Source organism: Heterocephalus glaber, unplaced genomic scaffold, assembly GCF_053883595.1.
Source record: "Heterocephalus glaber isolate CG9 unplaced genomic scaffold, H.glaber_assembly_v1.0 deba00001687, whole genome shotgun sequence".
Taxonomy (NCBI): Eukaryota; Metazoa; Chordata; class Mammalia; order Rodentia; family Bathyergidae; genus Heterocephalus; species Heterocephalus glaber.
In genome coordinates, this window is record NW_028258412.1 from 21358432 (window position 1) to 21480327 (window position 121896).

At 41.0% G+C, this 121896-nt stretch overlaps 1 protein-coding gene across 5 annotated transcripts; it reads right to left on the bottom strand.

The window, feature by feature from the left end:
- Nucleotides 1-40726: 40726 nt before the first annotated feature.
- Nucleotides 40727-120391, bottom strand: Ift81 (intraflagellar transport 81). Of its 5 annotated transcripts, XM_087198502.1 has the most exons (20): nt 120052-120391; nt 118954-118986; nt 104944-105159; nt 104216-104319; nt 103154-103334; nt 100340-100429; nt 96549-96614; nt 96126-96236; nt 94750-94834; nt 89749-89912; nt 87621-87716; nt 85379-85525; nt 71810-71959; nt 68514-68642; nt 67473-67562; nt 55958-56044; nt 54755-54826; nt 54587-54672; nt 48610-48655; nt 40727-41458 (listed from the first exon to the last, which is right to left on the bottom strand). In XM_087198502.1, the coding sequence occupies exons 3-20, from the start codon at nt 105085-105087 to the stop codon at nt 41276-41278; spliced, it is 2031 nt and encodes a 676-aa protein (XP_087054628.1). In that variant the 5' UTR covers nt 105088-105159; nt 118954-118986; nt 120052-120391; the 3' UTR covers nt 40727-41275. The 5 variants fall into 5 exon arrangements, with proteins under 5 accessions (XP_087054628.1, XP_004843886.1, XP_004843887.1 ...); XM_004843829.4 differs by lacking the exons at nt 118954-118986; nt 120052-120391 and adding an exon at nt 107568-107673; XM_004843830.4 differs by lacking the exons at nt 118954-118986; nt 120052-120391 and adding an exon at nt 107629-107647.
- Between the last annotated feature and the right edge of the window lie 1505 nt (nt 120392-121896).

Consider the following 121896-nt stretch of genomic DNA (forward strand, 5'->3'; position numbering starts at 1 on the left):
ATTCTCTGGCCTCACCCTACCTTTTTTATTTTTATTTTTTTTTGGTACCGGGGATTGAACTCTCGACCTTGCGCTTGCGAGGAAGGCGGCGGAACCACTGAGCTAAATCCCTGGCCCTAACCTTTTTTATTTTTAACTTTGAGACAGGGTCTTGCTAATTTGTTAAGTTCCCCAGGCTGGGCCCAAGCTTTCGATCCTTCTGCCTTAGCCTCCCAGAGTGCTGTGATTATAGATGCGCATCACCATGTCTGGCTAGGATTTCCTTTTTTAAGGCTAAGTATTATTTCATCCTGTACATATGCCTGTTGATGGACATTCAGGTAGTTTCTACCTCTTTTGTTTTTTGGAGGCATCTCCATCTTGCTTTCCATGGTGTACACCCCATCACCTCCCATCACAGTGGCTGCACCACCCCGCCTTGCCCAGGCACCCTGGGTCCTGGAGCCCTGGCCAGGCCCATGGGGGTGGCTCAGGTCCAGGCCTGGGGACCCATGTAGCACAGATCCCAGCCAGCTATTTTTTCCTATAAAACCGGGAAGTATCGCCTTGTTTCCTCCTCTCCTGCTCTCTCCTCTAGGGACGCCAATCTTCTGTCAGGAGGAGTCTGTCAACCTCATTCTGTCATTCTGCTCTTGGGACCTCAGAAGGGGCTGAAACCAGCTCTCCTGGGCCCAGGTGCCCAGAATCTCAAGCTTCTGTGGAAACTTCCTCTTGTTCTCTGGATCCTCAGGGTCACAGAGGCTCTCAGGGCCACGGGCATCGTGCTTGTGAAGGGAAAGGCCCAGGGTCACGCGAGACCAGAGTCACAGGAGGCCAGCACCTGCTCAGCTCTTTACCTGCCACCTCGCGTCAGACCCCAAAGCTGGAGTCTTTCCTTTCCTCCTGGCACTCCCCACCAGCAGCTGAGCTGGCCAGGAGTTGGTCTGGGCTGCAGCCTCCCGCCCCATCTTCCAACCTTGGTCAGCAAAGCACCTTCAGCTCCTCCCTGTGCCGGTGCCTGGACCACCTGACCTGTTGGTGTTCAGAGTCCACTTAGCCTCTGGGAACGGTGGCAGGTATGGCAGGAGACACAAAGCCCTCAAATATCATTCTGCCTTCTGGGCTCAGTGACGGACAGAGTTGAAGAGCTACAGACACAACATGGACTGAACTAGACTTGGAAAAGTGAGTGTCAACTGGGCTTGGTGGTGCATGCCTGGAATCCCAGCACTTGGGAGGCTGAGGCAGGAGGACTGCCACAGTTTGAGGCCAGCCTAGGCTACATAGTGAATTCAAGACCACCTTAAACTACATACCCTGTCTCAAGAAAACCAAAAGAAAAAAAATAATAAGGTGCGACTGGCAAAGGAAGTTCATGATGAACCTACTTCCCTCTCTGTACCCTAAGGTCCTGCCTATAGGATACCCAGTGGGAGGGTTTGGAAAGGGGAAGGTTAAGAAGCTCTCTCATTCCCCCACCCCCACCCCAGCACTGGGGACTGAATTCAGGGCCTTGCAAATGCTAGGCCAGTGCTCTATCACTAAGCTACATCCCAGTCTCCCCAACCTGTTTGTTCGTTCTTTCTTTCCTGCTTTTTCTTTCTTTCTTTTAAACTTTGATACAGGATCTTGCTAAATTGCCCAGGCTGGACTCAAATTTAGAATCCTCCTGCTTCAGCCTCCTGAGTAGATGAGATTATAGGCATGCACCACTGCTCCCAGCTTCCCCTGAAATCTTTACCCATCTCAGTTTATCCCCTACAGGTCCTACTGGTTTCATATGTTTTTAAAAATAGCTTTTATTATTCATTTATTTATTTTTGGTTTTACGAAGCAGGGTCTCGCTATGTAGTTCAGCCTGGCCTTGAACTCACTGTGTAGCCCAGGCTGGCCTCAAATTTATACTGATCCTCCTGCCTCAGCCTCCAAAATGCTGGGATTATAGGCATGTACCACCAAGCCCAACAAAAATAGCTCTTATAGAAATCTTTTTTTTTTATACTAGGGATTGAACTGGAGTCCTTGCACTTGCAAGGAAAGTGGCGGAACCACTGAGCTAAATCCCTGGCCCCTCTTATAGAAATCTTTAAACGTGAGAAAAGTGGAGAAAAATAGTAAAGTAAATCCCTATTTACAACCACCTGGGTTCAAAAACCAAAAATTTTTTTTTCCCACAAATATTTCTTCCATCCTCTCACATCCTTCCTCTGGCCATGACCATGCCTCCTTAGCCTCTGTCCCGCACAACTTTCCAAAGCCAAGTGCTACCTTCCTGTCATTTAGGTAAGATTTTTCTTTCCACACTGTGTATCTTTTTTTTTTTTTGGTACCGGGGAGTGAACTAGGGTCCTTGCACTTGCACAGCAGGCTGCGAAAACACTGAGCTAAATCCCCAGCCCAAACAAGTTTTTTTGGTTCCGGGGATTGAACTTGGGACCTTGTGCTTGCAAAGCAGGCGGTGGAACCACTGAGCTAAATCCCCAGCTCTTCCACACTGTGTATTTTAAACTTACAGTTTAGACAATATTTATGTAATTAATTAGTTAATTAATTAATTAATTTTTGAAGACAGAATCTTGCTGTGTAGTTCAGGCTGGTCTTGAACTCACTATGTAGCCTAGGCTGGCCTTGAACTTGGGACAATCTTCCTGCCTCAGCCTCCTCAGTGCTGGGATTGCAGGCCGCGTGATATATTTTACCAATTTTTTTGGAAACAGGTCTCACTATGTAGTCCAGGTTGGCTTCAAACTCCCAGCAATTCTCTTGCCTCAGCCTCCCATAAAGTTACCAATTCTTGCATATTTATCTATTAAACCTACCAGTATCATCAACTCCCTTGATTTCATTAAAAATTACTTTCCAGCTGGGGATTTAGCTCAGTGGTTCCAGAGTGTGCCTGGCAAGCACAAGGTCCCGAGTTCAATCTCTGGTACCAAAAAAAAAAAATCACTTTCCAGTTTATTCTTAGGAAATTTTCAGGTAATTGTATCATCTGAAAGTAAGTATACATTGTTTCCTTTCTAGTCTCTTCAAAGGGCATGGACATCTTAAATTCTGAGAAGTACAATAATGCCAACTGAAAAGCGCTTGGAGCAGAGCTTACTTTTTCCCCCGGTGGTGCTGGGATTTGAACCTAAGGCTTGGGCACCTGAGGCAAGCACTCTGCCCCTAAGCTATATCCCCAGGCCCTGTGTTTTAAGCATATATATATATATATATATATATATGAAACATTTTAACTATGATAAAAAGAAAGCCAGGGTCACTTGCTTTACATAGAAAATAACTGCAAAAATAAATCATTGCATAAAGACAATGAAGATAAATCAGTGTTACCACTCTGTTCATTCTGTTAAAAAGGGAGGTCCTAAGGGGTTGGGGATTTAGCTCAGTGATTCCACCGCCTGCCTTGAAAGCACAAGAGTTCTATCCCCAGTACCAAAAAAAAAAAAAAGAAAAAAAAGGGGGCGGTCCTAAACTGGGCCCAGTGACATGCACCTGTAATTCTAGCCCTTGGGGAGGCTGAGTCAGGAGGATCTCAAGCCCAATCCCACCCCAAGCAATTTAGCAGCATAGCAAGACCTATGTCAAAATAAATAAATAAAATTTAAATTAATTCTAAAAAACATCTGGGGATGTAGCTCAGTACAAAGGCCTTGGGTTCAATCTCCATTATTTAAAAAAGAAAAAAGAGGAGGTAGTCCTTGGTTTGGGAATTGGGGTGTAGGAGGAGAGGGGGTGCCCCCTCACCCTTCTTGCAACACATTTTCATGGGGAACCTGGTGGTAGATGACCTGCCTCTGAGGCGAAGCTATAAAAGAAAGAGAGAGAAGGTGAGAAAGAGGGGGTGAGAAAGGTTGCGAAAGGGAAGGAGGGAGGCAGGAAAAGAAACAAGGAGAAAGAGCAGGATAGAAGGACCAAGAAAGAAAAAGCAAGCATAAAAAAGAAAGCAAAAGGGCTGTCTACCAGCAAGGCTGCAGAAAACTGGACTTTCTCCACAAATGAGTCAGAGGGACTGAGCGCAGTTTGAACCGCACTTCCCCTTACAGTCCATGCTGTCTCACAAGTCACCATGGTGCCATTATGTCACACACTCAGGGACCTGAGCCTCCCATCTCCTTCGCCCTCTCCTGAGCGCCCCTGTGGCAGGCGCCCGGCTGGCTGCAGTGACAGGTATCCAATCCCACGCTAATCTAACTGCTACTGAGCAGGTATTTTACCGGTGATTAACATCTGTAATCAGTTGACTTTAGGAGTGTATTCTAGATAATCTGGCGAACCTGATCCAGTCAGTTGAAAGACATGGAAAACAAAGCTGGTCTTCCCTGGAGAAGAAATTCCTCCCCTGGACGCTGCAGTTCCTGCCCAGTAGAACCCAGCTGGCCTCCCGAAGGCTTGCCCTGTGGACTTTGGATTTTCCTGGCTGGGTCCACAATGGCATATGCCAAATCTCTGCAATTAATCTCTTCCTCTGTGTCTCCCACTGGCCCTGATTCTCTGCAGAACGCCACCCAGTGCGCTGCCCCTCGAGGGACCGGACCCATTGTGTGCTCTGGGAACAGCCCAGGGCCCTGTCAATTCCCAAATGCACAACTGCATTTCCATCTCTGTGGTTTTGCCTGTTCCTTATGTCCTTGCAATAATGTCCTTGGCTATGAAGCTACTTTTCAAGCCTTACAAAATTTTCCCGCATTTTGGGGATTAAATCCAGGACCTACATCCCTGGACCTTTTTATTTTTTGAGACTCAGTCTTGCTAAATTGTCCAATCTGGGTCTGAACCTGCGATCCCCCTGCCTCAGCCTCCCAGAGTGCTGAGATTACAGGTAGGTGTGACCACCCCCAGCTCCAAATCCTCCATCCTGCCTCCAAGGTCTGGCTGTAGTCACTGCCTCCATGAAGCCTGCCTGCCACTTCCGGTCTGTCACAGCTCACTCTGATGTCCCATAGCATCGCGGGTGTCCTCTCATTTGCCCTTCAGCCCAACTTTACTTGTGTGGCCCACAAAGGGTGGAAACTGAGGTCTCTGCATCTTGTCTCTCCCTGGTAACTGCTGCTCTGCCAGAGAACGGACTCAGAGGTCATCGATGCGGAATCTCAGTGACATAAGTAGTGCATCTTTAGCTTTCGGATCCACATCATGATTCCTGCCCCTCACAAGCGCTGAGATTTTCACAGTGGGGGGATCCCCCCATCTCTGGCTGGGACAGGGTAGAAGAACAGAGGGGGGAGCTTTGAAACAAGACCACAATAAGGAGCAGAGTGGAAGATGCCACTTTGTTGTGAAAGCACACACGAATCCCATCAAGGCCCAAGGGAAGGTCTTCCATCGTTCCCCAACCTGCAGGGATCTGAAGTCCCCTTGGTCTCCACCCAGGAAAGGCCTGATGGGACCAAGTGTCCAACACCTGGGCCGTGAGAAGCAAGCGCCTAAGTAGAGGCAAAGGGGAAGCCGGGGGTACAACTGCAGCCGGGTGAGGACAGAGGCCAAGGAAGGGAGAGTTGCGCGCTCTCTGATGCAACTGACGTGATGGACGTGTTAGGTGGCCTGGCGTTGCAGCGGGCAGGGAGGGTAGCCGCAGAGCAGGAGCCCCATCTGGGGCCTCTCCTCCATCTGGGTGACACCTGCTGCCCTTCCGATGCTCCAGGCGGTGATGCAACCCACAAGAGATGACAGTGCCAAGTGTCACAGGGCTCCTCTGAGCCGGTCCTGGGTTGGAGGCCCCGTTGGAACCCTGTAGGGAGAGCCAGGCAGCCTCAGCCACAGCTCATGAGAAACTGAGGGTCCTCATTCCCCAGAGGACAAGAGGAATTCAAGTTTCCTGGGAGGAGAAAGCAGCGGGCACGTGCCTGCTGGCTCTAGCTGGGTCACTTCCTGAGTAAAACCAGACTCTCCAGAACAGCGGGGGGAAGGGATGGCGGTTTGGGCTCTGGGCTGCAGTTTGGCCAAAGTGAAATCTTGAGCTCTGGCCTCTCCTCTGAGGTGAGGCGATTCCACACGGGTCATGCAGTGCAGCCCAGGGTGAGAGGGACAGAAGTGGGGGCCACAGCGGGGACACATGTCCTCAAAGTTCTGCTGGATATGTTGCATACGAAAACATTCCTTGCCTTCCTAATGCACCCCTATAGGAGCCTAGATAGCAAGTGAAGGAGCTGCTCTGTGATAATTACTCATGGATCTATAACTAATAAATGCATGAAAGAAATGTTCAGCCTCACTAGTGATCAAGGGAAACGTAAATCAAATCAAAGACAGAATCTCCACCTACCAAATGGAATTGTTTTGAGAGGGGGCCTTCTGTTCTGCACCCTGATGGGAGTGCACGTTGGCTTTCTGGAAAGTCACTTGGTAGCAAGTGGTAAGACTTTAAAAAGGATGACTCATGGGGAAGGGATTTAGCTCAGTGGTTCCGCCACAAGCGTAAGGACCGGAGTTTGATCCCTGGTACCACAAAAAAAAAAAAAAAAAAAGGATGACTAAGTAATTTCACTTCTAGGAAATGATTTTAAAGAAATAACAAGAGATTTGAACTGAGATGATTATAAGCAGGATCACTGTAACAGTGAGAAAAAGAGATGCAACACCCTGTCTCAAAATAACAATTTTTTTTTTTTTGGTACCAGGGATCAAACTCGGGTCCTTGTGCTTGCAAGGCAGGTGTCAGAACCACTGAGCTAAATCCCCAGCCCTCAAAATAACAATTTAAAAAGAACCTGTTCAGAGCCGGGGATTTAGCTCAGTGGTTCGGCCGCCTGCCTCGCAAGTGCAAGGTCCCAAGTTCGATCCCTGGTACTAAAAAATAATAAATAAAAAGAGCTGAAGATGTAGCTCAGTGAGAAGGCCCTGGGTTCAATCCCAAGTGCATACTGAGAAAAGAAAAGGAAAGAGGCCATTTCTCTGAGCAATACTCTCAAAAAATGTACATGTCCCTGTTGTGAAATTCTGTGAGGATTTTAAGTTTTAAATTCCTGGGGACTTTTTGCCTCTCGGGGTCTCTTACCAGAAGCCACCCTGGAGAGCTGTTGCTAGAATTCAATAGGACAATGCATGCGAAGTGCTTAGTGGAATTCCTGCTAAATGTGACATGTATATTTTTAAAATAAGGGACAAATCCAAATTTGTGCTATTTTAAAATATTTCAGAAAAACTTGATGAACTGGAACACAAAAATAAACATAGAAGCCAGGTGTGGTGGCAGCACACCTGCGATCCCAGCACTTGGGAGGCTGAGGCAGGAGGATCGCTGTGAGTTCAAGGCCAGGCTGGGCTACATAATGAGTTCAGGGCCAGCCTGAACTACAAAGCAAGACCTTGCCTCAAAAACAAACACAGAAGCAAGATACAAACAATACATGTATGTAGAGAATCTCATTTTCTAATATATACACATATGTACCAATATATGTAAATATTCCAAAAATATTTAACAGATAACCCTCAAAATACTACCAGTCATTAAACTGTGGATAATGAGTATCTTTTGTTTTCTCCTTTATATTTCAGCTTTTTTTGTTGTTGTTTTTATGGGGTGTTTTTATTTGGTACCAGGGATCAAACTCAGGACCTTGCACTTACGAGGCAGGCATGGTGCCACTGAGCTAAATCTCCTGCCCTACACTTTATTTTAAAGGTTTCTATACTTTTTATAGTTTTCTCTCTTTTTTTCCTTTTTTTTCAGACAGTCCTGCTTTGTAGTTCAAACCAGCTTTGAACTACTCATGTAGATCCTTCTGCCTCAACCTCCTTAGTGCTGGGATTATAGGTGTGCACCACCATGCCAGGCTATACAGTAGTTGCTAGCATCCAGTGTGGGGAGAAGGCAGTGGGGTCAACTGTGACCTCCAGGTGTGAGTGACACCCCCCCACACACCCCGGCACATTGGTGTCAAGTTCCACAGAAAGGTGTCCTGTGAAATATACAGACCAGGGTCGGAGCAGCTCACTGCCTGGGCAGACCTTGCTGGGGTGGCTGGGGGGCCGGGAGTGGTTATCTCCCTTAGGGAAGCAGAGAATGTACAGAAAGCACTTTGCCTGGGGTGCACTGATCCCAGATAGGTACTTGGGGCTTGCTCTAGGCAGAGGAGGCTTCGGGGCACATTCCACGGAAGAATCTCACACTCTACTCCTCCTCCTCCAAACTCTTCTCTCCCCATCCCTTGAACAGGAGTATATTTAGTAACCCTATCTAAAGCCTCTTCTTTCCCTTAATTTGATTAAGGAGCTGTCTGGAAAACGAGGCCTGAGGCGGGGTAGGGGGGCAGGCAGCTGAGCCCCGAAGTGTGATTAGGGAGCTGGATGCCCATCTGGGTGGGTGATGACGGAGTGCGGACAGCACCAGGGCCCTGGCATTTAGCACAGAGGGAGGGAACAGTTTATCAGGGAATGCGCTTCTCCTGGAGAAAGAGAACAAAGTCGGGGATCAGGCTGAGAGGATTAACCAAGGAGACAGGGATGTTTGCTAAGGGGGACACTGGCTTCTTTCTGAGTCTCTTCTGCTTTCCTGGAGATTTAGGGTGATCAGAGCCCTCAGATGTTCCCAGAGGCTACATGTGCTGAACTTTTGCTATGTGATAGATACTTTCACATAGATCCATTCGTTAATTCTTTTTTTTTTTTTTTTGGTTTGTTTTTTGAGACAGGGTCTCACTATGTAGTTCAGGCTGGCCTTGAACTCACCATGGAGCCCAGACTGGCCTTGAACTTGCCTCGGGTCTCAGTCTCCTGGAGTGCTGGGATTAGAGGCGTGTGCCACCATGCCTGGCTAATTTCTTCTTTTTTTTTTTTGTACCTGGATGGGGGTGGGAGGGTGGGGGTGGGAACTGAACTCAGGACTTGTGGTTGAGAGGCAGCCGGGTGCCACTGAGCTAAATCCTGGCCCATAACTAATTTATTCTTATAGGCTGGGCGTGGTGGTGCACACCTCTAATCCCAGCACTTGGGAGTATCATTGAGAGTTCAAGGCCAGCCTGAACTACATAGTGAGACTCTGTCTCAAAAAACCTAAATAAATAAATAAACAAACTAATTTATTCTTATAAGTAAATGGTCAAAAGTACACAGCTAGCTGTGAATGCATGGGGAGCTGGGGTTCCAATCTGGTTCTGCTGACTCCATCCCTCTCCCTGGCAAACGTTATCCTCAGGAGAAAACCCTAACAGCCAGCACTGGCCTAACCCCAGGCACCGGCCCCACTTGAATCGCCTGGATGGAGCAGGTACTGCTAATAACCCCACTTTCCTGTTGAGGAAGTGGAAGCTCAGAGTCAGCAACTAGGCTGAAGTCACCAACTAAGCTAAAGTCACCGCAGGTAAATGGCAAGAGAGGAGGGGCGTGCAGAGCCAGGGTGGCTAATGAGGCAGCTAATGTGAGAGTTGGGAGCCTCCGTTTCATCTGCGGCTCCTCCATTAGTCTGGTGGCCCTTCAAGGACAGGGACTTTACCTTGTTTACCCTGGGATCCCAGCCCCAAACACAATGCCTGGAACAAAGGGAACATCTGTTGGGAGGACTCGGGCATCTGATAGATTTGGCTAAGCCCATGCCTCTTCTGGGGGCCAACTCTGGAGGATTAAGTGAGATCTATTTGTCTAGGGATTTCCAAGTCTGAAATGTCACGCTCCTGGGCTTCAGAAAAGGCTCCATTGGCACTGGGGATCTCTGCAGGAGGCTCCGGAGGTGACCAGGACCTTGACAACGGGGCTGGCCCAGGGACAGGGCACTGGCTCCCCTTGTGGGGTTGGATTCAGAGCAAAGTGACGACAGGGGGTGTCTGACATATATTTCCCACTGTTTCCTTCCACAAGGAGACCTCAAGGACAGCTCCAAATCTGGGGGCTACAACGGGACAGGAGATGGGGGTAGGTGGGTGAGGAGCTCTTGAGAGCTCAGTGAGGGAAGAAAGTCCATTAGTGCTTGAGTTACTGGGGCCCTGAGGCTCTTGTGGAAATAGATTTGAAAGAATAAAGGGCAGAACTTTGGTGTCTTTTAGAAAAGAGGACTAATTCTCCTCTAGGAAGCGAGCTGAGGCTTCAGCGAGTCTCTCACTGAGCCTAGTGGCCTGCCCTGGCTTTCAGGTGAGGATCCCCACCCCCCCTTGCCCATGAGCAAGGCCACCAAAGGGCAGGGAACAGAAACAGCCACCGAGTTCCTGGGCCAAGTCCAGGGCTTCCTGGCCTGCATTCAGGGAGCTGCAGCTTTTCTCTGCCTCTTGCAACAGTTCTCGGTGTCTTAATGTGAGCTGCTTATTAACCAGAGGAGATCAGGACACAGGGAGGGGAAAGCTTGCGCCCGTTGCCAGTGTGTATAATTCAGAAACCATGTGAGTGAGGCTGACGTGTGCAGCTTGGGTGACAGAGGTGGCCTGGCAGGAGGAACAAGACTCTGGGCCCCATGCTGGCGCATCAGACCATGGGGCCTGTGGCTTTCTGGGCAGCCGAGACAGCCAGGGGTCAACAGAAGAGCCCCCCAGGACCAGGACATCATGAGTAGCTATGAAGGCTGCCTGTGGCATCCCAGGTGTTTTGGGGCCAGGCACTGCATTGACATTCCCAGCAGAGCTGTAAGTGGAGGGGCCCTTTCCATTCGCTAGATACTCCTCTACCATCCTCCTCTGCCAAAGAAACTTTTCCAGAGAAGGCCCTGAATAAAATGCTCAGATCCCGGACATCCTCCCCCTCTTCTCCAGTCAGCTGCTGTTGATTGTCCTGGGCTACAGAAGCCGATGGGCTCCACAGCCAGCTGCCCCTTGGGGTCAAACCAAGGATGTAGGGCAGCCCGGGCCCCACGGTGACTCTTGAGCCCAGGCCCTGGAATGGCAGCTTCCTGCTGCGTCCACTGAAATACGGCTTACCCAGGCTTCAGTTGGGCCACCGTGTCACAGGTCTCAGGTTCCAAGTTGGTACCAGCGGCACAGAGGGGAAACGGCTGGGGAACTGCTCCCATTTGGCCTCTTTCCACATGGAGGGTGGCTAGGGGAGAGAGAGCTGGGCTGGTGCTGGTGCCTTGAACACAACGATATAAACACAGCCCCAGCAGCTGCCTGTGGAGTCCCCAGTGGGAACCAGAGGAGAGGTGCTGTCCTGGCATACCCTGCAACCCAGGCTTTGCAAACAGAAGGGACCGGGTCTCATCTATCACCTTGGAAGCTAAACAACTTCCTCCGATGGCCCCTGGGAGTATAAATCAAGAGGGCCCAAGCTTCTGAGAAACCTGTACACAACTACAGCCCACAGAAACATTTGTCCTCTTATTCTTTCCTCCTGTCCTTTCAGAAAAGGGTGCTATGGAGTCACAGCTGCAGATGGACCTTCAGAAGTTGTTATTCCTCTCTCTCCCTCCCTTTTTAGGAGGTTCTCGCTATGCAGTCCTGGCTGGCCTGGAACTCATGGTGATCCTCCTGCCTCAGCCTCCTGAGTGCTTATGGGTATGGATTACCATGCCCAGCTTGTTATTCAACTTCTCCGAGCCTCGGTCCTCACCTATAAATGGGTTAGTATGTGTACCTCACAGGTTCCCGGTGGGAATTAAAGGCAATAACTTGTTTGTAACATCTGGCTAGTACTTGGTGAACATCAACTGCCACGCCTCATCATTTCAGCAGCTGAAGGCCATTCTCAGGTACAAAGTCGGAAACACAACCGCCCTCTGATTCCAACCCCAGCAAGAAGGCTGTGTGCCAGGGCCTCAATGATTCATAACGTCCAAGCCTCCTTTCTCCTGCTCTCTTTCCTGCCAAGTTGGTGCCAGGCCTGGCTACACTTGGCAACCTCTGTGGCCTCCAGCTTGTTTGAATTCCCTCAGAGAAACCCAATGAGTATTTCCCTGTTGGAGCAAGGCAGACTTGAACATGCTGGGGTGGCAGTGAAACGTCAGAGAGAAATAATCACAAAGGGAGTGTGTTCCAATTCTGAGGAAGCCTGGAGAGCTGTGGTTTGTGCAGAGAGCACCCCCTTTTCAGACAAGCCAGGGAGCTAGCTTCAATTTACATTTTTTCCTCTCGTACATTCATCCATCATTGCACTGTAACATGTGTAACAGATACATCTGGCTCCAACTGAACAGGTAAAGACTCGACAGCTCTTCTGTTTGGAAGCTGTTGAATGTCAAAGCCTTCACTGCCGCGCCCATGTGCGGCCTAGGAATGGGATCTGGGTCAGGGGTAACCCGGAAGGCATGGGGGCTTCTGCCTAATTCAGCAGCACCGGGACAACTTGGGGCTCGTGGCATGGCAGAGGCACGACGGGGGAGGCAGGTGTGAGTGCACTGACCTTTGTCCTTGTTTGCTCTTTGAGAGGGTGCTGCCAATGCTGCTATGGCTCTCCCCGAGCCTCTGTTGGGTCTGCTGGCTGGTCAAGCATTCTCAGGGACCTGAGGTGACCCGTGCCTGCAGGGTGACAAGCAGAGACCTTCTCAGGCAGTCAAAGGGCACTGGGAGGCCTCTGTCATGACACTTGAGGCGGGTGCGGGCTTCCAGCTCTTCCCCAGCAGAGAGCTTATCATTAACCAGCCACCTAGGGAACAGCTACCACCCCGGGCTCCCCTCTACTGGGACACCGAAGGGGCTGAAGGAAAATACAAAGACAAGATCCTGAATCAGCTGTGCAGGACCTTGCTCCTTTCATAGCTTGGCTCCCTGCCAAATCCATGGTTGTCCTGAGGAACTCTCTGGTTCCCTGTTTCCACACAAGTAGGGTGAGGCAGACACCCATATGCTGGGGAGGCAGGGACTCTCCTTCTTTGCCACTCTTTTGGGGGTACTGGAGATTGAACCGCGGTCCGCAATGCCAGGATGTGCTCTCCCACTGAGCTCCAGCCCGGCCCCTGCTCTGGCTCTCATGGTAAATCCTCCTGCGTTTGGTCTTTCTTAATTCCCCTGGATGGAGCTGCAGGGTCGCGAGGCAGAAAAAGCCATGTTTCTTGGGAAAAGTTGAAAGCTTCTCTTTCCCACCATAAGCCAGGCCTTGGCTCCCTGCCCCCTTCACCTTATGGAGGCCACCACCTCTGCCAGCTCCCTCCTGGATGGCAGGAGAGCTCTCGAAGGTCAGAGAGAAGCATCCTTCCCTTTCGCAAATAAACAAATCCAGCCCATGTGCTGGAGGACTTAGGGTATATTAATAGCCAGATATTTTGTTTTCCTATTCTGGTGCTTATCCCCATCCACTAGGATGGAAGATAAGAGAACACAAAATGTTCTCCGTCAGCCACCCCTCTCCCTGCCCCCAGGGGAGCCAGGCTACTCTACTTAAAGCCATTGCTGATGTACAAACTCTGAGAAAATAGACCTAAAAGTTTACAATCAGTCTCTCTTGGCTACTGTTGCTGGTCAGCAAAGAAACTCTATATTGTTTAAACCCTCCAGGCAAATGGGTTGCAAGGCAACCTTTAAACAATAGAAAATACCCCAAACTAAAAATAAAGGCAGCAGGGATGGAATGGCTGGTGCTGCTTTGGTGAAGGGACCCCAAAGCCAAAGCAGAGGAAAACGTGGTCAAGTGGGCTGCTCTTCCATCGCATCGGTTTGTGTTTTTTACCCTTTCATTTGAGCTTCCTACAATGAAGGCATACCAGGGCCCTTTTTATTCCTGATTCCCAGTCCTGTCAGTGGTTATCAACCCCTTCTGGGGGGAGGGCGGGGGAAGAGGACCAAAAGGCCTGTAATGCCCTGCTACATACGGCCCTAAGGAAAGTTCTAGGCTAATCCATGTATGGCCCTGACAATTACCCCCCGAGTCCTGAGAAATCCAAACAGGACACGGCCAGGCCCCAGCTAAATCCGAGTCCTTAATCAAAGAAGGCAGGAAGGTCAGAGTTCGGGAGCAGTTGTGAGGATGGAAACAGGCTGCAGTAATGCACTTCGAAGATGAAGGAAGGGGCCAGAAGCCAAGGTATGCAGGCAGCCTCTAGGGGCTGAAAGGCAGATGGATCCTACCCCAGGGACTCTTTTGGGAAGGTAGCCAGGCTGACGCCTCAACTTTTTCCTGCTAAGACCCACTGGGGATTTCTGACCCCCAGAAATGTCAGGTAATACAACTGTGTTGTTTAAGCCATGGAGTTTGTGGTGATTTGTTACATAGCAACAGACTGATAACAAGAAACCAAGGCTCTTTGTAGTGGGCAAGAAGCCACTGTTCATTCTCAGGTGCTTGGTACTTGAGGGCTGGGGCCACATGACCAGGAACCAAGGGGTCACCCTCCACCAGGGACCCTGGCCCCCCCAGCTGTCCTGTTATCAGAGATTGGGCTGCCTCAATTGGTCAAATCCTGGTCAGTAACAAGGCTGCTCTTTTCTGCCTGCCAACAAGACAGGCTGACCAATGCACTGTCCCATGGACAGACGGGAGCAGCCGGGATGTATTTCCTACCATACAATCTGTGGCCCAATGTGGAGATCAGATAGGAAGACTGAGGCCTAACTGGCCTCCTTGGTGAGCACTGAGAAAAGGGAGCGCAAGCGAGCTAACACGCTGTAGGGAAAAGTAAAAACACCTGAGGTGAAGTTGTTTACCTGGAGAAGTACCATGGAGGGAGACAGATGAATCCTGTGGAACTCTAATTGCTCGTGCCTGTGTCTGAATGAATAAAGCCAAAGTGCACCAGTCATTTGGGGCTCTATGTTGAAGGGAGACATAACCGCCCCTCCTCCATCACGATTTTAACTTGTTTCTATGTCTCTTTATTTTTCATCCTCGTCACCCTTGGCCAGGTTTGAGCTCAACTTGTAGGCTGGTTCCTACAGTCCACCCAACCAGTGACTCAGAGATCAGAACTAGAAAGGGAAACCGGAAGACAGAAAAACAAGTCACCTTCCCGCTATACTGCACATAAGAGATTTCAAGTCTCTCTGCTTCTGCAAGCCGGTTTGCTTTTTCTTTGTCTGTTCTCTGATGAAATGTCTCCTGAGGACCTTCACAGGGGAGCCTATGAAATCCTGACTCGAAATCCAGAAAAAAACATGGAATTTCTTAAATTCCCTGCCTCCTAGAAACACAAGTACTTGAAGACCACAGTTTACGCTGTTCTTGGGATGTTTCTAGGAGACATGAGCCATCAGTCCTATTTTATAATTTGAGACCCTGGATGACAGAGTGCAAGCAACATGGACAAAGTCCCACAGCAAGTCTGAGGGATTCAGCCCACGCCAAAGGCAGCCCTGCTGCCCCCAAGTGGCCCTGCCCAGCTACCCTTGTGCCTGTTTCACACCTTGGCCAAGCAGTAGAGCGGGGCTGGGCTCTGGGTAGGTGGTCTCAGTGGAATGCAGAGAAGGACAACCACTAGACCTGTCATTGCAAGGCAGGCTGCTGATGGCCCGGGGAGAGATTTTACAGACCAGAGCTTTGCATTGCTCTGTGTGTCTGGTGCGCGCGTGTGTCTGTGTGTGTATGTGTACACATCTGTGTGTCTGTATATCAGTCTGGTGGAAGAGGGAAGGGGCTAAACAACTGCCAGGTCAAGGTGTTCATATTCTGCTGCATAAATCACCAAGAGCTTTCATTTTTTCCAGCCTTGACACAATCCTTTTTCTAAGTTCTCTCTCATTCATCTCCCATTCCTCCCCCTTTCCATTCTTCTGAGCCTAGAATCTAACTTTAGGAGCAAAGCTAATAGAGTCCCCAAAGTGGCTGCCAAGGGACTGGGCTGGCTCATATGAGTAACGGCTGAGCCTGCAGGCCCAGAGCTCTGGGCGCCCGCTGCCCCACATGGATACCAAGCCGCTCTGCACACCTCCTTCCAGCTCTGCAGCCTCACACGGAGGGGACCCTGAACTGCTGCCCTCATTGCACGCCACCAGAATTTTGTGACTCTCGAAGACCATGAAAGGATGCCAGTTTTCTTGAAGGTATTAAGAGAGATGAAAGGGGGCCGGGGATTTAGCTCAGTGGCGCTGTGGCTGCCTTGTGAGCACAAGGTCCTGAGTTTGATCCCCAGTACCGCCCCCCAAAAAAAAAAAGAGAGAGAGAGATGAAAGGAGTAAATTGGTTTCCAGTGATGCTTCAGGGTCTCAGGTATTTTAAAAGTGTCACAGACTCCTCAGGGGCTGTGGAGTACAAGTGGACAAAGAAATGAAGCCGATTTCATTAGGTGCCTCTCTTAGGGCCCAGAGTGGGCAGAGCAGTGCCGTGGATCCTGTGTTATATCAGGCAAAAGGCAGAAAGCAGCAGCTGTCAAAGACAAAGTCAATGACCTCAAAACCTGCATGGAGGAAGGTGAATACAGCAGCAGTATGAGGGCTTGAAGTTGCCAAGATAGACAAGAAGGACTGATTTGGGTTCCTGGAGGATTGGTCAGTGCTCTTGACTAAGTCACTAGTGGGCTTGGGCTTGAGTTGAGCTAAGCCAACATTTATACTGACCCTAAACTAAAATTAATCTATGCCCCTGAATGCCCTTCTCAATGCTGTACACACGGACACACAGGGATGGTCGGTGACAGAGAAAAGGGTACAACTGTCCAGGAGATGTGGAACGGGACATGGCAGCCAGGGCAAAGGACTGGATGGAGAGTGACACCAGACTTCTTTTATAAGGTTCAGTATGGGGAAGACGCCTACAAGAATCCAAAAATAGTAAGGTCTGCCACCTAAAGGAGATGCATCATAAAAGACGTGCCGCTGAGGGGACTGTGAGCCTTCAATTCCTAACCCCCGCCCCTAGCGTCCTTTTTACACATGGCAACTGGTGCTCCAGCACCTGGCACCCCATTGCCATGGGGGCCAACCCAGGAAGCTGCACACGATGCAACTGGCCTCTAATGTGAATTAGGTGGGCACAGCCTGCAAGATACTGACTGTGTCCTCTATGTCCATAGATTGACGGTGTTCACACAGCAGCATGCAGACCAGGACAGAGACACCGCCTAAGAGACTTTACCTACATACTCAGGAGTAAAAATACCATCAGAGCCTGCAGCTACTCTCCCTGTAAGAGCTTCTAATAACCAGCTGGATATCTTAGATTTCTTGGGGGCCAGCTGGAAATATTCCAAGTCCTATTCTCCAATTCTAGTTCTGCAATTAAAAAAAAATTGGAATAAAATATGTATATTTTCAAGGCCTGGGATTTAGCTCAGTGGTGCTACGCCTTCCTTGAAAGAACAAGGTCCTGAGTTCAATCTCCGTTCAAAAAAAAAAAAAAAGCATACTTTCAACTACCGTTTTATTTTATTTATTTTTAAAATAAATTTTATTTTATCCCATTCCCCCTCAACTACCATCTTATTTATTTATTTATTTATTTTCTGGTACCGGGGATCAAATTCAGGACCTTGTGCTTGCCAGGCAGGTACAGCACCACTGAGCTATATCCCTGGCTCAACTGTTATTTTATTTATTTTATTTTATTTTATTTTTATTTTTTGGTACTGGGATCGAACTCGGGTCATTGCGCTTACACGGCAGGTGACGAAACCACAGAACTAAATCCCCGGCCCCATTATTTATTTTATTTTTAATTTTTTTTGGTACCAGGGATCGAGCTCAGGTCCTTGTGCTTGTGGGGCAGGTGGTGGAACCCACTGAGCTAAATCCCCGGCCCCTCAACTGTTATTTTAAAGTGTAAGTTCAGTGACAATAAGTACATTTGCACTGTTATGCAACTTTCACAACCATCCCAGATGTGTAAAACTTTTAACCAGATGATCACAGCAAGGTGACTTCCCTGTGAAGGGCTGCCTGGAGTTTTTTTTTTAAGACTGCCTGGACTTCTTTCTAAAAGAATAAAAAGAATAACAACTCTAGGGCTGGGGATTTAGCTCAGTGATTCCACCGCCTACCTTGAAAGTGCAAGGTCCTGAGTTTGATCCCTGGTATTGGAAAAAAAGGAATAACAACTCTAAAAGAGGTGCCAACTATCCTTTTGGGGGGGCGGGTATTGAGACAAGGTATGGCCATGTAGTCTGGGTTAGCCTTGAACTCATGTTGTAGCCCAGGCTGGTCTCAAACTCGAAGCAATCCTCCTGCCTCAGCCTCCTGCATGTTGGGATTACAGGCGTGCACCACCACACCAAGCTCCTAATTATCCCTTCCAGCTAAAAGAGAGTAACAAGCTTTCTTGTGAGCCATGCCAACTCCCTTTCCATTTTCTTTTCAGGCTCCACTACTAAAGATTTGTGGGCCAATCCAAATCTGAGGCAACTCCACTAACTCCCCTGTGTATTCAAAGTTCCCCTCTTCCCAATCTACTCAACTCCTGGGGAACTGCAGGGTTTAATATGCAAATACAAAGGATCAGCTGAAAGGGTCTCGGCCTTGATGTGGGCAGGTTCAATGGTGGAAAGGTTTCCAGAAAGTGACAACATGGAAAAAACTCCCTGGTTTGGAGCGAGTATGAAGTTAAGGAAATAATTTAAGAGAGGCTGTTGAGGGGATCCCAAGAGAGTACGGAGGGCTGGAGGGTGTGGGTGAAAGGGGAAGGCGAGACCTCTGTTACTGATTCCTAGATCTTCATTTATCTCCAGTCCTGACCTCTCCCTGGAATGTCAGCCTCCTAAACGAAGCTCTTAGCTGACAGTTCCTCTCAGTTGCACACCAGGTACCTCAAACCTAACATGGACAATGCAGAACTCACTATCTGACCCACCCACCCTTCTAAATCTGCTTCTCCTTAAACTTTTATAATTCAACACACAGAAAGACCTGAAAGTCATCTTTGATGTCCCAGTATCTCTCAGGAAGATTTAAGCAGAATATCCTCAACAAAATACTAGCAAACTTGCCAGGTGTGGTGGTGCACCCCTGTGGTCTCAGCATTCGGGAGGCTGAGACAGGAGGATCGCCATGAGTTCGAGGCTAGCCTGGGCTACATAGTGAGTTAAAGGCCAGCCTGAATTACACAGCAAGACCTTGTCTCAAAACAAACAACTAGCAAACAACCCCAAAACATAGAAAAATAATCATATCATAACAAAATGAGATTAGCCTAGGGATGAAAGGTTGTTTTAACATCTGAAACCAATATATACCTATACACCATACTAATAGAATAAAGGACAAATACTCACATGGTCTTCTCAATAGATGCAGAAAAATTTCTGGAGAAAATCTAACACCCTTTTATGAGAAAGATGCTTAACAAAGGAGGAAAAGAAGGCAGCTTCCCCAATCTGATAATGGGCATCTACTAAAAACCCACAGCTAACATCATACTTAATGATGAAAGACTGTACATTTTCTCCTAAAGATCAGGAACAGGACACCTGCTCTCATCATTTCCTTTCAAGGTTGTACTCTAAATTCTAGATAAGGCATCGGCAAGAAAAATAAAAGGCATAGAGATAGTACAATTATCTCTTTTTGTACTTGACATGATCTTTTATACAAAAAGTCCTAAGGAATCCATGAAAAAACCCACTAGAATAAATGAATCCAGCAAGGTTACAGTGTACAACATCAACATATAAAAATAATTTTTTGTTAATGAGCAATAACAATCTGAAAATGAAATTCAAAGAATAATTCTCCTTTTTTTGTGTGTTGGGGATCAAACTCAGGACCTTGTGTTTGCCAGGCAGATGCAGCACCACTGAGCTAAATCCCCAGCCCTTCAAAGAACAATTCTACTTATAATAGCATCAAAAGGAATAAAATACTTTAGAAATAGGTTTAACAAAGGAAGTACAAGATTTGAATGTTGAAAACTACAAAAATTGATTAAAGAAGACCTAAATAAATAGAAAGACATACATGCTAATGGACTGGACGACTTAATATTGTTTTCTGTTCTTTTTTGGGGGGGGGGTACCGGGGATCGAACTTGGATCCTTGCGCTTATGAGGTAGGCGCTGGAACCACTGAGCTAAATCCCTGGCCCACGACTTAATATTGTTAAGATGGCAACATCTACAGACTCAATGCAGTCCCTAGTATTCTTTAGAAATTCATAAGCTGACAATTAAAACGTGTATGGAAAAAGGAAGGAAGGGACAAGAAAAAAATGAAAATAGAGGGAAAAAATGGAAACAAAGCTTTTGTACATAGGGCAAGGAGGGGGCTTGTGGGGGGGAATAGGATAAAATAAATTTATTTAAAAGGCACGTATGGAAATGTGCATGACCCAGAATAGCAAAATCAAAACAAAAACAACAAAAGACAAAACAAAAACAAAATAAGACTCAAACTACTTGATTTCAAAACTTACTCTATTTAGGGCCAGGATTTAGCTCAGTGCCTCGCAAGCCCAAGGACCAGAGTTCGATCCCTGGTACCAAAAGAAAAAAAACAAACCTACTCTATTTTTTTTTGTACTGGGGATCGAACTCGGGACCTTGCACTTGAGAGGCAGGTGTGGGGACCACTGAGCTTAATCCCTGGCCCCCTACTCTATTGTTTTAAAAATTAATTTAATTTATTATTTTTGGTATCGGGATTGAACCCAGGACCTTGTGCTTTCGAGGCAGGTACAGTGCCACTGTGTTAAATCCCTGGCCCCAATTTATTTATTTTTTGAGACAAGGTCTTGCTATGTAGTCCAGACTGGCCTTGAACTCACTATGTAGTCCAGGCTGGCCTTGAACTCATGGCAATCATCCTGCCTCAGCCTCCCGAGTGCTGAGATTACAATCAAAACCTACTCTAAAGCTAAAGTAATCAAGACACTATGGTATTGGCATAAAGATATATGTATACATTAACAAGACAGAACTGGAAGTTCAGAAGCAAATCCTTACATTTATGGTGAATTGATTTTTTTTTTTTTTTGGTGCCGGGGATCGAACTTGGCTCCTTGTGCTTGAGGGGCAGGCGAAGGAACCACTGAGCTAATCCCCGGCCAGTGAACTGATTTTTAACAAGTGTGCTAAGATAATTCAGTAGGGGGGAGTAGTCTTCCAACAAATGGTACTGTGATATGGAAGTCCATGCAAAAAAATGAAGTTGGATCATTTACATACAACAATGAATTTAAAATGGCTCACAGACCTAAATATAAGAGTTAAAACTTGGGCTGGAGGCATAGCTCAGTGGTAGAACATTTGCCTAGTATTTATGAAGCCCTGGGTTTGATCCCTAGCACCAAAAACAAAAACAAAAGAATCCTTAGAAGAAAACAGGAGAGTAAATCTTTGTGCTCTTGGTTTAGGTAAAGCATTCTTAGGCAAGTGCTCTACCACTGAGCTATATCCCTAGTAAAGGTAAAGCTATATTCCAGGTAAAGGATTCTTAGATATAAAAAGCTAACTGACAAAAGAAAAACATAATTTGTACTTCATCAAAATAAAAATCTTTTTGTTTCATAGGTCATCTGAATCAAGAAAGTGAGAAGGAAACCCACAGGAGAAAATGTTAAGTCATATATTTTTTGGTATTTTTTTTTCTCAGTACCAGGGACCAAACTCAAGACCTTGCACTTCCTAGGCAGGCATGGCACCACTGAGCTAAATCTCTGGCCCCTAAATCATGTTTGAGAAGAGGTTCATATACAGACTATATGAAGAACTCTTACAACAATAAAAAGGCAAAATGGGGCTGGGGATTTAGCTCAGTGGTTCTGCCGCCCGTCTCGCAAGCGCAAGGTCCCAAGTTTGATCCCCGGTACCAAAAAAAAGAAAAATAAAAAGGCAAAATGCTCCAGAGTATGGTGGCTCATGTCTGTAATCTGAGCCCATGGGAGGCTGAGGCAGAAGGATTGCTGCAAGTTCAAGGCCAGTCTGGACTACATAATGAGATCCCGTCTCAAAAAAACAAAAACAAATGGCTCCAAACAATGGGCAAAGGGTCTGAATACACATTTCTTCAAAGATTTGTAAGTGGCCAATAAGCACATGGAATATTAGCTCTCTTGGAAATGCAAGTCAAGACCACAATGAGATACTACTTCTCACCCACTAGGGTGGCCACAAACAAAAAAGATGGACAGTGACAACACTGGCAAAGATACGGAGACATTGGAACCTTCATATTTGCTAGTGAGAATATGAAACGGGTTTGAAAAGTTTTACAGTTCTTTAATGTTAAACACAGAGTTACTGGATGACTCAGTAATTCCACGTGTAAGCATATACCCAGGAGGACTGGGAACATGTCCACATGTAAACTTGTACATGAATGTCCACAGCAGTATTATTCATAGTAGGCAAAACGTGGAAACAGCCCGAATGTCTGTCAATTGATGAATAAACAAAATGCGGTACAGCCATACAATGGACTATTCAGTCATAAAAAGAAACAAAGAGGAAGGAGATGCCGACTTCCTGTAACACAGATGACGGAGATGACAAGGTCATCAAGCTCAGTGAAATAAGCCAGTTACAAGACAACTGCTATACAATGCCACGTATATGAGGTACCTAGAGTAAACAAATCCATATAGACAGAAGGTAGAATGGTGGTTGCCAGAGGCTGGAAGGAGGTGAAAATGGGGAGTTGTTACTTAATGGCCACAGAATTTGTTTTGCAAGATGCAAAGTTTTTGAGACTGGTTACACAATATGAATGTACTTTATGTGACTGAACTGTACACTTAGAAGTGGTTGTTGGTAAATTACTTATTTAGAGACAAAATCCTGCTATGTAGTTCAGCCTGACCTTGAACTCACTATGTACTCCAGGCTGGACTTGAACTTGCAGCGATCCTCCTGCCTCAGCATCCCAAGTGCTGGGATTACAGATGTGTGCCAACATGCCTGGTTGGTAAATTTTATATAAGTTCATTTTACCACTTCTTTTTAAAAAAAGGAATAAAGTAATGATATATAACATGGATGACCTCGAAAAAAGGTATGCAAAGTGAAAGAAGGCAGACACAGGAGGCTACCTGTTACATAGTTCAGTTGATATGAAACTTTAGAATAGGCAGATGTATAGGGACAGAAAGGTTAGCGGTTGCCTGAGGCTGAGGGTGCTGGGAGGAAGGAGGAGTGACTGCTAATGGACATGGGGTTTCTTTTGGTGGTTGGTTAGATGTTCGAGGAGGGAATGTAGCTACGGTTGTACAACACTGGGAATATTCCTAGGACCACTGCTTTAAGTGGTTGAACTGGATAGTATGTGAACTGTCTCAGGAAAGCTGTGTAAAATTAAGGCAGGAGGACTGAGAGTGAATGAACTCTGCTTTTCCACAATTTCTACTGTTAAACTGGTGCTCGCATTCTCTTAATGAACAGTGGCACATGCGCTGTCACCATGATGCGACAGGGAGGAGTGCTGTTCCCAAACAGGATCGTGCCGATCCTCCCTGGAGAGGTGAGAAAGAGGGAATGCAGGCTGGAGGATAGAAGTGACCCAGCAGCAAAGACGTGTTACCAGGCTCTTCCAAAGAGTTCTAACAGGTCAAACACATTTCTAGATAAACAACTTAAAAACCTTTAATAGAAAGGGCGAGTAAAAGACCTTTAAGGCCTGACAGCTGATTTGTTTTTGTTTTCACAGTGAGGAAGTCCTATATTATTTAATTACTTCTTGACAAGAGTTTGGAAAGCCAAACTGGGCAAGGTGGCACACGCCTGTGATCCCAGCACCGGAGAGGCTGAGGCAGGACTGCTGTGAGTTCAAGGCCAGACTGGGGTACATAGTGAGTTCAAGGTCAGCCTGAACTACATAACTAGGTGCTGCCTTAAAAAAAGAAAAGAGTTTGGAAAGCCAAGTGTGCATTTCAACTTGCTTTGCCTTTTTTAAAAAAATTTTTTATTTTTTAATTTGGTACAGGGGATCAAACTCAGGACCTTGCATTTGCGAGGCAGGCGGTGGAACCACTCAGCTAAATCTCCGGGCCTTTTTTTTTTTTTTTGAGACAGGGTCTCACTATGTAGCCCAGGCTGGCCTCAAACTCAAGGCAATCCTCCTGCCTCAGCCTTCTGAGTGCTGGGATTATAGGATTATGCCACCATGTCCAGCCTTTAGATCATTTCTTTTTTTTTTTTTGGTACTGGGGATCGAACTTGGGTCCTTGGGCTTGCAAGGCAGGCGGTGGAACCACTGAGCTAAATCCCCGGCCCTCCATTATTTTTGAATTTAACTCTGTTCTTAAACACTGATAGACAATATTTGTAAAAAAATATTTTGGGGTGATTGAATGTTAACAATTTAAGAATAAAAAAACTAGATACTACCACAAAAATGATATTAAAAAGGACAGCATTCAGTCTAAAGCGGTAAGGAAGTCTTATCACAAGACAGTAAGGATGAACCTTAATATTATGCTAAGTGAACTAAGCCTGTCGAAAGTAATGAATGATTCCACTTAGACAGGTACTGAGAGGAGTCCAAATCAGAGACAGGAAAGTACAAAGGTGGGTTGTCCAGGGACTGAGGGGAAAAAGGAAGGGAAGCTGTTATGAATGAATAGGGTCTTTCATTTTTCTTTTTTTCTTTTTTCTTTTGTACCAGGGATTGAACTTAGGTCCTTGGGCTTGCGCAGCAGGCAGCGAAACCACTGAGCTAAATCCCTGGCCCTGGGTCTTTCATTTTTGCAAGATGAAAAACTTTTGGAGGCTGGGAATTTACCTCAGTGGTTCCGGCACCTGCCTTGAAAGCGCAAGGTCCTGAGTTCGATCCCCCGTACCAAAAACAAAACAAAAAACAAAAAACTTTTGGAGATTTGTGTTTTTGTTTTTGTTTTTTTTTTGGTACCGGGGATCGAACTCTGGACTTTGCGCTTGCAAGGCAGGTGCCGGAACCACTGAGCTAAAACCCAGGCCCAGGAGATTTGTTGTACAACAGTGTGTACTTGGGTAACACTACTGAACTGTATACTTAAAAATGGCTAAGATGGTAAATTTAATTTTTTGGCAAATTAAAATTTTAAAAGGACAACTTAATGAAAATTTCATTTTATTCTGATTTATGATATGGAAAGAATTTTCAAATTTGATAGAGTTGCTGGCTGTTTATATTTTACTTCTGATGGAATAAGGAAAACATATCACTTGGTTTAATTTTGCAATTATTTTTACTTCCTGATTCCTGCCTGATTATGCAATTCTTTTTGTTACAAATGGAAAAAAAGAAAGTTTATGTGCTGGTCTATTTTAATGGTATTACATTAAAGAGGAATGAACCATGTTTCTATTTACATCAAATTTTTATGAAAACATATTTTTAAGTAAATGTGAATTTTGGGGCCTGGACAACTAAGTAAGTTTTCTCCTCCAAGATCTATGAGCTGATGCTATTTTATATTTCAAAGGTACAATATTCTCATTTTAAATGTTTTTTACAATACACTAGCTTCCTCTTTGAACAAACTTAAAAGGTCACAGAATCTGAGGCTGAGGCAGGATTGAGAGTTTGAGGCTAGTGTAGACTGCAAGGTGAGACCCAGCCTCAAAATAAAATAAAATAAACAAAAAAAGCCAGGGTTGTACACAGAATCTTGCATAGATTAAAACAAAATTATCACATTAACTTCAAAATGTAACCATTCCTTTGAACTGGCAATTTGATTCAAAATAAACTAAAAAGGACCGATGTTCGTTACAATTGTGCAAAAGGTCAGCTCTGGCAACAGCTATGAACTATCCCATGCATTTACCATGTGATTTCTTGAATGGTCACCTCTGCTTTTAAATAACTGTACAGATGCATTTCTATGTGTCTTAAAGACATAACATCTATTGTCTATAACCTTTATCCTCAGCCTGTTCTAGTACCAGCTTTATATACTCTTGGATCCTGAGAAGGAGGCAGTGACTAAGATGTCAAAGTCCGAGGGATAGACTGGTAATGCAAATTCTATCACTACAATCAGGGTACCTTCAATTATTGTCTGGTAAGTTTTGTGACAAGATCACTGGCTGTCTCTCAGTGTGCAAGAGGACAAAAACGCAGAAGGTGGGAAACACTACCAAGACCAGGGATGATTATCTGCAATTATAAAGCTACCGTATATTTACTTTATTCCCTGTCCAGGTGGCCAAGAAAACAATAGCTAAGCTGTTGGCAGATGGCAGGATCTTGACTGGGGCCTGACTGAACTGTGTTTTGCACTCTTAAGAATAAAGAGACAAACTGCTTGGAGAAGAGGGCTTCCAGTCTCTCGGCACTGTCACACATTAGTGGATTTGATCTTTCCAATAATTCTTGAGGTGTCATAGGAAGGATTGAGGTCTGGAACAATTAAGTGGTTCATTCTAGGTCATATTCATTCTTCATTTAACAAGTACTTATTGCCCCAAGCTGCCCATCTGCCTAAGTATGCACAGAGAACACAACTGTGCATTGAAATCATCCTGCATTTGATGCTTTATCATCCCCAAGGCAAATCAGATTAGGACTGTCTCTCTGAATGGATGACCCCATGTCCAACCATTTTACTAGCTCACCACACTTTCTGAATGTTCCTGACGTGGCTCACTGATCTCATCTCTATCTTGCATATATGATAAAATAGGATAATAGCAGATGTAAACTCACAAACGTTTAATAAGAAATGCCTCTTTTTGTGTATGCCCAGGGCCTTGTACTACACTACAGCCCTTTTATATTCTTTTTTTTGAGATAGGGCCTTGTTAAGTTGCAAAGTCACCCAGGCTGGGCTTGAACTTGTGAACCTCCTGCATCAGAGTGCTGGGAGTAGAGGTCTGCACTACCATGACCACCTTATCGTTCCTTTTTTTTTTGGTACAGGGGATCGAACTTGGGTCCTTGCGGCACCACTGAGCTAAATCCCCTGGCCCTTATCATTCCTTTTTAAAGGTACAGGATTCCTCTGTCTTCCATGCCACAAAGGGGTTACGGAGCTCCATTTCCTCCACTGTGTGTCCTGCAGGCTCCTAGGAAATCTCTTCCAGTTCGCGGTCTGGTATTGACAGGTCAGTGTCAAGGAAAGAATGTTAATGTTTTTTCCACTAGCTGATGGCAAAAGCCTGGCAGAGGGGAGCTCAGTCCAGAGTATTTATGTATCACCTTGATTAAAAGAGCTCAGAGAGGCACTCTAAGTAGCTGAATTGTACTTTTTCTTTTCTCTTTTTCCTCTGGTGCTGGGCATGGAACCCGGAACCTCTCTGCTACACCTTGCCCTATAATCTCATCTAAAAAAATGCAAATTTAGGGCCAGGGATGTAGCTCAACAGTGCAGCGCCTGCCTGGCAAGCAGGAAGTCCTGAGTTCCATCTCCAGTATCTCCCCCCGCAAAAAAATAAAATCCATATTTAAAAGAAACTCTTTTACCTACCTTCATTATTTGTTAGAAATATTAAGATACATTTCAAAGCAAGACTAGAAGCAAGCAAAACTATAAACAGTTATAATCTATGGTCAAGAATATAAGTGATTTTAATTATTTTCTGCATCATTCAAAATTTCTACAAGGACCAGTAGGTGCATCCTATTCAGTTGGTGAAAAATGTTACATAAATTAAAAATGGGCCGCCAGGGATTTAGCTCAGTGGTTTTGTCGCCTGCTGTGCAAGTGCAAGGACCCGAGTTCGATCCCCGGTACCAAAAAATAAAAAAATAAAAAATAAATAAAAAATAAAAAATAAAAATAGGCCATAAAAAAACTCAACTTCACGCATGATTCTATTTTTATTTATTTATTTTTGAGATAGGGTGTCACTATGTAGTTCAGGCTGTCTTTGAACTCATTATGGAACCCAGGCTGGCCCCGTATTCAAGACGATCCTCCTCACTCAGCCTCCTGAGTGCTGGGGTTACAGGTGTGCGCCTGGCAAGGAACTTAAGCAAATTGTGCTGTATTCATATAGTGGACTATTCTATTAAGATAACTATTATATGAGCCACGTGTGGTGGCACATGCCTGTTATCAGTTCTCAGGAGGCTGAGGCAGGAGAATTACCAGGAGTTTGAGGCCAGCCTGAGATTACAGGTTTGTGCCACCATGCCTGGCTGTAGAACTCTCTTTTTTATTTTTTTTGGTACTGGAGATCGAACTCGGGACCTTGCAGGACCTCGTGCTTGTGGGGCAGACAGCGGAACCACTGAGCTAAATCCCCGGCCCAATGCCTGGCTGTAAAGGAAAAATTTTAAATGAATATGTCAGATCTGTCTCCTTGAATAAACACATCTGGATTTTATAATAAAAAGATCAAGATAAGATATATGAGCATGATAAGAAAAGGAAACCCATAGTATGATGGGACTGGACATATCTGGATAAACCAGATTTTACAAAAATCTAAAGAGAGACGGATAAGAAGTCCATCTATTTTTTTTAGTACTGGAGATGGAGCTCAGGACCTTGTGCTTGCCAGGCAGGCGCGGTGCCACCAAGCTACATCCCTGGCCCAAGAAGTCCATCTATTGAAGACACAGGGTTATGCTGATTCTTTGGCTCAAAGTTTTGTGTATGTTTTTAGTTTTATTGACTGACTGACTGATTGATTGATTGTAGTGCCAGGGGTCAATTCCAGGGCCTTGAGCATGAAAGCATATGCTCTACCACTGAGCTACACTCCCAGCCCTGTGTTTTTAGAAGGATGACAAGCTGTGCATGGTGGTGCACAACTGTAACCGCAGCACTCAGGAGGCTGAGGCAAGACCAGCATGAGGTCAAGGCCCGCCTGGGCTCCATAGTGAATCTAAAGCCAGCCTGAACTACATAGGGGGACCTGTCTCAAAAAATAAAACAACAACAAAAAAGGATGACACAACATCCCAATGAAAACAATGTTTTCCGAAAATGTTGACACTTAACACTTCTATTAGTTAAAATAAAACTACCTTTTTTGGGAGACATTTTCCTATGAAAATTTTCCTTGAGCACTACAGATCTTAGGAACATTTTGTAAAACATCACCTATTTTCTTTTCTGCATCTTCCCCCCCTTATCTTTAAAATCACAGTTCAAAAGTTACACAGTCAGAAGAGTCTCTCCTACCAGGAAAAGCAAACTTGACTGCTTATCCTGTAACATCAATCAGCCAGGGTACTTGGAGCTCTTGTTTACTTAATTAGGGCAGCATGGTGACTTCAGCAATTGCTCCTTTCAAAATCAATAAAATAATGGAAACGTACACAGGACAGCCACACCCACGCAAAACCTGTTTTTACAAAAGAGTAAATGTCAGATTAAAAATAAAACTCTCTAGTTTTTCTACTTTTTTTGGTACCAGGGATCAAACTCAGGACCCTGCACTTGCAAGGGAGGCACAGTACCACTGAGATAAATCCCTGGCCCTCTTTTTCTACTTTCTTTTTTTTTGGGGTCTCCAATTTTTGAGCTAGAAAACTCCAAAGTAATGCTGGTGCAATAATTTACAATAATTAAAAATTTGTTGGGCCAGGGATTTAGCTCAGTGGTTTTGCTGCCTGCTGGGCAAGCTCAAGGACCCGAGTTCAATCCCCGGTACCAAAAAAAAAAAAAAAAAAATCTGAAAAAAAAATTTGTGATCAGTTTTTCATCTGATAGGATGGATCATCTTTAAAAGAATCTTAGGTGGTACTGGTTTTAAAATCTGCTGGGTTTTTTTGTTTGTTTGTTTTTTTAGTTCTTTTATTGGTACATTTTAGGCATACAATCATTTACATTTATCATTGGGTGTTTGTACCTGTACATGATGTATCTTGGTTCTTATTTTTTTCCCCATTACCTGTGCGCCCTTCACCCCCTCCACCCTTCCCTATTTTAAATAGATTTCATTTCCATTTTTTTTCTTTTCTCATAGCTTTTCCTTTCCCTCTTTTCCTTTCCCCTTCCCCTCCCTTCACTCCTTCATCTTTGGACCTTTTTTCCTATTTCAAATTATCAATTATTCATTTTAATCATTTTAACCCTTGTTTACACTATCAGTTTCTCACACTAGAGAAACTATTCAGTATTTACACATGTGTGTCCTATTTAAAATGTGCTAACTGTTCAAGCTCATTCACCTTGTGGCTAATAACTGACATAATATTTAATTCCAAATCAAACAACAAAGAATTCTTGAGAACCACCTAAACTTTAAACTGCTGTAATTGGTTATGTTTATTTATTTCCATGAGTGGTATGTGTGTGCATGTGTGTGACACAACACTTTACTGAGAATTAATATATTGCACATGCTGGAGACTGTTGCTAACAACATAATTATCTATAAAATGTTCTGATGGCCTACAATGTCTTAGAAACATATAAAAACACAATTTTAATATCTCTTATAATTGTGATGCAGGACAATGACAGACTATCATTCTTCTTTGCCTAAAAGTTGCCTTATCAAAAAGGTTACCTAAGTCTTGTCCTGTGACCATGACAACAAATTAAAAATGGAAATGCTTAAGCCTCCAAAATACACAAAATGCTAACTGAAAGAACATCACTTTGATGACAGTTAAACCATCCATCTCCACAGGCTAAGTGTAGATACAACTGGAAGCTAACTCTGGCATTCAGACTTGAGGTTGGATGAGCAGGACTTCTATTGTCATCTGGACAGGTGGCAATAACCTTAGACGGGGATGTCAGGGCCTCCAAGGGCTTCTTTTAGATCTTACATCAAGCTACAATGAACCCTGGCTTCAAACCAAATTTTGAATGCCAGAAAGCAAAGATGAAGGGTTAACTGTTGCTTTTTTATTTCTTAGAGGCTAAAATATTTTAAAAACCAAAGACAGCTCAATTTAGATTACAAAAAGGCACTCTGATGCAAAGCAAATGTGTTCCTAAGCTGGTTAGAAAGCTAATATAGTTTGTAGGCTAAATATATCATTTCTTTTAGAGGCAGAACATATTGCTGGTGGGGGAGGGTCCTCTATCACAGGACTTATGACATAGAGTCCCTAAAACATTTTTCCGTTTGTTGTATAGTGAATGTTGGGGAATATTATTCAGTAGACCCAGAGAGAAGTCCTAAATTGGAAAAGCAGCTGAGCCCAAGGTCATCTCTCTTGTTTCCAAATATATCTTGAAACAAATGCAAGAAGGGCACTTTGCTGAGTGTTATCTGGACATATACAGTTTCAATCAAATTCTTCAAGAAGTGTCAGAATAAACGCTGAACATTTGTTTGACATGGTCAAGTCGCCAGCAAGCGGGTCTCTTAAGGGCTGAGGTTCTCCTTGGCAACTCGTCAATTTTTACAATAAAACCTCTTCTCCCATTCTCAAGAAGAAGAAATCCACCACAGTGAAACACCAGCTTTGAATTTTTTCTCACATTTTTTAAAATATAGGAAATCATATAAACTTATAAAAATGTCTCCCACAAAAATATCTTTTTGAAATATTCCATTTCTCAGCTAAATTTCTTGGAATTATCAAATCTTTTTCACAAATCCAAAAATGTTACATGTAACAAAAAAGTGATGGTAGAGATGATACAGAGCTGGGAGCTGAATCAAAGAACAAAATGCTGAATCTTTGAATTAGGGTAAAAAAACACCACACCCAACACAAAACAAGTAACTGGCTTACTGCCTATACTGTTGTGTATCACAAAAAACAACCCAAACTAAGTCCATGATAGTAGTCTTCCATGGAGACAATCATTTATCATTCTCTAAACATTAGTGAATGGTCCACAGGAACCAGGGATAGTAAGAACTTGGATTATTATATACCAAGGAACAAAGATGCAAATCATACCAACTCAAAACCCTCAGCAGTCTGGTTTCCAACACCCTTTCCAGCATCCCAAGCCCCTGGCCCCCAGTCTGGTCTGGCTCATATCTAGGGCATTCCTCTCCCCTTTCCACATGCAGCCCGAGGTCCATGAAATCAGCATGGGGGTGGGCCCAGGCAGCAGGGGTTTTTTATCCCATTAATTTTATTGGTACATTTTAGGTCTACAATATACTGACATTCATTATGGGGAATTTGTACTTTTACATAATATATCTTGGTTCTTATTTTTCTTCCATTCCCCTGCCCCTTGTTCAACCCCTCCACCCCTCCCTATTTATAAAGACTTTGTTTTCATTTTTTCCTTTTCTCATATTTATTTCTTTCCCCTACCCTTTCCACTTCCCCTCCCCCTTTGGACCTTTTCTTCCTATTTCATATTCTCTATTATACATTTTGATCCTTATTTACACTTTCAGTTTCTCATGCCAGAGAAACTATTTGGTATTTACATGTGTGTCCCATTTATTTCATTAAGAGTATACCTCAATGTGCATCCATTTAGCTATAAATGTCTCTAGTTTCTCATTCTTTTTTTTTTTAGTTTCTCATTCTTTATGGGTGAGTAGTACTCCATTTTATATTTAAAACAACACATTTTCTTTATCCAGTCTCCAGTTGATAGACAACTGGGCTGTTTGCAAGTTTTAGCTATTACAAACTGTGCTGCTATGAACCTGGGTGCACATATATCACTGTGGTATGATTCTTTTAATTCTTTTGGGAAGATACCCAGCAGGGGAATAGCTGGGTCAAATGGGACTTCTAATCCTAGTTTTTTGAGGTATCTCCATACTGATTTCCACAGTGGTTGCACCAGTCTACACTCCCACCAACAGTGGAGAACAGTTCCTTTTCCCCCAAAACCCTGCCAGTATTTGTTATTGGTTGATTTCTTTCTTTCTTTTTTTTTTTAGTACCAGAGCTTGAACTCAGGACCTTGTGCTTGTGAGGCAGGTGCCAGTACCACTGAGCTAAATCCCCGGCCCTGGCTGATTAACTGATAACAACCATTCTTTCCGGAGTGAGGTGTAAAGAGAACAATCCAAGAGGAAGAGATGACAATCATAAATATATATGCACCAAATACTAGTGCACCCAACTATATAAAACAAATACTAATGGACATGAAAAATCAAATAAGCACTAACACAATAGTAGTGGGGGACCTCAATACCCCATTGTCACAAATACATCAACTACACAAAAAATAAACAACAAAATACTAGAACTCAATCAAGAGTATTCCACCCCACAAAATCAGAATACACATTCTTTTTGGCTGCACATGGGTCATTCTCCAAAATAGACCACATACTTGGTCACAGAACATGTTTATGTAAGTGGAAAGGAATTGAAGTTATCCCCTGTATATTATCAAACCATAGTGCGATGAAATTGGAGATCAATAGCAAAAGAAAGGACAAGAATTTCATAAACACATGGAAACTGAACAACACACTTCTGAATAACCAATGGGTCACAGAGGAAATTAAAGAAGAAATCAGACAGTTCCTACAATTAAATTACAATGCCAATGCAACACATCGGAATCTATGGGACACAATGAAAGCAGTCTTACAAGGGAAATTCATAGCAGTGAATACTCATATTACGAAAACAGAATGAATTCAAATAAACAACCTAATGCTGAACCTCAAGCTTGTAGAAAAAGAAGAGCAGCTACAAAGCCAAAGCTCATACAAGGAAGGAAATGATAAAGATCAGAGCAGAAATCAATGCAATGGAGACTAAGGGCATTCCCTTCTTGGGAGTTCTTTCCCACAGAGCTCCTGCTCTTCTGAGTCAGATTCTATACATGCTTCCTGGAGAGTCTTACCGTGTACCTGTCTCCCTGCAGCCTAATTGTGAAATGAAATTTTAGAGATCCTAAACTCCAACCAGATTACAGTGCCCCTCTCCGTGCTACCTGTAACAAAGGAAACAAAAGTGATGCCATAAGATGAATGTAAGCAAGCCTTAACAGAGTTGACTTCTGAAAAATAGAGTACTTTAAAAAAAACAAAACACCAGGTATGCCTGCTTGCTGCACCTGCTCTGATTCCCAGTTCTGTTTCTCATCTAGATCTCTGGACTTCCTGCATCATCTCCACACACAGCTGGACACCCGAGAGGAGGGCAGTGAACACCCTGCACTTCCCTTCACTCCCCATGTGTTCACCATGCTGCCGGCCGCAGATCAACTCCCACCTCTGTGATGCAGCCTCTTGACTTTTCCTTGATCTCCTGGTCTTCTCTAGGTCCATTTTCCTTGGTTGAGACAAAGTATCACTATGTTGTCCCGGCTTATCTTGAACTCCTGGGATCAAGAGATCTTCCTGTTTCAACTACCCCAGTGCTGGACTATCACCCTGGCTTAAGGTTGACTTTCGATAGCATCACAATACTTAGCACCTGGTTATTAGGTACAATAGGTTTACTCCTGTTTAATGTATTGTAGGTCTGGTTAATGACGGGGCCACACCTTAGTTTCATAGTCGAGCTCAGTGTCCAGTACATTAAATGATGGTAGTCCCCATCCCCTTTATCCACAGGGCTGCTTCAGGATCCCAGGGCATACTTGAAGCCAAAGACAGTACCAAACCCTATATTCAGGAAATGTTTTCTCTATATGTACATACTTACTGATAAAGTTTAATTTATAAATTCAGCACTGTAAGAGAAATAGAATAATTATGCTGTGATAAAAGTTATTTGAAACAGGAATTCTTTTTTTTAAAAAAAAAAATTTATTGGTACATTTTAGGTATAAAATACATTTACATTTATCATTGGGTGTTTGTACCAGAACATGTTGCATCTTCGTTTTTACTTTTTCTCCCATTACCTGTGCACCCTTCACCCCCTCCACCCTTCCCTATCTACACAGAGTTTGATTCCATTTTTTTTCCTCATAATTTTTTCTTTCCCTTCTTCCTTTTCCCCTCCACCATCCCCAAACCCTTGGACCTTTTCTTATTTCAAATTATCAATTATTCATTTTAATCATTTTCATCCTTATTTACACTTTCAGTTTCTCACACTAGAGAAACTATTCGGTATTTACACGTGTGTCCTATTTATTTCACTTAAGAGTATCGCCTCAATATGGATCCATTTAGCTATAAATGTCTCTCGTTTCTCATTCTTTATGGCTGAGTAGTACTCCACTTTATAAAAAAACCACATCTTCTTTATCCAGTTTCCAGTCGATGGGCATTTGGGCTGTTTCCAAATTTTAGCTCTTACAAATTGTGCCACTATAAACATAGGTTCACATATATCACTGTGGTATGATTCTTTTAATTCTTTTGGGAAAGATTCCCAGTAGGGGAATAGCTGGGTCAAATGGGACCTGTAGTCCTAGTTCTTTGAGGTATCGCCACACTGATTTCCACAGTGGTTGCACCAATCTACATTCCCACCAACAATGGAAAAGGGTTCCTTTCTCTCCACACCCCCGCCAGGATTTGTTATTGGTTGAAGAAACAGGAATTCTTACTGGAATTTTCCATTGTTATTTTTGGACTACAGTTGACTGAAGGTAACTGAAACTTCAGCAAGTGGAGCTGTGGGTGGGGCAGGGCTACTGCACAGAGCACCACAGATTAGCATATAATAGGTGCTCCTCCCCAGCCGAACAACTGAGCACTGTGTCCTCAACACGCCGTATGTACCCTCAAGTGCCTTTCTGTCTTCCTCCTCTTTCAGGCCTATCAAAATCTTAACCCATTCTTTCAAATCCACCTCCAGTCTCATGTCCTCCATGGGTCTTTCTTCAACCCCTCATGTGGAAATTAAATGCTTCTTCCTCTGAATTCCCTGTTCTTTGTATACATAACACTTTTTTTTTCTGCACAACATCTGAATTTTCTGCCCCCCCCAACATCTGAATTTTCTAAACTGAGGATTCTGAGAGCAAAAACCAGGTCATGTTAATTTTATATTTTTGAATTTAGCACAGTGTCAGGCACACAAAACATAATAAATATGTGCATATAAATAAAGGGGCCTTTTGGTGTTTCCATAGAGATAGGCAAGAAATGTTTATAAATGTCAATTGATTCTGGATTCAACCAAATTAAATTTTATGATTGGAGCCAGGATTTAGCTCAGTGGTGCTGTGCCTGCCTCACAAGCACAAGGTCCGGAGTTCAACTCCCAGTACCAAAAAAGATATGATCTTTTTTTTTTGGTACCGGGGATTGAACTTGGGTCCTTGGGCTTGCGGAGCAGGTGGCGAAACCACTGAGCTAAATCCCCGGCCCTATCTTAATATTTTATTGTATTTCAATCTTTTTTTTTTCCAGTACTGGGGATCAAAATCAGGACCTTGCACTTTTGAGGCAGGTACAGCACCACTGAGCTAAATCCCCAGCCCTGTATTTCAATCTTTACGAATCATTGCAGAATGTTTCTAAAATGAAAAACTGGATTAAATTTATATATTCAAAGGAGGCGTGACTTTAACAGATATTTGAATTATAACTTACAAAGCTTCAGTTTGCTTTGTAACTAAAACTATTACTCATTTCTTTCATGTATTTATCTGATATTCATTTTCAGGGTTGGGATGGGTGTGGTGGCACACACCTGTAATCCTAGCACTGGGGAGGCTGAGGCAGCAGGATCACCAAGAGTTGGAGGCCAGCACGGGCTACATAGAAGTTCAAGGCCAGCCTGCACTACATAGTGCGTCCCTGTCTCAAAAAACAAAACATTTTCAGTGTAATTCCTTCATTTGGTTTAAACAGCTTACTTTTAATCATTTTGTAATAAGCAAACATATTTTTTCAAAATGTACTGTAAGTTTATAACGAGTACTAAAAATGATTTCATGCCATACTACTGTTCATCACAGACATCATCCTGTTTGCAAATATGCACCTAATACATGTGTGGGTCACACTGCAGTCCCTTGCAGTGGTGAAAGCACAGGTTCTAGACCCTGGCTCTGCCCCAGTCATTACCTGGGTAATACTGTGGAAGTCTCTCTGCACTTTGGAAGTTTCTTCATCTATAAAATGGGTATAAGGGGTTCTTGTGAGAATTAACACCAGTTCCTGTGCATCAGGCACCTAGGACAGTGCCTGGTAGATACTGAGCTCAGTACCAGGTCAGTTGCTTTCTTTATCACCATCATCATGACTCCAGAGCTTCAGGGAATAAAATTTGTTAAATCTGGCTTTGCATAATTGATGTTTTAATGAAGTCCTTCCTTTGCGAGTCTGTTTTGGTTTGAGAAGCAAGCACCAATGAGGCTGTGCTAACAATGAAGCAGGCTCCCTCGCGAGCCGCACTGTGGTGGAGAGCAATTGAACCATCTTGGCACCAAGTGAGGCTGAGAGCTCCCTCCCAGGTCCCCTCTTGTAAATGATCACATGAATCATTCTGAGGCCCTCTGATGATCAAAAATCCTGTATTTCTAAGGTTATCTTGTGTAGCATTAAGATGTACCCTTGCCAGGAACATACTGTTTCATTCTGAGCTAAGATGCAAACTCAGACTTTCACTCAAAAACAGAAATCTTTAATTTCCTTCTGTGAATAGTGAATTTCCACAGCAGTGAACCCATTCTGGTGACTCCAGCCTCTCAGCAACTGTAGAAAGCAAACTGGGAAAGATCAGGTTGAGAAAGTGCATCCAGTCTGCCAATAGGGGGAGCCTGGGAGCAGACAGCAAGCTTGGCCAGGCCTCGCAGAAAAACTTAGCTGGATTCTGGGTTTTACCTTTGATTTCTTTTGTTAGGGTGGGGTAGGACTAAAGCAAAATTACAGTCAACTTTCTCTCTTTAAGATTATCTAAAGACAGGAGAGTCAAAGACAATACAGTTAACTTTAGTGATCCCTCTGTGCTCCCCAGACAAAACACTCACCTTGTGCCTGGTGTGCACCAATTAGCTCTAATTAAACGTTCTCATTAAAAAGAAGAGGCGGAGGCTAAGCCAGTATGAATAGAGAGATAATTACATATTTAATAAAGGTACAGCTTGATTTCTTTTCTGGCTGCCATGGATTTTTTAAAAAAGAGTTTTTGTATATGTACAAGATAGATCTTACTTTAATACAATAGAGAAACTACTGATATAACCCAACTTAAGAAAGTTGGTCATCGTTTCCCTAGGGCTGAATGATCCTTTACGGAAGGCAAGAGGAATGATGTAAGACCCAGAACCCTTTGTAGAAACAAGTCTCTTATCCTCATTCTTCATCACTAATGGTGGCTGAATGCCTGTGTAAGGCAAGGTGTCTACAAGACACACACCTACATAAAAGTCACTTTTCAAGACAGGGTTGGCTACGTTGCCATATGACCTCAAACCCATGATAATCCTCTCACTTTAGCTTACCCAGTAGCTGGGGTTACAGGTGGATGCCACCATACTCAGCTACAAAGTCATTTTTCAATGGAAATTCTTTTGCCTTTGTAAAGCTAGCTTTGGCAAGTTACTCATTTGTGCATTTTTTCAAATTCAGTTCCAAAGAATCCTGCTAGCTTATACATTTTTAGTCTGAGCACATGTTCACCCTCTTATTTTACTTGAATTATCAAAAAATGCTCATATCCGTTTAGCTTAAAAATTTAAGAAACATAGCTGGGGGTCCAGGGATTTAGTTCAGTGGTTTCAGTGACCACTTTGCAAGCACAAGGTCCTGAGTTTGATCTCCAGTACCAAAAAAAAAAAAAAAAAGAAAAGAAACATAGCTGGGGATGGTGGCACACACCTATAATCCCAGAACTCAGGAGGCTGAGGCAGGAGGATCACCATGAGTTTGAGGCCAGCCTGGAATACATAGTGAGTTCAAGGCTAGCCTGAAATACATAGTGAGACCCTGTCTCAAAAAACCAAAAAAAGAAAGAAAGAAAAAAGAAACACTCGGATAATTCACAGAGCTTACAAATTTCCAAAGAGCCAGACGTGGTGGTAGTCAGGAGGCTGAGGCAGGAGGATCACTGCAAGTTCAAGGCTAGCCTAGAATACACAGCAATACCCTGTCTCCCTTTCCTCCCTAAAATTTCAAATAATTTACAAATGTCATACATACTAACAATTAAGCAGAATAATACATTTGCTTTTGATAGTTTAATTAAATGACTTCTTTCAGTATTGTTGCCTGTTGAATTAATGCAAAATGATAGGGAGCAAGTGTTAATAAGGAAGTAAGGTTAGATAGGTAGTAAGTCAGAGAAAAAGCTAGGTGTTCTACAATTTATGGTTTAATTTCTAAATACCTTTGAACAATAGTCTAAGACCCATTGGTATACTCGACACTCTATGATCTTGAATTTACCTGTTAATAGATTTATAATAGGAACTACATCATCCTACTAGAAGATTCTTCTTAGAGGGCAAACTTTAAAGCTGGATGGCTTCCTGAACCAACAGGGAATAAGAGAAGCAGTGGCCTCTTGAGAGCCACAGTTGACACAATCAGTCCTAGGCAACAGTTGGCAGCACCAAGCCCTAAAGAGAAGGAAATCCGTGAGTGCAGAGGCAGATTTCACAGGCTACATTTTTCTCCTTTATTTGGGCCATCATGTGAAAGATAAGTTATTTTCTAAAACGATTAAGTACTATCATCAATTAGCCAGCTAGAGAATTAATCCTGAAGGAAAAATGTAATAAGCTCTTCTTCTGTAAGTGCCAGCTGTCAAAAACTGTCAGTTTAGTCAAAGCTTTTTAATGTTCCAATCAAAGCATGGAGTGGAAAGTCACTGCAAGAAACCCATTAAGCTGCATTGCTAAATGTCCAATGTTACATAAAAACTATAAATAGCTTTGTACTTTAGGGTTTTTTCAATTTGCTTTTCTTGAAGTAATAATGATGTTCCGCTTCAGTTAATAAAGTAATTTTTTGCTGCCTTTGTGTTTAATCCATATATTATTTCTGTGTAGAATAAAAATGGCAAGTAATAATCAAATCAGTAGAATCCTAAGCATTCCTTGGAGTATCTATCATTAATAATTTTAAAGCTTAAGTGGTCCACTGGCTAAAAAAAAAAATCACTAAGCTTAATAATCTTGTGAGCTGACTTTTCTTTGGGGGAATAAAATGCAGTTTCTGTAAAACTCTTTCAAATATTTGCAGAGGAATTCATATTCTGGTTAATGAAGCATCACTTACTCCTTGGTTAAAAATAACAAGCCAGGGCCAGGGATTTAGCTCAGTGGTTCTGCCGCCTGCCTCACAAGCACAAGGACCCAAGTTCGATCCCCGGTACTAAAAACAAACAAACAAAAAAACCCAACAAGCCGGCAGCCAATGTTGCATAGTTACATCTACCTCAATGTGTAGAAATGGTTATTGAATTGAAAGTGCTGGTGTCCATGCACAGCCTTCTCTTAGCTCATGGCAAAGGCCCAAATGAAGATGCCACATAAAAGGATAAAAGAAGCAGAGGATTAATACCGAAATGTTTTTTTTTTTCCTTACAATTTTAAAGAAGTTTGTTTCTAGTCTTTCCTGCTAAGACTAATTCTTTCCTTGTCTGATGGATCCCAATTCTTCTTGCTACAGTTGTTAGAGTAGAGAATAATCTCTAAATCGAGGGTCTGGTTATTGATAAAGAAGCTTTGAAATAAATATTAAGAGTACACCTGGGAGCAAAGAGATCCATGTTTGTATATTTTGCACAAGGTAGAAACAATTTTTCTTCATTAAAAAATTTTTTAAAAGCCATGCTAACAATTTGACATCTGAGTTTTTAAATCTAAAAGCAAAGGCCTGGGGATGTAGCTCAGTGGCGCCACGCCTGCCTAGCAAGTGCAAGGCCCTGAGTTCGATTCCTGGTACAGAGAAAAAAATATACATCTAAATCTAAAAGCAAGATATTTTGAAAAGTATGTTGAATAGAAAATAGAGTAAAGCATAGCAGATGAGTTCAGTATCTTTCTTAATGGAAAACCGAAGAAGTCTTCAAGTACCTTGTCCCAAAGAAGCAGATTGGAACACTTTAATTCTTGAATCCTGGGCTGGGGATTTACTTCAGTGGTTTTGCTGCCTGCTGCGCAAGCACAAGGACCCAAGTTCAATCCCCAGTACCAAAAAAAAACAAACCCCCCCACAAAAAATCTTGAATCTCACTTGAAATCTTAAGTTAACTTTTAGCATTTGATAACATGTTTTATGATAATTTTTATATTTATAATAGTCTCTAAGACTATTATTATACTATTAGATCTAATAGATGAAATTAAAAATATTTTAATATTAGAGTGAGTACTTATTTTAAAAGAAAAATGTTGACACAAGACAACTGTACAACTTCAATAACCATGATATACACATCAAGTTTTATTTAGCTTTAAATTATATAAACAGAGCAAGTATGTTATCCAAACTATTAAATTTCTTGCATTTTACAAAAGAAAAAGAAACTGAAGTAAAACTGTAGGAATGATGAACTTCAGATAAATGTTTCTTCAAAACAAGAGGCATTAGTTTCTAAAAGATTCCTCTAAAGTTAAAAAAAGATTAAGAAAAACATTAAGCTAATAGGTTATTACGTTTACAAAAATACATGTTTCTTAATGGACATATGTTTACTTTTAGAGATAGTAAACTTAGTCTCCTGTCTCATAAAACTCAGAAGACACTACTGATGTCTAAAGGAAGCAAAACAATAAAAGCCTCTTTTTCATATTAAAACAACTTTAAAACCTAAATCTACCTAACTTTATTTTCCAAGAAAACAAAGGATGGCTAACCTGAAAGCAACGTGTTACACAAGTCACTCTGAAGAAAGAAACACATTATGGAACAATGCTTATAGTCAGTAACATGGACCAAAAGCCCAAAGATGACATGGATTCAGAGTATCAGCCGGTCCTCTCCGCCCTCCTGAATTACCTGACCAATGCAAGTTTGGTTTTGTTGTTTTAGAAAGCACTGCTTCTTACATTCCATCAGTTTTTCCAGATCATGCCACATTTTTGCTTGTTTCATATTCAGACCATGACTTTCTCGTACAGCTTTTTGTTTTTCGCGGAGTTTCTATCATAAGAAAATATCAAGAATAATTAAATATCAGTGACAGGATTTTCTTGTATTGCTATGAGTCAGAGAAACATAGTGTGTTTTGTACATTCAGTGAGTAATAGTTAAGTAAACAGATTTTCCTATAATGTGTCAAAATTAAGATTATAAAAGTTTATTAAATTTAAGATAGATAGAAATGACAGGGCTGGGGATTTAGCTCAGTGGTTCCGCTGCCTGCCTTGCAAGCGCAAAGTCCTGAGTTTGATCCCCGATACTAAAAAAAAAAAAATTTTAAGATAGATGTGGGAAAACCTTTAGTTAAAAAAAAAGAACAGAAAAATATAAAAGAAAGGGAGGGAAAATATTAAAGGAATCAGGAAAGCAGAATAGTACCATGGTGTAGAATGCAGATTTGGGAAGTCAGAGGACTTGAGTTTGTCATTAGCTGTAAGCAAAGTACTGTAGTTTTCTGGACCTAGTTTTCTTGACTACCAAGGTTAATAAAAGGGAATGATAAAGTATTTGTCTTAGGGTATTTTGTTTTTTGTTGTACTGAGGCTTGAACCTATGGCCTTCACTGAGAGCGACATCCCCCGCCGGTTTTTATTTTTACTTTTAATTTTTACTAGCCCCTGTTTGCAGTGCACAATGGTTACACCCACAGTGAAGAGCTGCTGAATGTAACAACACACCTTAATTTTTTTTTTTTATGTCCCTTTCCTCTCCTTTCTTTCCTGGCTGCACTTTTTTTCCTACCTTCCCTTTCTTATTTTCAGTTTTTATTTTGAGACAGGGTCTTGTTAAGTTGGTAGATTGCCCAGGCTGGGCTTGAACTTGTGATCCTCCTGTCTCTGCCTCCCTGAGTGCTATGATTAAAGGCAAATGCCACCATGACTGGCTAAGATTCCATGACAATAGATATGGAAATTCTTGAGAAACTATCATGTGTTACGTACATTACTAATATCATTTAATGTTGTATTCTACCCTGAAACAGTGCATGCTTTATGTATGTTCAGATAAATCAAATTATATGCATTTATTCCTCAGAGAGAAGATCCAGTTATTTTAATAAAGGTACAACATTTATGACTGGGCACAGTGGCACATCCCTGTAACACCAGCCCTCAGGAGGCAGGGGGATCTGGAGTTTCAGGGCAGCCTGAGCTACATAGCAATTTCAACGCTGGCCTTGACTGTATAAAAAACAAAACAAAACAAAAGTATACCATTCAATAGGCTAAATTTTTTATTAGAATTATTTTTGTTACAAATAGCCTAGATTAAAAAAAACCAAAAAACAAATAGCCTAGATAAGCCAAGTGTGGTGGCACATGCCTGTAATTCCAGCACTCGGGAGGCTGAGGCAGGAGAATCTCTGTGAGTTTGAGGCCAGCCTGGGCTATACATAGCAAGACCTTGTCTCAAACAACAACAACAACAACAACAACAACACCCCTATAACAAATAGCCCAGATAGGTCCACCTATCAGAACTGTTTCATTTTCTGACTCCAAAATTACAAACCGAAGTAAAATAATTTCAGTGAATTGCAAAAATATACTTTGATCCAATATTATGGCAAATTGAGGAAGGCTGACTATAAGGAGAGGTCAGCACAAAGTCAGACAATGAAGGACATGGTGGAAAGAGGGCAAAAGACAGAAGAAGGAAAGAAGGAAGAAGGAAGCAAGGAAGAACAGATGGATAAAGTAAAAGAGGGAGGATAGGGAAAGAAAAAGAGGGAAACAGAAGACAACAAATGTGCATAAAAGGAAACACAATGGGACAGAAACACCGACTCTGACACCAAGAGAGATGGAGAAACCAGAAAGACTCGGAAGGAGACTACCCAGGAACAGCCACGTCCTCTCATCTCAGAACACTCTATCAGCCGCTGAAGATAAGTCAAGGCTGGCTGCTGGTGCTTGATCAAGTGAGAGGATAAACTAAGCTGAGGACCAGACTCAAACCACTTATTAAATACCCACCCTAGTTATGGGTAATGAAAGAAAAGTTAATAAGTAGCAAGAGAAAACACAGAATTTTGAAAATATAATTTAAATATAACAAGCAATTTTTATGTAATAGCTGGCATATTAACACATCTACTTTAGTTGTTGTAATGTGCCTTACAACAATTTTATCTTCATAAACTAAAACAAAAGTATGTAGAAAGGTCATTAAAGCAAATCAAGAATTTTAAGAGTTCTGCTGGGCATGGTGGCACATGCCTATAATACCAACACTCGGGAGGCTGAGGCAAGAGAATTGCCACAAGTTTGAGGTCAGTCCGGGCTCCATACTGAGTTCAAGGCCAGTCTGAGCTACATAGTGAGACCCTGTCTCAAAAAACAAACAAACAAAAGATCTACCCTAGAAGTGAGGGGATCAAGGAACTCTGTTTCTTAAATGACTCAGCCGAACAATAGGGGAATGAGCTGGACATTGACTCATTCTGCTTAACAGTACTTAAAGGACAAGATTGCTGCTACCATTTCCTCTGAGCCCTTCAGTAAAATCCTACATTGCAGGGCAGAACAATAATCCTCCTCCCTCCCCACTTCTTCCTTTCCCTCCTGCTAGTGGGAATTGAACCTGGGCTTTGTGCATGCTAAGCATAAGCTCTACCATCGAGTTACATCCCCAAACCATGAATAATCTTTAATCAGATTCAGTAAATAAGCTTGGGTCTTTAAAAGGATTCAGGTTTGGTAAATATTTTTGTACACACCAGCACTATCCAAATACTTTTTACAAGAGAAAGAAGGAATGGTTTCATATATTAACATGAAATCTTCAGAAAAAAGTCAATTATAATGCTGGGCATGGTGGTGCACGCCTGTAATCCCAGCACTTGGAAGGCCGAAGCAGGAGGACAAGTTCAAGGCCAGCCTGGGTTACATAGTGAGTTCAAGCCTAGCCTGAACTACACAGTGAGACCCTGCCTCAAAATACAAAAAAAGTAAAAAAACAGTCAATTACAGATAATCATACCAAATCCTGAAGATCTACAAATCTCTAGTTAATATTCTGTACAAAGGAATGTTCACAATTTCATTCAAATACAGACTTTCAAGCATAAAAATTACTTCTATTTTTTCTTTTGAGTTTGGTGTATCATCCTATGAAGGAATCAGGCATATAGAATTCACAAGTTCCTTGATAAAGAGAAATCATTTTTGCTTTACTTTTTAACTTTTATTAATGTAATAGCCATTCATTCATAAATCACAAAGGAAGAACAGCTGAATACTTTTTAGAGAACTGGTTGATTCTAGGTTTGGGACAGGAAACACATAGGATAATCCTGGAGCACTTTGTCATGCAAGAAATGAAAGAAGCTATCGAAGTCCAGAAGTCTTATTTCAGCAGGGTTCAGAAACTGACTTCAAGAGGGCTGGGGATTTAGCTCAGTGGTTCCGGCGCCTGCCTTGAAAGCACAGGGTCTTGAGTTTGATCCCCAGTACCAAAAAAAAAAAAAAGAAAAGAAACTGACTTCAAGGACCAGGGAGGGATGTAGCTCAGTGGTACAGTGCCTGCTTGGCAAGGGAGAGGCTTTGAGTTCAATTCCTGGTACCAAAAAAGGAAAAAAACTGACGTCTAGAGGCAAAGATGGGACAATCTGAGCCCTGACAGGAATAATGATTTATTACAACACATAGAAATTACCTAGAAGCCAGTAAATAAGCAAGTCAAGCAGTTCTTTTGCCTTTCGTACATGAATTGAACTTTAGGGTAAACTAGATGATAAAGATTAGCCAGTTTTGTTTGTTTTTTTTTTTATTTGTGTCAGGGCCTCATGATGTAGCCTAGTCTGGCCTCAAACTTGAGATCTTTCTTGCCTCAGCCTCTCACAGGCTAGAATTATAGAAGTGTGCCACCACACCCAGTAGGTTAGTTGCTCTGTATAGAATTATTTTAGCCAATAAATGAAGAAGAAAACACGTTCAGAATGTCACCATTTTGTCACCTCTAGTGAATTACAGATTTAGGAGATGATTATTAATGGATGCCTACATCACAAAGAGAAAGCCTAACAGAAACACTTACTACCAACTGTCAAATATTCTTGCCATATATCAAAAACATTTAACAAAGCCTGTATCTCTACCTACCAATTCATAGAAGATACTGGGGACAGACAAACTTGTCAACTGATACCACAGGGGTGCAAAAAAAAATTGCAAGAAAAAATGATGGAGTAATTTAAGAAGAGAATGAAAAGATTTATCAACTAATAGTGATTTATGGACTTTTATTAGGATCCTAATTCAAACAAATAAACTAGTAATAATTATGAGATAAGTGAAGTCTGAACACTGAGTGGATATTGGGTATTATGCAATTATTATTATTATTATTATTATTATTATTTTGGTACCAGAGATCGAACTTGGGTCCTTGCGCTTGCACAGCAGGCAGTGAAACCACTGAGCTAAACCCCCAGCCGAATGCAATTATTATTGAATCATTTTTGATATGAGCATGGTTATCTTCAAAAACAGTCTATGACAGTCACTGAAATATGACTAGATGAAATAATCTGGAATACATAATGGATGAGACTATATATAAAACTGGCCATGAGTTTAATTATTGAAGGTGAGTAATGAGTATACATGGATTCATGAGTATACATTATTTTCCTTACTTTTTATATATTTGAAATTTCTCTTAATAAAAAATAATTTTAGGGGCTGGGTACCACAGTGTGTGCCTATAATTCCAGTTACTCAAGAGGCTGAGGTGGGAGGATTGTGAATTTGAGGCCATCGTGGGCAATTTAGCCGAGATGTTGCCTCAAAAACATTTCTTTTTAAATTGGAGAGCCTGTCTACTCTATTTAGCAATTATTCCACTGTATTATATACCATTTGTTTTTCTGAAGTTCAGCTTTAGAACATTACTTGTGGATTTCTAGGAGCTAATTCAGCTTTTATGTAAAAGCACAGACACATGTATGTTTTAAAATAATAATTCAAACCAGGAAATGGAAATAAGGATGAATAATTTTGCTGTCACCAACTTACTGAGTGTGACCAACAGCTAAACTGTACAAATGCATTATGTCTGAAACAAAGCCATGTTTTTCATTTGTTCTTTAATAATGGACAAGCATTCCAGGTTGCAGACTCAAGAATATTTACAGTGAAATTAGACACCCATATACAAAGAAAAATCACAGCTCAACTATCTCTAAGTATGATGCTACAAACTTGATAGTTCCATTAGAAAATCTAATAAAAAACATTCAATTTTCAATAGTGAAACTAAACTACCCTAAAGAAGAGACTTAAGAGATCTATTACTAATAGCAATATATAGATACTTACTGAAATCCTGATTTAAATAAACCATTAAAGGCTGGGGATTTGGCTCAGTGGTTCCACCACCTGCCTCACAAGTGCAAGGTCTTGAGTTCGATCCCCGGTAACAAAAAAAAAACCCCAAAAAACCAACCTCCCCCCAAAAAACCATTAAAAATTATGAAGCAAGTGGTGAAGTTTGAATTTTTTTTTTTTTTTGGCACCAGGGATTGAACTCAGGACCTTGCTCTTGTGAGGCAGGTGGCAGCACCACTGAGCTAAATCCCCAGCCCCTGAAGTTTGAATATTGACTGGATGTTTAAAGAAACAGCAAAAGTGGGGTATGATGAAGAACAGTTAGCCTTCACTATGCAACATGGGGTTAAAACACCAAAGAGGATCTTAAAACTCATCACGGTAATTTTTTAGATTTCTTATTTTTTCCATTTCAGCTTAAATATAAAGAAATGCTAGAAGCCTGTCCAGAATCACAAGTCTGGGACTGAAGCCAAGGTTAGCTGGTTATCTAGTTATCTTTCCTCTGAACTGATGATAAACACAGGTTTTCCCCCCTCCCAAGAATGACAGCTGGTGTCTTTAAAATAATTGTCCAGATGCACTTCTTTATGAAATCAATTAGAATAATAATCAGTCCGTCATTTAGTCCTGATGGTCAAGGCCTCACTATCTACCACCTCTTCTAGGCGTGGCTCAGAGAACTGAGGATACCAGACTGGACCACACACAGTTTGCCCTCACACAACTCTGCAGCAGACTATTGAGCAAGGTGTCATAGGGCTGGGTAGGCTCAGTGGTGCCACCACTTGCCTGCCTCACAAGCGCAAGGTCCAGAGTTTGATCCCTGGTACCAAAGGAAAAAAGTAAGGTGTCATAGTCTGGATCTTGAGTGTCTCCAAAGGTCTATATGTTAAAGGCTTGGTGCCCACAATGCTGCAATTGCAGAGCAGTGGAACCTGCCCTGGTAGGAGTTGCTCAGGTCCCTGGGGGCTGCCTCTGGGAAGCCAGTCTCTCTTCCCTTCCTCTGCTGCTTTTGCAGCTTTCTGCTCATGGGGTAAGCAGTTTGCTTGGCTATGTGCCATCACTGTCCTGCACTCCCTTCAGAGGTCAAACAGCAATACACACTGATCATGGGCTGCAGCCTCTAAACCACCAGCCAAACGAACCTTTCTAAGTTTACTACTTCAGGTATTCTGATACAGCAATGGAAAACTATCACATTAAGGCTTTCAACTGTTTGCATTATTGTAGGTATGTTGGTATAGCAACAGAAAACTAAAACATACGGTTTTTCAATTATTTATATTAAATAAATTGATATCTGTAGAGGGCTTAACACAGTGCCTAGATCACAGTAAAAGCTTTGTCTTTATTAAATAAAGAATAAATATATGTGTATAAATAAACACAGATATGCAAGAATAATCTGAAAACTATATCATAGAAGCTCACTGTGAACTCTATTTAAAAGTAGATGATTTCTTTTCTTTCTAAAATCCATTGCAGGGTTGGGGATGTAGCACAGTGGTAGAGAGCATTTTCCTGGCATACATGAGGCCCTTGGCTTGATTCCTAACACTCCCAAGAATTTTCTTCTTTTTTGTTGTTTTTCACATTGATTCTGGAGATCAGAACAAAAGGCGTGCTAGGCAAGTAAGTGCTCTACCATTGAGCTGTACTCCCAGCCCCAAAATTTCCAAGGAAGGATCTTCATCTTTGAAAAGAAATAAAAATTTCTCCTCAGAAATTATATATTTTAACCTTTTAAAAAGAATGACAATACCATAACCATAAAATAAAATCCTGAATTAGACACTTTTACAAATAAAGAATTCTTACCTTCCCAAGGTTTTCTTGTTCAGCAATATTTTTGGTATACTGTTCCCTAGGGAGTCAACATAATGATTTAGTTTCGATTTATTTCAATTGATTTAATCACCAAACTGAATTATACATTAACATTTCTATTTAAATAAATTAGACAATATATTTTGGGATATGGGAATCAGAGGGAAACCTACTATCAAATACTTTTGTCCTTCCCCATCTTTAGTCAGTTCTTCCAGTAAACAGTAATTTAGGCAAAAAAGAAAAAAGAAGCCAAAACAACTGCATAGAAAATTAAGAGAATTAAGATGCTAAGCACTATTTCTGTTTAATCTACTGTTTAAAAAATGGCAGCCTATTTGCTTAAATTATACTTAAATACAAAGGTTTAATATGAGGTTTGCAGAAAAGATAAAGGATATATTTTTGGTTTTGTTTTTTGAGACAGGGTCTCACTATGTAGTTCAGACTGGCCTTGAACTCACTACAGAGTCTAGGCTGGCCTCAAACTTGTGGTGATCCTCCTGCCTCAGCCTCCAGAGTGCTAGGATTAGAGGCATGTGCCACTACACCCTGGTAAATGTTTTAAATAAACACTAAATAGGAACTAATTTTGCAATTCTACTTCAAGGAAGTCATCCTACAGAAAAAACTCCCATAATATAATGAATATAAAAACAAACACTTTTACTTCACCAATATGAATAATGAAAATTTGCAAAACAACTAAATAATTGTCTAAAGATGGAGAAATATTTAATTATGGTATATCCATTCAAAAGAATAATATAGAATTCTAAAAAATAATGAAGTAGATCTGCAAATACTGAAGTGCAATTTTAGATATGTTATTAAAAGAAAATTATATACACAGTTTAATCTTATCTTTGTATACATACATGTATATATATACATACACACATATTTCCCATGCACTTGGTAACATACACACAGATGTACAGATGTGTGTATTAACAAACATACAGGGAAAGAACAAGTTGTAATGCACACCAAAGTATTAACTGCAGACTTTCTTTTTTTTTTTTTTGTACCAGGGATCGAACTCAGGTCCTTGTATTTGCAAGGCAGGTGGGAGAACCACTAAGCTAAGTCCCCGGCCCTACTGCAGACTTTGTTAAGGTCTGAGACATGGCAATGTGGATGGCATTCATCTGTACATACTACTGCATGATGACTTTTTGGTTTTTGGGGGGTTTTTTGTGGTACCAGGGATCGAACTCAGGACCTTACGCTTGCAATGCAGGTGCGGCACCACTGAGCCAAATTCCCAGCCTGATGACTTTTTGTTTTTGTAAGTATTTCTTTTGTAAGCTAAAAAACCCCATAAATTTTAATGTAAAAATAAGAAACACAAATAATATTGAACTTTGTTCTTTAAATAAAAGCACATTTCATAATGCATAAGACAAAATGAGATTTAAAGTTGGTGACATGTAGTGACCAAGACTGAAGAATGAGGTCAAAGGAATAAATAACAAAGAGTAACAAAGTGTAAGAGAGATTTTAGATTTTAGATTTGTTTTATGTTTGTTTGTTTGTTTGAGACAAGGTCTTGCTATGCAGTTCAGGTTGGGCTTGAACTCACTATGTAATCCAGGCTGGCCTCAAATTCACAGGGATCCTCCTGCCTCAGCCTCCTGAGTGCTGGGATTACAGGCATGTACCACCATGCCCAGCCTTAGACTTTATATTTGAATTTAAACAGATTTTTTTTTTCTGTGTAAAACTACATTGTAATATTTAAGTAGAATAAAATGATAGAAAATTGAGAATCTAAGAAATTATAAACCACAAAAGGGAAAATATAGCAGTGTAACACAGCAATCCCTCTGCTGCCAACTCCCTAGCTCCTTATAGAGCTGACATAAAGGCAGAATGAAGAAAAAATAAACACAATCCTGACGAACTTTCATTTTATATTTAAAATTTATGAGATACTAAGTCAAACTGCTTGCCTTTTCAGCTTTCCAAAGAAAAACAAGTAGGAGGATGTAAATTGACTTATTACTCAAGAAGAATGTACAGTTATAGCTCAGATACTTTGATATAATTCATTTATTACCCTAGGCCTGAGAATTGTACAAATTGAGCATTTTCATTTATATAAAAATCTCTTCAGAAAGCAACAGGCGCCAGGAATAGTGGCACACACCTGTAATCCCAGCACTTGGGAGGCTGAGGCAGGGGGATCACCTTGAGTTTGAGGCTAACCTGGGCTACATAGTGAGTTCAAGCTGGCCTTGAAACCCTGTCTCAAAAAACAACAACAACAACAACAAAAAATACCCCCAAAAAACAGTAAGAAAGAAAGCAGCAGGTTCGAGTCTATTATAAATACTAAAACCTAATTTTTTATCTGTTCAATTAATTTAAGTAATAATTACAGGGCTAGGAGTGTAGCTCTGTGGTAGAGCACTTGCCTAGCATGCATGAAGCCCTGGGTTCAATCTGCAGTGTTTGGAAGAAAGGAAGAAGGAAAGAAAGCAAAGGAAAAGAGCACAAGGTATTGGTTATGTTCCACATATGCTCTGGGCTCCAGACAAAACAGGACAAAGAAGGCCTCTGTGCTCCAGGAAATCGTGCTAGATGACTGACAAAGCACTGCTGCATACACCATACCTGGCCTGATCTTATCTTTCTTATTTTGCAGGTGATGAAGCAACTTGCCCAAGGTCAACAAACATTCAAGTTTGTTCTAATCTGAAAAACCCAGATTAGGGGCTGGGGATTTAGCTCAGTGGTTCTGTCCCCTGCCTTGCAAGTGCAAGGTCCCGAGTTCGATCCCCCTTGGTACCAAACAAACAAACAAACAAAACCCAGATTAGAACAAAGTTTTAGGTCTGACTCCAGGACTCTGAACTATGCCTTTTTTTTCTGGTGGGGGGTGGGGGGTACTGGGGATCAAACTCAGAACCTTGCACTTTTGAGGTAGGCGGCAGAACCACTGAACTAAATCCCTGGCCTCTGAATTATACCTCTTTAACTTAAATAAAGTTTAAAATTTGTAAACGGTTTCTTAAAATCATGCTAATTTCTTTTCTTTATTTTTTGTTGTGGTACTGGGGGTTGGACCCAGGGCCTTTGCACTGAGCTAATCCTCAACCTCCCTTTTTTTTCCTTGGTACCGGGGATCAAACTTGGGTCCTTGTGCTTACAAGGCAGGCGGCAGAACCACTGAGCTAAATCCCTGGCCCAACCCTTTTATTATTTTTTGAGACTAGGTCTTGCTAAGTTGCCCAGGCTGGGCTTGAACTTGCCATCTTCCTGCCTCAGCCTTTCAGAGTGCTGGGATTATAGGTGTGTGCCACCCCAAACTAATTTCTTATATCTTTGGGTTTACCAGAAAAAACTGTATAAGCTCAAAAATGGGATACTAATAAAAATATTGTCAATAATATTTTAGACATGAATCCATGAATTTGGAAATGTAATCAACTCCATTTTTATCCATAATTTCTTATCATGTACTGCTATAGTCATGGTACAGTATTTTTCTTTCTTTCTTTTTTTTCGGGGGGAGGATACCGGGAATCAAACTCATAACCTTGCGTTTGCAAGGCAGATGCGGTGCCACTGAGCTCAATCCCTGGCCCAGGCACAGTATTTTTCTACAGAAAAACTAGGGAAAGGGAAAAGTTTATAGTGACTTCTTGGGTTTTTTTTTTTGGTACCGGGGATTGAACTTGGGTCCTTGTTCTTGCGCAGCAGGCAGCGAAACCACTGAGCTAAATTCCCGGCCAAGTGACTTTTTTTTTTGAGACAGGGTCACACTACATAGTCCAGGCTGGCCTTGAACTCAGCAGGATCCTACTGTCTCAGCTTCCTCAGTGATGGGATCACAGGTGTGCAACACCACAACTGTCTGTAATGACTTTTAAATGACAAAGAACATCTTTCTGGAAAAATGATCATAAAATAGTTCAGGAGCAATTATTTCCTTCTTTACTATTTATATTGATAACTTCAGAAGAAATGGAACTTAATTTCTAAAACCCTTTTCTTTTTCTTCTTTTTTTTGAGACAGGGTCTTGCTGTGTAGTCCAGGCTGGCCTTGAACTCACTACGGCACTCAAGCTGGACTCAAACTCACAGTGATTTTCCCGCCTCAGTCTCCATAGAACTTTTAAATTTTTCAATAAGAAACTTAACTATTCTCACTTCTTAGCATTGACACATATATTTATAAGAGCAAAGCTTACAGGCTATGAAAGAATCTGAACAAGGAGAGTTTTAGTTTAATATGTGAGAGTGTGTGTTAAAAAAATTGTTCTATTTATAGGATATTTTCAGTCTGGCTCGTATCCCAGTGCACTATATGTTTTTTAAAAATTCAGATTCAGGGCCAGGGATTTAGCTCAGTGGTTCTGCCACCTGCCTCACAAACACAAGAACCCAAGTTTGATCCCCAGTACCATAGAAACAAACAAACAAACAAACAAAATTCAGATTCTGCAAGATGCTCTATTTCTTGGATTCCTTTTTCTACTATTAATGTACATGCCACTCATAATCTCAAATGTAATCTCTAATACATGTGAATCATATTCTTTGAGTTCTTACTGGGTGGTAAAAGCATAACATTTGAGTTGTGAAGAGAAGTAAAGAAAGCTTATCTTATTCAATTACTGCATTTTATTTTGCAGCTAGCAATTTTTTTTTCAAGTCCTGGAGATTAAACCTAGGGTCTTCATACTAAGCTACATCCCCAGCCCCTTTTATTTTGAGACCTGGCTATGCTAAGTTGCTAAGACGCTCAGGGCTGGGTTTGAACCTGCAATTCTGCTTCAAGCACCGAGTCCCAGAATTACAGGCGTGTGCCACCACACACGAATCTTCAAATTTATTTATTTATTTATTTCTGTGGTACCAGAGATTGAACTCAGGACCTCAGGAGCTTGCACTTTTGAAGCAGGTGCAGTGCCACTGAGCTAAATCCCCAGCTACAAATTTATTTTTTCACTTTTGTTTTTTGTTTTTGGTACCGGGGATAGAACTCGGGTCCTCAGCTTGCGAGGCAGGTGCCAGAACCACTGAGCTAAATCCCTGGCCCCCAAATTTATTTTTTAAAGCAGGATTTGATTTATAATAGTATGCCACAAGCTAGGTTTAAAAAAAAAAATCACCAGGCCGGGGATTTAGCTCAGTGGTTTCACCACCTGCTGCGTAAGCACAAGGACCCAAGTTTGATCCTGGTACCAAAAAAACAAAAATAAAAATAAAATTAAAAAAAAATTTTTAAAATCACCATATAAGGACTAAGCAGTATCTACACACCCTTCTTATTTTGAAGGCTGGCACACTGCAATCACATAGTTTCTAGCAAAAAACGCAGTCAGCACACTCCACAATTAGCATGCAGGGCTTTAAAAAGAGACCAATGCTAATACTTATAAAGGAGCAACCATAAAATTATATATATCCTAGGGGAGTTGGGGATGAGGAGTTAATGTTCAATAGCTGTAAAAATTTGTTGGAGGTGATGAAAAAGTTTTGAAAACATACAGTGGCAATGACTACACAGCATTCTTTTTTGTGCTTTTTTGTTTGCTTGTTTGTCAGTTTTTTGTGCTCTTTTGTTTTTTAATTTTTTGGTGCTGAGGACGGAACCCAGGGCCTCAAACTTGCTAGACAAGTGTTCTATCACTGAGCTAAATCTCCAGCCTCTGCATAGCATTTTAAATATAATCTGTGCTACTGAATTGAGTACTTAAAAATGGCTACAGTGGCAAATTTTATGTTATATATATTTTACCACATTTGAAAAAGTAAGCAAGCAAGAAATAAAATTACATGTATTTCTACTTAGCAGGGGTGGAATATCCAGAAGATGCTTAGTAAGGTTTAGTCCTAAAAAATATCTTAACATCTACTTATTTAAATATTCTAAATTTGCATAATCTCATTTTATTTATATTTCTACAGGTGAACATAAAAAGTAACTCAATATGAAAATAAAAATATTCCTTGCCTGATTGCTTTCCTTTTTTCCTGCTGATCAGAAGAGACATAGGCCTTCATCTCTTCAGTAGCACGACAAAGCTGAACTTCTAGGTTCTAAATGGAAAGATAACTTTCAGGGGGGTTTCTGATACAGAAAAATCTTAGAAAGGTTTCTGACCCACTTTCCTTGTCTTACCTTAATCATACAATTTGTATAATGGTATTTACTTTCTTCCTGAAGACATTCCTCACGAAGTCCTCTAACTTCCTGCAACATATAATTTTAAATGGGCAACATTATTGAAGAATAAGACAGATGCAGAGAGGATGACTTTAAATGTCCAACAAAGGCGCCATCAGGAGTAATTTCCTCTTCTTCTTCTTGGTACTGGGGATTGGGGATCGAACTCAGGATCTTGCACTTTTGAGGCAGGCATGGTGTCCCTGAGCTACATCCCAGCCCAGTCACTTCCTCTTCTGCAATTTTAGGTTGTCTAACAGAATAGGCTGAAATCATTGTAGACACTATTCTATTGCTCAAGTTACTCGTTCATTAATTCTGCATATATGCTGGGCACACAGCGAACAAGGCAGACAGACAGGTCCTTGCTCTCGCTCAAGTAAAGCACAGTGACAGCCGGCGGCCAAAAACAAGGAATCCCATATGAAGGTGACTTAGGTGGGGATAAGCACTACGAAGAAAAGTCAGCAGTGCAATGTGACAGAGATAGGGCAGGCCAGGCTGGGGAGCAGAGTGGGAAATATTAGGGTGAGCAGAGAAGTCCTCCAGGAGGAGATGCCTGTTAGGCTGAAAACTGCATGATGAAAAGCAAAGCGCCAGGGAAAGAGTCAGGGCAGAGCATCCCAGGCAGAGGAAAGATGGGCAAAAGCCTGGAGGTGGAAGTGAACTTGGCCCTCTAGAGCTTAGGAAGAAGGCCCATGTGGGTGAAGCTCACACATGCAGAGCACAGTTGTGAACAGGAAGTAAGGAGGCAGGTAGAGCCTTGAATATCAGAGTTTGGATGTTGGATTTTATTCTAAATACAAAAGGAAGCCAATGCAGAGTGGACTAAATTTGAAACAGGCTTCTCTGGTGCGATTCTATGGAGAATAAACTTAGGAAGACAAGAGAGGTAAACCAGGACAGCAGAATATGTGGTTACTCTGGGAGTTTGGAAAAGGACTGATGGATGTTGGGGTTTGGCAACAGTGGTACAGGTGGAAAAATTCACTGTGTGCATAAAGTTTAAAGAAATAATAATCTCAGGAGCTTAGGAGACAGGCTAGGAGATGATGATAAAGATTTGGGAATCTTTTGGCATGATGTAGTAAAAATACACATGCAGTTTTTGCTACACAGGCAGTTTTTGTTAAATTGTTTTAATAAAACTCTTCTTACCTGTTCTAATTTGGACCGACTACTTTCAAGTCCTGCTGCACAGCTATCATACTGGGATTTCTTTTCGTCACATTCCTGGGTTAGTTCCTAGTACGAAAGGGCAAATGACAGAATAAGTGAAAAACAAAGGTCTAAAATGTGCCTCTGAAACAATGTGTGCCCTTGTCAGTCTTGTAACTTAACTCTAAGCTTCTTGGCATACTTAAGAGTTATTTATACAACAATCAGACATTTGAGAATTACGACAGATGGAGGTGCTGATAAGAATAATAGCTGCCATGTATAGTGCTGTGTGCCATAATGTTTATTAGGCTGGAGACAAAACAGTGAAGAAAACAGCCTGAAGTTCTTCCCCTTAGTAACGTTCAGACAAGTAAACAGGCTGCTGAGAGCTATGCATGGGAGGTAACATTAGGGACAAACGCAAGGTGTCCCGGGGCACACAGGACTCTGACCTAATCCAGCTTTGAGATCAGCAGGGACGACTTCCTGGAGAAACTGATACTTAAACTGAGCATAAAGGATTAGTAAGAACTGTTAAGGGGAAGGTAATAAGGAGAAGGGGTGTTTTCTAAAAAAGGAACAACACTATGTATGAAGGAAGAGAACACGAACAACTAAGGAACTTACAAGAGTTAATTATGCTGCAGTGCATCTGGGAAGTGGTGAGAGAGGATGAAGATTAGCTGGGGGCCTGACCAGAAGAATTTCATGGCTGCTAGGGTGTTTCACCTGGGCTCCTGACCATAGCTAAATCTTACCACAGGCCCATGAAGGAGGCATTGCTACTGCCACATAATGCTTGCAGAACTTTCAGGAAGGCCACATACCTTGCCAAAGATTATACTGCTGAAAAGAGGTAGAGTCAGAATTTAATCAGAGTTTAGGCTATTTTACTAGTTTCAAAGTTTATTCTACTGAAATATTTTGAATGAGATAATCTGAAAATCTGCTGCAAATATCTAGAAATATAAGTATCTGAAAATACTTGATATGGTAGAGGAAAAATATTGTTAAATCCAGAGACGGAGAAAAATAAAATAAAATAAATCCAGAGATGAACTGAATTCTTAGGGAGGTAATAGGAATTACCAGGGCCAAAAACAAGAGCTGACACATGGTGGCTACCACTGGAGAAGGAGGAGGGCAGTCAGTATTGTTTTTTTGCTTTTTTGGTACTGGGGATCAAACTCAGGACCTTGCGCTTTTGAGGCAGGTGTGGTGCCACTGAGCTAAATCCCCAGCCCAGTCTTTTTTGAGTCAGGGTCTTGCTATGTGTTAGGGCAGTCAGTCTTGGTGAGAGTAGTTTAATACCCAGGCAGGCATAAGAAAAGCCTCAGGCCTGTGCACAGTGGGAAGCTAGAGCACAGGACCTACGCCTTTACTGAAGTAAATCCCAGCTGCTTTCAACCTGGGAACTAACTTGTGATCAGAGCTAACACCAGCCGAGAATTTCATAGCAGTGTCCTTGGGAAAGGAAGAGTGACCATGGATGAGGAATGCAGCATGAGTGTGCCTGCATAGCATGACCAGGACAGCACCATGGGCTGTGGCAAAAGGGGCTGGGGCTTGTGTGTCTCCATGTGACCAATAGACACTGATGGCTCTCAAGGGTGACAGTCACACACACCCTCAGCGGGATAAGGGGTAGCAGATGCCACGTACTTAGGTAGTTGTTGGGCTTCTCAATGAGATGAAGATACCACAGTTGATGAAAGCCTCTTTGGCCTATGTGGTCAAGAACATTAGCTCGAAATCATCTTCAATCTTTTGATATTTCTAAAAAACCTGGTGGAACAATGACAAAACCACTCTGGAAGTAGACACACTCTATCCCAGCTGCCAGGATCCAAGAGACAAAACCCTGCTAAAGGTAAGCTCACTATCTCGAAGCAGAAATTTTTTTTTTTTGGTACTGGGGATCAAACTCAGGACCTTGCGCTTATGAGGCAGGTGGCAGCACCACTGAGCTAAATCCCCAACCCCAGAAATCTTAATATAAGGAAATGATTGATCCACTAGGCAAAAAAATATAACAAGATATAAACAGCAAGATTACCCCTCAAGGATCTCTGGATACTATACATAATTAAATAAGTATGCTTAAAATAACAACTTAAGAACTAGGAATAAAAGATTAGAAAAAAATGGGCCAGAGATTTAGCTCAGTGGTTCCGGTGCCTGCCTCACAAGTGCAAGGACCCGAGTTCGATCCCTGGTACCAAAAAAAAAAAAAAAGTTAAATGGATAGAATAAACTTAAGATTGCATGCCACTGAGGAGATATAAGAATGAACTAGGAAATAGCTCAAGAAGTTATCCAACAACAACAACAACAAAAAAGAAATTACCCACACAACCAGAGACAAAAAGGTGAAAATATCAAATTCTGGTTAAGTATAAGAAACAGAATAAATATGTCTAACACGTATCTAATAGGAATGTATGGAATACAAACTAGAAAAAAAGGGGGAGAGGCTATTTGAAGGTATCATGCAGAATTTTTCCAGAATGAATGTGTTATGGTTCAGATGTGTTCAGGGATGGGGCTTTGGAATGGGATGGGACCATGGGGGCACTGCACTCATTAGTGGCTCAGTCCACCAGTTCAGCTGACTCGCTTTTAGGAGGTGGGGCCTGGTTAGAGGTGAGTCAAGGAGGGTTTGGTTCCCTCCTGGATCTTCCCTTCTCTCTCAGCTTCTTGGATTCCATGTCACCTTTTCCTCCACCATGCCCCACTGCCATCCTGTATCTGCCACAGAGCTGGCTGACCATGACTGAAACTGTGAACCAACATAAACTTCCCTTTAAATTGTGGGTTTTGGGTGTTGTGTCTCAGCGAGGAGGAAAGTGACAGGTGTAACAAAACACAAATTCTAGCAGAGTAAATAAAACTAAGCCTACACTTAGATGGACACCACCAAAGAAAAAGATAAAAAATATTAAAACCTATTACCTATAAAGAAATTATAAACTGACAGCAAGACCCTTCAACACAATAAGAGAAGACAGTAAAAGTATTTTTTTCTGACTAAGCTATTATTTAATTTACAAGAAAAGAAAGAAAAGAAAAAAAGGATTGTAATGATTCTTTACTGAAAGAGCTAATAAAAGAAAACTGAATTTCAAGAAGAAGGAAACTAGATCCATGAGAAAGGAGTAAAACACAAGTAGCAATGGCAAATAATGTTAAGTGAAGTAAATCAGACACACCAACTTAAATATCACATGATTTCTCTTATAAGAAACCAAAAAAAGGGCCAGGGATTTAGCTCAGTGGTTCCAGCCCTTGCCACACAAGCACAAGGTCCCGAGTTCGATCACTGGTACCAAAAAACAAAACAACAAGACACCAAAAACATAAAAAGCAAAATAAAAGTTAGATAATAGGGAACAGGGAGACAGATCTTTTGCAAAAGGAAAGGTGAGCAAGAGATGGAGGGAGGGAGGAGGGATGGGAAGGGAAGGGGATGCGTGTAATCACTATGTACCACAGACACACACTAATAAAAATTAAAATTAAAAACAAATAGCAATACCAACACTGCTACGTGGGTAAATATAAACAGGAAATGATAAAGCTGTAATTGTAACAGTAACATCCACTAGGACAATTACTTTTATAGGACAGAAGTAAGAGGGAAATAAAATGCCAGAGGCTGACAACACATGTATAAGGCAGGAGAGGCTGTTAAATCATTTTTTTTTTTTTTTTGTACCAGGGATCGAACTTGGGTCCTTGAGCTTGTGCAGCAGGCGGCGAAACCACTGAGCTAAATCCCCAGCCCTGTTAAATCATTTTAAGGTTCCTGTTCTGCTTGGAAGATGCTGATTAACTTTAGACTTTGTTAAAGTTGACTTGTATGTTAAAAACTTGACAGTAAATTATATCAGAATGGGAGCAGAGGACAGGAAAGGGAAAAAAAGAAAAGAAAACATGGTTGGTACAATGTAAGATGGAAAAGAAGAAATTAAACAAAGAAAAAGCATAATAAATAAGATAAACGAAATAGAAAAAAGTTGGGTATGATGGCACATGCCTGTAACCTCACCATTCTGGGAAGCTGAGGCAGAAAGATCACCAAGTTTGACCCCACCCCAGGTAACCTGTAAAAAATTAGAAAGGGATCGGGGAGGTAGCTCAGTGCAAAGGTCTTGGGTTCAATCCCAGTACCTTAATCAATCTATCTATCTATCTATCTGTCTATCAAAATAAAACAAGAAAGAAAAAAGCCTAGGGGTGGGGATTTAGCTCAGTGGTTCCAGTGCCTTCCTCGCAAGCACAAGGTCCCGAGTTCAATCCCTAGTACCAAAAAAAAGAAAAAACTTTAAATGTATGGAAAACCAGGATAATGCTGGGCATGATGGCACACGCCTGTTGTCCCACCACTTGGGAGGCTGAGGCAGAAGGATTGCCACAAGTTTGAGGCCAGCCTGAACTACACTGCAAGACCCTGACTCAGAACAAAACAAAACAAACCAAGGTAAATGGAAATTAAGACTAAACTCACCAATTAAAAGACAGATTTTTCTTTCTCTTTTGGGGGAGGGGGTACCAGGGATTGAACATGCCAGGCAGGCACTCTGCCACTGAGCTACATCCCTGGCTAAAAACAGATTTTCAAAGTGGATGTAAGAAACCACACCCACACAAAATCTAGCTTTATGCTTTTGTTTTGTTTTTGGTACTGGGGAATGAGCCACCCAGGGCCTTTGCACTGATTACATCTTCAGATCCCCTTTTTTTAAAAAATTTTAATTTTGAGACAGGGTCTTGCTAAATTGCTAAATTACCCAGGTTTGAGCTTGAATATTCAATCTTCCTGCCTCAGTTCCCAGAGTGCTGGGATTATAGGCATGTGTCACCATGCCTGGCTATCCAGCTCAGATATATGCCATTTATGAGATATATGCAAAACAAAACTAAGGATACAGAGAGCTGAAAGGGTACAAATAAAAAGATGGACCAGCAATGCCAATCATAACAGTTGGCACACCTACTTTTTTTTTTAATACCTACTTTAACAGTAGGCAAAATAAGCCTCTTAGACAAAGAGCACTACCAGGAGTAAAGAGAATTAAAAATAAAGATATAAACATATAATTTACCAGGAAGCTTTTGTTCTAAACCCAGGAAGGCATTTTTGGTGTGCTAAGGTGCACCTAACTTATCATCTTCACCCTTTTTAAGTGCAAAATTCCATGGTATTAAGTAACTCACAATGTTGTGGAACTATTACCACCACCTATCTCCAGAGCTCTTTTCTTTTTTGTGTTTTTCTTTTTTTCTCCAGAACTCTTTTCATCTGAAAAAGTTTCAGAGACTTTTTGGCCATTAAACAATTCCCTATTCACCAGGAAACTTTGAACACATCTAAGAAGCCTGAGCTGATGAACACATACGTGGAGAATCCTCACCAACTGGAAAATATACATTCTTTTAAAGATCAAGTATCTAAAAAAATTATAAGTTGGTCTCAGATCTCTTCACAACTACATTTAACCCTGGCAGATTGGGGCTATATTTAAAAAATCCTTGGGCCGGGCCTTTAGCTCAGTGGTTCGGCCGCCTACCTTGAAAGCGCAAGGTCCTGAGTTCGATCCCTGGTACCAAAAACAAACAAACAAACAAACAAAATCCTCAAGGAAAGACACTATGATCTAATAAGCTGAAGTTGAATCACATAGGGAACAAACTCTAGAACATGCAAGAACTAACCAGGGACTACTGCTCTTCTGAGCCTTTTCTGAGGACTTCACTACAGGACATGTTACAGACAATCGAAGGGAAGCGAGACAAGGAGCACCAGAAGGACTAGTAAGCACCACTGGGTCTAACAGTTACAGCCCTAGCCCTAAAAAAAAAATGGGAGCTGGGATAACACCACAGAATGTGAATGTTACCTACCCTGACAAGGCAGGAACTCCCCAAAACAGCCTTCAGGGAGGAGAAAGGGAAAAGTGGGTGAAAGAGTAATCAAGCAGTTTTTCTTATCGTTTAATTACTAGGAGTGGGTGGGGGAACATGAGAGGATATCGTTTATAGCTAACACACTAAGTCATAGTAAAGCATATTCACATATGAAGGCAGATACTAAGAAATACAGTACAATCAACTAAAATCAGGTGCTTGAGGAAAGGGAGTGGAGGAAGAAGAAAGAAAAAATATACTAATTTCATCACGTCTCACAATGGGGATTAATAGATACTAAGAAATGGATGACTAATGGTAGAATGAAGGATGTAATGGCTGGGATGACACCGTAAGTCAGAGCATTTGGGCACACACATCATGCGTGGGAACACACACACACACACACACACACACACACACACAGTGAGGGCAAGAGAGAGAGAAAGATTGATTTTTATAGGCTTTAAAACCAAAGCCAAACACAAAATGCACCACTAAGACCAAATATGTCTGCATATCAATAAATATAAGTGGGCTAAACTTACCAACTAAAATAACCTTTCATGTTGTACCACACAGCAAAACCTAATTCAAGATCTATCCAAGAGATACACTTAAAATAATTTTTTAAAAGTATAAAGCGTAAGATGGGCAAAAATTATAACAGGCAAAAGTAAACAGATATAATATTAGGACTGATTTCTATCTCCTTCCAAACTTTTTTTGTATATGTGTGTTTTGAGACAGGGTCTTGCTGTTGCAGTGATCCTCCTGCCTCAGCCTCTCGGATGCTGGGATTAGAGGTATGTGCCACCATGCCCACCCCAAAAGCTGTTTTCTAAAACTCGGGGTGTGTGTGTGTGTGTGTGTGTGTGTGTGTGTGTGTGTGTGTGTGTGTGTGTGTAGGCATGCATGTTAGGTAGTAAACTCAGGACCTTGTCCATGCTAAGTTCTATAACTGAGCTATGCCCCCGGCCCCTATAAAAATTGTGTTCCATAAAGTAAAGCAAATGTATGGAGAACAAATTTAAGCTAGCCACTAAGTAATTATCCATTTATTAATTCTCAGAAAATTTCTGGAAAAAATATAAAGAATTGTTAATAGTTGTTACTTCTTGGGAGTGTGCTGGGGGCGTAGAACAAAAAATAATTTTTATTCTTTTCCTTAAACAATTCTGAACAGTTTGAATTTCTTGCCAAAAGTATGGCTTTACTTTCATAAAACAACAATCAATAAATATTTCAGTGACTCTAATAATCATTAGTTTAGATTTTCTCGTATATTAGCAATTATCTGTAATTTATTCTATATAATTACTTATAATTTTTAGAACTGATCCTAAGAAACTATTCAAGATGCTATTCTAATGTGAGATGATAATAAAAGATTTAGATAAATATAAATTATTCATCCTGACTTGATGATGCTCTTAATTTTCATATAGTGTTTAATTTCAAAATTAGAATATATTGTAGTAGGGCTGGGGATTTAGTTCAGTGGTTCCACCGCCTGCCTCACAACCGCAAGGTCTCAAGTTCGATCCCCAGTACCCCCAAAAAATAAATAGAATATATTGTAAATATAATAGAAAGGAAATATACTAATATTTCACTATAAAATTGCTTAAATATCAGGCTGGGTGTGGTGACGCATGCCTGTAATCTCAGCACTTGGGAGGCTGAGGCAGGAGGTTTGGCACGAGGTTGAGGCCAGCCTGGCCTACACAGTGAGATCAAGGCAAGCCTGTATTACATAGAAAGACCTCGTCTCAAAAAAAAAATTGCTTAAATGTCCAAGGGTCTGTCATTAAAGTAGGAAATGTAAAGTATTTTTAAACACCACTGTTCTGTTTTTTGGTACTGGGGATCAAACTCAAGTCCTTGCGCTTGTGTAGCAGGTGGCAAAACCACTAAGCTATATCCCTGGCCCTAACACCACTGTTCTTTAAAAATGTGGAAGCCAGATGGCTGGGGATTTAGCTCAGTGGCACCGTGCCTGCCTCTAAGCACAAGGTCCTGAGTTTGATCCCCGGTGCCTAAAAAAAAACCAAAAAGAATGGGCTTGGAGAGCTGTAAACCTTTGGGGGCCAGGGCTTTAGCTCAGTGGCACTGCGCCTGCCCTGCAAGCGCAAGGTTCTGAGTTCGATCCCTAGTATCAAAAAGAAAAAAAAAATGTGGTAGCCAGTAATCCCAGCACTTACAGAGGCTGAGGCAGGAGGATCGCAAGTTTGAGACTAGCCTGGTTGGGTGACTTAGTAGAGTAAGTGAAAAATGAAAAAGGGCTGGTGAGGTATAGCTCACTGCAAAGGCCCTGGGTTCAATCCCCAGTACCACACACACACACACACACACACACACACACACCATGCATAATGATGCAAATTAGGCTGAGGTAGGAAGATCACTTGAGTCCAGGAGCTCAAGGACAGCCTGTAGAATGTAGAAGACCTTGCCTCAAAACAACAAAAAAATTTCAATAAAGGGTATGGATATAGCTTAGAGGCAGAGTACCTGCCTAGCATGCACAAGATCCTAGGTGTGGTCTCTAGCAACACACACACACACACACACACACACACACACACACACAGGGTGGGAGAAAAGCAGAGAAAATAGAGCGGTTAGTAGTGAAATCTTTAATACCAAGTGTGTAGAAAGAAAGGCCATACTGTGAGATATGAACAATGATGGGCCATAAGCAAGCTGGAGTTACAAGTGTGTCAGCCCAGAAAGAAGAGAAACCATAAGCCAAAGAAAAGAAACAGAAGTGAAAAGTGGTTGGTTGGGCTGGGGATTTAGCTCAGTGGTTCCGCCGCCTGCCTTGCAAGCGCAAGGACCCGAGTTTGATCCCCAGTACCAAAAAAAAAAAAAAGAAAAGTGGTTGGTGACAGAAACTGAGTGAGGGGCTCACACAAAGAGATTCTCTGAGTCATGTTATTAGTGAAGTGTTATGAAGAACCTGGCTCCGCCACTTCCTAGCAAGACATAGCTTCTCTGGGTTTATTTGTTCATTTGCATAAAGGGGGAGTTTCTATCTTCCTGAGTTGTCGTGAGGCCTAAATGAATAATGTCACAATGGACTGCATGTAGCTAGTGCTTAGTAAATATTATTCCTATCAATTCATTGCGACTGTCCATGAGTTCTGCTGAGCCCCCTGAAGCTTCTCTGACCAAATGCTCCCTGGTTACAGGGCCTCTCTACCTGCTCCAGATGTGGTTCTGATCCTTAGATTTCCCTAACAACACATTCCTGTCCTGTCCTAAGTATCTTTTAATAAACTCCTCATTTAAAATGTAAGTGGACTTAATAAAAAACTCTTTACAGATTTATTAGCTTACTAATAGGGAGACATTTTAACATCACTGAAAATACATTTAACGGGTATTTGTCTCTAAAGTTGCTTACTTAAGAAAACCATTAAGAAAATCAATGTATTAGAAAGCATCCACAAAAACAACTACTGACCTCCTTAATATGAAAATCTTGTTCAAAAATCTTTTCTGAAATGTTTCCTTCCTATCACTTCATCTGGTTCCTCTTTCCTTCTCAGTTAGGTGTATTATCCTAATCATATTTTTCTAATTTGCTCTTAAAATGGGCCATCTTTTTTTTCCTTCGGTACCAGGGATCAAACTCGGGACCTTGCGCTTGCGAGGCAGGTGGTGGGACCACTGAGCTAAATCGCCAGCCTGAAATGGGCTATCTTTTATTTTGCTTGAATTTTGTCACATGCTTGTCTCCTCCCACCTAACAGAGTATAAACTCCAGAAAACAGGGATCATCTCTTCATTTTCCCTGCCACGGTAGTGGTGTGTATGGCACATGATAGAGTTGACCCCCAACTCTCTCACTACCCACTTGTCTATTTGGATAAACCACTAAACCTATCTCAGACTCCATGACACTGTCTATAAAAAAGAAATTATGTTTAACTAATTTCAAAACCTGTATCATTTTTTGTGCTGCTTATCTCTGACTTCTCTATGGATGGCATTCATGAAGGGTTTTCTAGGTCTATCCTCAGGCACATACAGCACACCTCATATTCGGACTTAAAGACTTCTTTTCTTTTCTTTTCTTTTTTTAGACAGGGTCTCACTGGCCTTGAACTATGTAGCCCACATTGGCCCCAAACTTTTGACGATCCTCCTGTCTCAGTCTCCTAAGTGCTGGGATTACAGGCATGCATCATCACGTCCAGCCAGACTTCAAATTTTATTATTATATTATTATAGACAGCTAAGTTAGATAGAAATTAAAATACAGTTAGAGAGGGACTGAGCTCTCAAGGAAGTCAGAAGAAAAAATAAAGACATTAGAACTGTGGCTGGAGGCACATCTGTTGAAGGCCAGGCCTCAAAATAAAGATATATATTGATCAGGCCTCCATGCCTCCCTAAGAGATAAGCCATAACTTGGAATTACACTGTAATTGGTATCACCAAGTCCACTAAAATCCAGATAGACATCAGTCACCCAAGTGGGTGACCAGATCATCTAGACTCACCCCTTCCTAAAAATGCCTTTGCACTTTCCACGTACCCTTGTTACATGGTCTGCTTCCCTTCTGGATCAATATTAACTAAGCCGCTGTACTTGTAATCTTATTGGTTGAACACTGTTCGACCTACCTTGTGATTTTGTTCTATAAAACATTCTTAGAGAAGTGGCCTCGGTGGCAACCCCCTTTCAAGTCCCCTCCTATCAGGAGCAATGAGTTGTCTCTCAATAAACCTTAACCTCTGTTGTTTCTTAAAATTCATTCTTCGATTTTGGGGGACATGAACTTGGCATATCTGACATCTAGCAGGCTGGGAGTTTATCTCCCCAATATCAGTATGATGAAAAAACGACTGCTAATGTCAAATGGTGGAGACCACCTGATCTGGGATTTGTGGAGGGTATTGACCTTCTGACAGTTTAAAGTAGGAGTTAAAATTAGCTCCCCAAAATAAATAAATAAAATTAGCTTCCAAGTAATGGTATTTCATCACTTCTTGTAAGCTATCATAGTTTGCCCCTTACCTTGCCTCCCATCCAAGTTCATTAATTTAAAGTTAACTTGTCATCACTCATTAACAGGATGAACTTTTACCTGGCCACAAAAGAATATGATTTATTTACAGCCCTGATGTGCATATGATTGACTGATTGATTGATTAATGTTTTTTGAGATAACATCTCACTATATAGGTTAGGCTGGCTTTGAATTCACTATGTAGCCCAGCCTGGCCTCAATTCACAGCAATCCTCTTGCCTCAGCCTCCCAAGTGCTAGGATTACAGGTGTGCACCACCACATCCAGCTCTGAATTGCATATAGTATAAAGAAAAAATCTTTTTTGGTTCCATCTGTGGATTTCAGTTTAAATTTCTTCTTTTCCTCCCTCTTTCCACTAATTTGTGACAAAATGAGAGCATGAATTAAACAAAAACCTTTATAGGTCATATTATTACTCTTTTTTGCTGAATCATATCAAAATAACAATAATAATTTGTTTTCTATAATTACCCAAGTAGAATACCTGATAGTCTAAATAGTATATATAAACAAGATGGAACACCAAAAAAAATAAAACCCCACAAAATCAAATTCACTTACTTGACATTTCTGACGCAACTGTCGTAGTTCTTTTATAACTGGTGCTAGAGATGACTTCTTTTCAGATACTAGGGAATTCAGTTTTTTTACCTGCCATTTAACAAAAATCATAATGTCTTTAAAAAGATTCAAAAGAGAAAATACTATATGCATAAAATTTTTTTTAGTGTTAAAGAGTAAAAAAACTGTAAATTACTTCAGTGCCAAACACTGTAGAAAGGACTTCATAAATTTTTATTCCTCAGCAAGATGGAATACCATTTACCAAAATGCATTTAAAATTTCAATTATCAAGACTGGAAAATAATTTAATCTATTATTAAATTAATAAAATAAATAGCAAAGTTGCCTGTATATAACTACTATTATTTATATTATATACAAATATATATAGTTATGTAGGTTATGTAAAATATACATAAATATAGATGGAATTATATTCACAATACTTAACAATCTGAATGCCATAAGTAGTTACCTATCAGGATGCTAATCATAAGGAACAGGGTCTTGGAGTTCTCTTCTGTACTAAATGCTAATTTTTTGAGGAGTTAGGTTTTGGTAAAATCCAGAAGGTTAGGGAAATGCTCAAAGTAGACAAGGTTACACTGGGAGTTTTGAGCAGCAGCTATTTAGCAACAAGGAAGGGAAAGATTTCAATATTATAATGTGTGATGAGAATGTACCAGTGTCTTCTGCTGAGTTACAGCCTCGCATATAAAAAGATATTAAGGGCATATACAAAAAATGAAATATTTTGTTAGGTAGGGTAGTATGACTTGGAAAAACTTATTTTTATTATAACTATTTCCTTAGTATTATATAACTTTTCTAAATAAAAAATACAAAATGCATAAACTATTAGAAGTTAACAATCTTATTAGAATGGAGAAATTCAAGTAAGTTTGATAAAAACAAATTAAAGAATAGAAGTCTTGTGCAGAGATGAAAGTTTGAATGTTTCCCTGAAAACAAAACACAAAAACACCTGCTTTCTAGCACTAGTAGACTGTAAGGAAATGGAAAAGCAAGTGCAGTCACCATTTCGGACATGTCATCCAACGTGCGTCCCTTCATTTCATCGACTTCACTCTTCAGTGCCGACACTCTTTCTAGCTCTTCTTGGGTGTAACTATACCCAGATACGCCCCTTTTCTCCTCAATAGCTTGCTGTAAATCAGAAATAAAAGCCACAAAAAAAAACCCCAAAATGGTGTCAACACCCTGCTGGTTCCCATAAGAAGTATGCAGACTTCACATTTAGAAAAAGGCTGTTTGTTAGTACATTTGTTTAGACTCGTAAAGGACAATTTTACATGCCTTCGTATGTTAAAAGCCAACACTAAATTTCATTGCCTCAGGTGCATAGAAGTATTTCTAGTTTTAGGCCTTAGACTGATGCTACATTCTTAGGACAGAACCTAACGCACAGGATGTGCTCAATAAATATTTGGTGAATCATTCATGCAATATTTACTGTATAGCTACTATACCACATGTAGTTCCAGGCACCAGGATACAGCAGATAAGAAAAAAGAAAAAAAAAACCTTTTCCCTCACAGTTTACTTCTGTTGGGAGTAAATAAGCAATATGCAAATAAATAAGTACAATACATAGAGTGCCAGGTGAGAATGAGGCTGGAATTGTCAATCCTAAGGGAGTAGGAAAGGCCTCCCGAAATGATCTGTGAGCAGAGCCCTGAAGGAAGTGAGGAGTGCAGCTCCACAGGGGTTGGAACAGGAACATCAGCCTGGGAAAGAACCAGGAGTGCAGAGTCCCAGAAGCCAAGTGAAGGAGCGTTCTGCGGGAGGAGGGAATGACAACTAAGCTAAACGCGGTTAGAAGGCTGGAGAAGAAAAGGAGGGAGAAGTGATCACTGGAGTTAGCAATGGGAAAGGACTAGTGATCTGGGAAGAGGAGTTCCAGTGAAACGGAAGGTTTGAAAACCTTACTGGAGAGAGCGGAAAATGGAAGAAACAAAAGGAGAGAAGGACAAGGAAAGAGAGAACAGAAGAGGAGCTAGAATTCTGGGGCTGTCAACAGGACTGAGACCTACAGGGATAGGGGGAATTACAGAGAATTACAGGCCCAAAATTCTGCCTGTAATTTCCTCTTTAAGCATCACCAAAATCCTAATCTGTGCACAAGGAGGCTAAGACTCTCACAAACCAAGTGTAATCAGATGTCAACAATTTCACAGAGCTAGGGCACTGGAGGTGGGGATTCAAGACTTCTTCAGGTATCAGGCTGCGGTAAATGCCCCAGGGGATCAGCTGAAGCCTCCCAAGGGAACTCCTTAGAAGCAGGACTAAGAGGCAGGCCCTAGGAGTAAGAAATAATTCCAAGGGTAAAGTCACTGCCATAAGTATAAAAACACAAGAAAAACAGGTTGGGAGTAAGTGAAAACTAAAAAAGTCACCCCTAACAATAACTACCCTCAAATCAAGGTGATCTGGAAAAAAAAATATCTCTCTCTTCTCTGTCTCTGTCTCTCTTTCTCTTCCTTAAAGGAAGACAAACACAGCCAGGGCCTTAAAATTTAATCATATTTCATGCTTGATGTTCAACACAAATTACTAATAGGGCCAAAAGAGTGAAAATCAAGAAAAAAACACAAACAAAAATTTACCACATAGGAACTTTAAAATAGCCACGATACTGGGCGCGGTGGTGCACATCTGTGATCCCAGTACTCAGGAGGCTGAGGCAGGAGGATTGCCACAATTTCAAGGCCAACCTGAACTACATGACGAGACCCTGTCTCAAAAAACCAAGAAAGAAAGAAAGAGAGAGAGAGAGAGAGAGAGAGAGAAAGACGGACGGACGGACAGACAGACAGACCAGGCTAGAGGTGTAAATTAGTGGTGGAGCACTCACCTAACAAACAAGGCTGTGCATTTGATCCTCAGAAACACAATTTTTAAAAAAGTTGAAGAACATTTTAAATAACTGGAATCAATGAAATAGAATCAAATAGAAATTCTAGAACTGGGCCGGGGATTTAGTTCAGTGGTTTCACCACCTGCTGCGCAAGTGCAAGGACCTGAGTTCGATCCCCAGTACCAAAAAAAAAAAAAAGAAATTCTAGAACTAAGACATATAATAACTGATATTAAGAATTCAATAAATGGGCAGGGCATGGTGGCACACACCTGTAATCTCAGCACTTGGGAGGCTGAGGCAGAAGGACTGCTGTGAGTTCAAGAGCAGCATGAACTATACAGCAAGACCCTGTCTCAAAAAAAACAAAAACAGGGCTGGGGATTTAGCTCAGTGGTTCCATCGCCTGCCTTGCAAGCACAAGATCCTGAGTTTGATCCCTGGTAGTAAAAACAAAAAACAAAAACAAAAAATAAAAATTAAATCATATTTAGAATTAAAGATATATTTCCATGGTTACATAAAATATTGGAAGGAGGTAAATGCAGTTAGGGTACTGTAAGGTTCTTACATTGCCTAGGACATTGTAAAGGCAAAACTTTAGGGAATACCACTCAAAGAGCCTGTGCTGTAATCTCTGATAAAAGCACACACACAAAAAAGCAAGATGACAAAAAGAAGCTATAACCAATAAAGAAGAGGAAACATGAACAATTGTGCAGTTATTACTATCAATTTTAAAGCTAGTGCTATTCGGATCCATGTTTGATTCACAGTAAATTCTCAATCTTGAATTCTCTAGAAGCCAACAATAATTGTTAGCATGAAACGGCAAAGTTCACACTGTCAGCTAAAAGGAACGGCAACTGGTTGAATGTCATTTACTCTCCCAGATTACTGCTGGCTGGGAAGCACCATCCTGATGAAATAGTTTCCCCAAGGGTGAAAGAAAAAAATCTAACCAAGGAACGCAGAGGGGCCAGCGTGCAGTGACAACAGCGTTGTGGTGGGTTCAACTCTTCTGACAACCGAGGGACACACAGATACTGCCCACAGAAACCTTCCACACAGCACCCACCACAGAAATTTCTTCCCAAAGTCCCTTGGAAGTACATGTTTAGAAATTTCTGCCTAGGAGGGCACGAGATATAAATGCTTTACAGTCACTCTCTTGGAATGATAATTTTACTCAAATTAAATAGCTAATCAAAGGAAAAACCTACTTGGACTTCAACTTCTATTAATAATCCCAAAGTCAGCACACATTTTAAAAAGGCAGTGCTTACTGCTACATTAAAAATAAATGAATCAGCTTTTATGACATCTGTATAATTAATCAGAGAATACTAATAATTTTATGGGTTTTCCAGTAAAAATAATGACCACAGTATAAAGCTGTAACACATAAATCTCCTGGCATTTGTAGTTACAGCAGCCCAAGATAATACCACATTACCAGCTGATGCTGAATATTTTCGTGACGCTGCTTAAGAAGTTCTTCTGTTCTCTGCAAAAGACCAAATTCAGCCTTAAATTCAGCTATTATCTGATGCTTCTTTTTGAAAACTGTACTCTTGCTTCGAAGTTTACTGACATATCGTTTGAACTGCAAAAAAAACCCACAATATGTAATCTAATGAGTACAAGAGTAGCAGCTAAGTATCATACATAACCTCAATTTTCCTTCTCTACTTACTAATACATGTATTGCAAGTATATAATAACTTAGTTTTATTAGAAAACTTGGAAAGACTACTCAGTTAAAACATTATATGAGACAGGTGAGGAGGTATACACCTACAATCCCAACTACTCAAAAGGCTCAGAAGATCACAAGTTCAAGGCCAGCCTGGGCAAAACAGAGAAAGCCAATCTCAAAAACTTAGTGTACATTTTTATTTTCTGGACTCATTTAAATATTCTAAGACTTTACATACACCTGTTCATTTTAGACTTTACTAATAAGAAGTAGAAACTCACTCCTATAAAAAGAAAAAACCAGGGATTTAGCTCAGTGGTTCCGCTGCCTGCCTTGCAAGCGGAAGGACCCGAGTTCGATCCCCAGTACCAAAAATAAATAAATAAATAAAAGAAGAAAAATAGGAGACAATGACTACAAATCTTCTCAGGGTATATCTTACATACTGTTTTGGTAGTTTATTTTTTTCCAGGACCTGGGATTGAACTCAGGACCTTGCACTTGCCAGGCAGGCATGGCGCCACTGAGCTACATCCCCGGCCCTTATCTTACCTACTGTTATAACTACATTATAACAAAAGTTTCTATAGTAAGAGCTTATTTCCTGATTATACAAAAATGTCTTAAAAATAAGGAGATAAAAAATTGATCACATAAAAATAATCCTCTAATTCCTAATTTAGACATCTTTATACACTTGACTTAAGCTTTGAAAAAAATCAAAGAACATGTTGTATTTTAGAGGAAGTTCAAAACATGTTTCTACCTATGATTGAGTGAATTTTAATATTTAGGAATCCAGCACCCACACAGCAAATTTTCAATGGCTGGATCACAGAAAGTGCTCTAAAATTTTAAGTCACATCAATGTACCTAGAGTCTGATAACTTCCAATTTTTCCTTTTATTGGATAAATGTGTAAACCTGATATAACCACAGACTCACAATCCCTAGAGTAACTATATGTTCTATTAAAAGTGTCCTGGGCAAAGCGCCCAAAATGAAATCAACCCTGTTCATGTGCTATCCTCGGTAATATCTAGGCCAATTTCCCCTTCTCTATCTTGCTGGGCTCCAGCACTATTTTTAAAAGCTACAAGGCAGAAATGTTTTTGGTGAAAGAACAAACCCACAAATTATTAATGTGTTCTATGCAGAGGGGTTATTATTTGATATTATTGTACATACTACACAGGGAAGGGTAATCAGGTCAGATTAATCCCAGTTCCACAAAAGAAAGACGTAGGTGCCACTGAGCATTTGGGCTCTACTGCCCTAAACTAATTAGAAGACAGAAAACATATTGTCTATGTTTTTCTTCCATTGGATGTTTCTTCTTCTTTTTTTTTTTTTTTTTTTTGGTACCAGGGATAGAACTCGGGTCCTTGTGCTGGCAGGGCAGGCGGCGGAACCACTGAGCTAACCCCAGGCCCTGTTTCTTCTATTAATCATCTGGATTTCTGTTTACTTCTGAATTTTTAATACCATACAAGAAGAGCATGATAAACACGCTGAATCTTCAGACATACTCAATAATTTCTGTAGAACATTTTTCCAGAAATGGTCAAAGGGAACATAGGCTTCTGATACATTCTGCCAAACTGCCCTTCAAAAGACTATTTATAATACTTTTATAACCAATCTGATAAGCAAGCAAAATAATACCTTAGTTTTTATTTGCATTTCTTTGTTAGGCAACTTCACTTTTTCATCATGCTTATTGTACATCTATGGGGATTTAAACAAAATGATTTGCTTATCTTTAGCCCATTTTTTATTGGAGTATTTGTCCTTTTCCCGTGTAAATAGTGATTCCCAAACTTTCTGATCCCAGGAACACTTCATATGCTCTTAAAATCATTGAGGATCTCAAAGAGATTTTGTTTATGTAGATTCTTCCTACCAATATTTACTATATTAGAAATGAAAACTGAGGAGATTCTAACATACAAGGAAACAAGTACACAGTTCATTAAGACACCAGAGTGACAGCATGGTTACACATGACAGCTATGCCACACTCAGGTGAGAAGAGAGGTACTAAAGACCACTTTCCCTCCCCTTCCTGCCTCTTCCCTCCACTCCTTGGTTCAGGAGCAACAGTGCCAGCTGGAGTAGAGGGCAGTGAGGGGCCTGGAGCTGCACAGAGCTGTGGACCAGACTGTCCCGAGGTCATGGGTGCAGGCGCATGATGGGCTTTTGGGGTCCAGCAGAGGGTGCACCAGGGTTAGTGAGTGGAAGTGCAAGGCAGCCGGGGGGTCATGGAGGTGTCAATCCGAAGGCTGAAGGGCCAAGGGTGGGGATGGATGGAGTTGGCGGCTGAGGAACCATGTGCAGACACAAACTAGCGGGCATGGCAGCTGAGGACACAGAGGGTGAGAGGGTGGCAGAAAGTCATGGTGAACATCACTGAGGGTGAAGATGGAGTGATGAGGAAGGGCACAAAGTCTGTGTATGCAGCCAGAAGCCTCAGTAATTAGTAGGTTGGCTAAATTGAGGAAAAAGTTAACTGACTGCAAATAAGCAAATGCAAAGGAAAAGGGGGAGTGAGATTTCTCAATGACAGAAAAGATTTTAAAACTAGCAACGGGAGAAAGCTAGAAAGAATGCTGAGGTACAGGATGTTGGTTAGAACCCAGAGTTTAATAATATATTTACACAGATAAAGAGTTACAGGCCCATGTATGAGTGCAAATATATACATACACATAGATACAAAGGTCTATTCACTGTTGTACTGAAGGAACTGGGCAAGGTAGCAAGGGAAGAAAAATAAGAGATACAAGGTTTAGAAAGAAAGAAAATTCTCATTATTCACATATTATCTTTGTGGAGAAACTAAAAATAATTTAAATATTCATAACTAATTATTGCCATGGAAAGACCAATTTTTTTTTTTTGTACTGGGGATCGAACTCTGGACCTTACACTTGAGAGGCAGGCACCGGAACTACTGAGCTAAATCCCCAGCATAACTAATTATTAATAAAGAGAATTTAGCAAGTTTATTGGAGATATATATATATATATAGAGAGAGAGAGAGAGAGAGAGAGTCAGGCAAAAATCAGCTGCATTTCTATATGCAAACAGCAAAGAGTTTGTGATTGCAGAAAATAATTCTAGTTTACCTCAAAATCTAAAAGTCTCTTTCTCCACCCTTAGTGCCTAGCCAGCTGTCAAGAATTATACATTGCTGGGCTGGAGATTTAGCTCAGTGGTTTCACCGCCTGCCCCGAGTTCGATCCCCAGTACCAAAAAAGAAAACAATTGAATGTCTTTCTTGTTAAGTAATGTTTAAAAAAAACAAAATTTAGGTCCAGGGATTTAGCTCAGTGGTTCTGTCGCCTGTCTTGAAAGTGCAAGGACCCGAGTTCAATCCTTGGTACCAAAAAAAAAAAAAAACCCACAAAATTTAAAAGATATTTAAAAATAATTTTCAAGGAATATTTTTAAAATGAATTTCAACAGAATTAAACTTTAAAATTAATTTAAAAGGAATTATTTTAAAAACAATTATTTTAAAGGTTTTTTTCTCCAATATGGGAGACTGAACCCAGGGCCTTAGTACTGAGCTACATCCCAGAACTTTTTCTTTTCTTTTCTCTTTTCTTTTTTTTGTATCGGGGATTGAACTCTGGTCTTTGCGCTTGCGCAGCAGGTGGTAGTGAAACTACTAAGCTAAATCCCTGGCCCAACTTCATTTTTTAAAATTATTTTTTAAAATTTTTATTTTTTATTTTGAGACAGAGTCTCATTAAGTTGCCCAGGATGTGCTCCAACTTGCAATCCTCCTGCCTCAGCCTCATGCTTGGACTATAGGTGTGTGCCACCATGCCTGGCTAGGAAAAAATAATTTTTAAAGTAATAGTACATAAGCAAAAAATCCTTGGAACATTAAGATTAAAGCTTCTCATTGTGCACTATAACAGATCAAACACTTTTGTTATTACAGTAAACTACAAAGCTTGCCACTGGGCATAAAAGCCCATTATAGTGGCTATTACTAATCATCTGTACCAAGATAAATATGCAATCTGGCTTGTCATTTATGAAAGTACAGCTATCATTTTAGGTGCTTAGAGCAATACAATTAATGCTTTGCGGTGTATGCCAGTAGGTGCTGAGAGAATACTCAATTAAGTGAAGCTCTAATCTTTATCTTTGCTTGTGTTTGGTTTTGGTAATGGATTAATGTTCCAGTGCTAGCTTCTGGCTTTAGGGCCAATTTTACAGACTCAGCTCCTTTGAGATCAAAATGGAATTCGACAGATGTTCCCTCTCCTTTTATCCACTTAATGTGTTTCAGAATCTTTACCAGTAATGATCAAAATCTGGTCTACTGGGCCAGGGATTTAGCTCAGTGGTTCCACTTCCTGCCTTGCAAGTGCAAGGTCCTGAGTTCGATCAACAACAACAAAAAAATGATGAAAATCTGGTCTACCTTTTTAAATGGATGTGGCAGCTCATTTCCTTAATACTTTTCATGCTTACTGAGAACTCAAAAGAATTACTGGATTCCAGACATCATTCTGGATATTTATGTGAAAACAAAAATCCCTATGCCTGTTGCAAATTTTCTGCCTTAGTATCTAGCATGAAAATTATTTTCAAAGTAATTAGCAGGGAGGACTGTACAAGACAACCATATAATAAACACTTTATATTGTCAGTTATTTCATCAAGGAATTTATATGCATAGAAACTATAGTAACAGGCCTGAGGAAGTTGGGGAGTTAGGAAATAACATTCACTATTTAAGAGTAGCATGAATATACCTCGAGTGCCTAATTTTTCTGCCCATTCAGGGCTTTGTGTTCTGTCTGAATTCAGACTTGAAGAAAACCTAGAAAGGCCATCTTTTCATGTCATGTTCCAACAAATCATCTGGACTCAGAGCTGCCATCTGCTCTAAGGCAAGAGAAAATGTTTCAAGGCAACCTCTGCCTCCTGCTAAAGTGACATTTTTCTAAGCACCCATAATCAGTGCTAAACAGACATACAAATACTATTCTAACATTTCCAATCTGTATTATGTTTTTAACTTTAGATGAGAAAATCTCAGCATGCCAAGCATGAACAAGGTAATATCTACAGATGGTAGTGTCTACTTAACTGCTCCTTCTTCTGAGACAGTCTATAACAAGCCATACAATATGTGCTGGTAGAAATCTGTCTCAAATGAAACGGGGGCCTAGGAATATCCATCTGGAAAACACAGTTAATCAGACCCTCCGAGGTCTCTGGGTTTCTATTAGAAATAAGGTCACCACCACACAGCTGTTACTATCGCTGAAGGCTGTTTCAACTGTTGCCCCAGTTAATGCTCTGGAAAAAAAAAAAATCTATGAAGTTTTAAATTTAGGGGTTAAAATTGTGCCACTACCTAAATTGCATGTGTAATACACTACTTCTACTGCAGTGAATTGAGCCAAATTTACTTGATTCTGTTTTGTTCCATCTCTTGGGAAATTTTAGGGCTCTCAGGTCCTATTTTGAACTCCAAAGAGCACAATGTGATTTTAAAAGTTCTAAAAATATCACAGGTTTGACTGGGCTCACTGCGAGAGGTGGATGTTTCAATTACAAGTGTCAAAATTCGATTCCTAATTTTTCAGGACCTGACAGCTGCAGCAAATCTTGCCAGGATTCCCTTATCTTCACTGTGCCTCTCTTTGAAGTATTTAAAGATGATTTCATAATCTTTCCAATTTAGCTCTTGGCTTTCTGTTGGTAGCTGTAGAATGAATTGGCTTGCCCTTTCTCAAGCTGGTTATAAATATTATTTGACCAAGCACATTTTTCACTTAACTATAACTGCAAAACAGCTGAGCTTCTTGTAAGGGCTGGAGGAGAAAACACAATGGATTGGTACACCATGGGCCAGGGTGACCTCTCTGCACACAGGGTGCCAACAGAACTTTAACCAGAAGCTCATCTGTTGCTTTTAAAAAAGTTTAGACCCAACATTCATTTGAATGAAAGCTCTGGCAAGGTACTAGCACTACCTCATTGGGGCTGATTTTTTGGGGGGGAGGGTTGCATTTATTTTATGCCTAATTTATTCCCAATCCATAAATGTTTGTTTCTTCAGTTTCTTCTGGGATATCTTTTTCTTCTGTGCAACTTCCTTCTCTGGTTTAGGAACAATTTGTTACTTTTCAGTCAGGATCATCTCAGTGTGACACAGGGAGCTTATGTATGGGTTAATACATGAGCTCTGTAAGTACGGTGGCGCATTTTGGGTGCTTTATTCACCTGGATATGTTCAATGACCAGAGAATCTAGGTTTAAACTCAAAAGTTCAGCATCACTCTCTGCATTTTTGAGCATGTGCAGCAAAAATTCAGCACTCTTTTTCGGCCACCATCCCTGTGTCCAGCCCCACTGTCTGGCCTGGGCACACCTACCAACCCACCACTGTAATGCTAAAATGGCACACATTGCTTCTTTAATATGACATCCTTCAGATACTTGGTGGGATTTGGGACATGCATACCCTTGATGGCCTGGACATTTTCACTGATGTTCTTAAAGTGAACACAAAGATTTGAGCCTCTTGATTTGCATAATTTTGTGGGGTTTTCTGGATCAAGAGAGAATTGAACCATTTTCACAGGTCACCTCAAGCCACTTATAGGAAGAGCATTTTTCTGGTTTTTTGAGACAGGGTCTCGTTATGCAGTTTAGGCTGGCCTTGAATTCACTATGGAGTCCAGGTTGGCCTTGAACTCATGGCAATCTTCCTGCCCCAGCCTCCCAAGTGCTGGGATTACAGGTGTGTGCCACCACACCTGGCAACTTTTTCAAATTATTAAAATAGACTCAGAGATATCAAGGTGACTAAGACATAAGAATCAGTTGCTATAGGCACTACTAAAAGAGACACAGGCTCTTTTGCCTCTTCCAGTGAGGTAAAGTCATCAACCTTAGATTGTTGCCTATGAGATGGCAAAAATCATAGCACAAGTGACTGGAGGCTATCAGACTAAATGATAAATTTATATTTGTGGTCAGGTATTTAAAAATAACTATGTATATGATGAAATATATAGCTGTGACTAGGATAAAGAGTTATATATAATTTTATTATCAATGGAAACCTACAAAGAAATCCCAAAATATTTTTAATATTATCATCTTTGTGTGTGTGTGTGTGCTACTGGGGATTGAACTCAGGACCTTGTGTTTGCCAGGCAGGCATGGTGCCACTGAGCTACATCCTCAGCCCTATTATCACTTTTCTGATTAAAAAGAACCAAACATATATTAGTTAACATACTTTAGTTCCAAGTGCCTATACTAAGTAAATTGTAGGAAACAAGCTCTAACCCTGCCATCACAGAGATTACTGTTACCTCCATGGCAGAAGGCAGAAACTGAACCAGTGACCTTGGGAGTCCCGTGTATGAAGACAGGAAAGAGAAAGCGCTAGGAGAGTCTCTCCCAGAGGATGGGAGCAGGGGTGGGACAGGAAAACACATGTGCACTTCCTGGAAGAGGTGCTACTTAAGTTAAGATCCTCTGCTATCTTTTAAAGAGTACACTGATGGCAGCACCCTTTCATTGACAACTGGAGTCACAATCATGCCTATTAACCACAACAGTGTGCTATCATCCAGTAATGAGTTTTAACAACATGTGTAAGTGCTACCATCAGGGAAGCCATTAAGATGTAAGGTCCAGAGTTTTGACCCAGGGCTGATCACGTAGGCACCTCCTGCCTACTCCACACCAAAATGCCAGACTCCCAGAAAGGAAAGCAGGTGCTCAACATAAACCAGACTCTTCATACACTTTAGACATAGTGAACTCTTAACAGGAAATGGTGGGAATCATTCCAAAATCCAAGTTCCCAGATGCCAGCCAAAGGTGTCTCTGCTAGCACAGCTTTCTAGGGATAGGAGTCCCAGGCCTGCTATGCTCTTTTCTGCACACTACTTGTTCCTTCTTTCCAGAAAGTTTTTAGACTTTGCACCCATGTTAGTCATCCTCATCTGGGACTCTGGAATGACTATATTTCTCTTAAGGCAAAGCCAAAAATGTGAAATAATGTTCCAAGCATAATTTGTGCATAAATATGATATCATTTTTGTTGTTCTTGTTGATGTTTTGTTTTTTGAGACAGGGTCTCTCTTTGTAGTTCACGCTGGTCTTGAACTCACTATGTAGCCCAGGCTGGCCTCAAACTTATGGTGATCCTCCTGCCTCAGCCTCCTGAGTGCTAGGATTACAGACACGTGCCACCACATCTGGCCGATATCACCTTTTATTTTTTGGTACCGAGGATCGAACTAGGGACCTTGCTCTTGCCAGGCAGGCAGGCACCGGCACCACTGAGCTAAATCCCTGGCTCTAATTTCTTATAATGCTAAGAGTATAATTTCTGAACATAATCTTTATCACTTCCCGAGTACTTCTGTAAAGAAAAATCAATATAGACTAGATTGGCTAAAAAAATACACCTCTGTCACTAAGAAGATAATTTTAACTCTTCAAAAAATTCCTATGTCAGAACGTTGGCAGAATAAGAGATAAACACATTCTTGTGCTTATTCCTTTGTATTGCTTCGAGCATGGCAATACAATAAAAATTAAATGTGAGAATGATAAAATATAATGAAGACACCTCTTCTTTTATTAATAATGAAAATCAAGGAGATGTTAATGAGAAAGTCTAATGAAGAACACCCATAGCACTCACCCTCTGCAATCAGAAGAGCTAAAATTCTGAGAGAAATATAACATCTGGAATATTAATATTAACTTTAATGGCACAGGAAGCACCAAAATGTACCGTTCACTACCAAACATCAAAAACTGCTAACTGACCTCTAACAAGAAAGAGACACGGGCTGGGAATGTGGCTCAGTGGCACAGTGAAGGCCCTGGGTTCCATCCTCAGCACCAAGAAATATGAATCACTATATAAATTTATGATTTATTACATTTATCCTTATTAACAGAGTGATGTCTCTAAATTTTCCTAAGATTGATTAAACAACTATATATGGATAATCAAAGCGTGAAGTTTTTCATCTGAACCAATGGCTATCATACAGTTTTAATAAGTGAACATTTCCAGTTAAAGACATCCACAAAGTAGTCCTGACTCCTAAAATTTACCCTTTCTATCAGTGCCTTAGAGATGTCAGGACACCACTGTATTCTCCTAGGAACACAGCTGCAGAGCCATTCAGATCTGTGTTCAAATCTGCGCTTAACAGCATGCTAACTGTGTGATGTTAGGCAAGTTATTTAAATGTCTCTGTTTCCTCAGTTATAAAATGGAGATAATTTAGTTCATAGGGTTTTTGTGAGGATAAATTAGGATAGATTGTATGACACAAAAAATAAATTTACTGTTTTAACCATTTTTAAGTACACCATTCTGTGGCATTAGATACAGTCATACCACTGTGCAACCACCCCAAAGATATCTTTTTAATGTACTGAGGACTGACAGGCCAGGAATTTAGCTCAGTGACACCACACCTGCCTCGTAAGCGCAAGGTTGTGAGTTCAATCCCTGGTACCAAAAAACAACAACAAAAAAAACCAAAGTACTGAAGACTGAGCATATAGTAAACGGCTCAGTGAATGACTGCGTAAGTAGCTCTTATCAGGGATCCTTATTCCATCCTGAATCTGTGTAAATTATTCCTAAAGAGAAATTATTTCATATTTCCACTGTGTCTCAGTTTTCTCATTGCTAAGACAAAATACCTAACACCTAAAGTCAAATTGGGAAAAGTTTATTTAGCTCACAGTTTGTAGAGATTTCAGTCCAAACCTGGCTAGCTCCAAAGCAGGGAGGCACTGCAGAGGAGAAATAGTTCATGGTGGGCAGAAGGTAGCAGAGCAATAAGGGACTACCACAGCTCTTTCTATCCCTTATATCTTATCCAGGAGACTTAGGATGGGTAGCACTCACACCCTTAGGCCTACTGGCCTTCAACCTTGCATTGTACCCCGAATCAAATCAATCCTAAAGTCACACACTCTAGATCCAGCCATCTCTGAAAAGGCCCCACCATGAGGCTTTGGGGGTACATCTAGCCACAAGACATAACATACTGAGTTGCTCTCAGTCTGAGAAATGCTAGTTTTAATTTTGAAGTGGTCTGTAAACTATATTTCCAGCTTTTGAATTCTACTCATGTGATTGACAATGACATACAAATTTTAGGAGCCAACACATTGAGTTTACTATGTTCTCAGGGCTGTTCTAAGAACTTTACAAGCACTAATTTAAGCAATCCCTACAATGGTTCTATGCCAATAGTATTTACATTTTTATAGCTGAGCACAAAGAGATTAAAAAACTTGCCCAAGGTCACCCATTTGAAAAGCAGCAAACCAGGATTTGTACTCAAAACAACTGAGTTCTGCAGCCTGAACCTCTCCACCACACAGCCTCTCATGCATGCAGTGACCCACACCCACGAGAATGATTACTTCAGATGTCAAATGTTATGTGTTGACTACGCCTTTGAGTTTGTCAAAAGCTTTGATGGCCATTATTTCATGCATTTTTCTTTTCTTTTCTTTTCTTTTTTTTGGTATCGGGGATCGAACTCAGGTCCTTGAGCTTGTGCAGCAGGCGGAGAAACCACTGAGCTAAATCCGTGGCCCCATATTTCATGCATCTTTCATGAAATGAAAAACTATCTTGTGATACCAAATTTGACAGTGAACAGCAATCCCTTGCATTTCAGATAGGAATGTCAGAAAAGTAATTTGTTCAAGGTCAACAGAAATATGGGAGAGCCCAGACGTGGTGGCACATGCCTCTGATTCCAGCATTCAGGAGGCTGAGGCAGGAGGATCACCAGGACTTCAAAACCAGCCTTAGCTACACAGTGAGTTCAAGGCAAGCCTGCACTGCATAGTGAGATTCTGTCTCAAACAAACAAACAAACAAAAAAATAGAGAAGCCTGACTCCCACGTTGGCTACTTCCTAGCTGTTTGATTCTATAATTTCCCTGTGCCTCACTCAACTGTGTAACAAGAATGATAATAGCATGTCATGTAAGAAGCAAAGCAGCATATGTTTGTAAAAGTATTTAGCACAGAGCCTTGTATAAAAAGTGCTCAGTAAGTGTTAGCCCCCTTTCTTCATTCTGTATGTGATTCCTGGCAAAGCATTCTTTCCAAACACCCATGCCACCATTTCTTAATACTCTCTCACCAACTGTATCAACACGTAAGTGGCAAAGGCCATGACTTTTTGGTGATTACCATGTGATACCAAATCACAAATTTCAATGAAGTCCAGCTAATCTTATATAATGTTAGGTATAACAAACTTCTTCCCTTTTGTCCATATGGCCTATCACTCTATCAAAGTTGAAAATAAAACTGGTCTACCAAGATTTGTTCTTTATAAAATTATGCATCATGTTCCCCAATACCTTCTGTTCCTTTAAGTAACTGCCAAATAACTTACTTGTTCTAGTTTCTCATCAGAAATTACTAAAAAAGGGCTGGGGATTTAGCTCAGTGGTTCTGGCGCCTGCCTCGCAAGTGCAAGGTCCTGAGTTTGATCCCCAGTACCAAAAAAAGAAAAAAAGAAAAAGGAATTACTAAGAAATTAAGTTGACCATATCCTTTCCAAAGTTATCTTTTTCCCCTGAAAAAGTATTCTTTTGTATGTCATCAGATACTTTTACTCACCATGATTTCTCAAAATTTAAGGCTAATAACTTGGCACTGGGTTCTTTTCCCTCACATTTGCATAGACAAAACATCCAACACTGAACTAGAAGCACTATTTGTGCCAAATGTGGCCATAGCAATCAGGATTTCCTGTTAGTTGAACAGCATTTTCTTAAGAAAAGATAAAAATGCTTGGAAGTAGCATGGTCTCTTATAAAGCAAACTGCTGCATAATTAATCTATCCCTCCCCCTCAAGAGCAAAGATGTCAAGAAGCCCATGCTTTAGCTTCTGAGTACCATTTAAAATACTCTCACATCTTAGGGCAATCTTAAAGTAGATGTTAAAAAACCAAAGGAATATTTCAATCAAGAGTTGCCTTCCTAAATCTATGACTTCTCCTATGCGGTAAAAGGTACACTGGGAGGTTACAATCAGAAGCACCATGAGAACAATTCCTTTGTGTTTGGCACAGTGAAAGTTCACTGCCAATTTTTAATGGTATGAATTCAATAACTTCTCAAAGCCAAAAATGAGGTTTGGACATGAGCAGTTTTCTGAAGTAGCTTTTGCTTAGGTCTGTAGTTCATATAAAAATATTTCAAAGCCTGAAAGAGTTAGTAGCATAAAGCAATATTCAGGAGCTCAAATATGATCTACCATTTGATTTGCTAAAAAAAGTACTGAGCTGAGACAAGGTACTTGGCTTTATTTGTTAAGTCTCTCTTGAGGTTACTTTAGGAAAAAGGGATGAGGAATTATATTTTTGGTGCTTGAGCTTAGTTATCAGTAAACAAATTACTTGTCCTGCTATGGTAATCTTATGAATTTGACAGAAGATAAATACAACAGCTTTAACAGCTGTTAAAGTACTGTTCGAAATTTAAGGTACATAACAATACAATAAATAACTATTTTTTAAATCTGTAAAGCATCCATAATAAGGTCATTTTAATTGTTACCAGCCCCACTCGCCAAATACACATTACTGACAAAAAAACTTAGTAACAATATTTTCCTAGACCTTTATGGAAACATTTACCAACAAAGACAAATGTAGTTTCTATGAGCAGGGGATTTAGCTCAGTGGTTCCGCTGCCTGCCACACAAGCACAAGGTCCTGAGTTGAATCCCCAGTAACAACAACAAAAAAATTTCATTAGTTTTGTTTCAATATTATTAATATTTATAATAAATAAATCCAATAAAATAAATTCACTTAATTAAAAAGTAAAAGTTCAGAATATCATCTCATAAAATCATTAAATCTCTCCCATTTTACATCAGTAATATCTTATTACTACAAAAAAAAGACTCCAGTTTTGGGGGAGTGTTTGTTTGTTCTTACAGTACCGGGGAATGAATCAGTACCTTCCACATGCTAGGTAAACGCTCTTCCACTGAGCCTACATTCCCAGCCCTTTTAAAAATTTTTTATTTTTAGACAGGGCTGGGTAAGTTGCCCAGGCTGGCCTCCAACTTGTAATCCTCTTGTCTCAGCCTCCAGAATAGTTGGAATCACCAGTGTGCTCCACCATCCAGAAACAAGTAAGTTTACTGAAATAAGATTAACTTCTCATTAACATTCACACTAAGAAAGTAAAAAATATTAATAGTTTCCAGTGAAACCTAATACTCATATCCCTTCCCCATGAGATACCTCAACTTACCTCATCTCCCTTCAAAACTTCAGTGCCATCAAATTCACGGATTTGATTTCTCTTTACTGATACTTCTCTCTCTAGACCAGCTAACTTCTCCTTGGCCTCCTGAAGTTCCTCTGCTTTGCCTTCTTTTTTACGAGAAATGATGGATGCCTAATTGAGCATTTAATATGAATGCAAAAAAAGACACATAATCAACTTTTTATTATCTTGTGAAATTGTCAGTTTTTTAAATTTTGCCAAGCTGACTTTTCAATATCAGCTTGGCTTTTCCTGACCAATATCCTTTCCCCTGCCCACAATCATGAACATATAATAGCATGAACATATAATATATGTTAAATATCAGCCTAAAACATTTGGAAGCAAAAGTCCTGAAAATATTGGACATTTCAACAGAGAAACAAAAATATTAAAGTATTCTCAAGTAACACTCCAATGCTACGAAAATACATTCTAGCTAAGTAAACAAAAGCTAACACCAAATCCATTGTTTTTCTGCATGGTGGGTTTCCCATCATTGGAAGAACACAAGAATGCTTTATTTTTGGAACTACAACACAGGTCATCTTACCAAATTCAATATCCATACTTTTAAAATAAAAGGTTAAAACATCTATTGTATTTGGGGCATTCTAATAAATAAAATGCTGGTTCAAAATCAAACAACTGACTCACAAGAAATATGCAGATTTTTTTTTTTTGTATCGGGAATTGAACTCAGGACCTTGCACTTGCCAGGCAGGCATGGTGCCACTGAGCTACATCCCTGGCCCCAACTATGCACATCTTCACACAATCCAAATGCCTGCTCTTAGCCATGAAGGGTAGCATTTTATATTAGCTAGCAACTCTTGGGGGATTTGCTTGAATGAATCATGACCCTACTAGTCAAGAAAAAACATTAGCCAAATGGTCTTATTAAGTGAAACAGTACAAATAAGTACTGAAACAAATTTGACAGGAGAAGGGTCATCCCTAATATGAGTCCCTTAAAAATTCCATTATCCTTCCTATTTAAAAAAAAAAAAAAAGAGGTAGGCAAATATTCCATTTTAAAAAATAAAGAAGGTAGCCGGGTGTGGTGGCACACACCTGTAATCCTAGCACTCAGGAGACTGAGGCAGGAGGATTGTCACGAGTATGAGGCCAGCCTGGGCTACACAGTGAGTTCAAGGCCAGCCTGAATTACAGAGCGAGACCAGGTCTCCAAAAAAATTAATGATTTCAGAACTATTGTGTACAGACCCTTGGGTTTGATAAGCAGCACTGGGAAAATATATATATACATATAAAGCTCAATACAAGACCTTACTTAATAGAAAAACATGAATTATTTCTCTCTAAGGACAGGAATAAGATAACATGCCCAATACCACCACTACAATTTAATATTATGTTGAAAGTATTAACTAATACCATTAGACAAAAGAAAGCTATCAGAAGTGTAATAATATGAAAGTTGGGATTTGCATATTATATACCTAATTTTAAAAATCAATGGAAAAACTATAGTGAATAAACCAACAGCTTTTATAGAAAAACAAAATCAGTCAGAAGTCATTAAAAAAGCCCTTGCAAACTAACTTCAAATCTGAAAAAGCATATTTTTTTTTTTATTTTGTTTTTGGTACCAGAGACTGAACTCAGGACCTTGCTTTTGCGAGGCAGGCAGCGGAACCACTGAGCTAGATCCCAGGCCAAAAAGCATATTATTTTTGAACTAGGCTTTTTTTTTTTTTTTTTTTGGTACCAGGGATTGAACTCGGGTCCTTGCACTTGCGAGGCAGGCGGTGAAACTACTGAGCTAAATCCCCAGCCCTAAAAGCATATTATTTTTAAAGCACTAAAGAGTCTAAGTATTTTGATTTACAGTCCCTAATGTAAACTTTCATTTTAAAGATAAATAAATAAAAATAAATTTTAAAAAAGATATAAACACAAACAGCTCATCACCATATTTGGCAGCCACTAAGGAAATTAAACATGATTTTTTTGGTATTGCATTTCAAACTTGAACTGATGTCTTTTGTGATTTTTCCACTAATTCTTTGCAAAAATCTGGAGATTAGCAATGGCAGAACATTTATTCTTTACTTCCTTCTCACTTTAAGACTACAGATAACACACCTGATGGTTCTGATGACACCATTACCAAGCAGAATACGGATTTCCCTCTCCCCTCTCCCTTCTCCCTTCTCCCCTCTCCCCTCTCCCCTCTCCCCTTGGGCCCAAAGAGTGATCATACCTGTTGCCTGTATAGTGAGAGTTTGCCTTCAACTGGCTCATTTCTCATCATCTTCTTTTCAATCAGTTGATTGATCTGTGTGTTTACTTCATTTATCTAGGAGAGTATCAAAGTAAAAAATGTTAAAACTATGATTATGCAAACTAAGTGACATCTGGCTAAATCCAGCTTTATTACCATTAGTGACTGGATGGGAGGAACACGTCCATTCACAAGGGGACTGTTGCGATTATTTTATTTTATTTTATTTTTTATTTTTGGTACCGGGGATCAAACTTGGGTCCCTGCGCCTGTGCAACAGGCAGTGAAACCATTGAGCTAAATCCCCGGCCCTGTTATGATTATTTTAAAATAATTTTATACTTCATGATATATATTTATATACTCTCATTACTTATATGGACTTAATCATCCATGTCTAAATTACCCTAAAGTACTTGACATAAAATATTTGTATATTATTACTAAAAAGGTGCTCTCTAAAAATCTGAAGTTAGCGCTCTCCTCAGTCTTGACTTGCAAGTCACTATAAGTGATAAAGCCAATCTGGATAAACATTCCACAGGGACTGAATACAAAGAATTCATGAACTCAGCTGAGAGCTGACATGATGACATTTAAAACCCTTCTGTGCTAATAGTGATCTGGGTTCTTTGATAGCTATCATTTATCATGGTCATTAAACCTTGCCGAAATACAGTAAAACTTAATAAATCCAACAGAAACATATAGTCCATCAACAAATAAAAACAAAACAAAACATGGCTTTCAGCATATCTATTATTTGAAAGATTAAGAATTCTCCTGTTAATGATATGCCTTTAAATTTCAGACAAATCTGACTTGGACTTCTTATTTCTCTAAATAAATTAAGAGTAAAATGGTCAGAACTATATATTTAATTATAGTGACTAGTAAACACATTAAGGATTAGCAGGTCAAACTTGCAATCAACTTTCATGATAATTATTAATTTTTTAAAATATACATTTTATTTCTAGGGCACAAAAATGTTGCCAGGCATGGTGGTGCACACCTGTTATCCCAGCACTCAGGAGGCTGAGGGAGGTGGATTGCCAAGAGTTTGAGGCCAGCCTGGGCTCCATAGTGAATTCAAGGCCAGCCTGAACTACATAGTGAGACCTTGTCTCTAAAAACAAAATAAAACAAAAAAGTTGTAATATAACAGGTTTCAATGAGTAGTACAACAAAATTTAGTAATCCCAAAGCTCATATAAAAGGCTATTAGAGGGACCAGGGATTTAGCTCAGTGGTTCTGGCGCCTGCCTTGGAAGCACAAGGTTCCAAGTTTGATCCTCATTACCAAAAAAAAAAAAAAAAAAAGAAAAGAAGCTGAGGACCAAAGCTCACAGGTATTTCACTTTCAAATATTCCCTACTTGTCCAGAGTAGTTGTTTGTCATCTCTCTCTTCCCCTTTCCCCACCTGCAAATAAAAGGCTATTAGAAGTATTAATTTTATGTATAAATTACCATATTATGCTTAGTAATAAAAATTAATGATAGGGCCGGGGATTTAGCTCAGTGGTTTCGTTGCCTGTTGCGCAAGCACAAGGACCTGAGTTTGATCCCCGGTAGCAAAAAAAAAAATTAATGATGTTTAAAATATTAAAAAAAAATTTTTTTTTGGTACCAGGGATCGAACTCGGGACCTTGCACTTGTGAGGCAGGTGGCGGAACCACTGAGCTAAATCCCCAGCCCTAAAATATTTTTCTTCATATTTTTTTTTTTTTGGTACTGGGGATCGAACTCAGGACCTTGCGCTTTCGAGGCCCGCGGCGGAACCCCTGAGCTAAATCCCCGGCCCTAAAATACTTTTAAATTTACCATCTATATGATTATATCATGAAGACATAAACTTGTGTGTATTAATTAATGTCTTCAAGTTACTTAGCTATAATACCGTGCTTTTATAATATAATGGAGATTAAGTAACAGTGTAACATTCTACAATTCCTCATAAAGGACAATTCCTCATAAAAGTTGTCAATTCTTAGCATGGCTTAATTTTAGAGTCATAGTTGAACAATATAGAAAGCAGCATACATAATTTCACAGGACTGAGGATGAGGTGAAATTGGGAGCTGTAAAAGATGATTGTCACTTACTTTAGTTTCAAGTTCAAGAAGATCTGAATGGCCCATTGCTGGCTCTGTAACCACTTTTTGTAAAAAATGCAATTCCTTTTTCTTGCTCTCTAATTCCTTAGGAAGTTTTTCAGTTACTATATATGAATTAAATTTTATCTCTTCCTCCAGTCTCTTCATTAAACCTTTAAAGATAAAATAAATGAATATCCAGCCCCAAAGAGGAGGTACATTATGTACACTGTTTTAAATCTAAGACCTAAAAAGTAGGGCATCTCTATTGCTAGCATTCTGTATAATATCCAGTACAGTACAATGAGAGATTGGTCATTGAAATCTTTTGATATTAAGATAATTATGAAGCACAATTTGCATAAATATTTAAATAATTATACAAAAACTTGTATGATCTTTCCAACTTTACAACCTAATTCTTCAATATCCCACAATATGCAAAAATAACATTTGCAGAATCAGTTTTGCTGGGTCATGTTTTACCTTTTAAATATTTAAGAAATCCATCCAAATGTCACTTAAATGAAATCTAACCCTGGTATTCTTATACAAGGGGTCATTTCTTTTAAAATACTTCCAACACAATTTATATTTCTATTCTAATATATTTTTCTTTTTGAGATAGGATCTCCCTATGTAATTCAGGCTGGGCTTGAACTCACTATGTAGCCCAGGCTGGCCTCAAACTCACAGTGATCCTCCTGCCTCAGCCTCTCAAGCGCTGGGATTATAGGCATGCACCATCACACCCAGCTCAAACACTTCTTAAACAGTAATACATTATAATTTTTTAGCTTCAAGCCAATGAAGACATTACTAATGGTACAAGAAGTTAAAATATAAAGAAAAATAAATTATATTCATAAATGTTTTAGGTTTAGTAGCTTTTACTTTTTGAAGTGCAGTACTGGTTTACAGTTAAGTGGCAAGTTATTTTTTAAGACTTAATAGTTTTCTTATTTTGGCAGATGCACAACTACACACATAGAGATTTTCAGTGAATAATGGTTTTGTTACAAATTCCCAGCTTAGAGAGCTTTATAAAGTTTATTTCAGGTCCTTCCATTACACATTACAAATTCTAGTTTGACTTTTTTAAATGCTGGGTTTCCGGTTTAAGTAATCTATGTACATAGATTGCATAATAAATCTGGCCCAAAGCCTTAAAATTATTTTTAGTTCTGCTGTGTTAACAGAACATGTAAAAATTTATTAATGGGAAATTTGCAAGTTTTCCATTCATTCCTTGAATGTCTCCTCCTCTCTTTTTCTAGGGTTGGAGAAAGGGAAGGAAAGAAAACCATTTAATGAATCACACTATAATCATGCAATCATTCCTAGGTAATTTCCAATTACATATACATCCTGGCTTCTTTGGCGATTAGACGGTTAGCTTTTCTGTCTTCAGGTTCTTAAACATATCTCATGTAATCAGAGATCCATGGAATCAAAACCTGAAATGTTTTGTTAAATGTAAAATTATTTTTCTACATGAAAATGTTTTGAATTTAGGAAATACAAACCAGCCTGGTGTAGTGGTGCATGCTTGTGATCCCAGCACTTGGGAAGTTGAGGCAGGAGGATTGCTGCAAGTTCAAGGACAGCCTGGGCTACATAATGAAATCCTGCCTCAAAAAACCAGAAAAAAAAAAAAGACAAACTAATCTATACTGACAGTAGATTTATAGTTCTCTGCGGATGAAGAGAAACCAGGAGTGAAACATTACAAAGTGTCACAAGGAAATGCATGGGGGTGATGGATATGTTCATGATCTTTAAAAAATGCTGATAGTTTCATCAGTGAATACCTATGTCAAAACTTAACAAGTATATGCTTTAAATATGTTGCTCTATTATGTCAGTTTTACCTTGACAAAGCTATTAAAAAACAAATGCAGAGCTTCCATCAATTTTAGGTTCTCTTAAAAAATTTAACTTGGACTATGAAACTAGTCTTAGGTTTCTATGCAGAGTTTTAAAAAATATCTTTAAACATCCTGGAGAAATTAAATATAAAGTCACTAAAATAACAGCAAATTTTATTATTAAAAACCCTCTGAGGGCCGGGGATTTAGCTCAGTGGTTTCGCCGCCTGCTGTGCAAGCCAAGGACCTGAGTTCGATCCCTGGTACCAAAAAAATAAAAATAAAAATAAAAATAAAAATAAAATAAAAATCCTCTGAAACATCTCACTGATCCTGCATAACTGAATGAATGGCTTCTCAATCTCATGGATGTGTGCAGTGTCTGAAGTTATATTAACTTCAGAGAATCTTTTATAATATGGCTATTAACTCTACAAAATCATAAACTACAATGTCACACTAAAACTATTTTTATGTTATTTAAGTAAATAGGAAGAAACTTCATATGCCATTTTTGTCACAAATAATTTAGATGAACCTTATTTATTTATTTATTTTTGGTACCGGAGATTGAACTTGGGTCCTTGCGCTTGCGCAGCAGGCAGAGAAACCACTGAGCCAAATCCCCGGCCCTAGATGAACCTTATTAAACTTAATGCCTGGATCAATTAAACATCTGCTAATTTACTCTCTTCCTAGGATGCCAAGAACAATCCTTATGATGTTTGTTTCCCAGAAAGACATTATCAAAACAAGAACTTAATGTCCTGCTCCTTACTTTCTCTCCATCCACAAGACAGATATCACACACACAAAATTTTATTTTCATATATATTTCTGGCCATTTTTTTTACTTGCTTCCCTTACCTGTGGAGAAGATTTTTTCTACTGAGGGTTAAGCCTCAACTCCCAACTCCTTACAGAATTTTTTTTTTTTTTTGGAGTACCGGGGATCGAACTCAGGACCTTGTGCTTGCAAGGCAGGCATAGTGCCACTGAGCTAAATCACTGGCCCTGGTATTAATTTTTCAATAGTTGTAATTTAATGGATTTCTTTTGACTATTCATCTGAATTATTTATAGTGAAGATGTGAAGTGACCCTGGAATTGATATTCCAAAGAATATAAACTAAACAGATATATACATATTATTGTAAAATTATAGAAAAAAATTCTGTGGGTTAAAATTAACATTCTCCTTAAAAGTAAAGACTTAATAAAGTCAATTGATACCTACAACCGAAAGCATACTACTTCCAGATAGAGCTTGAATCAGAATTTACAAGAAGTGAATGAGAGACTATGTAGAAAGCTACAAGTTAACGTGCATTAACCATTCATCTTGTAAGGAACATTGCAGTACCATGGTTTCCTACATACCAGTCACACATATCTTATTTCCCTGATTTTTGAAGATATCATCAGTTGTAAGATACCATCAACTAAATTGCAAGTACCATGTTAAAATGTAAGATATACTCCAATTGCAAAAACAATTAGAGTAGGAAAAGCATCAATGTCTAGAATTAAGAAAATACTATTTTATCTCTTTTAACGGTTTTATTGAGATGTAATTTCCACACCACAAAACTCACTCATTTAAGTGTACAATTCAGGCACATGCTTGTAATCCTAGCACCTAGGAGGCTGAGACAGGAGGATCGCTGTGAGTTCAATTCAGCCTAGACTACACAGTGAGTTCAAAGCCAGCCTAAACTTAAAAAAGAATTAAAGTGTACAATTCAGTGGTTTTTAGTATATTCACAGTTGTGCAACAATCAGCACAATCAATTTTAGAACATTATTATCAGTCCCAAAAGTCTCCAAACTCCTTAGCTACTACTTTCTAACCCCAGCTCCTCCATCACACAGCTGTCCTCCTAGCCCAAGGCAATTTGATTTAGAATTTGATTTCTATTTCTATGGATTTGCTTTCTTTGGACATTTTATTTGAATGAGGCTATACAATATGTGATCTTCTGTGACTAGTTTCTTCACTCAGCCATGTTTTTCCTTTTTTTTTTGGTTCCAGGGATCGAGCTCGGGACCTTGCGCTTGTGAGGCAGGGGCAGAACCACTGAGCTAAATCCCTGGCCCACAGCCATGTTTTTCAAGTCCACCCATGTCATCCTAAAGTGTATACTGGGACTTCACTCCTCTTGGTGGCAGAACAATATTTCACTGTGTGGATATGCCACATTTTGTTAATCCATTCATCAGTTTAAGGACATGGATTGTTTCTACTTTTTGGCTATTATGAATAATGCTGCTATGAACATTCATGTTCAAGTGTTTGTGTGGATATGTGTTCGAATTTCCCCTGGATTTATACTTAAGAGCGGAAATGTTGGTTCATATGGTAACTATGTTTCACAAACTGTTTTCCAAAGCAACTGCATTATTTAATATTCCCATAAGTAATATATGAGGGCTCCAATTTCTCCACATTCTTTCCAACACTTGAAATTGTCTACCTTTTTTATTATGGTTATTCTATCTATCACATACTACTTTGCAGATTACCACAGAAAGATGGATTAACTATCAGCTAGATGTTTACATTGTAACATTTCTCCAATACAAATGATATCTTTGTACTGCTCTTCAGTTTGCATGGTCTCCCTTCTGACGAGCAAAAACACTTTTAAAATGTCTAGGATGGGTTTGCTGGTGTAGCCTGAGCCATCAAATGGATTTATCCTCGTGTACGGCTACGTAAGAACAGAGCCAGACACATCCACATCAGTTAGCACTATAATTCTATAAAACAAACTATGAAAAACACTCAGTTTTAAGGGTCCTGTATTTTACTATTTTCTTTATAACCCTGACTCTAAAGCAACATCTCCCGTTTTTTTCCACAATATACATCCTGAATACTTCATATGACCACAGAGCAGAGAGCTGCCCTGCAGTCACTATCGCTACTTCCTGCTCTGAGGGAAACGCTGGGGAGGAATTTCTCTGAATACCCACGGATGTCTTCACCAGAGCTCCATTCCCCACCTATGAAATAGTGCTTCAAAATGCTGCAGCATCACTGGATGGTAATTAATTCCCATCAATCAACTGCTTTAAGGAATATCCTGATTTAGACTAATATTTTCTAAGCACCTATATCATATAAAAATTTTCTACTTACTTTCAGGCTTTGCATCTGCTGCAGCATGACGCATGTTTTTCAGCTGGTTTTGTGCTCTTTGCAGTCTCTGCACTGCATGAAATAGCTTTAAAATATAATTAGACTTACAACTTACTCAATTTATTGAAACTTACCACTCACATAGGCAAAAAATGGAAAATACACCTGATTTTTATAAAAAAGAAATAACTGAGAAAATTATATTAAATAAAAAATGTAACTAGTCTCTCAATACCTTCTTTTTTGGTACTGGGGATCGAACTCGGGTCCTTGCACTTAATTTTTTTTTTAAAGTTTTCAGAATTTTTTTCTTTACTTTTTTTTTCTTTAATTTCTTGAATTTGGTGATTAATGAAAAATATTTGTTAAAGAAATATGCAGCACAAGCCAGGGATTTAGCTCAGTGGTACCGCTGCCTGCCTTGCAAGCCCAAGGACCCGAGTTCGATCCCCGGTACCAAAAAAGAAATATACATCAGGGTTTTCTTGTTGTAACAAGGTTTTCTTAATCCTAAGAAATGTTAACATTCGTACAGTGATGTTTCAGAACCAGAAACTGATGCTAAATAACTATTCAAGGCTCAAGAAATACCAGCTTACTGCTGCAGGTACTATTATGATGCCAAGTGAAGCTGCAACAGAGCTAAATATCTAAACTGCCAATTTAGTAGGAAATGAAATCACTTCGAAATATTTTTTTCATATATAAATCTACTCAGGTTTTTTTCTCCTGGGGTTGAACCCAGGGCCTTCACTGAGCTACACACCCAGCCCATTTTTTATTTTTATTTTGAACAGGATCTTGTTAATTCACTAAGTTGCCCAAGCTGGGTTTGAATTTGTGATCTTCCTGCCTCAGCCTCCCAGAGTGCTGGGATTATAGGCATGTACTACCACGGCTGGGTCTAGACAAATTTTTAATAAATGAAAGGAATACTTTCTAGCCTAATGATTTAGGCAAAGTTTTAAAAACATGGAGTGTAGGTGATTTTGAGCCTTTTTAAGATTGCTGATGTGTTACTGGAGTAAATTATAGACCATACTGTGAGCAGTGGAACAAAAGGATGTTCTTAAAGTCCTAGAATCAAAGGAGCCCCTTTAAAGAGGCTACAAGTTTCATCAGAAGTTAATCTCACCACTTCACATGACAGTGCTGGAAGAACATGAGCCAAAAGACAGTGTATAGATGCATACAGAGTAGAAAACCCAAAAGATGTTGTGGATGCTGTTGGTGTCACAGAATACTCTTAAGAATATTCCAAGATGCTAACAAAGGGAAATGTGAAATTCTATAATTCTAAAATTATTTTTCTTCACATCTGAATGATCAGAATGAGCTATTTATCCTGAGAACACAAAGTTTATATGTATACATACCTGATTCTTTTGTTCCTGTTTCTGTTGTGCAAGACATTCTTCTCTCTCTTTTTCAACTCGAAGTTGCCTTGCTATTTTAAGCATCTGCTGGTGATTCGGAACTGTCTCCACCTACAGTAAAGGAATAAGCAGTACATGTTACTGTCAGGTTTGAGAAAAGAAATTAGCACACCACGTGACTCAGACATCCACTTCTCATTTCCTTGTGGTAAACAGTACTCCCTAGAGATGACAGGGAAGCTCTAGACTCCAAATCCTTGAAGGTGTTGGGCTACTGCCTAGGGAGATTCCCTTTCCCTCAATGTTATTTGAGTCCATCCTCAGATGGAAACCCCTGACTGGCTTAATCTTTATTTGCATTCCTAAGTCTTGGCAGTCCCTGGGACTTAGGGCCAAAATCTACAGTACTAATTCTTGCCTTACCCTTTTCTTCAAACGTTCAACTCTCTTAATGAGCTGATCCTTTTCTTCTTCCATTGCACTGATATCCTAAAAAGAGGATATTAAAAGCATTCTTAGTCTGTAGGATTCAGATAAGGTTTTTATATGATTATGCATCCACTATTTTCATCACTTATAACCAGAGCAGTAAGGAATAAAGATCCTCTTTGGGATGAAGGGCATTTCTATTTTTTCTACAGAGTTCATTATGCAGGGTAGTTTTTTTGGCAGCTTGGTGTTCATGTAGAGAAGCAACTAAAGCAGGTTATAACGCAACAAGGTAAAGCTGCCAACCAGCACATTTGTGTTCTGACTCCAAATATGGGCACATGATTTTTCAAAAATCTTCTATAATGGAAAATGTGCAGGTCTAAATACATGAACAACAGCTGCTGACATCCCATCTGCTCTGTTAAATTCCAAACCATATATCCTGCCAATTTTGCATTGAAATTACTTTTAAGGGTATGATGTTTTCAAGACATAAATTTGTATCTGGTTTTCTAATTAACCAATTCCCTACTGAAAATAAGACTTTCAAAATAAATTACCTTCCTTTTAACTAGCTCCATAATATTTTATAATGAAAACAAACAAACAAAATCCTTCCTAAACCTAAAAACAAAAAAGAATATAGTGACTCTGAAGGTAAAATGTACATAGTAGTCAAGATTGGCAGAATTTGGGGAAATTGGCACTCTCACTACTGGTATCATTGTATTCAAGAATAATCTCAGAAGTCATAAGATAAATATGCATCCCTTCTAGCCCAGTAATTCCATATTGGAGGATTTGTACTAATAAAATACTCATGAAAAGTCACAGATTTCTCTACAAGGATTTTTTTTTTCCTATAAGGATTCTTACTGATGCCAATTATATCTAAAATTTGAAACAATCTAAATGTCTGAGGATTGTTAAATAAACTACAGCATAATACAATGAAAGTCATTTAAAATTATGAAGAATGTTTAATGACATGAGGAAAAGTCATGACATAACATTACTTGAAAGCAAATTACAGCATTTAAATATAGTAAAATACCAAGAAAAAGACTTAAATATATTTACCAAAATGTTGGTTATCTCTAGAGCATGGGCTTATGAGTGAATTAATTTCTACTTCTTGTTTGATTATCTTTTTTGGGGAGGGGGGGTACCAGGGATTGAACTTGGGTCCTTGAGCTTGCGCAGCAGGCGGTGAAACCACTGAGCTAAATCCCTGGCCCCTCTTGTTTGATCATCTTAACAAAAATGAAAGAAGACAATTTATTTGAAGATGGGGAAGAAGGAAGAGAGATGACAGACAGCTACTCTGGACGAATAGGGAGAATTCCTACGTGAATTGCTTCCTTTATCATCTTTTAAAAATTTACTCAGCTGGGCATGGTGGTGCACACCTGTAATCCCAGCACTCGGGAGGCTGAGGCAGGAAGACCACCATGAGTTCAAGGCCAGCCTGGGCTACACAGTGAGTATAAGGCCAGTACGAACTGCATAGTGAGACCCTGGTCTCAAAAAAACCAAAATAAAATAAAATTTACTATGAAAAATATGTTTAAGAATACTTTGGTAACAGTGAATGAAATTAAAATACAGACTTTAGGTTCATTTATAATCTTTGTTTACTTGCAAAACATGATGGAGGAGCAGGCAATGGATATCACTCTTTTTCCAAACGATGTTATAAGTATCTACTTCTTGGTCTTCCCTACTAGATCTGAGTTCATCTTTCATTTCTAATACTCAACAAACTCATGACTCTACCATGTGTGTGATAGGCATGGGGAACCTAACAGCGAACAAGAGGTACAGACACAGTCCTTGTCTGCTAAAAGGTACTTGGTAAGACTGTTATTAAAGTAATTGCAAGTATAATGAGCACCATAAAACAAAAGAGAATTGGGGGAACTAACCTATGAAGGGAATGAGGGAAGGCTCCCCTGAGGAAGCAACTTCTAATGTTCCTGATTTAATGAGGATATAAATATGGCATTCATAATTCATGAATTCTAAAAATACAAAAATCCATGTAAGTCAATATAGTGTGTATTTGGGGAAAGAACTTAAATGCCCGGTAAAACTTTAAAACTCTTTTTTGGTAAAAATATTTTCTAGAAAACATTAAGATGCATCAAAAGTCCTAAAAGTGTTCATGTGGTTTAATAAGCAATTGATATTTCTAAAAATTTATTCTAAGGAAATAATGACATATGCTAAAGCTTATGTAGAAGATAATCATAGCATTTTCTATAATAATGAAGTGAAAACAAAAAAATGAAAAATGTTTGAACTACAAGTGTGATCAAAATATATGGTGAATGTTTAAATTTTCAAAATTTATTACAGTAAGACATGTTGCCATTAATCTTCCTTAAGATTCTCCCCCTTACTTCAAACTGACTTATTATATCATTCTTGCTACTTTCTGAACCATTTCTAGACATCTTCTTTCCTACCTTTATGAGGTGTGATTAAAAAAAAACACAGTGAAGCTAGACCTGGTAGCTGGCACATGCCTGTAATCCCAGCACTCAGAAGGCTGAGCCAGGAGGATTGCCACAAGTTCAAGGCCAGTTTGGGTTACAAAATGAGTTCAAGGCCAGCCTGGGCTACATGGTGAGACCCTGTCTCAAAAGAAAACCAGAACAAAAAGAGAAAAAAAAAAAACCACAGTGAACGCTGTTGCCAAGTACCATTGAGCAGAAAGGCAGGCTTATAACAACATCATCTTGGGCTGGGGATTTAGCTCAGTGGTTTCGCCGCCTGCCTCACAAGTGCAAGGTCCCGAGTTCAATCCCTGGTACCAAAAAAACCCCCCAAAAAACCATCATCTTCATCTACCTTATTCACCAGATCTGGCACCATGTGACTGATGGTTCATCCTCAAAGTCAAAATGACCATAAAAGGTAAATGTTTTGAGTTGACTCAGGACATTCAGGGAGCCTTGATGTATAACTAAGGACACAAAAAAAGACTTCCAGAACTGCTTCGGAAAATGCCAAGAGTGACAGGAGAAGTGTGTTTGAAGCAAGAGGGAGCATTTTGAGAGAGAATAGTGACAATGTTTCTTTCACTAGAATAGTTTTTAAAAATATATAAATATTTACCATAGTTTTCAATCACACCTTGTATCCATACTATGGAATATAATTTGGTGATTAAAATAATTTTTATACAAAGATAACAATGAGAATATATTTTTAAAAGTAGTAATTCAAAGGGCCAGGGATTAGCTCAGCAGCACTGTGCCTGCCTGGCAAGCACAAGGTCCTGAGTTCAATTTCCATTACCCAAAAAAGAGTAGTAATTTAAAAGTAATATATATAATTGTATATAATGTGATTCCAAATACAATGATTTTTTTGTTTTCTGTATTTTCTATATCATATATATATACACATACATATAGGCCGGGGATTTAGCTCAGTGGTTTCGCTGCCTGCTGCGCAAGCGCAAGGACCCGAGTTTGATCCGTGGTACCAAAAACAAAACAAAAAAACAAAAAAAACCCCATATATACATATATCAGATAAAGACTCAAAATGTAATCTTTTTCAATCTCTGCTAGTGCTCTGTATAGAACTCACTGTAAATTTTCACTGGCCTCACTAATTTCTTCAATAAAGAACTACCAAGATCTTACAAAAAAAATCTGCCATTTGCTATCACCAGTCTTCACACAGTATTAAACTCATTCTGAATTAACTCAAAACCAAAATGCTAAACCCATCATTATTCAAGTCCAAAATTACTGTTTTCTATTCTTTACCCTTCTTATTTCTGCTGTAGAAAATCCGGATGTCTTGAGTTGTTCACATTCTTTATGCAAAGTTTTAAAGACTTCCATCAATTCTTCATACTAAAAGAATAAGTTAATAAATTATAAACTAGTGACTAGACTATACAGTTTTCTTAACCAGGTTATTTATTAACTTTACAGTAATTACTTAAATAACTGTAAGAACAGCATTAAAAACACACCCTTAAACTTTCATACGAACACAAAAATGTAGATCTGTACAATGTGGCTAGTAAATATTCTCGTTTCACTTCCGGCTTCATTCCCACCTCACACTACACTCGGCTGTGTCAATCGTCCTTTAGTCCCTAGCACACTGCATGCTCTTACCTCTAGCTTCCATATCCTATCCCCTCCCATTACACTCCATGACTTCCACTCCTTCACCTGGGTGTCTCCAGCTCACCCTACCGATCTCAGCACAGACACCACTATTCTCAGAGAAGCCTTTTCTGGGCCTGTACCTACCAGGGTAGCTACTTGTGTCTCCCTCCATTAGACACTGAGATCCAAGAGCTAAGAATCATATGCACTGCATATGCCTGTGTATCCTGGAGCCTAGCACAGTGTATAATCCATATAAACTTCCAATAGTCACCTAGTGAATGGAAGAAATCACACCTGTTACTATTTTTTTTCAGAACAGTCCTTTTGGGCTGGAATGTAGCTCAGTGGTTGAGTACATGCCTAATATGCATGAGATCCTGGTTCGATCCCAAGCACCACACACAAAAAAAATCATTTATTTCCTACATATCTACAAATTATTCTAAAACCCTTCATTCAGAAACATAATCTATATTAGCATCTTTATGAAATGGCTAAATGTGTAAGTCAATCAATATGTAATACACCTCAGATATGCTCCAAAAACATATCTTTACTACCACTAGTCCTTTCATTAATTAGCTAAGCAGATTCAGTAAAAACTATAAACTTCCTCTAAAGGAATTAATTTTTTTTTTTTTTGGTACCAGGGATCGAACTCGGGTCCTTGCACTTGCGCAGCAGGCGGCAAAACCACTGAGCTAAATCCCCGGCCCTATAGGAATTAATTTTTATTAAATTCACTAATGGTGGAGAGAAAATATTTCATATTTATCCTTTTTTCTTTCCTATATTATATAAAATCTTCAAAAATAGAGTTAGGAGGGCCGGGGATTTAGCTCAGTGGTTCCACTGCCTTCCTCACAAGCACAAGGTCCCTAGTTCGATTCCCATTACCCAAAAAAAAAAAAATAGAGTCAGGGTGGTCTCATTCTGTGGTACTTCTCCTATGACATCTACTGTGACATCTACCATAATTATTTGCATAAGCATTGTCTCAAGAAATCAATATGGAGTTTGAGTGACTGCTAGATCTACCCAAAGAACAAAATATATGGATAAAAACATTCAGCGAATTGTTTTGATTCAATTCAAATACTGTACAACTAATATATAAAAGCAACTATACAAAATTATGGAGGAAAACAAACAGAGATAATACCTGATACTCATCTCCACAGACCTTCCAGACAGATTAACAATTAACAGTACTGTACTCAATGCACTCAGGAGGCTGAAGCAGGAGGATCACCATGAGTTGAAGGCCACCCTGGGCTACACAGTAAGTTAAAGGCCAGCCTCAACTATATAATGAGACCTTGTCTCAAAAAAACAGAACAAAAATTCACAACAAACTGATACAAATGAGTATAAGAGCTATGAAATAAAGTACAAAAGATTAGCCAGAGATGGGCTGGGGATTTAGCTCAGTGGTTTCGCCGCCTGCTGCACAAGCACAAGGACCCAAGTTTGATCCCCAGTACGGAAAAAAACCAAAAACAATACTGCAGATTAGCCAGAGACACTTAAAAAAAAAAAAAAAAAAATCAGTTCTTTAAAATCTAAGCCTGGGGGCCGGGGATTTACCTCAGTGGTTTCGCTGCCTGCTGCACACGTGCAAGGACCCAAGTTCGATCCTTGGTACCAAAAAAAAAAATCTAACCCTGGTTTCTCTCTGCAGTCTATGACCAGCAATGTGCCTTGGGACTCCAGGACCAGAAGTGAGACAAGCCAGAATGCTCAGCAGTCAAGAGTTTTAAGAGTTTAGGTCAAAACCCAATGTTTCTGTAAAACTCTGGTGAGAAAAATGCACTGAGACTTCAAACTCCCAGACTTATTTCTATCCCATTTGAGGCTGCACACCTGCTTTCTTTGCCCACTTCCTTGCAGGGCTCACAGGTTCCAACTGGCCTGGGATAGTACTGTTTTACATATGGCAGACGATTTCTCTCCAACTTGGATGTCAAACCAGAGTTAGCTTACTGATCAGCAAAGTGTTCTGCAGCCTCAAGCCCAGGATCTTGCCTACCCACAACTGTTAAGCAAAAATGTATTCTAAGCCAGGCATGGGGGTGCATGCCTGTAATCCCAGCACTTAGGAGGCTGAGGCAGGAGGATCGCTGTGAGCTCAAGGCAGGCCTGAGCTACACAGTGAGCTCAAGACCAGCCTGAACTACAAAGCAAGACCTTGTCTCAAATTAAATAAATAGGTATTCCAAAGCCTTAATTTCAGATTTTTTATTCCTAGCCACATACTCCTTGTCACTAAGTGGTATTTGTGTGCTATAGTCATTATTTGAAGATATGATACAGTTGGCCATGAGCTGAAACTGTTTTACTTTCTGGGGTCACCTGGAACTAGATATAGCAATTAAGAAGAGGTGAAACTGTATTTGAATATGTTCACCTTGAAATCCATTATAGGTAGTTTCAAAATGCCACTTATATATGGTGTACCTGTTTATTGGTGTCAGCCACAATTTCATCCTGAAGAAACTCACTTGGTACCTCAAGTTTTATTAAAAAACGAGCTAAATACGCTCTTTTCTTCAGCTCATTAGTCCTTTGAAGAAGCCAGTGAAGCACTGGGTAAACTACAGGTTTACTTCCAATCACCAAACCTTGACGGAAGGTACTCCTAAAAAAAGAAACACACACACACACATATGCACACGCACGCTGATCAGTAAAACTGGAAAAGAGTCTTTATGATTTACAATGTCCTGATTGCTTCCCAAAATCAATTTTAAAAGATAAACCTAAGGCTAGTCTTAAGTCAATCTTACATTAGTTAGAAAATTAGAAAAATCAGGCCTTCGATATATCACTGTGGTATTCAAGAAAGTTACACTGAAACCATTAATTGGCATAGTCAGCCTTAATACTTAATTGGGCAGTGTTTAAATTGTTTCTATCTAGTATGACAGATATATGATAAAATAGTATTTAACTTTTTTTGTTAGAGGAAAGAATTGGCCCACTTAAGACTGCTGCATGTCAAAGCAGTAAGATTTAAGACTATTTCATTTTCTCTGTTTTTGTTTTTCTGAGTTTTCTCACTATAGTCTAGGCTGGTCTTGAACTTACTATGTAGCCCAGGCTGCTCTAACTCCCAGCAATCCTCCTGCCTCAGCCTCCTGAAATTAAAGTGTGTGCCACCATACCTGGCTTGAGACTATTTTGAAATTCATCAATATACTGAGGCCACCAAATTGAGGAGTCTAAGTATTGCCTAAAAAGACTGATTATAGTATATGAAGGTTGGCCACCCAAACATGCTTTTCTTGTTATTGTTTTTTGTGATACTAGGGATTGAACCCAAGAAGGGCTAAGCTACATTCCCCAGGCCTTTTTCATTTTTTCCTTTGAGGCAGAGTTGTGCTAAGTTGCTCAAGCTAGCCTCAAACTTGCAATCCTCCTGCCTCAGCCTCCCAAGTACAGTAGCTGGGTTTCTAGGTATTCACCACCACATCCAGCTATGCATGCTTTTAAGAAGGCAATACGTGAGTAGATTCTTACATGTCTGTGGCATTTCCTGGAGGTTTGTATTTAAGGATACCAAGAAGGCTCAACATCCGTTTGGCTGTCTGTTCTGGCATCTCCTCTCTGATATCAACAACTTGCTAACAAATAAAGAAATTGAAAAATATGTCATTGTTGTATGTCTAACAAAGAACAATATTGAAACTGACAAAATTGTGTTGCGAGGACATAGCAGGCACAATGGTCTTTTCATAAAACAGATTAAGTATGGTGGCCCCTAGATTCCAAGTGAGGGAGCACACAAGTCTGATCAGGATTCATATTAAGAATGTTAACCTTAAAAAGTCTCCAGCTGGAAAATCCAGTGTATGAGAGACATGAGCTAACTTGCAATACAATAAAACCTTTTGTAAAAGCACTTTCATTACAGGACCAATTTTATGTCTGGAAGTAGAGAAGTAATTTGTAAATAAGGTACAAGTTGGTAACTTAAGTTTTTGAGTTAGTAGAGAAACCTTAAAGATCATTTACTATTATTTTACAGGCACGGAAAATAAGGCCCGGAGACATTAAGTAATTTCCAAAAGATACACACCTATTTAAAAGCAGAAACTAGCTGTCCTGCTACCTTTTTTTTTTTTTTTAACTTATTTATTTTTGGTACTGGGGATTGAACTCAGGACCTTGCGCTTGCAGGTGAGGTGCCCACTAAGCTAAATCCCCAACCCCTGCTACGTTCTTATTTACAAAGAGAAAACTCTTACCTTTGGGTCAATCTCAGCCAGAACATCATTAAGAACTTGTAATAGTTGCATCGGTTCCAGGGAATCAAAGGTGATTAAATTATAGTTCTTCTTAAAAGGCTCCTTATTGAGATTATCCACAATGAATTTGATTTGATCACTCATAATTAGGTTTTATAACTTAAAACTGGAGAATATAAATTTTAAGAAAATTCCTCAATACTGGTAGCAAAAGTACTGGGGAAAAATCAGAATTAAGTTCGTAAGAAATAGGCATGAAAGGTGTAATTCTGCACGGCATATAAAATGCTATGAAAAAGGCTATTTTGTTGAAAGAAATCAGAGTATGAAGATATTATTATAAAAGCTGCAGTATATGCTATTCGAATTAAACATCAAATGTTTTCGTATGTGCCTCAAATGTAACAGCAAACACCTGAATTGACAGAGAAATGAATAATAAATCCTACCTACTTTAATATCTCTCTAATGTAGCTCCACAATTTTTATCCAGGGGTTAAACATTTGACTGGAGACATGATTTACTTTCTTTGATTTCTAATTAACGGCTCACATTTGAAACACTGAAAATTTTTATAATAAAATCTAGATATCTGATTTCTCTTGAAAATCAGACCTGGCAACCCTGGGCCCACATTCGTGCTTGGCCCCAACAACTGAAGCTGGGTAGAGACTGCACACTTTTGAGTATGCACTCGTGTGCTGTTTTGGTTTTCACCAAGCACTGTTCAGTTTGTTACCAATGTAGCCTGGCAGGCAGCGATTCTGCCACCCTGAATAATTTAGGCCTTCACTTCCTTTTGCGAGTTTTCAGTTTTCTGGTCTACACCTCTCCCCATTTCAAATCATTTGTAATCTTCTCATCGCATACAAAATAAAGTACGACTTTCTTGGATTGTCACACTTTTATAATCTACCTCAAACTTTCTCATCTTTATTTCCAAATGGTCACCTTTCACCCTTTCAAACTTCAGCCCACTGAAATAATCACCACTCCCTTCAATTAATGCTATTTTTTTCTTCTAGAATGACTTCTCTCCTTATCCCCCACTCCCCCCCGGAAAGAGCAAATCTCAACCATCTTTCAAGCCCTGCTCACCAAAAATTCAAGTTCCTCATAAGCAAGGGGCCCTCAGGGTCCACGAAGGGTCTAAAGCAGTGACTTTTTCCACTAAACTAACTGAATTCGTTTGCAGGCCTAAGGCCAGAAAAGAATGGAAGCTTTAGTCTAAAGGAAATCAGGCTCCGGTAGTAAGAAAGATCCTGTTTAAAAAAACTGAACACCTGATTTCTTAACTCTTGAAACAGGTTTACCATGGTAAATAGCTTTAACTTCAGCAATTAAAAAATGAACTGCAAAAAAAAAAAAGAAAGCGAGAAGGAGGAGAAGGAGAAGGAAAGGAAAGAAAAAGCTATTTCAGGGCCTGGAATTTAGCTCAGTGGTTTCACCGCCTACTGTGCAAGCACGAGGACCTGAGTTCAATCCGTGGTACCAAAAAAAAAAAAAACAACAACGAAAAAGTTATTTCGATGCCCAATGGTGAAAACCACGAAATGGATAGATGTTATTTTACTCATGACAAGCTCGAGTGACAAACATCTTGCTTCAAAATGTATTTTTTTTTAAATGGGTGGGTGGAACTGGGTATTAGAAAACATCAAAATGTAGAGGTACTATCATTTCTCTATAACGATGATAAAATTATGAATAAGTAATTAAAATTGTAAAAAGGTAAGTCAAAAGAGGATAGGATAACCACTCTGGTTTACAAAGCTGAGGTTTCCTTTAAGCTGTAAAAGGAAAAGCTTTATACAAGTATTTTAAAAATGCACATTGGAGGTGCAAGTTTTCCACTATTAAAAGCATTTGAAGGAAAAGTCTCACATCATAACCTTCACACATGTATATATTTAATTTTAAATGATTCAGAAATTATCGATCTATTTCCCCCTCCCTCTAAACCTAACCAAAAAAAAAAAACCCTCAAAAACATCTAGATCCACGAATAAAGCGTTACCAGGAAAAGAAATCAGCTGGGTTTCCCCCACCCCTGGTCGCCCAGCAGCTTTGCAATGGGCCCCGCTGAGGACCAGGATGCTCTACACAGGTAGGCTGCCCATGCCCAGCGGGCTCCCCCGCTCCAAAATTAGCAAAAGCAATTACTCTTCCTCTCGCAGCGCACCGTGGCCACGCTCAGGCACAAGCATTCGCCCACATGAACACCCGAGGGGCGGGGTAAGAATTAAAACCAGGACGTGCGTCTTATCTGGCACAACTCGGGCCAGCACCGACGCTGCCCTGGTCCCAGGCTGGCACTAGAGCTGACCCGCAGCCTCCTGGGAGTTCCAGAAATAGAGTCCCGAGCCCGGGGTGGGGGAGGGGGACCTCAGCACCAAACAGGCCCCTGGCGGGGGGCTGCTCCGGGCTCCCAACCGCCCATCCCATGGTGGGCCGGCCCGGCCCACATCCCCGCATCCCGGCCTGGCCCAGCAGCGACCAGACCCTGGATGGGGGCCTCAACCGCTACGCCCCCGCCTCGTGCAGCTCGGGGCCGTAAGGGGGCGGGAGTTCGCTCCTGTTTCAGGGTCTGAGGGAGTTTCCGACCGCGAGTTGGCGAGGTTACCTCAAATTCTCCTCACGAAATCACTTCCCCACCCCCACCCAGGAGGCACCCGCGCTCTAACTTGATGCTGGAGACAGCTCCTTCGTTGCTAGGCTGCGGTCATACGTCACTTCCGTCAGTTGGGGTCGCGCTGGGGGCGGAGCCCTGAACGGGGCTCTGCCCATTCGCACAGTGGTTTCCCAGGTTCTGAGGCCCTGTCAGATAGCCTTTGGAGCTGTGACCCCTGATTTAAATGCGAAACAGTTACCTTCTGGAACATCTGTCCAGCAGTTGCAGTTTAAGAAATACTCTACATGATTAACCTGTCCTAAATGTGTTTGCTATTTCATTCATTCATTCATTCACCAGACATAGGCAATGACTTCTTTGTTTAAAACAGGGCCCCTGGGGTTTGGGATGAGGAAGTGTTCGGGCCAGGCTTCAAATTTAGGTTTTTGATATAAGTATCTCCAAACTAGGTTATGCATAGGAACAGTTGGAGAGAGTCTGGCAGGATAAAAGGAGACACATTCATCATCGAGATTTCAGCTTCTGTGTCACATTATTGGGCCACGTTGCCTGGAGTGGGAATTAATTTTTTTCAATCCAGTAATTTTTTTTAATGTGCTGAGAGCAAGAAAAGAAAAAAAAAAAGTAAATGACTTAAAGCTCCACTTGGCCTATGGAGAGGCTATCTTTGGGCATACAGAGAAACATAGAAAGTCATCTTGTCTTCATAGAGGTCACACCCTGGACAGTTTCCAGGGATTCCTTTGTTTCCACATCACTGAAGAGGTTTGGAAGTTACTGGAACAGAGACCCCAAAATTGCACTGGCTGGTTTGGAGGAGGCTTTAGTTGGAGAATGGTATATTGAGCCTTTTCCTTATTACACTGGAGATCATTGTACTTTGGTGATATCAATTGGCAATGAAAAGAAAAACAAAACATATTCCTCTGACCCTGAAAAGAGAGTTGACTGCTCCAACATCTTAGGGGAAACCAGCTACAGATAATATCATCAGAGTTACAACGACCCAAAAATAATGAATTGTAATACTAAGTATTTCTTTTTTGTTTATTTTGGCTTGGTTGTTTGTTTTTCTTTGGTACCAGGGAATTGAACTCAGGATCCTGTGCTTGCAAGGCAGGCCCAGCATCACTGAGCTAAATTCCCAGCCCCTGGTTTGGTTTTTGGGGGGGGCGGGGGGGGTCCCAGGGATGGAACTCCGGACCTTATGCTTACGAGGCAAGCAGCAGAACCACTGACCTAAATCCCTGGCCCTGGTTGGTATTTTGAGACAGGGTCTTACTATGTAGTTCAGGTTGGCCTTGATATGTAGCCTAAGCTGGCCTCAAATTTGCAACAACCCTCCTGCCTCAGCCCCTCGAGTGCTAGGATTACAGGTGTGCACCACTGTGCTCAGCTATTAGGCATTTCTTATTGGCCTGGAACCGTGATGGCTGCTGGGATTGCAGTGGAGGGCGGGACTTAACCTGGCTCCTGCTCTTATGCAACCATTGTCCAGTACTGTAAGATGACTAAAAAGGGCCAGGACTGAGATAAAAGGTATAATAAAAGGATCTAAAGATAACAAAGCCTAGATAAAGGGCCCTGGGTTTATCTGGGGAGGTGAAGGAGCCATGCTACCAGGAAAGCATGCATCAGATACAGTGATGTGTAAGGATTGACAAATTAATCAAAGAGGAAAAAGGAATGTTGGAGGCAGAGTGAACAGTACATTCCAAGATAGGTCCAGTTGCAGGCTGCTATACCCTGGCCAGTTAAAGAGAAACTGAAACTCTTTCCAGCTCATTGATGCTCACAATCAGGTGGGGAAATCAACAGTTAAATACTTGAAAAATTAATTAAAATAATCTGGGAGAAACAATACCAGATTGTACAGGAACTGTGTGATGAGTTGATCCCATTGATGGTTTTAGAAAACCTCCTGGCCTCCCAGTATTGAATCCTAGGTCTGCCAAGGCGGCCTGCGGAGCTTTCTCCATGGCTCTGAGCTTTCTCCATGGCTCTGAGCTTTCTCCTCTGTGAAATGTGGCTGCAAAGACACTTTCCTCAACCAAGTTGCCGGGAGGATGTGGTGAGTTGATACAGGTGAAGCAGTCAGGCCAGTGCCTAATGTTGGGAAACAATGAAGACCTTTTACCTTCTTTGATTTTCTTTCTTTCAATGAGATGGTTAGATTGGCTCCTTCTATGCAGTTTACAGATAAAGGCCATAGAAAGATACCATGCTTCCCAGGTTGTTTCAGTTCCTCCTCTGCCTGCTGCTGCTGATTTGTGTACACTGCACTTGGCAGTTAGGAGCCTGCTATCCTGCATAAATTCCAGTAAGCAAAGGAATCCACTCTTTGCATCCAAACTGGATTAGATTTTGTGCTTAATACGGTTGCTGTGGAACCCAGGGGAGAATGTGAGGACGGTCAGCATGCTTTTTGGGGTCCCTGTGTTGACAATTTCATATCCTAACTTGGGACAGAGACAGACAGGCAGACAGACTGGGCCTCTTCCTGTCTCTAGTACCCAGACACAGGCCAAAGGAAGACTCGCTACAATCCCGTGATTCCTTGAAGGTAAAACCCTGGATGGATTCACTGAGAGTTCTGTGAGGAAATTCTCAGCAATAATTTCACAATGGAGGAGGGGCATTCCTGGTTTCATCTCGGATCACTCTGTTCCTTAGATGCTATGTTAAGTCTTCTGTGTAAGCACCCCATGGTGCCTTTTGGATTAACTGTATTTAATATTTATTGTTTGTTTATTTGTTTGAAACAGGGTCTCTCTAGGTAGTTCATGCTGGCCTCAAACTCATAGCAATCCTCCTGCCTCAGCCTCCCAAGTGCTGGGATTCAGGCATGTGCCACCATGCCTGGCTGACATTTTTAATAGTTGGAGGAAAGGTCTAGCTCTATGTGACAACAGCCAAAAGCACCCAGCTTCCACTCCACTCTCTCCTTTTTAGCAGCTTTATTGAGATATAATTCACCCCATTAAGTGTATAAAAGTTCAATGATTTTTAGCATATTTACAAAGATGAGTAAACATTATCACTATCTAATCCCCAAGCTTTTTAATTTTTTTTATTGCCTCCGGTAACCACTAATTTGCTTTCTGTCTCTATGGATTTGCCTGTTCTGGACATTTTATATAAACAGAATCATAAAACATGTAGCAGTTGGGTGTGGTAGTACACACTAAAAATTCCACCACTTGGAAGACTGAGGCAGGAAGATACAGGTTTGAGGCCAACCTGGGCTATATGGTGACAGCATGGACTAAAAGTTATACCTTGTCTCAAAAAACCAAAACCATATTGAAATAAAACATGTGATCTTTTGTGCCAGGCTTCTTTCACTTGGCATAACATTTTTAAGGCTTATCCGTGGTGTAGTGTGCTGTTATGAACATTCATGTACAGACCTGCTCCTCCTATGGACAAAGATTCTACTGACCGTGTCGGTGAGCGGCCCCGTCTAGCCTCCATCTTAAAAGCATGGATCCTGCTGGGATGCTAAACAGGGTGCATCATAGTGTGTGTGTGTGTGTGTGTGTGCGCGCGCGCACACGTGTGTGTTGGGTAGGGGGCTTCACTCTCAGAGTTTGTCTCTCCTCCAATTCTTGCTAGTTTTTGGCTTCCTGGGTGCCTGTGGCTACAGACTACAGGCCCCAAGATGTGGATTCTTGAGCAGTTTTGGTGGTTGTAATAACAAACCTGCCATTGAAGCCTACTTATCCCTTGCTACCGAAACACTAGAATTTGTTTCTCTACAGAAATGGCAAGAAGATGCTGTTTATGTGGAACGGGCTTGAAGCATTCACCGTCTTCCCGTGGTAGAGAGGGTGAGGAGGCCGTGGTGGGGGGTGGGGGTGGCAAGGCTGGAAGCTGTTCTTCCCAAGCTCCTTCATTAACTGTATTGATACTGTGTGAACCTCTGCTCTGGTTATTCAGAGAGTAAAAAAATAACTCCTGGTAAAAGAGATTTTTCAAGACCAGGTTTAACCCAAGATAAAAAATAAGATGAGCTGTTATTATTTTGTGTAATTGTGAAACCTGGTGATATTACTGCCTTCAGGTAAGGCTTGATCCTGGAGCTCAGTGATGTCAACAGAATATTCCTTCACCCCCATCTCTGTCTCTAGTACCTCCTTTCCTCTTAATGGAGCTGCTATGGGGTTACAACAATGGGGTTGTACAATGTACAACTATGGGGCTGAACAATGGGGTTACATTCTGCCAGCTTAGCAACCTATGAAAGTAGAAGCTTTTATTTATTTATTTATTTATTTATTTTTAGTAGAAGCTTTTCTCCAATCACTTCAGCAAATTCCAGGCCCAACTCTCATTGGCCCAAAGAGCATCAGACTATTCTTGAATCAGTCACTATGACTGATGGCCATAGTAGTAAACTGAATGAGGGCGACTCTCCAAGAGGAAGGCCACATTTGTTACCAGAGGAAGAGGTGCTAGGTAGTAAGAACAAGTGTCCCAGACCTTGCTCCGGGAAGGCTGTTACACCTTGAAGGCCACATCAGGAAAACCAGAAAATGAAGAAATGCGTGCCTACTGATAGTGGGAAGAATCTGTATCAGAGAGAACCTCCTTGGTTTCCCTCCAGCACACTTCAGTCCTCATGCAGGCCTCCATCACGGGCCAAGTGAGGTCCCAGGATTACAGCAGATCCCCCCCCCATCTCCATGGAAACCTGAGGGTGCCATGAACACTGCCTCCAGCACCTTCTCATCCCAGAACTTCCAAACAAGAACTTTCCTGTGTGGAGGACAGGGAAGCCAAGCCAATTTTCTGGTTTTGATATTAAATTTAGACCTTTCATCCCGACTCTGAGATATTTCTGGATCCAGCACGAGTGTTCAGCAGATGCCAGTCCTCACGTCTGTCCCATCTGGGCCGACTCCATGCACTGCCCACGTTATCTCGTTCTTTTAAGACAGGGAAAAATGACCCAGGCACAGGAACCAATTTGGAAGTGGGTTATTTTGCTATCCATTAGTTGTCATTTAATGCCCCTGCCATCTAGGTTACTTGGAGAGGAAAGAGATTAAATGTGAGTGGAAACCCAAATCGAGGTTTGCAGATATCCCAAGTTGTCTCTGATCTGGCAGTATAATCTTGTGGATATGTTTGGTAGCAGAATGTGCTTTCTTAAAAGGTAAAAAGATAAATAATATGTGAAGCATTCGACTAAACAGATGACATTCCAGAGGACTTATCAAATGCATACCTGGTACTGCATTTTTGTGAAATAGTGTTTTTTTTTAAATAGCGTTTGTACTTACAAATGAACTATGGTTTTCAAAGAATAGAAATGAGATTAATGGGCAATATAGACCAGGAAAATAATATGCGGCTCATACTGACTCTTTGGTTATCTGTGTGGATTGAAATTCAGGATGCACCCAACCTTCTCACTGGGCCCAAATCATCTATCAGGTGCTTTTGTAAATACTTCACAGACCTGTCAGAATTTACTTGAATGGTGATACGTGTGTGCACGCCTTGTTTCCCTTCTTGAAACAATCTCCATTGCCTTGGGGGAGTTAGTCGACTTATCAAGACCCTGTCTTAAAATTAAAAATTTTAAAAAGTGGGCCAGGGATTTAGCTAAGTGGTTTCTCCTCCTGCTGCACAAGCACAAAGACCCGAGTTCGATCCCCGGTACCAAAAAAAAATTTTAAAAGGGCTGGGGAGATCCAAGGATTTAGCTCAGTGGTGCTGCCACCTGCCTCGCAAGCGCAAGGTCCCGAGATCAATCCCCAGTATCAAAAAAAGGCTGGGGATGTAACTTTCTGCAAAGCAAAGGTCCTGGATTCAATCCCCAGTGCCACAAAAAATCAAACCAAACCAGAGAGTATAGAGAAGAGATGGTAAGAAGCAGCCCAGGAAAGGGATGCAGGATAATGAAACCCAAGCAGCCCCTGAGAAGGCAGAATCGTCCCACACCAGGCCAAGGGCTTCCAGTCTGCCCGAGGCTTTCCTTGTCCCACGCCTGGACTGGAAGCATCAGCATCACTGGACCTGGAAGGACCCAGAGCCTGGGATGATGGGTGACCAAGCAGTCACCAGGGTGGGCACTGAGTGGGGCCCTGAAGCTTGATGACTGCAGAAGTGCCCAGGGCCTTGGCAGCCCTCAGCCTGTTGTGTGTGCAGGGGTGCGCTGGGTCTCTGTAATGAGATCCCATTTCTCTCCAACCTAGGAGAAGGGGGCCTCAGACTTGGATTTCAGTAGACCATAAAATAATGTCACTTTTCTTGCAAACTCAGGGACTGGACCAAAATAGGCAACCTCTGTGTACATCCTGCTAGGGTAAAGATGGCGTACTCTGGGTGACTACAGAGAGCTTCATAAAGAAACACGCAGAAAAGCTTGGGCAGCGTCCAGGGTGAGCAGCCATTGCTGCCCCAGGGCCTGAGCAGGAAGAGGATGGAACAGGCAGCAAAAGCCTAACAGCTGCGGAGTGGAGCGGCTGCCTACCAGGAGCCTCTGGATGCATCCAGCCCTGGCCCCTCTGCACCCACCTGGTCTTCCACTGGCTGAACCCAAGAGGGAGCCACTCTGGAGTCTGCCTGCTTGGACAAAGAGAGGGGACCTGGAGGGACAGACTGATTATTATTATTGTTGTTATTGTTATTTAATATATGTTTGTGATACACAATGATTGCATTCATCATGGAATTGGTCCATATACATATTGCAGACTGATTCTTTATGTTTGCTTTTGTTGTTGCTGTTTTTTGGGGGACAAGGTCTCACTTTGTAGTTCAGGCTGGCCTTGAACTCACTATGTAACCCAGGCTGGCCTCAAACTCCTGGAGATCCTTCTGCCTCAGCTCCCTGAGTGCTGGAATTCCAGGCCTGTGCCACCATGCCTGGCTTCGAAGATTGATTCTTTATAGGTTGGATTCTCTGACCAATGTGATGGGGTGTAAGGCCTTTAGAGGCTGGTCCTCCCACCCTCACATCTACCCTCACTCTCTTGTAGCTAACGGTCTGGGCACTGCACAGAGTCATCTCACCACCTGTACCTATATCATCTCATTTAACCTTCACCACTAAGAAATCTGCGTGGACCTTATACTTTACATGCTTTCCCATTTTATAATTGAGGAAACTAAGACCCAGAGAGTTCACTGAGGGCCCCAAATCACAAAGCTAGTAGCTGGCCAAGCTAAGAATCAGACTCAAATCTACTTGATTCCAAAGCATTCTCATCAACCCATTAAACTGGCTCAACACCAGCTCTGGGAGCACTAAAGAACCACAGTCAGCACTGGAAGCCAGGGAAAGAAGAGGGAAGGGATTCTCTGCCTAGAGGCCCATGCCCGGGAGGCAGCACTGCCTCTCTCTCTCTGCCTTCCTGGGGTCTGCCAGGAAGCCTGGTGTTTTAGCTCACTTGGGTCAACAGTTCAAAATCCTAGCACAAACCCAGAATCAAAGCAGGGAAGATGGAGCGAGAACACTTGGCTGATGATGGAAAAAAAGTGTATTTTCATCTCAGATGCCTTTCAAGTGCTTTTTTTCTTTCCCAGCTGAATGCTTGGTGTATTTATAGAATTCAGGGGGAGTATTTAAGGGTAAGCAGCAGTGGAGCTGCATTTAGGACCATCAGGAAACAGAATCACACAGAAAAAGGTTGATGGAAGGCAACTAGAGAAAGGCCAAGGACAGCTGGGCAGAAATAGGTTTTGTCCTTCATGTCGCCAAAACCTCTTTTTCCTCCTGGGCCGGTGAAGTCCAATCACGGTCCATGATTGTGCCATAGATGGAATCACAGAATCAACATGATGGACACGGTGGGGAATAGGTCAGCAAATCACCATGTACAGCAGTGGTAGAATAGGATTCAGATATAAAAAGAAATGAAATGCTGGTAGGTGCTATGCTGTGGACAAGCCCAGAAGACATTATGCTGAGTGGAAGAAACCAATCACAGAAGGACACGTGTGGTTTGAGTCCACTGACATGAAGTATTGAGGCTCAGAAAATCCAGAGACAGAAATGCAAAATTGGGGGGTGGCCAGCAGCGGGGTGGAGGGGGGACAGCGCAGCAAGTACTTAGTGGGTATAGACTTCCTTTCAGTCGTGATGAGAATGTTCTGGAAATAGAGGTGATGGTTGTACTAGGTTGTGAATTATTAGATACCACTGAATTGTTCCATTTAAAATGGATGATTATATGTTATAAGGATCCCACCTGATTAAAGGGGAGGCAGCCAAGGCCTGGGAGGTCAACCAGCCCACTCTGTATCCTTCAAACTGTCCTTTCCCTCTGAGGCTGAAGTTCCAGCACTGCATGCCACAGGCCTAAGAGACCTCGCCTCTGTCCTGCCTCCCCAACCCTAGCTTCTGTTACATTGCTCAAACATGTCAAATTTGTCCCTGCCTCAGGACCTTTGCATTGCTCTATGTGCAGCCTGGCCTTCTTTGCCCAGGTTTCCACAAACCTAGCCTCTCCTCATTCAAGTCTCAGCTCTAATGCTTCTTTATCAGCGATCTCCTTAAAATAACGAGCACACCGTCATTTTCCATCATTGCATTGTCTACACTTTGAGTCATGGCCTCTTAGAGGATACCGAGGGCAGTTTAGTGGGTCTTGGTTAACATTTTTAAAAATCCTATGAAGCCAAGCAACAGGGCTGGATGCTTAATAGGTGCTTAATAAATATCTGTTCTCATTGAGTAGGTTATTGTTGAATTAGTTCTCATTTCTTGAGTGCTGAGCATTGAAAAGTATTTTTTTAATGTGTCCTACTGTGTGCCAGGCACTCTTCAAACTGCTACTGCTACAGGAAATAAAATAGACTATCACTCCAGCCCTCATGGAGAAGATATCCAGCAGGACTCAAGCACAGTAATAAATAGATTTGTTGATACTCTTTCTCTTTTGGGACAAGGTCTCCCTATGTAGTTCAGGCTGGCCTTGAACTACTCACTATGTGAAGGCCTCACAATGGGAGGCAATCCTCCTGCCTCAGCCTCCTGAGCTCAGGCATTACAGGCATGCACCACCACACCCAGCTTTGTTGATACTCTTTTGACAGAGAAGGAAACTGACAGAGAAGTCCCGCACCTTGCCCAAGGTCACATAGCTAATAAGCTCACCCTGACACCCGGGTCCTCTCCACCCTGCTGCAGATGTTGGGTTTTGCCCAGGATAGGCCTCGGTGGTCACAGGTCTCAATTCCTGCCATTGCTCCTCAGAGGATGAAACTTGTCCTGGGAATCAGACCCAGAGCAGCCAGAACAGGTGGGTCCTGAGACCTCAGAGTCCCTACCTCCCCCACCCCCGTTCTGTGACGACAATGCCCACACCTGGGGTGTTGCAGATTTGAACCACCAATCTCCGTCATCCCACTGTCTTATCGGCATGTGACATCCCCGAGTGGCTGGGGCCAGGAGGCTGGGCAAAGAATTCAGGCTGAGTAAAAATAAACCTGCCACATTCTTTGCCCGCCCCCTGCCCCTTCCCGCTCTGTGCCATCCGTGGGGCAGCAGCGTGTGCCAGAGGAGGAGACACAGGGAGCACAGGGTGGGGAACCCGTGCCACTGCCCTCAACCCCAAGAAAGAGAGGGAGAGCAGCAGAGAGGGAGGGCGAGAGCGAGATGGCCTTATATGGGAACATGCGCAGACAGTGTGTGGCAATGGCTGAGGGGGCAGCAGAGGTCAGATACCAGACAGATGGAAGAAATTAAACATGGGACAGAGTGTGTTCCCGGGCCCGGAAAACAGCTCTTGTTTCACAGGAGCCCGCACAAAGCCTGGCGCGTTTTCTTTTTTTGCCTAAGCTGAGCAAGATGTGCATCCTAAGCGCTACACGACTTTGACTCTGGTCCCTGACTCCAGCCTTCCCTTGGCTGGTAGAGGTCTTGGTCCTTTAAAGTCATTCCCCGGATGGGCCAGATTTCTCAGTCACAAATGGGAAGGAAAAGACCAAGCCTACTTCTCAAGTTTCCAACACTGCTCTGAAGCACATCCATCAGTGCTTCATGAGTCAATGACCTTTTATTTCTCATTCATTCATTCAACAACCCGAGCCAGGGGCTGGGAAGATGGTGATGATGATGATGATGACAATCATAGCTACGATTCACTGATTTGCAGCCATCTGATAAATGTTTCAACAATTAATAATAATTTACTCAGCACTTTCCATGCTGCAGTCATTGATGATACAGAACATTAGTCAAGAGTCCTAACAGTCCCTTCTGTGTGGAGTTTATTTACAAGGAGCTGGGAGAAGGTGGCCATAGCAGGCATTGAAGAAATGATTCCTTGGGTTCTAAGGACAGCTCAGCACACTAGTTACTACTTGTCGTTACAATATAACAGCGGTTTTTCAGCCTCAGCCCTATGGACATTTTGGGCTGGATAAATCTTTGTCATTGTAGGTTATTTATTTATTTATGTTTGGAACTGGGGATCAAACTCAGGACCTTGGACTTGTGAGGCAGGTGGTGGAACCACTGAGCTAAATCTCCGGCCCCATTGTAGGATATTTAGCAGTATCTCTGGCTTCTACCCATTAGGTGCAAGTATCCGTCAGGCCCTTTTTCCCAGTTGTGACAAAAGGGGGTCTCTATATGCAGCCACATATCTCCTGGGGTGGGGGGCAGAGTCACTCCTGGTTAAGATCGCCAATTCAGCAGATGGTAAGCAGAGGCTCAGGCTGGGGAAGGAACTTCTAAAGGTTACCCCTGGTGACTAGGACTCATACTCTGGTTCGTCCCTCTATTCCAAAACCTGGGTCCTGAGCATGACACTCCGAAACTCTGTTACTTTACAACAGAGGGTTGGGAGTTTGCATGGCTATAAACTTCATTATCTCATTCCACAAAATAGAAGTCCTTTGATAAGCAGGTGCCAGTGGACTTAGTCTTACAAGAGATCCAGTGAGGGACCATTGCCTGTGAAGGATACCAGAGGGAACGGGGGTGGGGGGGGGCGGGAGGAGGGTCTTGAAATGACACCTGGGAAAGGTGAGAAGGAAGGGGTGGGTGGGGCTCAGCCAGAAGTACATGCTGGGAAACTTCTGGTCAAGCTGGGGCGGGGGTGGGGGTGTGTGTGTGACTGAGTCCAAGGCACCCGTAAGAGGAATCCCAGATCCGGCAGCAGAGGGGCTGCACTACGATTTGTGCTGCATGCGGTCCCCAGCCTGGGGAAACCCAGCCTTGGTGTGAGCTTTGGGTGGGAGTGAGGGCTGCCGAGCCAATGGTCTTCTAGCACCCCACACACAGACACAGGGAGACAGGAGCAGCACACTCTGTGGCTGCTGTGTCATCAAAGTGTCCCCTGTTAGTTACATTCACCTTTAGCTAGAGAATAAGACACCAGCAGAGACTGGGAGTGTAGCTCAGTGGCAGAGCACTAACCTGGCATCCAGGGCTTCAGTTCCATCCCCAACACTGGCAGACAAAGAAAAGGAAAAGAAAAGAAAGTTACCAGCCAGCAGGACACGGTGACTCTAGCACTCTAGAAGGTAAGGAAGGAGAATCCCCAGTTCAAGCCCAACCTGGGCAACTTCTTAGCTCACCCTGTTTCAAAATAAAAAATAAAAAGGGCTGGGGATATAGCTCAGTGTGAAGGTGCTGGGTTCAATTCCCAATACCAAAGGGGGAAAAAAGTCAGCAGTGAGTGACAAAGACAGGCTGGCGTTCTTTAGCAAAAGGTTCTCTTTTCCTCCACTGCCTAGAGCTTCTGAGTGATGATCACATCCAGCCCTGACGTGAGTGTCACACTGAGCGGCACAGTGCGGCCTCGAGGGGCAGCTTGTGGCTGTGGGCCCTGAGCCAGCCTCGCTTTCCCTTCTGCATTAGGGGCTCACCACCCTCCCTCACAGGGCTGCTGTGAGGGATGAAGGTCTGTGACAGCATGTGCACTTGCCAGACCCCTCTGGGCTGCCTGGTAAATTAGGAAACCTGGCCATACTGCATGGCATCCACTGCCCAGGGCTGACAAGAGGCTGCTGCGCTCCATGGGACACCCACTGCCAGTTTGCCACAGTCCCTGTCCCGCCCTATTGTCTCTGATTCTAAAGCCAGTGTCAGCTGATGGTCACTGTCACATTCGCACGGCCATTTTTCTTAGAGTCTCATTCCTTAGTGTCACACTTATCCAAGAGGAAAGGAAAGGGGTGACCAGAATGGCCAGGATCTTTTTTACTCCTGCCCTATCACTCAATTCCACTTAGCTCCTACAGCACCTGCATCTGCTGTCAGTCTGCCATCCTTTAAACCCTCCTAGAATTTCCTTTCTAAAGTCATCCTTGCCGTCTCACAAGAATCCCTTATGGTTCTACTTCCCTTCACATTTACAAAGCACTATCAGCTCTGGATCATTCGCATCTTCTGGCGCCCCTAGGTGTACACATTATTCCTTCCACAACCACCCCCGATGGAGGAGGACCGTTTCCTCGGTCAAGGGTATACAAATAGCTGCACTCCCCTGCTAGAACCTCCAAACAAGCTCACATTATTCCTTCTATTTGGGGAGCTGGATCTGGAGAGATGAAGTGGATGCCTTCGGTTAGTAGTGGCAGAGAAAAGTCTTCCTGACTGTAAGTCTGATATTCTTCCATTACTTGGAGCAACAAAGGGTGTTCAGACTTCCAGTTGCATAAGACAGACAGCTAACTAAAACTAGCCTAAAATGACTCCTTCATGTAACTGGAAAATCCAAAGATGCCATGGAATTCAAGCACAAGCAGATGGAAGAGCTCCAATGTTGTCCTCGGGTCTCTGTCACTCTCTCTCCATCTCGCTTTACAAAGTTGGCTTTATTTTCAAGCAGCCACTCTACTCATGATGGCACAACAGCTCCCAGCTGGCAAATCCTATGAACCTCAAATCCAATGGAAAGAGATCTCCTTCCAGACCTTCCCAGCAAATGGAATTAGCCCTCGTTGGCTTTGATTGGCCAGATCCAGTCACATGCTTACCTGTGAACCAAGCAATGGCCACAGGGATTGGCTGGACTCGGGTCATGTGACCAACTAGTAACCAAGGGGTGAGGTTAGCTACACTCAAAGAGGAGCTGAGAGCTAAAGTGGGAAGGACTTGGGTGCTGTTATCAGAAGAGGGGAATGTGAATGCCTGCTAAGGAAAACAAACAACCCCCTCTCAAACCAGTTATCTAAGCACAACTGCAGTCTCTGGGACATGCCCTTCCTCTCTTTAGAAGACCATCCTCACATCCTCTTTCTCCATTCAAATCAAAGTCAAGGTCAGGTCAAGCCTCCTGGCTTCAGTGAATTTGTTCTGGTAATTCCTAGTACAGAGAGAACCTGAACCATGCACGCACAGCAGCACTTAGCTCTGTTGCTGTGGACCAAGCAAAAGAACGAGGAGATAATTTGTGTGGCCTGCAAGAATTAGAAAACCATGCCAAGCCTGGGAGGTGATAAACAAAACCTGTTAGTGCGGCTATTTTTGAATGGTGGGGTTATGGGTGAGTCTGCCTTTGTTGGGTTAGTCCTTTCAAAATTTTCTGCCATGAGGGGAAAAAAAAGTCCAGATGATTATAGCAAAAAGGAAGTAATGCAAGTCTAGTTAAACAGGTAGACCATAAGCAATCTGAAGGCCAGGACCAGGTGTTGGTTCGGCTTTGTCCCTGGACCCCCAGCAGCAAGGCCCAGTGTCAGGGCCAGCTAGAGCTAAACTGACAGCATCAGGGTGATGACAGCCTTGATTCCTTTCCCTAAATCTGGTCTTCTTTTCTTCTTTCAAATTCTTTGAACCCCACTTTGTGTGGTACCCGCCTTCCTCCTTGTAGCCAAGCGCTTCATGGAGACAGCCCTTGCCTTAGGCCCTACACCAGCGGGCACATCCTCCAGGGAGTCTGTCTAGCCAGCTTTCTAACCTCAGCCCTGCTGACATTTAGGACCAGATTGGGGGGGGACTGTCCTGTGTATTGAGGGATGTTTAGCAGCATCCCTGGCCTCCATCAGCAGATGCCAGTAGCACATCCCTCCCCTAAAACTGTGACAACCAAAGGTCACCTGAGGGACAAAATGGCTCCTAGCTGAGAACCACTGGGTCTAAGTCTACATGGCAATCTCACTATCCTGGCCAGTGATTGGTTCAGGCAGGGCCACGTGACCCAGTTCTGGCCAATGAGGTGTGAGCTCAAATCATCTGGGGAGGGTCGCTCTTTTTATAAAGAGACACGGGGATTGCACTGTTTGCTAGTCCTCAGGATTTTGCCTTACTTGGATGTGAGTCTGGGAATGCAGTTACCAGCTTGCAGCCACAAGGGGCACTTACTGAAGGGCAAAAGTGAAGCCTACAGGAGAGAATCTGCTCAGGCTGTTGAGGTGC

Coding starts and splice junctions, on each gene's coding strand:
- Ift81 (XM_087198502.1), bottom strand. CDS start 105,087: ATGAGTGATCAAATCAAATTCATTGTGGATAATCTCAATAAGGAGCCT. Junction 94,835..96,125: donor AACAGGAACAAAAGAATCAG/GTATGTATACAT, acceptor TATATTTTAAAG/CTATTTCATGCAGTGCAGAG. Junction 54,827..55,957: donor GTCGGTCCAAATTAGAACAG/GTAAGAAGAGTT, acceptor TATATGTTGCAG/GAAGTTAGAGGACTTCGTGA.